The following is a 144179-nucleotide window of genomic DNA, read 5'->3' as shown; positions in this document are numbered from 1 at the left end:
GATCAGCTGACCTTGAGATAGAGTATCCTGAACCATCCAGGTGGGCCCAATGTAAGAGATAAGAGATTATCCTGGTGGGCTCGGTGTAAGAGACAGGAGAGTATTATGGACTATCCGGGGGGGCCCAATGTAATAAGGGTCTCTATAAGTGGAAGAGGGAAGGGAAAGAGAGAGCCTGAGAGATCTCACTGTGTGAAGTCTTCAAAGTTACCGTCTTTAACGATGGATAGAAGGTCACGAGAAGGAATGCAGCTAACTTCTAGAATTGGAAAGGAAAGGTATTGATTCTCCCATAGAGTCTTCAGAGGGAATGCAGCCCTTCCCATGCCTTTATTTTATCCTGGTGAGATTCATTTTCAATTTCTGACCTGTAGAACTGTAAGATAATAAGTGTGTGTTGTTTTTAGCTACCATAATTAGAAAAGTAATATGCCTTGTCAGCACTCAGGGAGCATCCGTGATTATTGCAGTGACCAATGCAGTTCCTTTTATAAGTAAAAATGATTTTTATACTAATAGTCTCATCAAGTTTCGAATTACATTTCTGTTGGCCAGATGAATTTTCAATTGGTTGTTTTGAAGTAGTTTTGAAGGAGAATGCATGGATGATACTGTTTCTGAGATGATATGGCTTCTGAGAATTTCTTCTTATGGCTTACCCAATAAAATAATCGAGTTTTAACCATTACCCTGTCAAAGCTATAGATATTTCTTCGTTGTTTTTTGGTATTTCGTATACTGCAGAGGAAAAGTCTGATACCTGCCTTAATTTTGGTTTCATCATAGTTGCTTTTTTCCCTTTGCTTGGATTTTTATATAACTCATTTTATAATTTTTGTTATTGAAACATTTGCTAAGATCAGTCTGATTGAAGATTTTTTTCATGGATATTACTTGGAGTTCAGACTGATCTTATTGGCATTATCAGTATCCATCTCCCCATCCCCACCAGCCAAGTAAACTCTCACTTAGATAATGTCTTTTACTCCAGTTGTACTTGTTGCTTTTTCAGGAAACCCTAATTCCTGGGTTGGATTCCTGGTTGTTGTCTTGAAATTGTCATCTAGTTCCAGTTCTGACTTTTTAGATGGAAGTGAAATAATTGACATGAACAGTCCCTGCTTTCAGGGACAGTCATCATTTCTAGTTTGTGGAGACTACACCTGTAGGAAACCATGAGTCACCTCTAGACCTCCTAGCACTTACGTCTTGTGATGTTGTTTTCTCGGTCTCGAAATATCCAGTCAGTAGTGGGAGGTGAGTCTGATCCGGGAGAGCCTCCTTGGATGTCTTAAACAGCAGTGTGGACACAACAGAAAGATGTTATTTTTGGTTGCTTTTTGGTATAGACTTTGCTTTTCTGAATGATGGGAGCCCATAGTGAGACAAGAATTTTCTATCCACGTTCAGAAGAGAAACTTTGCACTGTTTCCTACAGCATGGGATACCTATCAAATGTGCTTTCCCTTTTCTATTCCTTTAGCCTTGTAGATAGGGGAAATTTATCAGAGTTATTATCACTTGGCTGACTTCATTTTGCAGGATTTAAAATTTTCATGTTTTCTCCATAAATATTCTGGTGGGAGGCTGGGGGAAGCTGGATCAAGATTTCCCAGGAGAATATTTTCAGGAACATTTACCGTGTTTGTTACCTGAATCAGGCATTATTCCAAATGCAATATATTTGGAATTGGAGATGCTATTTCAATTTTAAAACTGAAGAAACCAAAATTCGGAGAAATAAAACAAGTTGCCTAGGCTGGCAGAGCAAATAACATGGCTCAGCTGGGTTTGAACCCAAGTATTTTTGACTCCTTGATCATTTCTTTGCCCCACAATGTAATTTTTTTTTTTTTTTTCATGGAATGAAGCCTTTGGCCTTTTCTCACCTTCATGAATAAACAGATGAGTATTGAGAATGAAGTACCAAATGGCATTTGCAGCTGCTTTGGGGGAACGTGAGCATTATTCATACTTGCTGACACCTCCCATTAACTCATCAATCAATATTTTGAAACAGCTATCCCCTGTCATATCCATAGTGTAAAATTCAATTGAAATTCTACTTATAGATAGATACCTAGCAGATAAACATCCATATATGTGTCAAAAGGTATATACAAAATATTCACAGCAGCACTAATGGTAATAACCCTGAAGTGGAAACACCCAAATGCCATCAGCAATAGAATGGATAAACAAATCATGTGATATTCATACAATGGAATACAATGCAGGAATGAAAATGAACTACCACGATATGAAACAACATGGAAAAATCTCACATAGTATTAAATGATCAAACCAGACCAGTAAGATTCCATTCATACCAGTTGTCTATTTACTTATTTATTTTTTTAGACGGAGTTTCACTCTTGTTGCCTAGGCTGGTATGCAATGGCGCCATCTCAGCTCACCGCAACCTCTGCCTCCTGAGTTCAAGTGATTCTCCTGCCTAAGCCTCCCGAGTAGCTAGGATTACACGCATGCGCCACCACGCCCGGCTAATTTTTTTTTTTTTTTTTAAGTAGAGATGGGGTTTCACCATGTTGGCTAGGCTGGTCTTGAACTCCTGACCTCAGGTGATCTGTCCATTTCAGCCTCCCAAAGTGCTGGGATTACAGGTGTGAGTCACTGTGCCTGGCCCATTTAGATCAATTTTTTTTTTTTTTTTTTTTTTTTTTTTGGTCGCAGTCTTGCTCTATCGCCTGGGCTGTAGGGCAGTGGCACCAAGTCTGCACACTGCAACCTCTGCCTCCCGGGTTCAAGCGATTCTCTTGCCTCAGACCCCAGGAGTAGCTGGGATTATAGGCGCATACCACCACTCCCAGCTAGCTTTTGTATTTTTTAGTAGAGACGGGGTTTCACCATGTTGGCCAGGCTGGTCTTGAACTCCTGACTTCGGGCGAGCCTCCCACCTCAGCCTCCCAAAGTGCTGGGATTATAGGCACGAGCCACTGCGCCCGGCCCTATATCCATTTTTTAAAAAGAGGCAAAACTAACCCATGGTGGTAGAAGTCACAACAGCCGTAGACTTTTGTAGAACTTTTGTGGAAAGGAAGGACAATAACAGATAGATAGTACAGAGACGGCTTCTTGGTGTTGTTAATGTTATGTATCTTGAATTGGGTGTTTTTATACATAGGTGTTCCCTTGTGATTTGTGTACTTTTCTGTTTTTATGTTAAACCTCAATAAAAAGTTTATAAAAAAGGAGATAAAATTCAAGAGACTCATTTAAATTTTTGACTTTCAGCGACATTTAACTTTATTGAATACCCATTTTTTTTTTTTTTCCTCTCAATGTGGCTCTTCACTTGGCTTCCCCAATGCCATCCCCATCTTCCTCTCTGATCACTATTTTTGTCTCTTGCTGGGTCCTTCTCCTCCACCTATATTTTAAAAACTTTTTATTTTGACTTACAAGAAAGTTGCAAAAGTTTTACAAGGGAATTCCTCTCTGCCCTTCATCTATCTTCCTGGAATGTTAGTATTCTACATAACCGTAGTGTGATTTTTAAAACCAGGAAATTAGTATTGACACTCGTCACTGATCGGCAGATCTTATTCAGATTTCTCCAGTTGGTTCACTCGTGTCTTTTGCCTGGTTCAGCATTCGTTTCAGGATTCCACATTGCATTTAGTCATCATGTCGTCTTAATATTCTCCCATCTGGGACAATTCTTCCATCTTTCTTTGTATTTCGTGACTTTGACAGACTTGAAGAGTACCCACTTGTTATTTTGTAGTGTGTCCTTTATTTTGGCTTTTGCTGATGTTTGCTTTTGTTTAGACTGAGGTTATGTACTTTTGGCAAGAAAATCACAGAAGTGATGCTGTGTCCTTCCCAGTGCATCAAATCAGGAGACACATGATGTTACTATGTCTCGTTGTGAGATTAATTTTGATTATTTGGCTAAGATAGCATCGACTTTAAAACTACGGTTTCCCCTTTGTAATTAATAATTACCTCAGGGGAAGATTCTTTGAGATTATGCAAATATCCTGTTTTGAATCATACTTTTGCCCACTAATTTCAGCATCTGCTGTTGATTCTCTACCTGCCTTTTAAATATGAGAGTCCCTTAGGGCTTAGTCCCAGACCTTCTTGTCATTCTCCTTCCTCCATAGGAAAGTTCATGCACTCCACAGCTTCAGGTATGATCTAAATGCTGCTGACAGGTGCAGCTGCATCTCCAGCACAGTCTCCATGTTTGAGAACTCCATGTGGATGCGCCCCAGGCACCCCATCTCCCCCTCACTGCCAGACTCATCTTGTGATCCCTGACGCATGGTTCCTCCCACCCCGCACCCCGTTCCCCTGCGGGGTTCCTCCTCCCATGCCCCTCCTTCTCGAGGCTTCTCCGTTTCATCAGCTGTAATGACCTGCACCCAGTTACTCGTGTTAGAAAGCTGGGAGTTACGTTTGACAAACTTCTCATCTTCGTTCCCTCCATTCAGTTCACCACCAGTATCTGTTGACTCTGTCTTTTTCATCTTCTCATTTCTTTCCATGTCCCACAGCCAATACCTAGTCCAAGTCACAGTCGCCTCCACCCTGGACTGTTGCTTTACCTTGTAACTGGTCCCTTGGTTCTTAGTATTTTCCTTCTAAGATGCTTTCTATGAGGCATCTAATGCAGTTCTATTTATACCTATTTTTTTTTTTTTTGAGACGGAGTTTTGCTCTTATTGCCCAGGCTGGTGTGCAATGGCATGATCTCGGCTCACTGCAACCTCCCCCTCCTGAGTTTAAGCGATTGTCCTCCCTCAGGCTCCCAAATAACTGGGATTATGGGTGCCTGCCACCACGCCCAGCTAATTTTTTTTTGTATTTTTAGTAGAGACAGAGTTTCACCATGTTGGCCAGGCTGGTCTCGAACTCATGACCTCAGGTGATCCGCCCACCTCCGCCTCCCAAAGTGCTGGGATTACAGGCATGAGCCACCACGCCCGGCCTATACCTCATTTTTATTATGTAGGAAATATCATGGAAATCAGAGTGACCCATACTTTGAGTTATTATACAGGTATTGCAAACAATGAGCTAGTTATATACCAGGGGGAATTCGGGGAAAATTGAGTGAATGAATAAATGAATGAATGAGAGGGAAGCAAAAGAACAACTTTCTCTTTCCTGGTATTCATGGCTCCAGGTGTACCTTGCCTAGGACTGGGACTAAGGGAGGTAAGGGAAACACTTGCTCCAAATGCAAAATTTAAGGGGTCACTAAAAACACTCAGTAATGAAGATAATATTTTAATGCAATATTTTAAAAATTTAATGGCAAAATATCCATGTTCAAGAAAACATCAACATTTAAGTAAAGACAGGGTCTTAAGATCACCACTCACCTCACCTTACCCTGGCCCTCTCATTGTTAATGGAAGAATTCAGCTCATCAAATTGGGGTCACTTAGAATAGGACTTCACTAGGGGAGGGAGAGTGACTCTGCCCTTAAGGGGACAGTTGGCCATGTGTGGAAACATTTTGGGGTATCATAACTGAGAGGGAGGGATATGCTATTGGCATCTACTGGGTCGAGGCCAAGCATGCTAACACCCCAAAATGAACCATACAGTCTCCCACAGCAAAGAATCATCTGGCCAAGGTTGAGAAACCCTGCCTTACACATATTTAAAAAAATATTGCATCCTTGTATTTAAAAATTTTGCATAACTGGAAAGAATATATCAAGAAAAGTTTGACAGAGTAGTAAACAATCTATGAGCAATTGGGATATTCTTTTTATTTTTATTTTTCTGTTGAAATAAGAGTCTGGGGAGTCTATAAAGAACTATTGTGTTATTTCTGCTTCTCAGATATTGAATTTCCCACTTCACACAGGTGTGCTGGGCTGAAGGAAGACCAGGGACTCAGTGGTCCAGGAGATCTGTCCTGCATCTTAGTGGAGAGTGACCACCCCGTACCCACTCCCAGCGTGACTGAGGTTGAGAAACAGGCTTCCTCGGGAAGACTCATTCAAAGGCCGTTGACTTGTTTCTTAGAAAATAGGGCTCCTCGGCCGGGCGCGGTGGCTCAAGCCTGTAATCCCAGCACTTTGGGAGGCCGAGACGGGCGGATCACGAAGTCAGGAGATCGAGACCATCCTGGCTAACACGGTGAAACCCCGTCTCTACTAAAAAATACAAAAAACTAGCCGGGCGAGATGGCGAGCACCTGTAGTCCCAGCTACTCGGGCGACAGAGCGAGACTCCGTCTCAAAAAAAAAAAAAAAGAAAATAGGGCTCCTCGCTCAAGTGAATATTTGGTGACTGGTCTTTGGGGAAATGGTTCTCTAAAAGCAGAGCCTGTCTTTTGGTGTGCTTGTTTTGGCTTATTTATTTTACTCCCTGCCCATCTTCTTAGTTCATAACATCATCTCTTCCTCTTCTTGCTATTTTAGTCTTAGGAGTGGGAACAGTTTTCCCCTGTTGCTGATCCCAAGGGGCACCCTATTGTGTATTTGTTCCCTGATCCCTGCCCATGCCTTGTATGTCATCTTGTTATTTAGGCCCCTTTTTTGTTATCTGAGCATCTGGGTTGAATTTTCTTGCTGCAAGTATCCTGATAGACAAACCCCTCTTCTAAGCTATGGTGACTCCTCTAATTTTATTTCCTGATCCCCCCGTGTTTTTCTATTATCTTACTTGTGCTTCCAACTAGGCTGAGTTCTCCATGTCATTAGTGGGTGACCACGGGCAGGGCTCTGCGACTCCATATGCCTTTGCTTTATAATCTGGTAAACCAAGGTCATAATTATATGGCCTCTCTACCTCACAGAGAAAAGTCCAGCTATCTAAAGAAATCACGTGTGTCAGAGAGCTTTGTAAACTGTAAGGCACCACACAGAGCAAAACTCCTATTACTCTTCCAATTTCCGCACATTTACACCAGGTACATCTGCTTTTGGAATCCCTCTCCTGTGAATCTTTAGTGATGTAGGAAGGACATCCCTTCTTCTTACATTTGAAAGACAGATTCCAAGGCACTGTTACCTTGAGGTAGGTTGGAAAAAAGGCAAAATCCTGGAAATAGTACATGTGTCCTTTGCACAGTTCTTCCAAGGGCCGGAGTGGTGAAATGTCTTCGTTATTCATTAATTTAACAGGCATATTTACTGACAAGCTCGCATGACCTGGCCCAGGGATATGTAGCCTGGTACGTTAATCCACTCGGGCTGCCATGACAAAATACCATAGACTGGGTGGCTTAAACAACAAAAATTTATTTCTCACAGTTCTAGAAGTCCAAGATCGAGGTCCAGCATGGCCGGTTTTCAGAGAAGGTCCTCTTCTTGGGTGGCAGACAGTTGTCTTCTTGATATGTCTTCACACGGTAGAAAGAGAAAGAGTTCTGGTCATTTCTTCTTCTCCTTTTTTTTTTTTTTTTTTTTGATGGAGTCTCGCTCTGTTGCCCAGACTGGAGTGCAGTGGTGTGATCTAGGCTCACTGCAAGCTCCGCCTCCCCGGTTCATGTCATTCTCCTGCCTCAGCATCCTGAGTAGCTGGGACTACAGATGCCCGCCATTACGCCTGGCTGATTTTTTTTTTTTTTTTTTGGTATTTTTAGTAGAGACGGGGTTTCACCATGTTAGCCAGGATGGTCTCAATCTCCTGACCTTGTGATCCACCTGCCTTGGCCTCCCAAAGTGCTGGGGTTACAGGAGTGAGCCACCGCCCCTGACCGGTCATTTCTTCTTATGAGAGTGCTAATCCCATCACGTGGGCACCACCCCCGTAACCTCATCCAAAAGAAGTAGTTCCCAAAGGCCCCAGCTCCAAATACCATCATATTGGGGATTAGGGCTTCAACATGCCAACTTTGGGAGACACAGTTTAGCCAGGGCACCTGTGGACTGGGTATCTCATCACCTGGGGAACTTGCTAAAGTGCCAGTTCTCACACCCACCCAGAGATTCTGACTTGGTATGTCTAGGGTAGGGTGAGAGATTTTTGTATTTCAATATACATGCTGTGTGTATCCAGTGTAGCTGGTTTCTGGAGCATCATGTAAGAAACTGCAGAAGTGACTTAAGGGCATGAGACTCGAGTTAGACAGGCTTGTGTTTTAATTTTGGCTGTCATCCTAGCTACTTGGGTGACCTAGCCTAGGGTACCCTGCATTGTCTCCGAGAGACTTAGTTTGTTCATCTGAAAAATGGAGATACTGCTAGCACCTTAACTCCTCTGGGGTTGCTATGAGGGTTAATTTTAAGCAACCGTTTAATTATTCATTATTAAGTATTAGTTCATTAATTATTAAATATTCATTAATGCATGCAAAGTTCCTGGCAAATCTTAAGTGCTTTTTATTTGCAGCCATTGTCACCAACATCCAGAACATAATCCATGACCTCTATCTTGGTCCTCTTTTTGCACCCGAAAGGACCTGTGCTTGGGTCAAGGACTGGTCCTTCCTAATGCCAAGTGAGGAATGTTTTGCTGTCCCCAGGCGCGCCTACATTTGGTGGTGATGACTCTTAACACACTGCCATTTCTCTCCTTTAGCCACAGATAAGACAAAATGGGACTGGGCCAGGTTTTGCCTTCCATGCTGTCCATAAAGGCACAGTTGACTTCTGTTTTCCAAATTCCAAATTTCTTCTTGGGTAAGTTAACTTCGTGCCCTCCTGAGACAGTGGACAGGAAGTGTAGCTCATCTCTCCTGGAGCCACAAGATGGCGCTGTTTCCTTTGTCATGGCCCGGCGTGCGCCCACCTCCCTGCGGTTTCAGGGCCCGGGCGCCCTGCTCTCAAGGCCAGGTCTCCCCGACAGACAGAGGGCTCTGTCAGATCGCGGAATCCCCATCTGTGGGATGAGGGTAGGACAGTACAGTTTCTCAGTGGTAACCTAATGCGCCTGTAGAGCATAATCAGCGGTGACCCAAGGAAAGGCTTTCTTTACTTCTAAACAGCTAAGCTGTCCTTTGCCCACAGTTTGGTCTGTTTTTGGACAACTGTGCCCTGTGGCGCACAGAAGTCATACAACCTAGACTTGGGCTTTGGTAGACTTTCATTTCTCTCTTTCTTATCTCAATGCACCCATTAGTGGCTTTTTGATAGATGAACTCACAATTACCGGCCATAACATGAATGCAAAACCCCTTCCCCACGATATTTGAAGTGCAAAGAGAGTGGCCCGAGAGCAGAAACAGGCTGCAGGCAACATCCCCTGATTCCTTACAGAGACAGGATACCAGGATTCAACCCTAGCCACCTCGGAGGTAATTCCCCACAACTCACCTGATGCTGACAGCTGCAGGGTGCACGCCTTTAGAGCCGCTCACTTCTCAGCGCTGTTTGTGTCCACCTTTCCTTGTGGTATGTGGACCGGGAGTATTTGTTCAGAACCCCCAAGCTGGGTCTTTACTTCTTCTCTGTTGCATTGACTGCCATGCGTTTTTGTGCAGGTGTCTTCTGTAATTCACTCCAGAGGGTAGCACAATAGTTAGAACGATGTTAGGCGTCGGGCTGGGCATGGTGGCTCATGCCAGGAGTGCCAGCACTTTGGGAGGTTGAGGTAGGAGGATCACTTGAGGCCAGGAGTTCAAGACCAGCCTGGGCAACATGGTGAAACCCCATCTCTAGAAAAAAATAGAAAAATTAGCCAGGCGTCGTGGTCTGCGGCTGTAGTCTCAGTTGCTCGGGAGGCTGAGCTAGGAGGATTGCTTCAGCCGGGGAGGTCAAGGCTCCAGTCAGCTGTGATTGTGCCACTGCACTCCAGCCTGCGTGATAGAGACTCCATCTCAAAAAACCAAAAACCAAAAACAAAAAACAAAAAAACAAACCCATTCATCCTCAGCTGGTGTGGGTATGAGTCCTGGCCTCCTCATTTCTTTCCTCTGTGTTCTGGTTAAGTGACTTAATCACTCTGACCCCAAGTTGCCCCATCTATAAAATGGTAATAATAACTGTGTTCATGTTAGATTGTTGTGAAACATAAATGAGATAATATAGGCGAGGCACTAGGAACGATGTCTGGCATACTTCATAGAAAATTTTATTATCTGACTTAGCTTTGTCAAATGGTCCCCAGAAGAGAGCAACTCAAGGAAGAGATGGAGGAAGAACAGACAGGAGGTCTAAGTGGTACCCTTGGAATGGATCTCAAGACCCATCAAGATAGTAGATACTATTTAGAGTAAAGCAATAATGTTGAGCTTCATGAGGGCATCTGGACTGGAACCATGAGGATGGGGCAGCCAGCCACTCAATCTCATTTTAGATACTGCTGGTGAGCTGACCCTATAATGGAAATACTAGCTTTAAGGCATGTGTATGTATGAGTGTGTGTGTGCAAGTATTCATATGTGTGTTTTTCTTTCTCTCTCTCACCCCACATTCTCTGTCCTTGGCATTCATAATTACTCATCATCCTCCATGGTACTTCACTGCTTTCCCCCATGCTGCTCTCTCTGCCAAATCATCTGTCTTCTCTTCCAGGATCATCTCTCTCTTTATCCCAATTTGCAAGGCCCAGATCCAACATGGCCCTGTCCTGAGGTCTTTCCCAAGCTCCCACGGTTCCTTGCTCTCTTCTCTGTGGTCCTTTAGCCAGCCCTACACCTCCGTGCCTCCAGCAGCAAATTCCTCCTTGAATTTTGTCCCCTAGGTGCTGTTAACCTTCTCCTGGCTCAACTGCAGTTAGAGGATTTTAGAATTACATGGTAGTAGAAATAATACCACTGTGTATAATGCATTTTTAATACAAAGCAAAAACCAAAACACCCAAACATGCATAGGCTCAGTTCTTTTCTTTTCCACCTCTTTCTTCATCTGATCCACATTCCTACCCCTTTTTTGGAATGGGAAGGGGGCATTTACCATTATCTATTTCCAATCCATCCTTGCAAACTTTTTGCTATTGCATTTTTGTGTGTGCATGTGTCTGTTTATCCTTGGATCTCTAGTACTCTTTACATACCCTGACAACAACGTGATTGCATGACGTTGAGTGTTCTATGTCCATATCTGTTTTACCCTGTAGGCTACAAGCTATTAAAGGTCACCGACTGCATTTTATTAATCTTTTTATCTCCACGAACCAACACCGAGACAGGCACAAAAAGAGTATGTTTCCATAGGTAGCTGCCTAGAAAACAAGTGTGGTTGAGTGTGTGCACATGGGTTTGAGGTGGGAAGAAACAGAAAATCACAGAGGAAGGTTTAATTGGAGTGTCACTTCCCCTTGTTGGCCGAAATTCCCAGAAGACATCTTGGATCTCTGCAGAAGCTGCAAGAAAGGGCAAGGTTGGAGCGAGCAGCTGAGCAGAACATTGAGTTAAGTGCAGGCACTGATCCTTGAAAGACCTGGCTCATCCAGGGAGAGAGGGCGAGTCAGAGGGTGCAGGATGTGCATCTGCAAAACCTCCCAGCTGGAGCTGCGTGTTAAGATTTGCTTGCTCATTAAGATTCAAGGGGAGAAGCAGGGTCTCCCTGCCTGGCAGGGGCCTGTTGAGAATAGGCTGTGTCAGTACAGATCTGGACGCTATGAAGGACTTATGAGCTATGTCTCAAAACCTAGGGGGCAAAATAGTGCAGAACGGCTTTTGTTATTAGAGGTGTATTTTATTGCCTGAGTTTGGAAGGCTGTTTGCTGATGGGAAATGTGTTCTCCAGGATCTTCCCCACAGGTGGAGCAGGTCTTCGGCATTTCCAGCCTGTCTCCTTCCCTATTAATCATTCTGATTCGCTCATCCTGTGCAGATGTCATGGGCCTCTCTATTTGAAGACTTTATCGGTGTTTATCTTGTAGCTTTTAATAAATCATTTGCTGATGGTGTGTGATCCAGGGTGTTTTACATGAGTAAACGCCACCCTGGCCTCACCTTGCTGCATTCCTGTGACATGTCAGCGTGACTTCTGTTCTGGCTCCCTCCCTGAAACTGGAGCTAGAAAAAGGGGGTGAAATTGGCTGTCTCAAAAAGCTTGTTTTGGGACAAAGGGGAACTTCACTTAATCTGATTATCTATAGTCGTTATTTTATCAGAGGATGCTCATTAAAGCAGAAACGTTTGCTGCAACAGACAAACACAGACCATGGAAAAGAAATCTGCTCTTCAGTGAGGGAGGCGCTCAGTCTGTCTCCCGTCCTCTTGACTCTTTGTGGTTTATGGTATGTTCTGAACCAGGGAGTGGCAAACTATTCTTGGGCCACCAGCCTGCCTCCTGCTCTGTAAATAAAGCTTTATCAGAACAGAACCACAGCTACTTGCTCACTTATTATCAGTGGTTGCTTTTCCAGCTATAATAGCAGAGTTGAGTAGTCATGACCCTCTGGTCTGCAAAGCCTAAAATAGTTACCTTCTGCCCTTTTATGGATAACTTATGTGGGCCCCTGTTCTAGGCATTTCCCAATTATCAGTGGCTGGTGGTGCCCTGTCTCTGTCCCAGGGGTCCTCTAATCTGTGCCACAATTCTGAAGAAGAAAGTGTCAGGGACAATAGTACCTATGCCCATGTGAATGTCTACATGCACATATATGTGTTTACATGTTTGTGATTTATAGGTGTGTGCCTGGGTGCAGGGGGGATATCTTGAGGGGTGTACACCAAGCATGTAAACAGCAGCCATCTGGATGGCAGGGTTCTGTGTTATCCTTCTCATGAGTGTATATTTTCGAGTTTTTCTGCAATTATGGTATATTTTGTATACAGGAGCAGCAACAGCAATGACACAATCCTTCCTTCTTGTGTTACCTGATTTTCCCTGTGTGGTTGGTGACAGTGAAGTTATTTCTCATAGCAAAATTGAGCAGGGAAAATGTCCGTCGTAGTTGAGAACTTAAGAAGCATTTGGTGATATCTGAGCACATGATCCCTGTTCCCCTGACACAAGGAGAATATGCAATTAGTTTTTTGACATTAAATTTGAAAACAAAATGAATTTATATATGTACATACACGCATCTACATGCATTTGTACGTATATATAAAATTTCCTTTTTATTTCCCCTTTCCGGTGCACCATTTCTCTAGTTTCTCTTCATTTATTATAATTACTTTTGGTAGCCTACAGATGCCACTTGTAAGTCAATGGCTTTGGAAAAAAATAAGAAAACCTTTACAAAATATTTTTTGAAGAGCATGCGTTCGTTCATAAGTTAGCAGCTACAGAAAGTAAAGACCAGGTTTACTTGCTTCTGGGAGATTTGCACCTGGGAATTCTTTGGAAACCAGACAAGGGGCCTTAAACCGTCTGTTCCTTGCTGCGTGAACACTACATCAGGCACAACTGAAAATGGAAACTTAAGTGCCTTTCCATGTTTTCTTTCTTTTTTTCTTAAATGCAAGCTTTGAAGGATCAAGGTCATGAGGACCAGCCAGGGTTTGGGCTTTTTCCTGCCTCCCAAGTCAGCCTCGCTGGGTGCAGAGATGGGTCAGGTGGTTCTTAAAACAGGTGCCTGAGTGCTGCCCTGGGACACTTGTACATTTAGGCGTGGGCAAGAATACTGCTTGTATTAGTCTGTTTTCACACTGCTCTAAAGAACTACTTGAGACGGGGTAATTTATACAGGAAAGAGGTTTGACTCACAGTTCTCCGTGGCTGGGGAGGCCTCAGGAAACTTACAATCATGGTGGAAGGGGAAGGGGAAGGGGAAGCAAACACCTTATTCACATGGTGGTGGGAGAGAGAATGAAGAAGGGTCTCACTTTTAAACCATCAGATCTCAAGAGAACACTCACTCTGTATCATAAGAACAGCCTGGGGGAAACTTCCCCCACCATGAGCCAATCACCTCCCACCAAGTCCCTCCCTGGATAAGTGGGGATTACAATTTGAGGTGAGATTTGGGTGGAGACACTTATAAACCCTATCACTGCTCATACTCCTTAATCTTTATTCAATGTATTCTCCCTTTATAGGACCCCAAAGGGAGTCCTGACTCCACGGCTACAGGTATGATCAAATGGTGGTGGCTGGTTGTACAGAGGAGCTTGGTTTGGTTCAGAATCTGCTTCCCTAAACCATTTCGGTCTGTGAGGGTCCTGAGATGAGGTGTGCCTCTCTCTTGGTGCAAACGAATAGGTACACGCTGGCGATTCTCCATCCCAGTACATCATTCCACAGCAGGGAGACTGCACCTGGCAGAGGCCCTGGTTTAACAGACATACTGGCAGGAATCAGAGCTAGGGTGTGCTCTCTTTCTCGCTCTCTCTCTTTCTCTCTCTGCATTCTGGCAAGAGTTGAAGAGGATCAGAGTAGTGGATGTAGAAGGTTTTAAGCAACCCAAATGATGCCCTTTTATATTGATTAGTTCGTTTTCTAATAGATTCCCTTTATTCTGAGCACCCTCTCTATGCCAGCTTTGGTGATAGATGGGACCTTTTTGTCCCTGACCACTTCCTAACCCCACATTTGGGTCCTCAGGTTTATTCTGTTCCTCTACACTTTTGTCAAATAATGCCCTTTCCTCTACTGGAGGATGCCATCCCTTCTCTGACCTTATTTCTAATTATTCAAAACCAAGTTCTAGGTTTGGGTGTTACGTCTTTGTCTTCCAGGAATCGTCCCTAAAGCCACCTGTTCTGGGGTCAAAGCCAGATACCAATTGTAAGTCAATAGTTTCGGGAAAAAAATGAAACCTTTAAAAAATACTTTTTGAAGAGCATGCATTCATTCATAAGTCAGCAGCTACAGAAAGTACAGACCAGGTTTGCTTTCTCCCAGGAATTTCCTGGAGACCAGACAAGGACCCTTAAACTCTGTTCTTTGCTGCATGAACACTGAGTCAGGCACAGCTGAAAATGGAAATCATGATTTCCCTCCATGATGTGCTCTCATGGGTTCCTCTCTATGCCCCACCACAGTTCTGGGCTGTAATGATAATCTTTCCATGGAAACTGTGTGCCTGGAAGAGGTGGGAGAACGAGAAAGAAGAAAGAGAAGGAACAACTTGTGATACTTTTTTTTTTCTATTGAACTAACCAAAGAAGCCTGTGATGAAGTATTTATTCCTCTGTCTTACTGATGGAGAAAGTCATAGTGATGTAAAACCATTTAGTCCAGAGTGATTCTCAGTACGGCTGAGGTTAGAACAATCTCTACCTGACTTCCAGGCTCATGGCCTTCTTATTAGGTCACACTTGTTTCTGGTGCTTAACAGAGGGAGGGAGGAATAAGGAAGGCTGAAGGAGAATAATTCAGGAGGAACCAGGCACGTGAAGACACACCAATTTATGTGATCATGTGTTGTGCTAGGAGGATGTGTTAGGGACGGTGTTGGTGACATTGAGAAGTGTTCAGCTCTGCCCAGCAGGGCCCTGAGTCGGGGGTATAGTGCTCAGAGATGGGAAAGAGCAGGAAAACCTTCAGAGAAGGAGTAATACAAACGTGGAGGAATTCCTTATACTTTTAATTTCCAATTGAAAATGAAAAAGCAGAGTGTGTTGCGTTATTTTTTTTTTTCACCTGCAAGTTTACTGAGAAATAAAAATAGTCTTGGTGTCTTCTGATTCCAAATTCTGAGTTTCAGAGGCGGGAGAATGTTCCCTTGTGTTGGCAGTGGGGATGGTGACAGACCAAGATATCGGTGTGAGCCCCAAGGCCCTAATAAAGATTTGCTCCCTGGTTTTCCTGCCAGGACTGATATGCTTCCATTTCCCAATTGAAAACATACTTAATTGCGACAGGCTTTTGGCAGGGATGAGGTATTCACCAGGTTCAAATCATCACACTGGAAACAGAAGAGTCAATATTCCAGTTTAAAAAGTTGAGCTCAACCTCTCTTGGAAGAGCTCTCCCTGGTCCTCCACCCACCTTTCCCTGAGGACTTGATTCTATCAACCGGAATAGTCATCTCTTTATCACACCAGGGCGCTTGTGAGGCCATTATGTGGGATTTCTGGAATGAAGTTCTTATTGGAAGCAGCAGCTTCCTCCCCTATCCTCCTCCTCCAGGAACCTGCGGAATGTAGTTTTTCATTTGAGAATCTAATCTGCATTTGGCTGGAGTGTTTCTCTTTACTGGGGACTGTATTCTGCAGATCTCCATTCAACTTCCTTAAGAAAGCCCATTGCTTCTGTTGTTTTGGCTGTGTGTATGGGCAGAGTTGTGAATTGAACTGATTATCTGAAAAATGTAGGCTCCAAAGCTTTCAGCCCTGTGTGTCTAGAAAACGGAGCCAATAATAAAGTGTTCAGGCTAGAGGCTTGCAACCACTTTAATCAACCACCTTGTCATGTTACAGATGGGGATACTGAGGCTCCAAGGCATGTAGGTATTTAATCAGCAGCTCACAGAAAATTGCTAGTCTATTCTATATTAGAAGCTTGGCCTCTATTTCCAAGTCTGTTCCTGGCCCCTTCCTTTCTCCATGGGTCCTTGTATCACTCTTGCAAACATTTTCCCTTCAGGTCTGTCTGACTTGGTGAGTTGGGACTCCAGGGTACAAGTATTCTGGGGAATTTTATCCTTTTCTGGCTAATTTTTGTGTCAGGGCATGGAATGAAACAACCCAAGCCAGACTCCAAGTTCCAGGTACATCACAAGAGGCTGTGCAAAAGAGTCTGGAGTTTGGACCAGGGAAGACTTTGGCGTGAGCAACAACAAGGACGATGAGACTAGGTCAGGTCACTTCCCTTTCTGACATCTTGGTTTTCTCATCAGTACCTTCCTGGTGGGAGAGTTGTAAGGCATAAATTAGAGAATTTGGGAAATGCTTGGCACCATTGTGCTTGCTCCATACATGTTGGCTGCCTCTCTTCCAATTCTGAGATTTCTGAAACCTTGGGAGTGTAATAATGAAACTGTCTTTGCAAAAATTATGGCAACAAGAGAAATCTGACATAGTAGACTCTGCCTTGCTTCTAACCTCACAAGCTAACTGCTTTTGCCCACTCCTAGGCATGGGCCGATTTAACTATGGGAGAAATTTAGTTTATAGTTTAACCTTAAGGATAATAATAGCTCTTCCCAGAACTACCCACTTCTTGCTTGTGGACCCACTTTTGTAAAACCAATGGAAAGCCACAAGATTAGAATTATGGGAGGGTCCTGAATTCAGCTAAGACATCTGCATGGTTAAATGATAACTAATGCTTCCAACTTGTTGACTGCTCAGGTGTCACATGGCTGGTGGTCACAAGATTTGTAACTTCCCTAATTGCCCCTGTAGATAACATTGCTATTGTAAAACCAAAGACTGGTGCTTGAGATACTTTTCAGACCTTGCCTTCTGGTAGAAAAAGCAATGTCACCCTGACTAGTGATCCCTACCCAGGAACTGAGTCAGCACACAAAGACAGCTCTGACACTCCTATGAGTCCATCCTCAACCAACCAGAAGCACCCATTCCCTACTCCCCTGCCCATGAAATTATCCTTAAAAAAACCATAGCCTCTGAGCTCTTGGAGAGGTGGATCTGAGAAATATTTCTCATCCTGTTGCTCAGCTGCCTTGCAACAATGAAACTCTTTCTTGACTGCAACACTATCATCTCAGTGAATTGGCTTTATCTGTGTGGCAGGCAAGAATCCATGGGGTGGTTACAGTAAGACAGAAAAAGGGGAAAGGGGATATATATTGAGCATCTACTGTGTGCTAGATCGTATGCTTTTGGAATCATCTTGTAATTAACCCTGGGGTGTTCTTCAGAGGAGAAGGAAGGAGTAGTAAAATCTTTCTCTAATAGCTCTTATGTTTGGCTAATCATGTACACAAAGGGAGGCCATGAGAATGTTAAAACAGATCTTGAATTTGGTTCAAATTATATATTCCAACCCTAACCAAGTCCAAGACAGTGAAGATGAAAGAGTGGCTGCTCAACTGGCTGTCTCATCCCTCCGCTGGAGATTGGAGAGACTTAGGTTTCCCTGTGTGCTTTAACCCCTTTGCTCACGTCCACCTGCTCCCAGTTCAGCTCAGCCTTTGGCATGGGTTGCCAGTGAGGCACTTGGCTGTTGGGTGGGCAAGGTGGGAGGAGCGTGTCACAGTTAACCTCCTCTTAGCACACTTGGCATAAGTGCTTGTGTTCAGAGAACTTTCTCTTTCAACCTTGAGCTTCAATGCCAAAAACTATGATAGGGGAGGGAAGGGAGAGAAAACAAAACCTGTAGTCCGTTCTCCATGTCACTACACGTGACCTCATTTAGAACCCATGAGAGATTTATAGATGAGGAAAGTGAGATTCAGCGAGCTTACACAATGTGCTCAATGCCACGTGGATAGCAGAGTTGAATTTTGAATGTTTTCTTTACTTCTGATTTTAAAGGCTGCATCTTTGTCTTAGCAACCCAGCCTTAGCTTTGGATTTCCATAGACCTGTGTTTGAACGTTATGTCATTTTGAACAAGCTGAGTTTGTATTTGGAAAATCAAATCCAATGAGAATGCCTGTATGCTTTACATCTTTGTGTTAGTTGGCTTGGACTGCTATAACAAAACACCACGGAGTAGGTGGTTTAAACAACAGAAATATATTTGCTTGCCGTCCTGGAGGCTGGAGAGTCCAAGAAGAAGGTTTTGGCAGAGTTCAGTTTCTGGTGAGGACTTTCTTCCTGGCTTATAGACAGCCACCTTCTTGCTGCATCCTCACATGGCAAAGAGAGAGCCCTAGTGTCTCTTTGCCCTTTATAGGGCACCACATCTATTGGAGCAGAGGTCTCCCTTATGACCTCACTTAACTTTTTTTTTTTTTTTTGAGGCAGAGCTTCACTCTTGTCAGCCGGGTTGGAGTGCAGTGGCACGATCTTGGCTCGCTACAATCACTGCAGCCACTGCCTCCCAGGTTCAAGCAATTCTTCTGCCTCAGCTTCCCGAGTAGCTGGGATTACAGGCTCCAACCAGCATGCCTGGCTAAATTTTGTATTTTTAATAGAGACGGGATTTCACCATGTTGGCCACGCTGGTCTTGAACTCCTGACCTCAGGTGATCCGCCAACCTCAGCCTCCCGAAGTGCTGGGATTACAGGCGTGAGCCTCCATGCCCTGCCGACCTCACTTAACTTCAATCACTTATTTAAAGGCTCTGTCTCCAGTATAGACACGTCGGGGGTCAGGGCTTCAAAGTAAGAATTTTAAAGAGACACAAATGTTTAGTCCATACAATCTTTATGTTGGGGGTTCAGAGAATTTGACATGATGTTAGATTATAGATTCTGATTACAGCCTTCTTAAGGATTATGAAGCCCAGCTACAAAAAGGGGACGGCCGGGAGAGAGAGTTGGTGAAAGCATTTTCAGGAAAAGCAAGTCTTATCTGAGGCATTTTCCCCCTGATTTTGTTTTACCATAGGGAAACCCAGATCCAGTGTCTTGCTCCATTGATTTCTGGCTGTTTTTCTTCTCCTGACTTGATTTTGCAATTTGTAAGTAAAGGAGTTAGCAGTACTTTGGAATATGCTAACTGCATGTGAATGATGCCTGTTACTCTCCTATCTTGTTATAATGCACTTATTAGGGTAGTTAAGGAAATCCTTCCAGATCTCCCCCAGCCCCATTCTAGGAGCAAGGTAGCTAGCATTTGTAGCCCACCATGAGTTATGTGTCATTATGTAACTTGCTTTGGCCAATGAAATAGGAATGGAATTGATGCACGTCATTGCAGGTAGAAGCTTATGAGCCAGTGCATGATCTAGCCACCTAACTTTTCCCTCAGTCATTACAACCAGCAAAGCTCCAGACGATCCTGCAGGAAGAATAGAGTCCCCAGCCGTAGACATGTAGCATGAGAAAGAAATAAATCTTCTTGTTTCAGCCCACTGAGACTCTGGGCTGGTTTGTCATTGCAGCATAACCTAGTTTACCCTGGCCATTCTCTGCTGCAGACCCAACATGTCCTCCTGTCTACACTATGAGCCCCAAATCATTCAGCACCTGGGGATTATGTGCCACCTGGTTTTTCAGAGTTATCTTCATAAGACTATTTATCAGTTATTGAGAACTCTTCATTTATAAGTTGTGGGCTTTGGTCTTCGACTTCCATGATCTCATTGAAGGCATAGGATAACTTTGTGAAGTAGGTGCTACTCTTCCAGTTTGCATAAGAAGATACTAAGAATCTTAGTGATGAAAGTAGGTTGCAACAACAGACACAACTAGGAAGTGTGAGTTAGGTCTCAAGCTCAGATTCTTCGAACTCAAAACCTCATAGGGTTCTCATGATGGTACACTGCTTTTTTCCTCTTCTCAGGTGTGTGCTGGTGCTTAGACCTCTGCATTAGGGCTTCAGCTATCAGCTAATCAAAGACTGGCAATCATCTAGTCCAAGGGTTGGAAATCTATGGCCTGTGGCCCAAATCTGGTCCGCTGCCTGCATTTATAAATAAAGTTTTATTGGCACATAGCCATTCATTTCCCTGTTGTCTATGGCTGCTTTTGTGCTCCAACAGAGGAATTGAACAGTTGCAGCAGAGACTATCTGGCCCACAAAACCTAAGGTATTTGCTATTTGACCCTTTGCAGAAAAGGTTTGCTGACCCCTGATTTAGACTATGCTTCATTTGAAAAATTAGGAAACTGAGACCCAGAGAAGTGCACATGTATTAAAATAGAGAATCACTTTCATGCAAAGCTATGAATAAAAATTATATAATTTTAACTTCTTTCTCCATGAAGAAAGTGTTTGTGTTTTTCTCAAAGTTAATATATTATTTTTCAATAACCCTAATAGAGATTAAAATTTTTAAAAAATCCACTTCTGAATTGGTTTGCAATGAATTCTACTAATATTAGTTGGGACCATATGCCATTTATGGCATCATCCCTATTTCAGTTCATTTGTCCTTATATCATGAGCATTTCCCATGTCATTAACATTTTTCATAAATGTAATTACTGATGGTTGCATAACATTGTGCTCTGTAAAAATGCCATGATTTATATAATTATTATAATATTTTTAGATTTTCGTTTTCCATTATACTGAATCTTTATATATAAATCTGTCTACATTTCTATATTTTTTTCTTGGCATAGATTCCTAGAAGTAGAATTCCTGGCCAAAGCATAGAATGCTTTAATGGTCTTGATTTATTTTATAAATTTCTTTTCAAAAGGATTGTCTAACTTATATTCTGCCTTGAGAAGGAAGATGTTTGTCTTACTATACTCTCTGAAGTATGTTGTTATATTTTAAGCCTTTCCTATGACAATATGAAATATTTTATTTTTGTTTTAATCTGTGTTTATCACCATTGAAGATGAATTTTTTTCATATGAGATGATTTGCATTTTATTTTCTGAAAAGACTCCATTCTAATTATGTGCCCTTTTGTTGAGAATTCAAAATACTGTTAGAACTTCCCTTGATCTACTTATTAAGTAGTTTTGTTGATCAGTTCTACTATTTTCATTTGTTATTTATTTATTTTTTTTAGATGGTGTCTTGCTCTGTTGCCCAGGCTGGAGTGCAGTGGCATGATCCCACCTCACTGCAACTTCTATCTCCTGGGTTCAGGTGATTCTCCCGCCTCAGCCTCCCAAGTAGCTGGGATTACAGGCCTGCACCACCACACTTCATTAATTTTTGTATTTTTTGTAGAGACAGGGTTTCACCATGTTGGCCAGGCTGGTTTCAAACTCCTGACCTCAGGTGATCCGCCTGCCTCGGCCTCCCAAAGTGCTGGGATTACAGGCATGAGCCACTGAGCTCTGCCTATTAATGTTTTACAATTGGGTTGAAATTGTCCTTTCTGACCATAACCCTCAACTCCATCCCATCCAGTTCATTCACCCTCATATAAGTGTGATTTTGCCATTGTAATGATCTGATTTCCTCATCTCAATGCTGCTCTCTTGGGCTAGTAAGTTCCTATGCAAACTGCAAAGCACTGTGTATATGGATGTTGTTATTGCTTAACCATGACTCTGTGTGTAGCCACTTCAACATCACCTTAACAGTCTTACTGCCTTGACCTTTCATTGCTTCTCTCTGGTCAATCTCAAATCTCCAACAAACCCATCTAATGTTTTAGGTGTCAGAACACTTCTAGAAAGAGTCTTGAAAATGCAATCATTCAATGCACTTATATGACACATACTCTTCGAGCATCTACTATGTGGCTGGCATCATTCCAAGAGTTTGATTTATACCCATAAAAAAGACCACTGCTCTCATAGAGCTTGCATTCTATGGAGAGACACAGTAATCAGTAAACATAATAAATCAGTACATTAATTGTAAGTGCTGTAAAAAAAGAAAAAGCAAAGAAAAAATTGAGCAAAAGGTAGTGGAACAGTGTTTGCAGTATTCAGTGGCCCAGTCAGGTTCACTTTCAGTGAAAAAGTGAAATTTGAGCAAAGACTTAAGGCTGATAAAGGGAATAGTTGTGTGATAACTAGAGGAAGAGCATTTCAGATGAAGAAAATGGCCCTATGCTGGTCTTAAGGGGGGCTGTATCTGGTGTGTCCAAGGGTCCGCAGGCCAGTGGCTAGAGTGCAGCAATAGTGAGGAAAGATGATAGAAGATAAAGGCCAAGAGGTTATGAAAGAGTCTAGACCATGTAACGTTATTCCAAAAAGTGTGAATTTTACTCTGTGTGAAGCAGGAGGGATGAGAGTGATCACAGCATCTTGGATAGGGGAATGGCTTGATTTAACTCAGGTTTTAAAAGGACCACTCAGGCTGCTACAGTGAGGAGATTCTGTAGAGGCACACAGATAGAAGTTGCACAACTATTGAAGCACTGGTGTGGAGTTGAGGGTAGCTTGGTTCAGGGTGGTGGCTCAGTAGTGAACGTGGGGAGATATGATCAGATCGTAGACACATTTTGAAGGTATAGCCAACTGGATCTGCTGCTAGACTGGATATAAGTTCTTAGAGAAAGGGAGAAATCAAGAATGACTCCAAGGTTTTTGACATGAACAACTGGTGGGATGAGGCTGTCACCAACTGAGATGGAGAGGATTATGGGAGTAGCAGGCTTTGGGGTTAAAGTTTGGGAGTTGCTTTTGGACACACTGTTTGTGAGATGTCTAGTTAGGGTTTTAGGCATGGATGTTGAGTAAGCAGTGTCGGGTGAGTTTGAAGAGGAAGGTCTGGGCTAGAAATACAAAGTTGGGAGGACACCAGGATAGATAGCATTTAAAGACATCAGAGTATATGAGATCCCAAGGGAGTGAGTGCAGCTAGAGAATGACCAGCTTCTCCTCAAATGACTGTGCTCTGATATCAGTTGGATTCTACGTGCAGACTACTAATTCTTTCGCCCGTTCCTTGACTTGCTGGCTCTGTGCTGTTTAATCTGGGTTCTGACTCCTGCCAAGAGTTATAGGGAAGATTATGTGATGCTGCATGCTCTGTATCTTTCTGAAGCTTGTATGTGATTTTAAAAACTCAGAAAAAAATGTTTATTTTAAAATTAATTCTTACAGAGTAGCATGCAAGTCCATTTTTTTTTTAAAGGGAAAAGAATATTTTAAAGAAAATTTATGCTTTTTTTTTTTTAGGATTCCTCTAACCTCTCTAAGTTGGTCAAAGCTTGTAGGTTAGGAGTATTAAGGTGGAACATTAGGGATGTGAACTCATTCATTCCCCATAGCGGAAGAAAGTCCTGGGTTAACACTTTTCATTTTTTTCATCTCACTTGACTGTAGAACTTTTGATTGTTTCTGAAATCAAATCTTTCTTCCTTATGACATTTCTAACACAACATAGACTCTGAAAGAATATTCCAAGGGATGAATTAACATGGTATGGGCCATGGCAGTACCCTTATAATAAATGTGTAGTTCCCTATGGTGACAGTGCTCCTTGGATGTGTGATTTTTGGGATACATTTGTTAAAAATACAGTTTCAGGACTTCATACTTACATTTAGTATAGCTTCACTTATCCTCACAATTTTCACAGTCGTATATGCATTAAAATTTTAGCCTCTCATATAGAAAACCCATCAATAAAAGAGGGCAGAAGCCAAGGGATCCAGGAAATAATGTATCCAACTTAGAAGAGTAATGAGGAGAAGTCCTGAGATGGAGCTGGGTTATGTTACTACCACACCATTTGCTTACATGGAAACAGAAGGATGAAAAGTTCCCATAGGGAGATAATCTGGGGAGAAAGGCTTTGATACATGTTTGAGACACTAGAAATACTTAAGGATTTTATAAAGACAGATAGTTGGAGGAGAATAGAAAGGCAATTAAAAACTCCATGAAAAACAAAAAGCTATACAGGCAGAGCAATGTTATTATTATGCTCTACTTAGCTTGATTAATCACTGTTACAGAGAAAGCCTTGTTTTTAATCATACAGCAAGATCCTTTTAGAGCAAAGTGTGTTCTCAGGGTAAACCAACATGTTTTGAGCATCCATTGTGTGTCAGTGCCTTCTTGAACATAATCACCTTTTATAAAATATTTACCTCTCCCCTCTATGATAACTATTTTCCATTTTACAGGGGAAAAATGGAACTATTTTCTGTTTTACAGCAATAACAACTAAAATATAGAGAAGATAAGAAACTGGACCCAAATTGTGCAGCCACTTAATAGCGCATCTGGGTACAAACCCAATCTGCATGCTTTGAAAACCCCTATTTTCTTCTACCTGTGCTGGGCTCTTTCCCAAGATTTGGACAGAACAGTTACAGAAATGACTGTCAGCCACTTAAGTACTATAGGAATAATCAGCATTTTAGTAATAAATATTGATTAATAATGATATAAATAGAAACCAAAGCTACCCAAAATTAAAGCACAATTCACAATCCTAGCTGATGTATATAAATTAATGATTAGTCAATTATTCCACTATAGTAATACTGAAGATAGCATTTATTACAGTCTTGAGATCAGTGGTTCTCAACTGGGGGAGATTTTGCCCCAACAGAACATTTGACAATGACTGGAGGACTCCTGTCACCTAGTGGACGGAGATCAGAGATGCTGCCAAACATGCAATGCACAAGACAGCCCCCATCCCCACACAGAAAAACTGTCTAGCCCAGAGTGTCGGTAAAACTGAGGTAAAGAAGTCTTCCCCTAAATAAAGAGTATATGGAGAGAAAGGCAACAAATGCAACTTGATTAATATGTGGACTCTTTATTCTTATTTCCTCCAAAAGATCATTGAGTTTTTTGAGTTAATATATGTTTTCTGATCTTATTTAGCAGTGCTTTGATATGAAAACTAGCTATTTATAATAATCTGGTTATATTAACTATCCACTGATCTCCTGTCAAGGCTTAGTTATTTATAAAGTGTGTTGGCAAGAGGTCTGTGTATCCTCAGCATGTGGTAGGTTGTGTATACATACAGGCTGTTGCTGTCTGTGTGTGCATGTGTGTGTGCGTGTGTGTGTGCGTATGTGTGTGCTCTTGCTGGTTTTGATGGGAAGTATAACCTGGGTTTTGGGAAAAAAATACCCTCCCACTACTTCCAACCTTAAGCCTTCCCTTCTTCCCATTAAGATTTCCCTTGCAACTTGGCCTCTTTTAAACTCCCATCTTGTGCATTCTCTCTTCTAATCTAATACTTCTGCGTACATATCTAAACATGATCAGTGACAGTTTTCGCTGCGGGGTGAGGCTTTTACTGACAAGGCCACTGAGCGCTGATTTGAGACCAGCCATTGTGAGTGACTTCAGCTGTCTCTTCAAGTGACATCTAGCTACTTGAGAAAGGAGTGATGACAAAAGTTCTTTGGACAGAAAACTTTCGCTGACAAGAAGGTGACAGGTCCTTGCACAGCTGGTCTCTGATATGCCTCGGAAGGGGCCCACAGTGTGACTAATTTGAGTTTTGCAGTAGCTGGGAGGAAGTGCAGGGCCCATGCATGCTGAGGGCTTGGAGAAGTCTGTAAGACAGGCTGGTAGTGGACACAGGCTGGAGGAACCCATTGTTGGTGGGCAAAGGCCAGGAAACATTGTTTGTTTAGCACATGAGAACATTGAACGTGTTCATGGTGAGTGGATATTTTGTCTCTCCAGAAATAATTCTTGTCCTGGTAATGGTACCTTGTTTTTTCTTTAGCAAGTCACCCCATCTCTCTTCTCATTTTGTCGGGACCATCCCTAGCTTCCTGGTTCCAGGGATCAGCCAATAAACCCCATCCCCTACATCACAGCAATTGGTTCAGGGAAGGGTAGGTGACCCAAGCGACTCAAGGAGACTAAACTGTGACTTGTGTCATAATTATTGGGTAAGAGGTGCCCTTTTTTCCTGCAATCAACAAGCTGTGGCTGGCTGTGGCTGTAAATGTGGAATTTCTAGTAACCACTGTGTGAAACAAGTTAGAGAATGAACCAACTGGGAGAGACATGTAGAGGTAAGAAATGGAGAGAAGAGGCATTCCAGTCCTAATGAAATTATTGGAGCCTCCAATCAGCTATGTTTGAACACCCATCTTTCTGGACTTTTCCATTAAACAAACGAATACATTCTTCTTCTCCCTATAGATGATTTAAATAGATTTTGCAACACAGTGATTCCTGATCAATACAAATAGCTCCACTTTTGAGTGCCTGCTATGTGCTAGAAACTGTATATCCATTAGGCCATTTACCCTCACAACAACCTTGTAAAGTAGGCACTTCTCATGTCCTCATTTAGGCATGAGAAAATCTGACACTTGGGGAGGTTAGGTAGTAATACCCAAGGGCAGGCCGTTAGTAAGGGTGGCACTATAAGGCAAGTTCTATCTTATAAACATTGCAGGTCCATTTTCTGTGGAAAGAAAGTGAAGCATTGAAGTCAGACTGTCTGGCTTTGAATCTTTTTCTTAACACTTCTTAGCTATGTGTCATTTATAGGAAACTAACTTTCCTGTATCTGGACTTTTTCATCTGCACAATGGAGATTATAAATAATTTGTCTATCTCAGGATAGTTGTGAGGATGTGAGATGATGCATATAAAGTATTTGAAACAATGACTGAAACTCAAACACTCAACATACATTACCTATCATTATTTTCTGTGTCCAGGAAAGAGCTAGGGTGGCTATTTTGGGGTCAAGACCTATCAGGCTGTGCTCACTTAGAAAGGGCACCCCAAGATCCCTGAACACTTATGCTGATTGAGTAGACCTAAAATTAACTATCCTGTTGATATTGGAGAAGTCCTAAAAATAAAGAGTGTTTTAACTATGTAACACATCATGTTTCATTTATTCATTTGTTCCATAAGTGTTTATGGAGTGACTACTCAGTGCCAGATGTTGAGTCGGATCCAGACACGAATAGATCAGAGCCTTCCATGCAAGAAGGGAAGAAATTAAAGCACAAATAATATTGATAGAATAGGGAAAGTGTTGTGCACTGTAAGAGAGATGAAGTAAAATACTGTAGAGGCTCAGAGGAGGGAGAGGGGTTTAAAAAGAAGGACAAAATGAATGGTTTTAGGAAACAGAGGTTGAACAGGCGAGATTTCCATATGTGCAGTTAGAATGTTATAAGAAAGTGAAAAGCATGAGCCAAGCCACTAGGAAGTATGAGTCATACTTCTATGTTCTCTTCCAAGGGCAAGGGGGTTGGATACAACTCATTGCCCCGATACCATGAGCCGGCTCTGTATTGGTAGCAATAAGTCCAGTAACGAGGTCATAGTGATGTGCTGAAGGATTAGGTAATCATTAGAGTTCACTTAGAGTTTACTGCATTTAATGGTCTGTTCATCAGCTCATCAAGACATGGGAACAAAGCCTATCTAAGCTAGCTTGGCCCAATATAAAGGAACAGAAAACTGGCTATATGTACTGATTTCTTTCATTGATATCCCTTTAATTTGTATGGGGCCCTTACATTCTAACAATCTCTGGTGTGCCCATATAATGGGCCTTGCCTTTTATTTTCTTTCTTAGTAGGTTAGAAAGTTGTCTTGGCTCATTCACATGTACTTTTTTTCCTAGCATTATTCACTCTTCCTAGGGATCTAAGACTGTCTCTGCTCGTTCATCCTCTATTCTGACTACTTTCCCTCCCTACCACTGAGGACCCGTCATTTCCTCTTCCTGGACCAGAGCATCTTTTCTGTTTCCATGGTGAAGCCAGTATGCTCTCTATGCTACAACCAAAGTCTCACCAACCATATTTAAAAGGGCTGGCTGGGGCGGGGAGAGTAAATGAGGGTTGGGGCCCTTGGAGAGCCAGGGACTCCATAGTAGTCAGCAGTTGAATGTTGTTTAAACGTTGGAGCATGTTGAGTAATGGTTAAGAGATAAGATTGAAAGATAGTGGCCAGATGGCAGATGGACAAGGGAATTTCAATATGTTCCCAGTGACTGAATCCTTTGAATATTTTGAGCATCAGAGTACCATGTTCATCTATCCATTTGGAAAAGATCATTGTGGCAGCAGTGTGGCAGGCAGAGTGATGAAGGTGTGAAACTAGAGGTAGGACAATCAGCTGGAAGGCAGTCACAATTGTCTTGGTGTTGAGAAGACATTGATGATGTCTTCTCAAGGGATGGAAAGGAAGGGAAGACATGGGAGATACTGTGATGAAGAGGAGCCCCACCAGAGCACCCTCTTCTACTGGGTCTCTTCCTGATCAATGTAGGAATATCCATAATGGTTAAAAGGTGGTAGATTTTGAATATTCAGAGAAAGAAGTCATGTTGGACTTAGCCCTGTCTCAACAGAGCTACTCATTTTTCCTTGATACAAGAACCAGAAACATCATCCCCTTCTGGTGAGAGGGGTGAAGGGTGCAGCCATTTGATTATGTTTGTTGGGATTCCTCATCCCTGATTCTACTCCATGTGCAGGTTGGTTGGACTCAGGCCATTTGACCTAGAAATGTATCTTCCTTGCGAGTTCCTCTGTGTGTGCAGCTCCGGATGATCTTAGGTGATTTATTTACTATCTCTGTTGCTTTGTTTATTCTTTTAAAAAATGAGCAGTTGAACTTGATTTGTAGGATTTTTGAGGAGTAAATGAAAAACATCCATATGAAAGCATTTAATAGAGTGCCTGGCTTATAGTAGATACTTACTAATAAGAATTTGTTTTTTCTCTTGCTATCATGGTAGGGGAGCAAAAGGGAAATAAGCCATTATTCTTGACCTCTAAGGGCTCATGATCTAATAAGAAAAATAAGGGAAAGCAATATGAAACAAGACAAGATGGTGTCTCATTTAAGGGCAGGGTTTTCTAGATGGGCCATATATCCTTGTGGGCCAAGAGACTGGTAGAAAATGAAAACTTCAAAGAGAAAGAAGGATCAAGTTAGGCCTTGAAGCATGGTGAGGGTCTGGAAAGACAGAAGAGATGGAAGATAGTTCCCGTCCAGAGGGTGCAAATGAATGTTAGGTCTGATACTGACTCTCCTGACTTGGGTGGAGGGGGCCAGGAGGTGAGCATGGTTCCAGGATGTGGAAGAGCACTGGGCTGGTCATCCAGAGTCCCAGGCTCAAGTCCCGGCTCGACCTTCAAATAGCTCTGTGACGTTATTCAAGTGCCATCACTTCTCTGGACTTTACTTGCCTCATCCAACAAAGGGGGCTACAAAGATTTGTTCTACGAGGATAAAAGCAGATAACAAATGTGAAAGCAGCAAGTAAAACACAGAGTCCTGTGCACTTTTGAGTTGTGTGGTTATATTTGACTGCCAGCTTTGCAGGAACACAAATAATTGGAAAGGATTTCTGTGCTCACCATGGGAAGGGACAGAATTTAGTTCAGAGAACATTTATTTGCATCACTCTGACTTTCATTGTGCATGGTACTCCAGTGGTGTGAGGATACACAGATGAATAAAGTCAATCTTGGCCTCTGAGGAGCTCTTTGTCTAATAGAAGAGACACACGCAACAATTAAATACAACACAATGTAAACAGTGGCTATACTGGATCCATGTCAAGGGTCCATATCTAGGATGGAGGAGGGAGTAATTGATCGTGTTGGTGGGAGATAGTTAGAGAAAGTTTCACAGAAGATAGTATTTCAGCTGGATTTTGAAGAATGAATAGTATTTCATGAAGCTGAAGAAAGGATTGAGAATATTCTGCACTGTCCAATACAGTAGCACTAGCCACCTGTGATTACTGAAGTAGCCACCTCAAATGTGGCTAGCAGTCTGAATGGAGATGTGCTGTAAGTAGACGATACACACTAGATTTCGAAGACTTAGTGCCAGAAAAAGGAATATAAAGTGTTTCCTTAATAATGCTTTTATGTTGATCGATTACATGTTAAAATGCCAATATTTTGGGTATGTTGGGTTAACAAAAATATACTATTGAAGTTGATTTTGTTTTGATGTGACTATTAGAACATTTAAAATTACATGTGTCTCTTCTATTTGTGGCTTATTTCAGTTATGTTTCTCTTGGACAGCCCTGTTCCAGGCAAATAAAACAGTATGAAAAGGGACAGGGGTAGGAAAAGCATGAGTGAGTGCAGGTAACTGCTGACTCCGTTGGAACATGAAGGCTTCAAATGTGCGGGGTTGTGGGGAGGTGTCAGGAATTATGGCTGAAAGGTTGATGCAGATTAAGTCATCCAAAGACACTTGGGTGATGCCCTGACAGCACTGGGGAGTCACTGAAGAGTTCAAGTGTCGGGGCGGCACAGATGGGTTTGTGTTATTCATCTTCGGGGTGACTGGTGAAGGAGGTAGGAGAAGCCATGTTGGTAGAAGACATTGGGATGGTCATTGTCCAGGATGGTCTATTTGTTTCTCGTGGCTGCTGTAAGAAATTGCCACAAACTTGGTAGCTTAGTAAACAACAGGAATTTATTCTCTTAGGGTTCTGGAGCCCAGAAGTTCAAAATCAGGGTGTCAGTAGGACTGTGGTCTCTCTGGAGGCACTAGAGCAGAATTCTTCTTTGCCTCTTCCAGCTTCTGGTGGCTCCAGGCATTCGTTGGCTTGGGGTTACATCTGTCCAGTTTCTGCCTCTGTCTTCACATGGCCTTCTCCCTGTGTGGCTGTAAGTCTCGAGTCCCACTCTGCCTTTCTCTTATAAGGATATTTGGCATTGGATTTAAGGACAACCCCAAATCCAAGATGATCTCATCTTGAGTTCCTTAACTTAATTAGTTACATCTGTAAAGAGTTTTTTCCAAATATAAGGATACCACATTCACAATTTCCAGGCATTAGGACTTGGATGTATCTTTCTGGGCATGACGATTTAACTCACTATAACAGGTGATAAGAGTCTAAAGAGGCCAGGTGTGGTGGCTCACACCTGTAACCATAGCACTTTGGGAGGCCGGGGTGGGAGGATCACTTGAGGCCTGGAGTTTGAGACCAGCCTGGGCAACATAGTGAGACCCCATTTCTACAAAACAAAAAGAGTCTAAAGAAAGGATAGTGAGGATGGAGACGAGAGAATATATTCCAACAATATTTAGATGATAATTGAGATTTATGCATAAAATGATACAAATGTCTGATATTTGCGTCACAAAAAAAAAGTGTGGAGGGCATGGGCGGGGAGATATAAATGAAACAAGATTTCCCCGAGTCAACAAATTATTGAAACTGATGGGTAATATGAATGTCATAATGCTACCCTCTTTACTTCTGTATGTGTTTGAAATTTTCTAAAATAAAAACATGTCAAAAAGAAGATAATTGAGAATATGTCATTTCCTTAGGTGAATGACTTACTAATTCAGCTTCTATTTTGGTTAAGTGCTCATGATGTGCCTGGCATTTGCAGAAATGCCAAATGCTGCATGTTAATAAATTGTGGAGTAGCCACAGATTTCCACCCCTGCCACCTCAGGGTTATGACACCCTTGTATCACCTGACAAATAGGCCAAAAGATTTACTTTGTGTGTAGGCACACACATCTGTGACAAGATTTTGTCGTAGGATAAATGCCCTTTCATCACAGGCAGGTGGGAAATTCATGTCACCTTGTCCAAACCCAGAGCAGTCAAAACCTATGACTAGCCAGGATCTTGTTAGAAGGAAACAGTTTGTTTTTCTTAATCATCCTGATGTCACTTACAAGAAGGCATGAGCGGCAGGGATCCCCTCTCGACTCCATAAACTAACTGTCACAGGGAAAGATGAGCCTATTTAACTGCAGGAAAATGCTGAAATAGTTTAATTGTCTTCCCTCGATGGCAGACAGTTGTTATCAGAGTGGAGGAGGGAATGCAGAACCCAATGAAATATTAAATGCAGACAAAAATGTGTGGGTGAATTGTGTGTAGTTTAATCCATGTACTTTTTTTTCAAATCGTTTCTAGTTTCATTGCAAAGTGTGGTATAAAAATGATGTCAGAGGAATGGTTTGCTGGGTTATTTAAAAGCTTGCATACACCATTTACAAGGTATGTTGTTGACGGTTAAAAATGACATATCTATTATTCATGTGGTCCCCCTGACACAGAAGAGGCTACTTGAAAAATGAAATGTAGATGAAAAAAAAGGAAAAGTAATGGAGTTCGCAATGTAAACCCGTGCTTAAATGTGTCTGGGGCCATTTTGGGAGCTCAATATTGCAATTTTCCTATGAGACACAACCAGCTCAGGGACATCTGAATCTGATCTAAGCACCACTTAATGAAGTTTTCTTGTACCCTTCAATCATTTGTCTTAGTTTTTTTGCTATAATCTTCACTTTTGGTCTGCATTCTTCTGACTGAAGTGGTTAGGAACATGTACCCTGGGCTCAAATCTCGGTGATGCCACTTGCTAAGCTTGAAGCCTGAGTCTAGCTGCATAGCCCTTTTAAAGACCGGTTAGACTTTCAAGTGAACACAATAACTTTTCACTGTTTCACAAAGTTGTTGAGAATTAAATGATATAATGCATATGACACCCTTAGCACAAGGTTTGCCCTGTGTGAGTCACTTCATAAATGTTAATTATTAGTTTCAGAATAAAAATTTACTGGGACTTAAAAGCAGTGGGAGAAAAAAATGAAAGGTACTTGCTAACGTGTGGTTTGCAGACCTGCAGCAGCTGCACCACCACCGAGAAGCTTGTGAGAATCTCAGGCTCCACCCTGGACCTGCTGAAAGTGCATTCACATTTAAACACGACGCCCAGGTAATCCGTATGTACGCTGATGAGAAGCAGCACTGCACACACTCCTGTCATAGGACATTGCAGGGAGTCTATAAGGGAGAGTTTCCCTGTTGCCTTGGAGTTAAAAACACCAGTGCTAAGGATCCCACCCATTTCAGAGAGCTGTCAATAGTTGGATTTGATGCTTTCCTGGATCCCAACCCCACGCCAGCTTGCTGAGGGTTTGCACCACTAGCCCCACTCTCACCCCAATTGGAAGCATGGTAGTGGGGGGAACTTATCAGTGTTGGAAATTATTGACTTCAAGTGCAGTGGAGTTTAAAATTTTTCTCTTCCTCTAAGCCATGTAAGGGAATAACTTCAGGGACATCACCTTTGAAGACTAGGAATGCTTTAAAGAATAAAAAATATAGGTATAGGCATGTCATACCTAATGGGATGCTAGCTGAGTTGGTAGCCTTCAGCCCAGCCTGGTGGTGCCATTTGAACTGAATGAGGGATGGTGTACTGGTACATTCTTGGGAGACATTGGCATATGTCCCCTGGAACATGGGAGTGTATCTGAACTTAGGGACTAGGGGCTGATGCTTCTCCCTTAGAGATTTCTGAAGTCAGGATGTGCCTGGGAACAGAACTGAGAAGACTACCCCACCCCAGGTTTTTGTGACCCCCAGGAAGCACAGGAAAGGGACTTCAGCTCCTCAGCTCCAGGTGGAACAGCATGGAGTTGGAGGAGAAGCAGTCTTTTGACTATCCGGCTTGGGTGTGCCGGATAGGGGCATGGGTCATTAGTGTGGCTGAAGGGACAAAGCTTTCCCCATCTACAGAGTCCTCAATGATCGGCAGGATCTGGGGAAAGTCGTCTGCTGCCTCAGAAAGGATCCTTGGCGAAGAGACCACCTGCCATAATGGAAAAGGCAGTTGGCAGCCAACAGAATCCTCAGATAGTGACAAAGTGAGACTTGTGTGGCTTCCCCACTGCCAGGCAAGTCACTATTTTCCCTCCTAATCTTCAGTGCCAGGGAAGAGGTTTCTTAGAGCCAGCCATTGGGATTCTGTCCTTTGAAAGTTCTAGAAAGGGAGGAGAAGTGAAAATGAAAGCAACTCCCCTCCAGTTCTCTGAGCCGTGAGCCCAGCTGGTGATGAGGAAGGGGAAGGTTTCAAAGGGAATGTGGGTTTGGAGTTTTCAGGTGGCCTGGGCTTTTAAACATCCTTTCATAACTAGAAGTGACCATGATGCTTTGGAATCTATCCAAAAGTTTAGTAAGAGAATAAAGGTAGAAAATCAACAGACTATAGTCCAGGGTGGTGACTGGCGAAGAACATAGATGCTTCTAATTTATACCTCGCTGAGTTGTACACCTCGCTTAATACACAGGTTTCTTTGTCTTTCAGGTAGTTAACATCTGCAGTTTTGGCTATTGGTTAGCAGTCTTCAGCTTTCATTTGCAGGTCAGTTTTCCCAAAGATGGATTTGAAGTTTTTGCTTAGAGCTGAGACCTGAGAGAGAGACTTGTCTGGTCTGCAGTCTGCCCGCCTCTATTTGGTCCTGCCTTGTCTTCTATTTGTTATGATACATATGGTGACACTGTGCTGTGTTGTCTACTTGCAAGTACTGACACAGGACAGAAAACCAAGGCCTGATTTAGATGATAGCAGGAGAATGAAACTGAAGACATCTCATATCACATGATTCAGATCAAGAAAGCAGAAATTTGGGAGAACACAAAGAAAGGGATGTCTGTGCTGATGGTAGCTTAACTCTACAATGTGAACACATTGACCAGAAGTTCTGTGTTGAGCCTAGAGGGAGTGTTTAACAGGTTACTGCCTCTTCATCTCCCCGATGTAGATTTTCCATGCACTAGACTCGCTTTCAGTGCTGTGGTCATTGTTCAAATATCCAAAAGATTGTCACTGAGAAGTGGGATTGACATGATCTCAAGATGTGAACTCAAAACCAATGGAAGGAAAAAATTGAGCTCCGAAAATCTTTGTGGAAGAATAAAGGCTGCCTCACAGAGGAGTGGGCTTTCTGTCATGTGAGTCACAAAATATCAGTGTTTTTAGAGCCACACTGTTGTGCTATCATATACTAGGTCTTATTTATTATTTCTGTTTCTTTTTGCACCCACTAACCATACCCACCTTCCCTCCACTGTTGTCTTAATCACAGTAAAAACAATAGCTAAAGTTTTTGAGCATTTGCTGAGCCACTCATCTATCCATCCATCCATCTATCTGACCATCTATCCATCTGTCCATCCATCTATTCATCCATCCATCTGTTCATTCATCCGTCTGTCCATTCATTTGTCTGTCCATCCATTTGTCTCTCCATCCATCCATCTGTCCATTCATTCATCCATCCATCCATCCATCCATCCATCCATCCATCCATCCATCCATCCATCTATCCATCCATCTATCATCTATTATCTACTTACTGTTTTGGAAAATCCTTAAGAAGACCCTGTGAGGTTGATGTAACTATATCAATTTTACAGGTTGGGAATGGCTCCCAAGTCCACAGGTTAGATCTGTAGCTGAGTGAGAATATTTTTAATACCCGAAGGTAAAATGAGTCTCTAGAATGGGGCTAGTCAGCTTTGAGAGGATAGAAAAGAGGAAACACAGAAGCAGAGTCTCAGAGGGCAAGGAATGCCAAGGCATCATTCAGAGGAGAAGGAATCTTGTCTATATATCCGGAGGCTTCATGATATCCTTCCTAGGCATGCCCACCCTTGAATGGGAAAGGTTGGCTAATTTGGGAACTCCCCTTTCCTAACCGAATGCTGAAGTGGGCATCAATTTTAGACTGTAAATCCATCTTATGTACCTCAACTGAAGCTCCAGGAAGGGAATATAATCTGTAATCTGAATATAAGTGACACTATGGCTGTGTGTGTATATTTATATAAAATATGTCAAATTATAATCTGTATATCTAAGCATATATTTCTTTTCTTTTCTTTTCTTTTTTTTTTTGAGATGGAGTTTTGCTCTTGCCCAGGCTGGAGTGCAATGGCGTGATCTCAGCTCACTGCAACCTCTATCTGCCAGGTTCAAGTGATTCTCCTGCCTCAGCCTTCCTGAGTAGCTGGGATTACAGGCATGTGCCATCACACCTGGCTAATTTTATACATTTTTAGTATAGACAGGGTTTCTACATGTTGTTCAGGCTGGTCTAGAACTCTCGACCTCAGGTGATCCACCTGCCTCGGCCTCCCAAAGTGCTGGGATTACAGGCATAAGCCACCAAGCCTGGCTTAAACATGTATTTCATATAAAATATATCTAATTATATAATTTTTCATAATTTGAATATATATGTGTACATGTATATACAGTCCTATATTATCTGAGACACTGCAGGGAATGGGAAGGCAGTTTTCTTTCCGTGCTGGGTGATATGGTTTGGTTCTGTGTCCCAATTCTCATCTCCAGTTGTAATCCCCATGTGTCAAAGGAGGGACCTCTTATCCCCACATGTGGAGGGAGGGAAGTGATTAGATTATGGGGGCAATTCCTCTCATGCTGTTCTAATAGTGAATTCTCATGAGATCTGCTGGTTTTACAAATGGCCGTTTTCCCTGTGCACTCACACACACTCTCTCTTGTTTCCACCATGTAAGATGTGCCTACTTCCCCTTCTGCCATGATTGTAAGTTTCTTGAGGCTTCCCCAGCCATGCAGAACTGTGAGTCAATTAAACCCCTTTTCTTTATAAATTACCCAGTCTTGGACATTTCTTTATAGCAGTGTGAAAACAGACCAATGCACTGAGATCTAATATTTGCTGAGTCCCTATTATGTGTCAGTCTAATCCAGCATGTATGAGAGCCAAAATTTGAACTCCACTCAGGCCACTTCCAGAATTGAAGCTCCTCCAGTTCGGAGTTGCTGTATTTCCCCGCCTCCCTCCTTTGTTTGAAGTATTCAGTAATTGAGCAATCTGATCTCTGAGTCTCAGGTAGACAGATGTGCTCTTTAGCCACAGCTAAGAAATGCAGCTGGAGATAGAGTAGTGCAGGGGCTGGGAGCCATGTCCTGTATCGGGGGCATTTCTTCTGATGGGTAATTGAAGGGCACAGCTCATTCAGCCCAGCCCCCTCTTGTGGCTTTCAGAGGGATATGGAGTGACATGAGTTGAGGTGTCTGCAGTTCAGAGGTGTAAATAAATCCACAGAGATAAATCTCAACAGCGGAGGTGCAATTTCCCTTCAACCAGTGCTTCTTGGAGGCTTTGAACGGCAGCAGTTTGAGAGGGATGTTTGAGTCCATTGCGCTGAGCTGGATTTCCAGGCTCTTGGCATATTGTAGGTGGCTGCATAAGATTGGACCAGCTGGGGATGGGGCTGAGCCAGGGATGGAGCTTGGGTTGAGAGCACTGGATTCAGGTGTTGACTTTGAGCAAGAGCGGAATTCCAGAGGTAAGAAGAGATTTTCTTTTGGGAAATACTATCAGGCTTACCAGCTTTTTTGTTGTTGTTGTTGTTTCTTTTTCTTTTTGTGAAGGGAAATCCTGTTTCCATTTTTAAGAACCTAGAACCATGTCTTCAAAGCAGGTGACTGGGACATTACAACACTTCATTTGGTTTCTTTGGTAGCAGATTCACATGAAAGAATGGTTTTTACTTTACTTGAATACTCTTCCTACCTTAGAATGCACCATGGAGTGGTCAACAGTGATTCCAAAGGGAACAGGAAAGCCACAGTTTGGCCCACCCCAAAGGGATGTGGTAGTGGAATTAATGTTGCCTCTGAATTCATCCTGCATATATGTAAAGGTGAACTGTCTAGAAAAATAAAATTTTTCAATTGAAATATATATTTTGCCAGCCCCATAATGCTTCTTGCTTTGGGTGGAGATTCCCTTTTTCTTCATGCACCAGGGCTTAATCTGTCACTGCCTTTCCTTGTCTGATTTCATTAACTTGAGCTTGAGTTCATCTTGTGGCAGCTTAATAACCTTTATTTGTGGAGTCCCTCAAAGAAAGCTTTGGTTATAAATCCCATGTCACAGAAATGGAGTTATAAATGCCAATCTGTGTCACTGCATAATATTTATTATTTTAATTAAAGAAAATGGATAGTGACATTTATTTGGTCACAAGTTGCTTGTTAATGGCAATGAATGACAAAAAATTACTAATGTTATGAGCAAATCTCAAAATGTTTTTCAGTGATGATTCTGTTGTGCTTTCAATATGAGTTGGACATGTTTTTGGAAGCCAATGCTTGTATTTGGTGAGACATTCTTATTATACAGAAAAGCATCAGCTTACTGAGAGGGACAGTCAGAACTACCTGGTGAATTCAGTTGCCTTTGTCCTCAGCTCTCTTTGGCTTTCTGAGATAATTGTGTGTGTGTGTGTGTGTGTGTGTGTGTGTGTGTGTGTTACTATCAAAGCAGAACAACTACAGTTTCAAGATTCAGGGATGTGTGCTAGGATTTTGACCCATATTTAAGGCATTGTCACTGTAATACCCATTCAGATTGGGGAGTAAGTCAACTATGTGTAATAGTCCAAAGGCTAGGGACTTACAGAATGTTTAAATATATGTTATTTAATGCTCAGATTACCACCATGAGGAACACACTTTTATAGCTCTATCCATTTATTTATTCATTCATTCAACATATATCATTGGGAATTAGTTGTTTTAGGAAAGAGTTAATGGAAGAGGAAAACAGACTGTTGTTTAGGAACTTGTGCAAAGTGCCACAGCCTGTAAATGGCATTGCTGGCAGATGAACCAATCATTCGCGTGACTCCAAAGCCTGTGATCTTATCAATATTTTACTTTCTTTCTGAAATGGCATTTTCTAATGATGGGAATTTGACCACAGCAGTGGGAAAGTCAAGGAGTTCTGTGGCACTGAGGAATTTGTTGCTGCTAAGGTTAATTGTTATTTGTCAGAATATCTATAAAGCTCTGTTTGCTAGGGATTTCGCTCTTTTGGTTTTTGTTTGTGTGAAAGGCTAAAGGATAGTGCTGAAAAACTGAAGGCAGACTTTTTTTAGTTGCAAAAATTGTACACAGTCATAATGAATGTGGATGTATATTTTACTTAAAATGGGAAATATTAAAATTAAAATATTTAATTTTTATTTCAAAATTAAAATATTAAAATACAAGGAGTATATCGTTTTTACTATAGTATGCTTGTACTTATTTTATCCCTTGAGTCCAATGACATTAGGAACAATTTTATTCTATAGAGAGATACAGTCCACACATAGAAGGTGGGCTTAAAGATGAGGGCACATGAGGGAAGAGAGAGAAACAAGTATTTATTGAATGTGTACTTTTCACTAGCCATTATACCAGGCAGTTGGCATGCATTCTAGCATTTAATCTTCTAAGATATGTACTATTATTTTCCCATCTTACAAGTGGGAAAACTTAAGCTCAAACCCTTTTGGCTATACAACCACAAGATGCTAAGCCAATTGCACACAATTGGGGCATATTCCTAGGAAGCCCCTGATCATGGGTTTCTCGCTGCCTGAATTGAGAGATAACATATACATATCAAAATGTATCATAAAGATCTGATTCAATGAGTTTTGACAAATGCATACATCCATGTAACATGCCAATCAATATATAAAAATTAACATCACTCCAGACAGTTCCCTGGTACCCTTCCCATCAATCTCCATCATCCAAAGGCACCCACTTTCTTGACTAGTTTTCTCTTGTTCCAGGACATCCTATAAATGAAATAATATGGCATATACTTTTAAAAATGGCTTCTTATGTTTAGCATATTCCTCCTTAGATTCATCTATTTTGCTGTGTATCGAGAGTTTCTTCCTTTTTATTGTTGATAATATTACATTGCATGGATATGCTACCCTTTGTTTATTAGTTCACTTGTTACTGGATATTTAATTTGATTCCAGTTTTTGGTGATTATATATATAGCTATTATGAGCATTCTTTTACAACTCTCTATGCAGACATATTTTCTTCTCTCTTGGGTGAATAGGTAGGATTGGAATGGCTGGGTCAAAGTCTAGGGGTACACTGATAAGAAACTACCAAACTGTTTACCAAAGTGATTAATAGCATTTTATGCTCTTGCCAGTAGTGTGTGAGAATTCTGGTTGAATCGGTGATGTGGTCTGTGACTCCAGTGTCAATTCATCTCATTGACATTGTTTGGCTTCTGCCACTAAGCTGTGATGGCTGGCGTAAAAGGACTCTAGTGGGGAGAGTTGGAGTTAGCAAAGACATGAGGAATTTAACTAATAGCTCTTGTCAAGCAGTCTCCATTTACATAGTAGGACTTCTGACAGGAAGAAGCCTGACTAGGAGCATCAGGTTTGGGGGCCAGAGGCAGCTAAAGGCTGGTACACAGGATCTGGGACCTAGAAGCAGGAAAGGGAACGCTCTCAAAAGAGAGAAATGGAAAGAAAGTGAATATGTCATTGATGAATAATGTTTTCCTTGAAAATTTGCCCCAGATTATCCACATATTCAAAAGGGTATACAAACTCAAAAGAATGAATGTCAACCTTTTAGAACTATTGGGTGTTTTTTGAATTGAACTAAGATGGTGGACACATTTCCAAGTTGCATGAATTCTTTGGTGAATTACTGGTAGATTACAGAATTTGGGTAAGAGAACATTTTAGGGGTTGGGTGACTCAGATGAATGGTTAGGAAATCCATGTCCTACCCCAGCCCTGGTCAGCAGCATAACTCAATTCTAAACCACCTTGGAAGGTAGGGATAGAGTTGCAGATCATTTTCTATCTCTTCTCTCAAGATGACCTAAAAGGCTAAGAGTTTGCCTTGCACATCAGCAGCCAACTAGCTGTGATGCCTAAGCAAGCTCCTGAAGCAGCCTGTCATTGGAGGGAGAGTTATGTGGTGGAGCTTTCTTTCTCTCTCGCAGGGTCTCGCCAGATAGATATCCCGCCCCTCACTCCCCAAGCTTGTCTTTCAGTTGCTATCATCAGAATTAGTTGAATGAGCATTCCAACTCTTCCCCCATACTATCTAATTCTCCTTTCTTACACATGCCCCATTTTCTTCTTGTGTTATTATCAGATAAGGAATTTTTACAGTAGACAGAAAGAGTGAGAAAAGAAGAGTTTGGTGTGTATTTTCTTTCTGCTTTCAGGATTGGTGGTTTATATACTTCGTTGACTCCTGTCTCCTACCATGATTGATATTGGAGACATCATCATCATCATCTATATCATCAACATAATCTTAATAACCATTATGATCATGATGGTTAATATCTATTGAGGGCTTACTCTGTGCCCAGAGATATTATAAGCACTTAACATGTATTATCGAATCTAATTCTCAAAAGAGTTCTCAGGGTTTGCAAATATTGCTATGGGTTAAGTTACTTGCTCAGAGTCCCATCTTAGATGCACATCCTCGGTTGAATTTGGTGGCAAAGACTGAGTAGGTCTTGTTTTGCTCCTGACATATGTGACATCTAAAGTTGCTAAACTTCTCAGAAAGTAAATCATCTCAGTAAACATGGGGAAGAGAAGGTTTGAAAATTTTATTTTTCTGTTGCCTTTGATAACTCTATAGGTACTAGTCTTTCGACCCATATTTCATTTTAAATAAAAGTTTAATTTCTGTGGGTATATAGTAAGTGTATATATTCACAGGGTACATGGGATGTTTTGATACAGGCATGCAATGCGTAATAATCACATCATGGAGAATGAGGTATCCATCCCCTCAAGCCTTTATCCTTTGTGTTACAGACAATCCAATTATACCCATATTTATTTAAAAATATACAATTAAATTATTACCGATGATAGTCACCTTGTGCTATCATCTACTAGGTCTTATTCTTTCACTATTTTTCTTGTACACATTAACCATACCCGCCTCCCTCTCACCACTGCTCCCACACTCTCCCCTTCCCAATGCCCATCACCCTTCCCAACCTCTGGTAACTATCTTTCTTCTCTGTGTCCATGAGTTCAATTGGATTTTTAGATCCCACAAATAAGTGAGAATGTGCAATGTTTGTCTTTCTGTGTCTGGCTTATTTCACTTAATATAATGACTTCTAGTTCCATCCATGTTGTTGAAAATGACAGGATATCATTCTTTTTATGGCTAAATAGTACTCCATTGTGTGTATGTACCACATTTTCTCTATCCATCATCTGCTAATGGACACTTGCTTCCAAATCGTGGCTACCGTGAACAGTGCTGCAACAAACCTGGGAGTCAGATATCTCTTCAATATACTGGTTTCTTTTCTTTAGGGTATACACCCAGTAGTATGATTGCTGAACATGCTTCATTTTTTTATCCTTAAATGAAAAATATGCAAAATGACTATTAATCTTCACAATGTTCCTTTGATTCTACTACAACTTTATTTTCAACAGTATAGATGCTTCCATGCATGCAAGTATGCTTCTAAGAGTGTTACCATAAATCATTCTTATTAAATTTTAGTTCGTCTTCAGACCAGCTCTAAGATCTTCAGCAGAAATTTTCTTGCCAAAGGCTTTCACAGTAGCCTGGACTATATTACAGACATGTTTTACAGATTTGTAACTCTCTTTCATGATGAAATTTTAGACTAAAAAGAGCAGGTCAGAGACGAAAAGAGAAAAGAGAGATAAGGTGGCAGAGCTGCAGAAGAAAGCTTTGTAAGGTAGCCTTGGGACAGAAGATGTAGATGCCAATGAGAAGTACACTTTGGGTTTTCAATGTCTGAAAATGGGGAGAGGCTTATACTTGAGCTGAGGGGAGTGATAGAACCTGGAATAGAAAGGGAGGGGCTATGTTTATATGGCTAACTTGGATCTTGAGATATTTGGATCAGAAGAGACACTGGGCAGGCTAATCATTTTCCTATCTCAAGCATCTATACCACCCCAGTGGGACCAGAGTTGGGAGACTGATACTGATGGTAAAATGTTTATTTGTCTGCTCTCTCAGTTCAAGTCTCTCTCCATAGCAGAAAACTTTCAGTCCTTGGGCACATCCTGCTCTGTGTTTTGGCTCTACTTCTTTATGCCTTGGTCTCTTTGAAGTTAAAGAAAAAAACAAAACAAAACAAAAAAGCACGGGGTCAGGGTAGCCTAGCTGGTTCAGAGAAAGCAAGTCTTATTTGGACACAATGTCCAAGATTCTACCATTAATCTTTTCATGTTGTATTGTGGGCTATTTATCCTAGTAATTTTCCTCTTTTTAGTGTCTTAATTTTTTAATCATCTTATTTATGAAAATTAGTTTGTGAGTGGGTCAATTACGTCATGCTGTGGACTGAATGTTTATGTACTCCCCAAATTCATATACCGTCACCAAAGTGATGGTATTTGGAGATGGGGCCTTTGGGAAATATTAATAATTAGGGCATGAGAGTGAAGCCCTCGTGATGAGGTTAGTGTCCTTAAAAGAAGAGACAGGAGAGATCTTGCTTCCTCTCTCCCATGTGAGAATACAACTAGAAGATAGCTATCTGCAGGAAGATAGCCCTCACCAGAAACCAATGGGTCAACACCTTGACTTTGGGCCTTCCAGCTTATAGGACTGTGAGAAATCAATGTTTGTTGCTAAGCTACTCAATCTGTGGTAATTTGTTAGAGATGCCTGAATTGACTAAGACACATTGTTGTGACTAAAAGTTTTGAAGTCTTTGCAGGAACAAAAAAAAGCCGTTTAAATTAATTAAGAATCAATTGAGACTAGCATAATATCATGAAAATAGCACAATCTTTGAAGTCATACAGAGCTGGGATCGTATTCTACTTCTGACACTTAAAAATGAGAAATTAGGTGACTTTGGGAAAATAGCTTAATTTCTTTGAGTATCAGTTTTCTGATAAAAATGGAAATATTGCTACTGAAGGATTTAAGCATATAAAATATGTAAACTGCTTCTAACACAGAGCTCATAAGGTATATGATAAAATAAGTCGCTATCACTCATATCCATCAGAATACCAGCATTTTGTCTGACAATACCAAGTGTTGGGGAAGATGTGGAACATGTGGAACTGTCATACATTGCTGTTCAGATGAAAAAGTTGGTGCAACCGCTTTGGAAAACTGTTTGGCAGTATCTACTAAAACTAAACATTCATCTGCATACCCTATAACCAGCAATTCCAGCCCAGGTATATACCCAACATAAGTACATATATATGTGACCCCAAAAGGCATGCACAAGAGTATTCATAGAAGCACTATTCGTATTATTCAGAATGGCAACACAACTGAAATGTCTGTCAACATTAGAATGGAGATATAAACTGTGGTGTTTTCTTTTCTTTTCTTTTCTTTTTTTGTTTGTTTGTTTTGAGACAGATTCTCCCACTGTCACCCAGGCTGGAGTGCAGTGGCATGATCTCAGCTCACTGCAACCTCCGCCTCCCGGCTTCAAGTGATTCTCCTGCATCAGCCTCCCAAGTAGCTGGGACTACAGGTGCATGCCACCACGGCCAGCTAATTTTTTGTATTTTTAGTAGAGACGAGGTTTCACAATGTTGGCTAGGATGGTCTCGATCTCTTGACCTCGTGATCTGCCCGCTTCGGCCTCTCAAAGTGCTGGGATTACAGGCATGAGCTGCTGGCTCCCGGCCAACTGTGGTGTATTTTATAGTGGAATGCTATCTGAGAATGAGAAAAATGAACTGTGGCTGCACATAGCAATATGGGTAAATCTAGCAAGCATAACATTCAGTGAATGAAGCCAGGCATAAAGGAGTACATACAGTATGTTTCTGTGTATGTAAAGTTCGAAGAGAAGCAAAACGAATCTATGTGTTAGAACTCAGGAGAGTGATTGCCTTTGAGGAGGAAGGGACTGATAACTGGGGGGTAACAAGTAGGTTCTGGTGGAGAGCAGGCAGCGGGCTGGTCATGTTCTATGTGTTCCTGACTTTGTTTTTAATCTGGTTGCAAAAGTGTGGGAACTTAGTGAAAATTTCTGAAGATAGATTTGCGATTTGTGCACTTCTCTGAGTTTTTTTTTTTTTTTGGTGTGTATGTGTGCTTTAATAAAAAGTGTTTACTTAAAAATACAGCTGTTATCGCTTCTTCCTGTTAGTTGTCTCCAGAGGGGTCACTTTGACTCTCTTGCCTTTGCAACCCCTGCTCCAGTTGGAGCCACTTGCTGCAAAGGCAAATCCCAGTGCTCTAGAACTCCTCCGTTGTCAGCTTTCTGCCCGCCCCCCGGGGTAATCTCAGAGACAGCACTGTAAAATCAGACTTGACTCTCTTTCACGACAAATTCTTCCCTGAGCAGGAAGGAAACAGGAGCCCTGCCCCTCAGGCATGGTGCACTGCCAGCCCCTCAGAGCTCTTGGTTGATTAAACTCTACATCTTGCAGAGCTTGCAAAGTCCAGGATACTGTTTAGATCTAAGCTGCTGGAGGGAGGCCCTGATGGAAATGCTCACATTCTGAACCAAACAATTAAAAGGTTTTTTGACTGGAGCACAAGTTTATCCATAGCTCCTCGTATAAACTATACTAATGACTAGGGAAACACATTGCTCTTAAAAAGGAGATTAGTTAGCTTTGAAGGAAAGAAATTCATTTGCAGCACTGAAGTCACTAAGTACAGTTGGTGGAAGCTTCTAGGACCTTGATATCCTCTGTTCCATCAGGCATCTTGGTTTTCCAAACAAAAAATGTTAGGTGCCTAGTATGTACCAGACTTGGTAGGATGCTTACACATATATTATCCCAAATTTGATTCCCAGGATAACTGAATGATAAGGATAGCGTTATTTTATCCTCCAAATGAGGAAGTTGAATCTCAGAGAACTTAAGTAAGTTTCTCATGGACATGTGACTATTAAGCAACTCAGGAATAGCTAAATTTTAGATATACCTATTTGATGACCAAGTTGAGTATCACCAAGCCAACCAGTACAATGGATTTCATACTTGAAGAACTGAGGAAATTGATGCCAGGATTATATTAGCAGAAGGTTAGGGAAAAATCTCTAGATAAGGAGAGCCAAGCAGGCTAGAAATGAACACACCGAGAGCAGACAGCATCAACACCTACATCATCATGCCTCGTGATTTTTGGAAGTGTTCTTAATATTTTTTAATTGTGATTTCATGGATCAGTGATTGTCTTCAGTGCCTGGCCAGGTTGCAGGCTTCCCAGAGTGAGCATTCAGGCTAGAATTGTGCACATAATGACCTTCAGTGTGCATTTGACAGTCAGATTTAGTCATTACCACATTTCAACGGCCATAGAAAAATGCCATGGATTTGCTCCTATGTCATTCTCTGTGACCTGTGATATGCCTAGTAATGGAAACCTTCAGGATATGGTGGATTTTCTTTTGTCAAACCGATAGGTAACTGACATTGCCACTCTATCCATTCGTTGCTTCCATTACTGCCTGTGAGTTCACTCATTCCTTGAAAACCTATTGATTAAAGATCAATCACAACAGTGGCCCAAGTGACTAGACTTGCAATGCCACATTTTAGGGCTCCCTGCCAACTCCTTGGGCAGTTCTGCTTGCCCAGTTAAACACCTTGCATTACCCTGACTGTATTTGCAGTGACGCCTCTCTTCCATTCACCTGTTATTGAGCATTAAAGGCAAACTCAATTTTATGCAGATAAATAGAGTTTAGTGGTAATGTGCCTTATGACCTTTCAAGTGACAAGATGACATTAATTTTTAGGGATTCTACCTTCTCAGGCTGTCACTGCGAGCAAATAACTTGATGAGAATGGAGGTTTCTGCATTTTGAGGACGTACTTACAGTTTAACATGCTGTTTCAAATGTAAGGAGGCTCTCTCTTTAATTTTTTTTTCACCAGCTTGACAGTTTTTCAAACATATTCACTGTCAGCCCTAACAACCTGTCAACAAATGCCATTGTGTGAACATTGCCAAGGCTCACTTGAGGACTGTGGAGAGTGACAGACGTGCCACCCAGATACGTTTCTCAAAAACCCAGGGCTGAAACTTTTGAAAGACACTCTAGCCCTTCCAAGGAAAAAATGAACAGTCAGATCTCCAGGAAAAAAAAAAAAAACAAACCATACACTTGTCATATCAGATATCTGTTTCTTTCCTGGGCAAATTAAGGTGTGTGTGAAAGAATAAAACATATAGAGGACAATAGCAGCCAAGATCCGAGGCCATGCCGCATCTCCACAGTTGTCTGCAAATCCAAGAAAGGAACAGAAAACCATTTTTTTTCCCTTCCACTAGAGAATTTAAGGGGAGGCTGCTATCATTTTTAGGTTGAATATTTCTCGGGGACAGAAGTGAAGAAAGAGTAGTTTAGATAAACAAAGTGAAGCCAACCATGAGCCTCAGACCTATAAAAAAGAGAACTTGCTCTCATATTGGCACAGGGCATATCTTGGTGGGAAACTATGGGGAAATGTGGTGGGATAGTACCAGAAACCTTGAATGCGGAGCTAGCATAGCTGGATTTGAATCCCGCTCTGCTATTGAAGGGTTGTTTGGCCTGGAGCGCTTTAATTTGACTTCTCCTGCCTCTGGTTCCTTATTTGTGCACTGGGAATGACAGTGCCCACCTCAAGTGCTGTCGTGAGGATTAAATAAATGGGTCTTGGCTCAGAAAAGATGCAGCTGAAATCTGAAACTTAAACTGACTTGGCAAGAGACTGTCCTTGACACCGCCTCCCCCTCCCCAACCCCACAAGGGCATTATGTCTTAGTTTTGAATGGAATTTAGCTCTTTATTTGTAAATTCAACTTGAGTGAAATGTTTTGTTTTAGGTGGTATTTCAAACCAAAGGCAACCCTCCGCACAACAGTGGTGGGAAAGGGAGGGAGGGAACAGAGATGTCAGAAGGAGCTGACCTGGACTGCAGTTATGCACAGACTCCTGTCCAAATGACATCTATTGTCACTTTGATGTATCCAGGGGGCTGAGGCTGCCAGGTGGTTGATGTTTGACCAGTTTTCTCCTTTTTATTTTACACTTCAGAGCTTATGAAGAATCCTCTCCCACGGAGGAGACCTGACAAAGATCGTCTCCTTGATCAAACTCTGTTCACGCTCCTCTGAACTTTTCAACTAGGCCTGACTTTTGGGTTTCCATGGTTTTGTCTGCATTGTCCAATTTTAGCAAGAATCCAGCTAAGTCAGTTTACCCAGAACTCTCCACCCTTGATATCTGGTCACTTTCAGCACCTAATTGTGTTTCTCATCCCTCCACCTCCCCGAGGTGACTTCCAATCACCCTAGCCTATCTTCAGCAAGAATCCTGTTAGGTCAGTTTAACCAAAATCCCCCTTTACTCCTGATGTTTCCTTTCAGGAGTTTTTCATCCACTGACCTCCACTGTGCTCCTTGTAAATCCTCATTTGCTCATGCTGTACTCAGAGTTGAGCCCAATTTCTCTCCCTGTCTGTGAGTCCCCATTGCAGTGGTCCTGATACCTATTGTGATGGTCCTACATGAAGTCTGCTTCATGGTTCTTTAACAAGTGTCATGAGTAATTTTTCTTTAACAAATCCACAAAAGGAACAAAGAAACACTTTCCCACAGCACTATCCAGGAACAGTGAGAGTTTGCCTTCAAGTCTTGGGTGTCTTGTCCTAAGAAAGCTTAGAAAGTGGGTATTTAGATAGAATTAGGGTGAGGCCTCCGGGGGACCTATGTCTTTTCTCCTGTATATTACATTTATAGCCATATCTTTGTTTTGAGATATGTCTGAAATCCCTTTGTATTCTTCAAATATCTCATGTTTTTCTCTTAGGACAGGGGTATTTTTAAAAAGAGTTGGAATTTATTTCCTCCCCTGTGTTTGCTATTTGGACTTTATGTGTTGATGATGGTTGACTTGTGATTTAGAGGGAAGTCCTTGATGTTCCCAGGAGGTATTGATCCAACTGGACATCACAAATGCTGATTGCTGGTACTTATCAAAGGTCCTCAATATCCCCTAAGAAAACCCCCAAGGACAAATACCTTCTGGACAGGCTAGGGGTAAAATCCATGTTTATAGGTTCATAAGCTCCTTCTTTCCTGAAAGCACTATGCTACTTATGATCAAATATGGGGAGTTGTGTTGATGGTGTGAGGAAAAACAGAAAAGGCCTGGGAAGATGTGGTTATTATGGTCATGGGTTTATCCTACATAGAGGTCTGTAAAAACCTTGACCTTACTGCTTGTTTATCAGATATGACAGATGCTGTCCTATTTACTACACAGCTCAATCTCTCTGAGCGTCCATATCTACCAACTGTGAAATAGGGATAATGTCAGCTTTAGAGCCTTTGGGGAGATGAACTGAGACTGTGCATGAAGGAAACACTCTATGACTACTTGCGGGGTCAGATTTAGGTGGTAGCAACTGTGGCCCTGACAGTTTGTAGTGATAATGGGCTTGGAAGCCAATTGACATGAGAACAAAATAACTGTTCTGCAAATGTGATCAAGTTGCTGATAATTGAGATGATGATAATAATGAAAACAATAATTCTAACCTTAGTTAATTTTTAGAGTATTTACTTTGTACAGTGTATTCTGTATGTAGAATATTATTTAGCTTTCCAATAAAATCCATCATAATTGAGTTAATTATAACTACTCTTCTGCCTTTTCTAAAGATGAAAAGCTGGAGTCTAATTGAAATTAACTTTCTCAAGGTGAAACAGCTACTAAGTGCAAGAGCTAGTTCTACTTTTGTCCAAATCCAGGGCTAGAGACCAGTTTCCAACATATGTAATTTTCACAAAGTCTAGAACTCAGGTTCCTAGACTTCTTTATGCATCTATGGGTTTTTTTTTTTGAATTTAAACTTCCCCTGTTCTTCTCTTTGCTATTGTGCCCTTGGGAGCAGAGGCTTCACCTTGATTTTGACTGTAACTCCCATTAACTCTAATGGGCATGCAGCACAGCTCCCCCAGCATGTCAAGATGAGATTATTTTCCATCCAATTGTTTTAATGTTGTGGGTGTTGAGTGAGTCTACAAACATTTAACCTTTGGTTTCATTATAAGGTTCGGAGCAGACAAAGTGTGGGGAGAAAATAAACTAGGTCACAGATGCCAAGAAAAGATAGATTAGAGATGCCTTTATGAAAGCACAATGTACAGAATAATAGGAAAATAATTACAAGTGCATCTGAGAAGTGGAGAGATCTTTCTGCCTTAACTTTGAATGTTAGATGAATATTACTGAAATGCAGAATGTAAAATGCTGGGAGAATAAAGAGAAACACAAAATTGCAATAGAATTACCCTGTTTATTTTTTCATTATTTAAAAAATGTAATAATATTCGTGATTTTGTAGAGTGCATCAGAGTCTCATATACATAATTTTGAAATTTCGTTTATTTTCTGATTTTCATAATAATGTTGTGTAGTTTGAAAGTTCAAGGGCATGGGCTGGGCGCGGTGGCTCACGCCTGTAATCCCAGCACTTTGGAAGGCTGAGGCAGGCAGATCAGCTGATGTCAGGAGTTCAAGACCAACCTGGCCACCATGGTGAGACCCCGTCTTCGCTAAAAATACAAACATTAGCCTAGCGTGGTAATGCATGCCTTAGTCCCAGCTACTCGGGAGACTGAGGCAGGAGAATCGCTGGGATCCAGGAGTGGAGGTTGCAGTGAGCCAAGATTGTGTCACTGCATCCCAGCCTGGGTGACACAGCAAGACTCTGTCTCAAAAAAAAAAAAAAAAAAAAAAAAAAAAAAAGTGAAAGTTCAAGGGCGTGGTCTTTGGATGCTCTTCCTTTGAATCCCACTCATGTCACTTATAAGTTTGTGACCTAGAGAAACATACTTAATCTCTCTGATAATAATGACATATACATTTCTCATGGGATTATTGTAGGATATACATATATATCCTGCAATATTCCTACATATACAACATGGGAAATGCACAGGAGGAGAATGTAGAGGCTGTGGGTATGTGATCGAGCTTGGTGATCCTTGTTAATGATACCAATCTTTATCTCATGGGCAGCAGGACAACACTGAAAGCTTTAAACCAGGAAGTAGCATGGTCAGACTGACATTATAGCAAGTGTTTTCCAAGCTCATCAGAACCAGGGAAGGTTTATCTCAGCTTCCTATGTCAAAAACAGCAATTTCAAGTACTAGGAGTCATAATGGTTTCTACCAGAAAGTTTCCTATATTGAGAGAGGAGGGACAATGATCTGCCTATGGGGCAGAGTTTAATTTCTGCCTGACAAGTTAAACTGCTGCTCAGAAACTAGCCCTCCCAGAACAAAATCGTTAACAAGAACATTCACGCATCCATCTGAAACCTTGATAGATAAACCTTTTGCTAACAGGCTCAGACACCAGCTTTGAAGGTTTTACAGGCATTACCATGACCCTTCCATGGGCTGCCAGTTCCACATTAAGCCTGACGAACAGCCACCAGATGGTGATTAACACCAATCCCAAACCTATCATTAGGTTGACCCCATTGCACTTATCCAAAATTAGGGAGAGGAAAGCTGACTGAATGCCCTGTGAAAGCAGGCAAACACAGGGTAAATAAAAGAGCAAATGTATTCTAATTTGTATCTTATACTCCGAATGTGGGGAAGGTCATATAATTTCCTAATAGTTGCCTTAGATTCTTTCCCATTTACTCCCAGTTTTGAAATTTTTAAACTCAAGAAAAGTGGCATTTCCTAAGCACAGTGTATGTGTCAAAATCTAAGTAGAGTTTCACAGTGGCAGTGCCCATCGAATATGCTTGGAAATAAATGCACATATTTATATAATAAATATAATAAATATGCTATACAGATATGTATACATATATGATGGCTTCTGCTCTCAAAACAGTTGCATTCCAGTGCAGAAGCCAGACTGAGGAACACAAGTAGAGAAGGGTTCTTAGAACAAGGAATAAACTGCTTTGGGGAGACATCAGATATATCTATCAGGACAGGTGATGGGGGCACTTAGAAGGTGTTCATTTCTTTGAAAACCTAAACGGCCTGTTTGGACTGAAGTTGAAGAATCCTATCCAGGCAGATTATAGGTCCGAGGACATGCCTAAGCCCTAGAGAACCTATCACGTTGTGGTGGAACTCATCTTTAACTCCTAGATGTAGTCCAGGAACAAAGCTGGGGAAAGGATTAGTGAGAGTAGCTGCTTATTGTCATTTGCAGGTATTTGCAGACCAGTTCTAGGATCCAGGGAAAACAAAAGGGGGCTACAAGAAAAAAAAAATCTAGTTAAATAAAAGTGCTAAGGTTGCAGTAAGAACTCAGAAAGCCAACTAGCCTGTCTTTGGGACTTAGTGACTGAGAGCACCTCAAGAGTATGATTTCCTGTGGGAGTAGAACAGAGCATGCCACCAGAAACATGAAAAGTGGCTGGAATAGCAGCAGCCACCATGAGCTGGGAGATAGGATGGATGTCACATGACCCTGTGCACAGAAATGTTCTGAGAAACAGCCTGATCCAGGAAAGAGTGGTTTGAGACTGGCTTTCCAGAGACATTGGCAGTGGACTCAGAAAATCGCATTTCTCAAATGATTTATTCCCTGTATAACCAATGAAAATGAATCAAAGAAAAAATGTGAAAATTTGCTCAACCGCCTCAATGATGAAGCTTTCAAATTAAAGCAACAATGAGGCCGGGCGCGGTGGCTCACGCCTGTAATCCCAGCACTTTGGGAGGCCGAGATGGGCGGATCACGAGGTCAGGAGATCGAGACCATCCTGACTAACACGGTGAAACCCCGTCTCTACTAAAAAAAAAATACAAAAATTAGCCGGGCGCAGTGGCGGGCGCCTGTAGTCCCAGCCACACGGGAGGCTGAGGCAGGAGAATGGCGTGAACCCGGGGAGGCGGAGCTTGCAGTGAGTGGAGATCGCGCCACTGCACTCCAGCCTGGGAGACAGAGCGAGACTCCGTCTCAAAAAAAAAAAAAAAAAAAAAAAAAAAAAAGCAACAATGAGACATATTCCACCTTTGGAAGATGGGTACTTGGTATCTGTGAAAGTTGCTAGATAGCAAGTTTTCCTGCTAACACCAGAGTTTCAGCCAAGCAGGGTGCATCTGGGCGGCCAGGTTTCCACGGAAGCAGTTTCGATGAGCCATCGACCCTATTTCCGCATGCAACTAACCCTCATTGATTCACAATCCTAGATCAAAGAGAGCATTTGGACGTGTCTCTTCACAGTTAGAGCAAAGCAATCCTTATCATCTGATGTAACTACGACTGGAGCTTGAAAGATAGAGGTGAGCCGAGGCCAGAATCCCAGCCCCAGCTCTGCTGTTTATTACTAGGGTGACCATGAGCAAGCCCCTTTCCCACTTTGAAATTCCTTAAAGGAGGAGGTTGAACTAGATGATTCGCAACAGCACTTCCAGCTCAAATATTTACTTCATTCCGTTTCATTCTAAGTTGAGCATGGGTAGAGACAGATAAAATTTTTAGTCTCCTCTGTGGACCTGTTTCCTGGTGTCTGCTTTATTGCTGACTTACATTCCACTGTGGCCAGGAATTGTGTCCAAGTCCCTTTCTGTCTTAAATCACACCATTTTGAGCTTATAATTATTTTTAGGATTTTTATTTTTATAGATTTGAGGGGTCCATGTGGAGATTTGTTACATAGATACATTGCATAAGTGGTGAGGCTTGGGTTTCTAGTGTGCTCTTCACCCAAATAGGGAACATTGTTACCAAGCCTCAGCCCCTCTCTCACCTTCCCCACTTTTGGAGTCCCCAGTGTCAAGTATTTCCCTCTGTATGTTCACTTATACCTGTTGTTTACTTATACCCGTTGTTTATGAGATTATAATTTATAAGGTTTATCCTGTTCCTGTGGGATAATTTTCCCCAAGGATCTAAGCCTTCCCAAAATTTGACCCTTCCTTCCCATGTGTTGATGGTATCCCTTTACTTCAGATCATTTCTAAATCCAAAGAGAATATTATCAAATTTATTTAATTTGTCAAGTTTGTGTGATAAAATCTCAAACATCAATGAGAATATTATCAACAATAATATCACATACTATCAAATTCCCCTCTTCAAGTCATCATTGCAGATATGAATTGCAATGAATTTTAGCTTTCGTTCTTTAATTCATGCCAAGCCATGAGTAACAAGTTAGATTAGTTATCCAAGAGTAATATGGCAATATATATCTCTGTCCTGTGAGGAAAGTTAATCTAGAACTAGGAACAAACGTATCTAAAGAGATTAATGAAAAGTTAACTGTCTTTTATATCATTATATCTACTTCAGATGTGTTCATTCTAGAGGCTTCTCAGACACACACATTCAGTGAAATTTCATGGCACACCCTTGAAGTTTACTTGATCAAGTTCAAGTACACATGCAGATTACTCAGTCAAGTTCAAGTCATCTGTTCAGCCATCCTTCCTGGGAAGAAAGGCAGCTTCTCCCTGTCATGATGGACTAAAACTTCTGTGTTTGTCTACATAGAAGAAGATCGAGCTGCTTTTAAAAACAAGACAGATCATGTTGAGGACTTGTGGAAGCATTTACTCAACATTTATTGAGCACAGAAAGCATGGGCAATGGTGGCTTGGGCTCTGGGGTTGCACCTTGGGACCATCACCCTGAGTTGGCCTCTTGGTGCTTATGGATTGGGGAAAAGCCAGACTGTCTCATGCATGCACGTTTTCCTGCTAACAACAGAGTTTTAGCCAAGCAGGGTGCACCTGGGTTGGCAGGTTTCCATGGAAGGAGTTTTGGGGAGCCACTGGGTGATCAGAGTGGAGAGAACGCGATAATATGAGATCATGGCATGGGGATCAGCTCTCCAATCTTCTCCCTTCTTCCTGTGCCTTTCAGTTACTGGATAGCAGACTTGAGATCTTGAGTTCTTAGGAGTATTTTTCTAGAACTTTCTTTTCTCACCTATATACATAGAGAGGAACATAGCCCTTCACAAAACAGGTGGGCAATCTATGCCTTGCAAAGAGTAAGATATTTCAGATATTCCCTGAATGAAAGCTGCCTTCCTCATTTGAGTTTTCTGCTTCATGCTAACTTTGAGGTTTCCCCTCATTCTGAAGCTGACAGGAAAGTACCCAGTCCTTGGGGTTCAGCTTGCTAGACTCATCTGTTATCCTAAAGGGGCCTTATTCTCCCGGCATTTCCATACCAATGTCCCTAAATATCCAAGTCATTCCAGGAATGAATAATGTTGGAATGAGTGAGGGAGATATGAAGATAAATGAAGGAAGTCTTATTTTTGTCTTTTATTTAAAGTAGATATCCAAGATACAGGAATGTACCTTATGCAATGCTATAATAAAGCTATGGCGAAGCAACTTCAGCAAGACTTACCATGTTAAGAATTGATCCTAGGATTCCCTACATTTTATATAATCATGTGGGTCTATGCCACAAATTTAATAATCTAGTTGGGTGTTTATTTTCTTGTACATACAGATATCTCCAAGGACAGCACTCTTTTTTCTCCTGAGACTGGTTTTCCTCCAGTTTAGATTAAAAAACCATTTATTGAACAGTTATACTTACCAATTTTGCTTTCATACCTCCTTGGTGATGGTTGTGTTCCTTTTTTATGGATGAAGAAATAAAAATTCAGACAGGGTAAATGATTGACTTGAGGTCACATAGCCAGAATTCAAATTCTAGTTTGCTCATTCTAAATTCTGACCCACTTCATCATGTAGCTGAGGATGACTACATATTCTGTCTTATTGTTGATCTCTCTTGTTCTATTATTGTCTGCTGGGTGACTCTCCCAATCAAGTGCCAGAATAATCTTGTGCTTCTTTAGAACCTGTAATATTTCTGATGCAGACAGGACTTGGGTAGAAAAAGCACACAGTCATCCCTTTGAGATTTCTTTATCCATTTATGACATAGTTATTGACTAAGCATCTATTCTATACCCTACAATGTGCTGGAGGCTGGAGATGCAGCACTAAATAAGGCTACACCACCCCCTCTCAGGGTGCTCATATTCTAGGGGAAAGCACATGGTAAGTAAACAGATAGTTAAGCAAAGCGGGTAATTATGATCATGTGCTAAAGGCTTTGAATAAAAAGGAGAACTCAGAAATTCAATATGACTGAGAACTTTGTTAAATGAGGTGGACAGAAGTGACATTCAAGCCAAGACCTGGAGAAGGAGAGATTGCTAGCTATGGGCCAATGTGATGAAAAGTATTCCAGTCATCAGGAAGAGCACTAGAAAGGCCCAAAGGTCAACAGTTTTATCCAGTGTTCTGTTAGCAAGACCCGACAAGGGGGTCCAGGCAGGTGGTGTGTGCAGTACATCCTATCTAACAAAGTCTCCCATGTGTGCAGTCGCCTAGTGACCAGCAAAACTTCTAGAAGGGATGCTTATTGCAAACCACAAGATTTATGCTCCCAGAGAGGTGGTGAGGCTGGCCAATGCCAAGAATTCTGCCTGTGTCTGGAACCACTGAAAGCTTAGGTCAGCCCCAGAGCACAGAGGCCTCTCCCCATCTGCCCAGGGTGGTGGCAGGCAGCACGAGTCCATCGTTCTGCTGCACTGCTGACAGTAAATTACAGCTGGTTATTGCTAAATTCTGGGATTTGCTTCTCGAAGAAAAATAATTAACACTGGCAGGAGTTTGATTGCATTAATTCACAGAAAGAAACACCCAAATGATAAATCCATAGTGGGAGAACTGCCCATATGTTACAGATTGGCTTAACATGGTTGAGGCATTAAATAAAAGAAGTCTGGGAAACAAAAACCTTTATCAGCTTTATTAGCATTGAACTCTGCAGCTTCCACTGGGGCTGACACACTTAATTAAAGATGCTCTGGTCTAATTAGGTTGCACATCAAATATACAAATACGAGCTTTTAAAAAAACTCACTGATTGGAGTTTGGACTCCCTCTGGTGTGCATGTTTTCTTCATCCCAATACCGGAACCTTCTCCAGTGAGACATGGACACCGTTAGACTGTCCCACCCAGTCTGGAAGGAGTAGGCGTGATGTGTCTTTTTGCCAAATTTCTGTGCATCTAGTGGAAGCTGGATATTAGCTTGCTGCCTCCCTTCTCTGAAGTTGACAAACTCTGCTCAGCTCTGTACAACTCTGTACAACTGAGAGGTGGAGGGAGTTAACCCTCAACCAACAGCAGATGGACGTCAGTAGATAAATGCCCCAGGCTCCCCACCCATGGGTGTTCAATTCTGAAGTCTATTCTAACTGGTTCCCAAGAGGATCTCTAGGGAGACAAGTCCCAGTGGGCCACAACTTACTAGCTTTTTTCTATTCTCTGTCTCATTTTCTCACTTCCTTATTTATGTCTCCTGGGATCACATCCCATGTATGGTGAATCTGTGTCTTTGTCTCAGGGTCTGCTCTCAGAAGAACTCAACCCAAGGCAGTTGTGCATTTGAATGACATCTGCCAGATTACTGGAGGTGGAAAAGGAGGTCAGTACATCTGTCTTGGGCATTGATGACCACACATGATGTTTTACAACTCACTGATGCTCCACCTTCAGGCATGTTCCTTCCTTGCACATTTTTCCATAGATTGTGTGTATCATTCTATAATATCGGAGTGTAAGCAACGTAAACACTGCTCTTGGGTGTTGGCTCTGGGGTTCTATCTGTGTGACTTTGGGAAGAGCTTCTCTCTCTGTGCCTTAGTGTGCTCATTTGTAGAATTAAGGCAATCATGGACTGTATCTTAGAAGGTTGTGGAAGATGAATTGAGAGATGCATGAAAAGCACTCTGCCAAGTTCCTGAGCTCCCCCAAATTCCTGACCTACTGTTTGTGCTTAATGAAAATATTGGCTCCTATACCTGATTGATTTAGATTTAAGATTTGGACTGGAGAATTGAAAGGCGGAAATCATGACACTAGCACTATTAGAATGCAGGCACATGTGTTTTCCAGGAATTCTTGAAGGCTGGAGCAGGGGTTCTCCAAGTGTGGTTCCTGGACCAGCAGCATCAGCAACATCTGGGAACTTGTTAGAAATGCAAATTATTGGGCCCCCCTCCGACCAGTGGAATCAGAACCACTGGAGGGTTCTGTGTTTTAACAAACACTCCAGTGGATTCTGATACAAGCTCAAGTTTGAGAATCATTAACCTAAAATATTTCTCTTGTCCTCATCCTTTTCATCACAGATGATCAACTCCAGTGGTTGAAGAAGTTGTAATTAAGGATTCTGAGGCTTTATAGTAAAAAGAAGTTTGGAGATCAAGGTGCAAAGTAAACATATGAAAACCCTTGGTAATATCTCTACATTCATCTAGAAAAAAGCCAGAAAAGTAAATTAAATGACTATTAATGGCATTTTGCACTTCATCCTCTCAAGCAAACCATACAGTGAAGCAAACACACTGTTTACCACGGGATATTCTCACTGGTGGAAATCTCAAGGTATGAAGACACAGCTCCTTCTTTCACAGAGTTTACAACCCAGCTTGAAGATGAAGCTAAAGCACAAATGGGATGATGGTTTAGACAAGGAAGAACAAACCAACCCTAGGAGGCATTTGTTTTCTTTATGAAGAAATATCACATGGTTAATCTAAGCGGAGTTGGCTTTCTCCTTCTGCAACTGAGAAAGTGTGTGAGGGAAGGGCTCACAAAAGACGGAAGAGGCTGGGTGCTGTGGCTCATGCCTGTAATTCCAGCACTTTGGTAGGCCAAGGCCGGTGGATCACTTGAGGCCAGGAGTTTGAGAGCAGCCTGGTCAACATGGTGAAACCCCATCTCTACTAAAAAAAAAAAAAAAAAAAAAAAAAAAAAGCCGGGTGTGGTGGCACACACTTGTAATCCCAGCTACTCAGGAGGCTGAGGAAGAATTGGTTGAACTTGGGAGGCGGAGGTTGCACTAAGCCGAGATGGAGCCATCGTACTCCAGCCTGGGTGACAGAGTGAGATGCCATCTCAAAACAAAAAACCAAAACACAAAACAAGAAGGAAGAGCCCAGCAAGGGTGTGTGATTCTGAAGGACATGGAGGGTGTATTTTGGTGTCCTTCTTAGAATCATAAGCTCCGGGGCCTATTTTATACGTCTTCAGTGAGGATGTTAGGAGGTCGATCAAATGATGGAGAAGAAGAGCTAAAGGGCTGAGTGGCACTGAGTGAGGAGATGGTCTGAGAATGCAAATCAGGAAGGGGAGGGTGCAGAGAGGAGGCATGGGTGGGAGATGTCAGGGAGTTTGCTGTGAAAGTTTATTCCCTACACAAGGGGATGGCCCTAGGGGAGGTGAGTTATGTGGACCCACTGTGGTGGTTACTGGTGTGGTTCATTCAATATTCAATGGATAATTACGTGTCAGGTTCCATGCCAGAAAACAGAAATACAGGTATGAATGAAAAGTTATTCCTTCCATCAATGATGTTAAAAATGAACTGTTATGTCCCAGTAAAACTTGAAAAATACACGCCAGTTGCCAGAAAACCAATGATGTCAGAGATCTTCATGGCTAAGGTGAACATATACCCTGCTTTGTCTCAGACACCTTAGATTACTCTCAGTGTCCAGTGGGTACCCCTTTTACTCTCAAAATGATTCCATGCTACTCACCTCCAAATTTAGTTTGCAGTAGGCTGGTGACTAGCCATTTTTATATGCTTGATTTTTCTTAGTAGCAATAAAATTTTGGAGAGCTTTATTAAGACACCCTGGAAAGGCAGAGAGAAAATGCCAGGTCTGATGGATTACAAGTGATTTGGTGTTAAATGAGCTGCAGCAGTTTCTCTGGCATCTCAGGCCTTGCCATTTTCTCCAGCATTGTACTGACCCACTGCCTGTGAGTGTGCATGTGTGTGTGTGTGTGCTTGTGTGTGCATGTGTATGCATGTGTGTGTGAGGGTGTGGGATTCTGAACCACCTGGAGATCTCATTTCGGTCCTGAGTGAGCTTGAAGGGAAAACACATGGTGACACTTCTGATCTCTGAGTCACCTGTCGGAGGGCATTGGTTCCAGCAGAGGCTGTGGCAAGGTGAGTACTGACATGGCTTTTAAACTGACAGTCCTGGTTTCCAGCCTGACCCAAAAGGATTTTCAGATTCATGGACTGTCTGAAGGTGGCTCTGGCATCATCAGAAGGAGTAAATAGACCTGGGATAAAGTATTACTCTTTTCTTTCTTTTACTTTTTTGGTATCACATACTTACTTTTTTTCTCAGAAGTCACTGGCTATGGGATCCTGAGAAAGTCATCGCAGCTGTATGCCTGCCATTCATCTATCCATCAATGATCCATCCATCCATTTGTATCATCTATCCTTCCTTCCATTCATTCATCCATCCACCTTTATCATTCACCCATCCATCCACTTTACTCAGTGATTCAGTCATTCAACACATATTTGTTGAGCATTTATGATGGCCCAAAGTATGGTCCCTACCTTTAATGACAAATAGTTTAGTAGATGTATCAAGTAAACAGAAAATTACAGTTCAGAATGACTATTCTGGGACAGAGGGTGCTATTAGAGTCCACAGAGGCAGCATCCAATCCATTCCTGCAGTAGAGTCTTCCTAGAGGAAGTCTCTGAACCTTGAAGGAAAAATAATAATAATTCAGGTGAAGGAGAGAAGCACAGGCATTGCAGAGAGAGGCTACTGCATGTGCAAAGCTTGGAGACCAGTGAGAACATGGCATGCTTGGGATAATGAAGGCATGGATACAGGTAGTGGGAGGGTGAAGCTAGGGCTGAAGGTAGAGAGGCAGGCAGTAAACAGATCATGCAGGGGTTTGCATACCTTGCTAAGGAATTTGCACTTTGTCCTCAAGACTTGGGGCCAGTGAACCAGTGAAGAACTTATAGTGGGGTTGTGATCTGAATTGAATTTTAGAACTAGAAATAGAACGTCTGGTGGCATTTCATATTGGAGTCTATATTAGCAAACGTTTTTGTTTTCATTAATGATCTATAAAGATTTCAGAAGTGAGTTATACTCACCACAGTCAAGAAAATGAGGTAAAGATTTTTAAAGTGAATACCCTCCTCCATCCTCACTTGCTTCTCACCACCAATACCCAAGACAAATTGATACCAACTTCCAGGTGTGTGTCTTTCAGCATCTTTTGCCATCTCAAGCCTAGATACACACATAAACCTGTGTAATAGGATTTTTCTATTTGTTTGAAAAAGTAGAATCATACTATGCTATTTGGTAACTTTTTTTTCTTATTAACAATATGTCAGAACTAAATCTCCTTATCCATAGACTTAGCTCTAAGTCATTCTCTTCAATGGTTACATAATATTTCATAAAGGTATAAAAATAATTTACAGTCAACCATTTCTTTCTTAAATGTTTAGTTTTTTTAAGTTTTTTTTTTTTGTTATCACAAACAAGGCTCCACCAAATATTCCTTACAAACAGCCCCATGTGCTCTTATTATCCTCTAATGATCAAAAACAAAGTTGCTAGTCAAAATATATGTGCATATTTTAAGGTTGATAGGTTCTGCCAAATTACTGTTCTAAGTACTTGGGTCAATGCCCACTCTCCTGCAATGTATGAGAACTCCTGACAGCACAGTCTTCGAGTACCACAGTGTCAGCTACCTGCTCCCAAGGAGTTTCCTATCTGATATCTCACTACCCAAAGTATGGTCTGAGTCCAGTCGCAGGGGCAGCTGGGAGCTTGCTAGAAATGCAGTCTTGGGCCCCTTCCCAGACCACCTGACACTGAACTTCATTTTGACAAGACCGTAGGTGATTCATGTGCACATTAAAGTTTTGAAGCACTGGCCTCCTGTTGTGGGTCTCAGCCTTACCTGCACGTTAGAATCACCTGGGGAAATGATCAACCTCCTATGCCCAGGCCATACCTGCAGACCCACTATATAGACATCTCTGGGAATTAAGCCCAGGTAAAAAGAAATGAACTCATTAGGTTAACTCTAATGTGTATCCAAAAGTGAGAAGCACCCGTGTAGTAGGAGGGGCACATGATAGTGGTAATACAGTGGATTATCATAGCCAGAGGCAAGGGTTCAGGACTGCGAGGAAAGAGATAACTACTTTCCTGCGGAAGCTGGGGATGACCTTGCAGAAGAGGTAACATTTGAGCTGGGTCTTAAAGAAGATGCAGCCAGGCTGGGCACCGTGGCTAACACCTGTAGTCCCAGCACTTTGGGAGGCCAAGGCAGGTGGATCACGAGGTCAGGAAATTGAGACTATCCTGGGCAACATGGTGAAACCCCATCTTTACTTAAGAAAAAAAAATACAAAGATTAGCTAGATGTGGTAGCATGTGCCTGTAGTCCCAGCTACTTGGGAGGCTGAGGCAGGAGGCAGGAGAATTGTTTGAACCCGGGAGGCAGAGGTTGCAGTGAGCTGAGATGGTGCCACCGCACTCCAGCCTGGCCACAGAGTGAGACTGTGTCTCAAAAAAAAAAAAAAAAAAAAAAAAAAAAAAAAAAAATGCAGCCAGGTGAAAGGAAAGGCTGTATATAGGGAGGGCATGAAGAGTGTGGTGATGCTGGAGAAAGGAGGCATGAGGAGGTACGGTGACAAGAGAAAGACTAGAGTGGATGGTGATGGGCCTATGTCTCCTGCACCAAGATGCTCTGGCCTATGATTTTTGGCTGTGTCATTAGGATGACATAGCATAGGCATGGGGGGTGGATGTCATCTCCCATTAAGCAGGCCAAGATTGACTTTCCCTAAAGAGCAATTGGTTGCCTTTTGGACAATAATTAGGCCATCCTTTGCTTTGATTTCTTTGATATTTCTCACCCTGGCTCCAATGTCGCTCTGCACCAATTGTTAACAAATTGAAAGATTTTCTTTCTTTTAGAGGTGGTTGGCCTTTACTCCAGCCTGGCCGACCACCTGTGATGATGAACCAACCTACTAATAAAAGTAATGGGGGTGTGAATAAATAACTGTGAAACCTTGGGATATCCCTTGTGACATGATATAGACTTTTCAAATAGATCTGGTTTATCTAGGTGAAGAGTCATTTTAATTGGAGGCACAAGTAAAAAAGATTGGAATCAATATTTTTTGGTTGATTTGTTGGTTGGCTTATTTTAAATTGATACATTACAATCAAAATATTATTTTATTCCAAGCAGAGCTAAGGAAGAAAAAGATTTGGCCCTATGTAAACCTTCTTAGAAATAAGTATGTTCTGGGGGTTTGTTTACTACCTAGGGTCACAATTGCGGTTAAGGTAACTTCTGTACCTATCTCTGCCTTGTGAAATGCTCAGTCCTAGCGTAGCTTCCAGGTAGCTTCCTGTGGTGCTCAATATAGGATCATTGAATAGACAATAAGTTACCAAGGAATTGCATCTGGAGAGACCATGTAGATGACTAATTTATAGCAACATCATAATCTCTGGACATTGAAACCAGAATGCCTTTGAAAATTTGTCCCAGTATTTTGTTCAGTAAATACAATCAAATGAAAGCCGGTTTATTTTAAAAATGTTTATTCATTAAAAAAATTAAAAGCTATACATGTATGTGTGTAATATATGTATCCATAATATTCTAATTCTGACTATGCAGATAACCCCTATTGATGTATCTGAAAGGAATTTATGTTCTTGTTTGAAAAATCTGAGCAATTCAGAAAGACACAAGATAAAACTAAAAGACTTCTCCAAATCCCAGTTCCTCTGCAGCAAATTAACCATTCTACTGTGTACCCTTTTGAAAAAAAAGTTCTATGTAATATATATACACACTATATGCATGTGTATATGTACATACACATATGCATAAAGTTAGTGTATACAGTGTATATATATGTTAGTGTATATATAGTTAATATACGTATATATACGTATATGCATATACATATATAATGTATGTATATACACAACTAATTCTTTAACTTGCTCTGTTCATTAATATATCTTCAATATCTTCCCATATGAACATATATGGTTCTACTTCATTTTTTTAAAAATATCATTATTTTTCAATGGAAGTACAATTTTTATATACAATGAAACACAATCACTTTAAGTGTACTTTTTGATGATGTTTGACAAATACATGTACTTATGTATTTACTAACATCACAATATAGTATATTTCTGTCAGCCTAAAATATTCCCTAATGCCCAAGCTATATTCCTTAATCTGTCTAGAAGTCTCCATTTTCTGATATTAATATGGCCACTCCAGTTTTCTTAAGATTAGTGTTTGCATGGCATTTCTTTTCCTATCCTTTAATTTTTGACTCACTTGTGTCTTTACATTTAAAGTGTTTAATATAGATAGTTTATACTTGGAGCTTGCTTTTTATAAAATATATATTTTTTCATTTAATGGAGTCTATAGACCATTTACATTTAATGGAATTATTCAAATGTGTTTGATTTTACCCATTTGAACCTTATTTGTTTTCTGTTTAAACAATGTATTCTTTTTTCTCTTTATACTTAAAACTTTAATAATTTTTAGTTTTCTATTTTATTTCCACTATGAGTGATTAGCTATAGCTCTGTTTCATTTTCTTAGTGATTTCTCTAGGATTCATAATGATCTTTCTATTCAAATAATATTTTAATACTTCACGAATAATGTTTATCATTCACTTCCATTTCCCTTACTATGTCTTTTGTGCTTTTATCACACATTTTGTTTCTCTACCTGTTATAAATTTCACAAAACATTGTTATTGTTTTTGTTTAAACAGGCAATAGTTTTAAAAGAAATCAGTAAAGAAAGTTTTTTTTCTTATTTACCAACATATCAATCATTTGTGATTCTCTTCATTCCTTTATGTAGGTCCACATCTCCAGCCACTACCATTCTCTTCAGCATGAGGAGCTTCATTTAATATTTCTTGTATTGTACGTCTGCTGCTGATTTCCATTTTTTTCCTGAAAATGTGTATTTCACTTTTAATACTATTTCTGTGGTATATATAATTCTAGGCTGGATTAAAAAAACACTTAAAAATGTTCTGTTGTATTCTGACTTGCATTGCAGTCGCTCTTATGTTTGTTTCATATATAATGTGTCTTTTACTTTCTGCTTTTAAGATTTTTCTCTGTATCGCCTGTTTTCAGCAAGTAGATTACACACACACACACACACACACACACACACACACACACACACACACATATATATATATTTAGTGTTTTTTGTTTTTATTCTGCCTTGGATTCATTGAGGTTCTTAGATCCATGGATTTACAGTTTTAATTAAATGTGAAGAATGTTCAGCTGTTATTTAAAAAAATATACATTTTACCTTTCTCTTTCTGGGATTCCAGTTATATGTGTGATAGAAACTTCATATTCTTTATAGGGTCAGTGAAATTCGGATTTTTTTTTCAATTTTTTTTTCTCTGTGCATCATTTGGATGGTTTCCATTTTTATTTCTTCTGGCTCATTGATATTTTCTTTCCTCTATTCTATTTAGCCCATCCCATGACTTTTTCATTTTGGATAATTCACTATTTAGTTTTAATATATAATATGTGTATGTTTATATATTATATATAGTTATATTTATATATTTTATATATATATATATAATTGTCTCTTTACTTACAGGTTTTTCTTTTAATTTTAGAGATTATTTACAAAATCTCCCTTAAAGTCTTTGCTGATAGCATCATCTCTGTCTCTCCTGAGTGTGGTTCTATTTTCTGATTTTTCTCCTGATTATGAGTCACAATATACTGCTTCTCCACGAGTCTAGTAATTTTTATTAGATTATTGGCATTGTGATGATATGTGGTTCGGTGTTTCGATTTTGTTGCTTCTCTTTGAGACCTTTCCTTTCAGGCCATCTGAAGACTTTTCTGACCTCACTCTACCCACATTCAAAATTGAACTGTCCATTGTTTTAATTTTTCAGGGCTCTTAGCGCTGACGACGATAAATAGGTGATCCTCTATCTACTAGTTTATTTAATGTCTGTATCCTCTATTAGTTTGGAAACTCAAACTGTGTGGGATAAGTGGGATATTGTTCATCACTGTAGCACCACTGCTCAATACAGGACTTAGTACATAGTGAGCAGCCGGGAACCATTTGTTGTTTGAGTAAGGGAATAGAAAGATACACTCAGTTGTTCTTCAGTCTTATATTAAGACCTCACTTGATCTTACCAGACTTGGGGTCAAATGCCAGCCTATTAGCTTGGGGATTTGTTTTAATAGTGATTTTACTTCCCAGGATATGTCAAATAAAAATATGTTTCAATACTCATTGTGGATCCTGTTGCTGTTGCTCTGAATTTAGAAATGAAAACATGTCTAATAGAAGGCAACTTATTGATAGGGGTTTGCTCTGTATTTAGTAGAAACTGGTGAAATTTCTATTCTTTAAGTGCCCCATATTAGTATCTCAAAAAATTAATCATGATATGGTGTGCTCTCAAGTGCCCCAGGTTTGGAATCAGCATCTATCTCGATTTATGTTCTGGTTCAGTCACAGAGATGCACATCTTTGCAAGTTACTTGACCTCTTTGAGCCTGTTATTCCCTTATTTGTAAAATGGGGCTAACATTATCTCTTACTTCATGGGGTTGCAATGAAAATGGGTTAGTAGAATCTGTAGAGTACTTAAAAGCTCTCTGAGTGCATAGTAGGTGCTCATTTAGTGGCAATTACTACTATGATGGCTAATCTCAAATGCATCTATCCATATAGAGAACCACGTGGTGATTCAATATTAGTGATGGTGATATTAAAATGGTTTAGAATGCAGAAATGACACATAGATTTCTTATTCTGTTCTGATTCGTACTGAGTGATACTAGCTGCCTATAGATTTGTGTTCAGAGGAACGCTGAGGCTGCTTGCAGGCTCACAGAAAAGGGTGTCACGATGTCTTAGCAATGACTGCCCTGTTTATAGTGATAGGACGATCACACTGCATACCCTGGTGATCTCTGAATCTTCTTACTGAAACTGCTGTGGCTGTCCAATGTGGAATAAAAGATGAGGCAGCCAGAAACGTAATGGAAAAATAATAGGAAGTTGGGTTTGGGCAGGTCTCCTTTGGGAGATGGTATGACCCAGTCCATGCTGACTGTGTCTCCCCGATGAAGGCTTACCAGGGTGGCTAAGCTGCACAACTGGGGGGAGGGTCACATCCAATCAGTGTGTTTAATGATCCCCTGTCTTTGCCCTCTGTTTGCCTCTAATGTGGACTCTGAATTTGTTTGCTCTAAGTTTCAAGGCTCATTAGGCAGGCCAAGTGTGGCTTTCCCTAAAGAGCAATTGGTTGCTTTTTGGACAATGGTCAGGGAACCTTTCCCTTTGATTTCTTTGATACTCTTCACCCTGGCTCCAAGCATCACTCTTCACTGATTCTTAACTAATTGGAGGATTTTCTGTCTCTCAGAGTTGGTTGACCTTTAAGCCAGCCTTATTGATGACCTGCAATTATTAACCAACATACTAACAAAATAGCAATGGGGAATGTGAACAAATAACTTGAGTCCTTCTGTGGAAAGGACCCAAAAATGGAATGATTTCCATAGGCTTTTCCCAATGAGAAAAAGTGAAAGAATGCATCCAGAAATGCTTGGAAAATTAAGGTTATCATGGAAACGCTTACTGTTTTGTTGTTTTTCTTACAAGGATGTGAAAAAAACCCTTTCCTCTGGATAGTTTTAACCATGACAAGCTTCTTAACTTCCAGGTCCTGGCTTAAACATTACCTCTTCAGAGATGCCTTTCCCGACCACCCTATCAAAAGTAGCCCTCTCTACCTGCCCATTCTCTCTCATTCTACCTGTGTTTTACTCCTATAGCAGCTAACAATTGCTGAAGTAATTATTTATAGATGTGTGTAGTATTTCATTGCCTATTTCATTTCTTCCATTTTAAGATCCATGAAGTGGACCATGCCTGTCTGATTCACCATTCTATCCCCAGTATCTAACGTATGAATGACACATAAGAGGTGCTCAATAAACATTTGTTGGATAAGCGAATAAAAAGATATACTCATCTGTTCTCCAGTCTTATATTAAGACCTCACTTGATCTTAGCAGACTTGGGGTCAAATGCCAGCTTGTTAGCTTGGGGATTTTTTTATAGTGATTTTAATTCCCAGGATGTGTCAAATAAGAATGTTTCAATACTCATCATGGATGTTGTTTCTGTTGCTCTAAGTTTAGAAATGAAAACATGTCTATATCAAATGACTATTTGATGTAAAACGTGATACAGCAACAGCATTAGTGTGAGACTGAAATCAGTGCAATTATGAGTTTGTGTCCTGATTTCATCTCTCGCTAGTTGTGGGATATTAGGAAAGTTTCCTAACCACTAATGAATTAAAAAGAAGAAAACAGAAGAGGAAGAGATGAATGTAAATCATTGTGTACTGTGACTGTAACAAGATACGTCGTTTACAAATATTAGCTATTATTATAATGATTGGATATGAATTCATTTCCTTACTCACTCATTTAACATAATTTACTGAGTGTCTCCCAGATACTGCCAGGGAGATTTTCTTTAGGAGGAAACTGAACAGCCCACAAATGGCATAGATTCTCTTCTGTTTTCTTGCAGACTATTTTCACTCCAGTCTTCTCACTCCTATTCTGGATGCAATACCAGCAACTTTAGATTTTCCTCCCAATGCATACTGGTCTCTTAATTCCTTCTTCTCCAAGAGCGAGCTACTGGATTCAAACGAAAAATGAATGGCCATAGAAGATACATCGCAGTCAGTACTGAGAAAATATGACCTTGTTAGCCATGAGACTGTAGGCTGAAAGTTCAGGTGTGGATGTGAGTGAAGGAGAGCCCCATGACTGGGAAGATGCTAAGCTAAGATTGAGAGCCAGGTCAGAGACTCATTGAATGAGTGCTTACTGTTTGCCAGGTACTGTGCGCTTCAACTCTCTTACTTTTTTTTTATTAATACTTGAAAGTTTCCATCCTCGGATAACGTCTACAACCTTCTTCTGTAATTTAGTAGATGCCACTCTGCATGTTCAACTCTGCTTTCCTGCTTGTCTGGGATCATATCCCCCATATACCAGATGTAGACAACTTGCACCTTCTTTGAATTCCCTCAGCATCTTATTTCTACCTCTTGTGATAATTGGTAATTTATGGAACTTAAACTCTCAACTCCCTGTTGAAATTAGAGAGATGGAGAGAGAGGTATTGGCAGCTGTGTCAAATCCAGAGAGAGGGAAGCACCAGAATGATGTTTCTGTAATTTCAGCAATTTCATTCTCCAACCTAATTTTATGAATTTACCTGAAGTTTGTATGAATGTCTCATGCTAACCAAATTTACAAGAGATTATCGACAGATGAGGGTCAGTTTATAGTTTATTGTGGAAGTGTCCTGGCCATGAGGGTAGGAATGCTTGCTTTCAGTGTTCAGAGCCATCCCTCGGGCTTTACATTCCCTGAAACTTGCTACTATGTCCAGGTGCCCTTTTCAACAAATGGAACTGTAGCTAACTCAGCCCTCCATCCTGTAACTGGGACTCATTCTTGACATGTTCCTCTTCTTCATCTCATAGGTCCAAACAAACCCCAAGCCCCACAGATTCAGCCTCCTAGGTATCCCCTGGGCTGATTCCCTTCCCTTTATCCTCACCAGCACTCCTTGAATCCCATCACCTCCATGCCTGCATCACCTTCTACATCTCATCTTTCTTCACTCTTACCGGCCCACCACACCATACTGGAGTGATTGCCCCAGAACTCAGCTTGAGGATTAAGTCTAGTCATGAACTTCTGTTCAGTCTTTGAATGAACTGTTGCTCCCTATGACTGAAAGGTGAATGTACCCTGCAGATGAGTCAAGCATTCCACTTGTGTTCTCATCTTGCCTTTCTGGATGATCCAGGTTCTTCTAGTTTGGGGTCTATTTCCCTCCTACAGAGGCCCTTCTCTCTTTTCTCCTTGTCCACTACAGGTATGAACAGTTCATACAGGACTCCAGCAATAATATGCTTTTCCTGAATACTCTCTTAAGAGGCAGCTTTCTATCTGGTCTGTCTCTCTGATAGAGCGGAAAGAAAGCGTGCAAGACAGCTTATTATTAATGCCCTTTGGACTGACTCTTAGTTGAGAAAGACAGAAGGAGGCTCTTTCTTGAGACCTGGTTTTAGACAAGCTGGAGAATATCCTACAGCAGAAACATGGGATGAAACATATGTGTCCTCTGGCAAGAATGCTAGGTGAAGACACAATGAGAGGGTTCTTCTTCAGGGGCCTAGCACAGGACTGTCAGAGAAGGTACCCGAGGGGGTTGATCTTCTCCCCTTGAATAAAGGAAAAACAGCCTCAAAATGCATCTCTAATTACAAATTTCTGGAAGATCACTGACGCCCTTCTAGGAAACTAACAAATTCTCCGACAAATCTATGATCGCCTCACCACCTGGACAAACTCATCAAACTCATTCCAGACTCGACCTTCCTCTCCCCAATCCTATGAGGCTGTTATTGTTTTCCCTATTTTAAAAAATGATGAATCTGAGATAAGGAAGATTAAGAAAAAATGTTCAAAATGATTTCCATTAGCACTAGAGCCAAGATTTGAACCGAAGTCTGCGTGGCTATAACACATGGTTTCTTTCTATTCTCTGACCCTGATTCCAAAATATAAAATGAAAACATTTAATTAATCACTTAAAACAACATGTGAGCATGACCTTTAAGTAACTTTCCTAGTTTCTTCACGCTGGGATGTTTACAAAGAACATTTTCAACTTTTCAGGAGGAATTCAGGCATGGTGTGGGAGACATTGAGTCCATTCATACACCAACACAGTGTGCCAGGATCTGTTTCCAGTGGGGAGGGAGTGAGCAAGGGAGAAGAATTCAGAGGAGAGGCAGCCACTGAAAGAACGCTGAAAAGCGGTCTGATTTTTTTTTAAGTTATAGAACAAGACATGCTCATTGTTCGCATTTTACATAAAACAAAGGGATAAAAATCAGACACCATTTAATGTCATGTTAAAATGTATAGGGCATCTATTATTTGTCTACCCAGCCCCTCATCCTCACTTCCCCCCAACCCCTTAGGAAACTGAGTCTTTATTTTTCATGGTAACTTCTTTCCTTGCTCTAACTTTATGATTTCCATAGAAACTTCCATTTTGTTCCATGCCCTAATATGGCTACCTCGGCCCCATCCTACCACTCTCAGGCCACAGATGATAGATCCAGGAGGAGCACTTCACCCAAAATAGGTTAATCACAGCCTTCCCCTTGGATTTTTAAATTTGAGATCCAAAAGAGCAGCTGTCTTTCTTCAGTAGTAGGAAGTATGAGCTAAACAAAAGTATTTGAAATACTCCATACTTAGAGTTCTTTTAGGTGGTGAAAGTCAATTTCTAGTGATCAGGAATAAATACACCTGTCTAGGTTTCATCCCCAGCTGTAGGAGTTGTGCAAGTCATTTTACTTCTCTGTGCCTCAGTTTCTTCATCCATAAGATGGTATTGTTTAGAGGCACTTTTTTTAGTGACAGTACCAAATGTTGGAAGGACCACTCGTACACTCCTAATAAATGTGTATTTTGGCAATTTGACAGCATCTAATAATATTAAAGACATACAACCCTTGCCGATCAGTAACTACTTCTCTAAGGTATGTGCTACAGTGAAATCAGAGGATTCAATTAGTTCATAAATGCAAAGTGCTTAGATTCTTGATGTGCACATCATGAGGACTATGACAATGCTCATCGCTGCTGGTAGTAGCAGCAGCAGCAATAGCAGTTGAAGTTGTGGGATTAGGGTCGTCTTATTTTACACAGAAAGGCACGGACACCGGCGTTGGTGAGAGAGTTCAAGTGGCAGTCCAGTTTCTTGGTTCAAATTCACTTCTAAGATCTACTCCAAATCTGTCCTATTCAGGGTTTGGTCTTTCAATATTTCTTTGGGTTCTGTGAGTCAGTGCATTCCCTTTTTCTCTAATCTGGCTGAGTTGAGTTTCTTAAACTTGCCACTAATAGTCCAATAGCGGAATTTATTAAGCACTTAGCATATTTAATATAAATGAGTTCACCATAAAAATAATATAACAAATACTTCTGATGGTTAATTAGAAATAACAAAGTTTAACATTTTGACATTTTGCTTTGGATTTTCATTTTTATAATTATTAAGACATAAAATATGATAGATATCATTGAAGCCTCCTTCATACCCCTCACTGGCCCCACTTATTTTCCTTCCCACCTCCTCAGAGACAATGAATGTCTTGGTGAGTATCCTTCACTTCCATAATTGTACACATTGACTTCATAGGCATATATGAATAGATAACATATTGTATAAAATATATTAGTGGTATATTATGTAGTGCTATCCTGCAACTTGCTCTTACAAATCAACATACATGTAAATTAAGTTCTTTCATTTTATGTGTTGAATTTTTCGTTATTTGAATATGGCATATTTTATCTTTTCCTCTCCTGATGAACATGTATGTGTTTTATTTATGTATCTATTTATTTTGATCTCACAAAGCTGTAATACATTTGTGAATTTCTTCTTGTGTATGTGTGTGAGCATTTCACTATAGCACATACCTTAAGGAAGTAGAGTTACTGATTGACAAGTCTTGTGCATCTTTAATATTATTAGATGCTATCAAATTGCCAAAATGCACATCCATCAGTAGTGTATGTAGGTCCCTCCAACATTTGTCATTGTCACTTTTAAAAAAGTGCCTAGGCCAGGCACGGTGGCTCATGCCTGTAATCCCAGCACTTTGAGAGGCTGAGGTGGGCAGGGGTCAGGAGTTTGAGATCAGCCTGGCCAACATGGCGAAAACCCATCTCCACTAAAAATACAAAAATTATCCAGACCTGGTGGTGCGTGCCTGTACTCCCAGCTACTTGGGAGGCTGAGGCAGGAGAATCACTTGAACCCAGAAGGCAGAGGTTGCAGTTAGCTGAGATTGCGCCACTGCACTCCAGCCTGGGCAAAAGAGTGAGACTCCATCTCGCACGTTATGCACATGTACCCTAGAACTCAAAGTATAATAATTAAAAAAAAAAAAAAAAAAAGAGAGGAAACCCCATCCCAAAAAAAAAAAGAAAAAATAAAAAGAAAAGAAAACCAAAAAAAGGAGCCAGGCTGAGTTTGGTGGCTTAAGACTGTAATCCTAACGCTTTGGGAGGCTGAGATGGGAGGATCACTTGAAGCCAGAGTTCAAGACTGGCCTGGACAACATAGTGAGACCCCATCTCTGAAAAAACCCATAAATTATCTGGGCATGTTGGCAGAGACCTGTAGTCTCAGCCATTTTGGAAGGCTGAAGTGGGAGGATTGCTTGAGCCCAGGAGTTCAAGGCTGCAGTGAGCTAGCATTGCACCAATGCACTCCAGCCTGGGCCACAGAGTAAGATCCTGTCTCAAAACAAAACAAAACAAAACAAAACAAAACAAAACACCTTTGGGATGTGAAATGGTATTTTACAGTTGTTTCAGTGACATCTCCTTGATAAAAAAGTTAATGAACATTTTATGTTTCTTAATCATTCATATGTCCTTTTCTATGAATTAAATGCATGTAGCTTTTGCTAATTTTTCTATTGCATTATTTGTCTCTTCTTTATTGAATATTAAACATCCTTTATATATTCTAATACTAACCAGTTAAACTGATAACTAATCAGTTAAAAGGTTTCTGTAACTCTGTAGCTTGTCTTTCAAATTTTATCATGTCTAGTTATATAGAAACTAGAAACTTGATTGTAGTCAAAATTCACAATTTCTTTATGATTTGGTGCATTTAAAAAAATCTTAATGTTTAATGTTTGTGGATACTAATAAGTGCACATATTTATGGGGTACAGGAGATATTTTGATATAGGCATGCAATGCATAACACATATCACATCAGGGTAAATGGGGTATCTGTTCCCTCAAGCATTTATCTTTTGTGTCACAAACAATTCAGTGGTACTCTTTCAGTTATTTTAAAATGTACAGTTAACTGGGCATGGTGGCTTACGCCTGTAATTCCAGCACTCTGGGAGACTGCGGCAGGGGGCGGATCACTTGAGGCTAGGAGTTTGAGACCAGCCTGGCCAACATGGCGAAACCCTGTTTCTACTAAAAGTACAAAAAATAACTGAGTGTGGTGGCACACTCCTGTAATCCTAGCTACTTGGTAAACTGAGACAAGAGAATAGTTTGAACCTGGGAGGTGGAGTTTGCAGTGAGCTGAGATCACACCACTGCACTCCAGCTTGGACAACAGAGTGAGACTCTGTCTCAAAAAATATAATAAAATAAATTGTACAATTAAATTATTATTGACATTCATCACCCTGCTGTGCTTCTCCATAGTAGTTGTACTAATTTACATCCCCACCAACAGTATACAAGGTTTCTCTTTTCTTTATAATCTCACCAGCATTTATCATTGCCTGTCTTTTGGATAAAAGCCTCTTTTACATGGGGTGAAATGATATCTCGTTGTAGTTTTGATTTGCATTTCTCTGATGATCAGTGATGCTGAGCACCTTTTCATATACCTGTTTTCCATTTGTTTATCTTCTTTTGAGGAATGTCTATTCAGATCTTTTGCCCATTTTAAAATCAGATTATTGGATTTATTTTCCTATAGAGTTGTTTGAGCTCCTTACATATTCTGGTTATTAATCTTTTGTCAGATAGGAAGTTTGCAAATACTTTCTCCCATTATATGGGTTGTCTCTTCACTTTGTTGGTTGTATCCTTTGTTGTGCAAAAGCTTTTTAACTTGACGTGATCTCATTTGTTCATTTTTGCTTTGTTGCTTGTGCTTGTGGGATATTACTCGAGAAAATCTTTGCCCAGTACAATGTCCTAGAGAGTTTCCCCAACGTTTTCTTGTAGTCGTTTCTTAGTATGAGGTCTTACATTTAAGTCTTTAGTCCATTTTGATTTGATTTTTCTATATGGTGAGAAATAGGGGTCTAGTTTTATTCTTTTGTATATAAATATTCAGCTTCCCCAGCACCATTTAAGAGACTGTCCTTTCCCCAATATACTTTTTTGGCACTTTTGTTGAAAATGAGTTCACTTTACATATATGGATTTGTTTCTGCATGCTCTATTCTGTTCCATTGGTCTGTGTTTTTATGCCAGTACCCTGCTGTTTTGATTACTACAGCTGTGGTATAATTTGAAGTCAGATAATGTGATTCCTCCAGTTATGTTCTTTTTGCTTAGGATAGCTTTGGCTATTCTGGGTCTTTTGTAGTTCCATATATATTTTAGGATTATTTTTCCTATTTCTGTGAAGAATATTATTGGTATTTTGATAGAGATTGTGTTGAATATGTAGATTGCTTTGGCTAGTATGGATATCTTAATAATGTTGACTTTTCCAAACCATGAATGTGGAATATCTTTCCATTTTTTTTTTGGTGTCTTCTTCAACTTCTTGCATCAATGTTTTATAATTTTCATTGTCGAGATCTTTCTCTTCTCTGGTTAATTCCTAGGTATTTAATTTTATTTGTAGCTATTGTAAATAGGATTACTTTCTTGATTGCTTTTTCAGATTGTTCACTATTGGCTTATAGAAATGTTACTGCTTTTTGTATGCTGATTTTATATACTGCAACTTTGCTGAATTTGTTGATCAGTTCTAATAGATTTTTGTTGGAGTCTTTAGGTTTTCTCAAATATTAGATCCTATCATCTGCAAACAAGGATAATTTGACTTCTTCCTTTACAGTTTGGATGACTTATTTCTTTCTTTTGCTTAATTGCTTTAGCTAGGATTTCCAGTGCTATGTTGACTGATGGCGATGAAAGTCGGCATCCTTTTTGCGTTTCAGATCTCAGAGGAAAGGCTTTCAGTTTTTCTCCATTCCATATGATACTACTGTGGGTCTGTCATATGTGGCTTTTGTTAGGGTATATTCCTTCTATACTGCTTTTTGATGGTTTTTATTATGAAGGGAGGTTGAATTTTATCAGATGTTTTCCAGCATCAATCAAAATGATCATATGGTTTTTGTCCTTCATTCTGTTGACATGATGTATCACATAGATTGATTTGTGTATGTTGACCCATCCTTGGGTCCCAGGGATAAATTCCACTTGAACATGATGACCTATCTTTTTTAATGTGTTGAATTCGGTTTGCTAGTATTCTGTTGCAGATTTTTGCATCAATATTCATCAGTGATATTGACCTGCAGTTTTTTTCTTTTTTGTTTGTCTTTCCTTCCTTCCTTCCTTCCTTCCTTCCTTCCTTCCTTCCTTCCTTCNTCTTTCTTTCTTTCTTTCTTTCTTTCTTTCTTTCTTTCTTTCTTTCTTTCTTTCTTTGATGTGTCTTTGGTTTTGCTATCAGGGTAATACTGGCCTCATATAATAAGTTTGGAAGTATTCCCTCCTCCTCTATTTTTCAAAATAGTTTGAGTATGATTGATACTGTTTCTTCTTTAAATGTTTGGAAGAATTCAGCAGTGAAGTCATAGCGTCCTGGGCTTTTCTATGCTGGGAGGCTTTTTCTTCTGAATTTGATCTCATTACTTGTTGTTACTCTGCTCAGGTTTGGCATTTCTTCATGTTTTAATCTTGGTAAGTTTTATATGTCTAGGAATTTATTCATTTCTTCTAGATTTTCTAACTTATTGCCATATAGGTGTGCATAGTAGCTATGAATGATCCTCTGAATTTTTGAGGTATGGGTTGTAATGTCCCCTTTTTCATCTCTGATTTTGTTTATTTGGGCCTTATTTTTTCCTTTGTTAGTCTGGTTAAAGGTTTGTCCATTTGTTTAACTTTTCAAAAAACCAACTTTTTGTTTTGTTGATCTTATATTTTGTTTGTGTCAATTTCATTTATTTCTGCTCTGATGTTTATTAATTATTTTCTTCTAATAATTTTGTGTTTGGTTGACTCTTGCTTTTCTAGTTCTTTGGCATGCATTGTTAGGTCCTTTATTTACAGTTTTTCTTATTTTTTGATATAGGTGCTTATAGATATAAACTTCTCTCTTAGTGCAGCTTTTGATGTATCCTGTAAGTTTGGTATATTGTGTTTCCATTATCATTTGTTTCAAGAAATTTTTTCTATTTCCTTCTTAATGTCTTCATTGACCTACTGCTCATTCAGGCGCATATTGTTCAATTTCCATATGTTTGTATAGTTTCCAAAATTCCTCTTGTTGTTGATTTCTAGTTTTATTCCATTGTGGTTAGAAAAGATGCTTGATGTTATTTCAATCTTTTTGGATGTTTTAAGACTTGTTTTGTGACATAACATATGGTCTATCCATGAGAATGATCCATGTGCTGAATAGAAGAATGTGTATTCTGAAGCTGTTGGATTTAATGTACTGTAAATATCTAGTCGGTCCATTTGGTCTATAGTGATGACTAAGCCCTATTTTTTTTGTGTCTGGAAGATCTGTCCAATAGGTGTTGAAAGCTTCAGCTATTATATCATTTCTCTCTTTACCTGTAATCATATTTGCTTAATATATCTGAGTGCTCTGGTGTTGAGTGCATATATGTTAACTACTGGCAGGCTACTGCTGACGTTTACTTAAGGCCCCAAAGCTCTTCTGTTAGGTTATGGTGAATGCTACCAGGCCTAGGAGTCACCCTTCAGGGCAGTGGGCTCCTTTCTGGCCAACGGCAGGTTCAGAAATGCTATCTGAAAACGAGGTCCTGGAACTGGGGACTCCAAGGGCCTGCTTGGTGCTCTACCCGACCATGGCTGAGTTGATACCTGATTTTTGGTTCTTATGAAGGTGCTGTGTGTGTGTGTGTGTGTGTGTGTAAATATGAATAACTGTTAAATTTGGTGTTCCAGTGTGTGCATGTGGCAAGGTGTGATTGGTGGAGGCTTCTATTCGGCTATCTTGCTCTACCTGACTTCCCAATCTGATTGGTACTTTTTTGAGAAATAATTCCATATTACTGAGTCATAGATATATTCTCTTATATTTCTTTCTTGTAAAAGTTTTGATTTTGATTTTTATGTTTTATATATTTATTTAATCTAGAATTAATTTTTCTGTGGGTTAAAGTTAGAATCTAATTTTACTTCCTATATGAAAATCATTTGTGGTGGCACATTTAATAAATAGTTCATAGTTTCCTCATACATTGGTAATGTCAGTCCTTTTTAAATCAAGTGTTCATGTGACTCTGTTTCTTGGTTCTTCATTCCATGTCATTCTATCTCACCCTACCCAACCCTAGCTGATTTCATGCCATTCCACTCCACTTCCGTTCTATTCCACTCCACTTCTTCCATTCATTCTACTTCCATTCCACTCTATTCCATTTCATTCCATTCCACTTCCATTCCATTCCATTCCATTCCATTCCATTCCACTCATTCCATTCCACTCCCATTCATTCTACTCCCTTTCCATTCCACTTACATGCCATGCCATACCATGTCATGCCATTCCATTCCATGCCATGCCATTCCATTCCATTCCTATTCATTCTACTTCCGTTCCATTCCACTTCCATGCCATGCCATACCATGCCATGCCATTCCATTCCATGCCATGCCATTCCATTCCGCTTCCATTCATTCTACCTCCATTCCATTCCTCTTTGGCTACCTATTCCTGGGTCATTCTTAGTTGCTATTGTTTAAGTATTATATCTTATGGGAGTGTACTTTTGGTGATTTTTAAATGTATCTGTAAATTTTTTAACAGTTTTTTCATCGAAATGTCTAATTCCCTATCCCTTGATTCTGGGAAGGCTTTAGAGATGATTTCTTTCTTTTTCTTTTTCCTTTTTCTTTTTTTGAGATGGAGTCTTGCTCTTGTCACCCAGGCTGGAGTGCAATGGCACGATCTCGGTTCACCGCAACCTCCACTTCCAGGGTTCAGGCGATTCTCTTGCCTCAACCTCCGGAGTAGCTGGGATTACAGGCACCTGTCACCATGCCTGGCTAATTTTTGTATTTTTAGTAGAGATGGGGGTTTCACCATGTTGTCCAAGCTGGTCTTGAACTCCCAACCTCAGGTGATGCACCCACCTCGGCCTCCCAAAGTGCTAGGATTACAGGCATGAGCCACTGTACCCGGCCTAGAGACTATTTCTAACTAATAGAATGCAGTGAAGGTGACGTTGTGTGACTTTCAAGGCTACTTCATAAAATGTGATACAGCTTCTGCCTGGCTGTCTGTGGCTGCTTTTGGAAACCAGCCACCATACTGTGAGGAAGCCAGCAGCCAGGTGGAGGGTCGGGTTGCGGGGGAGGGGTGGGCATGTGTAGATGTTGCAGCCAACATCTCCTCTGCAGTCCCAGCCAATAGTTAATATCGACCACTGTGCAGATTAGTAAATGATCCGTTAGAAGATTCCAGCCCTGAGCAGCATTTCTAGTTTCTCCTGCTTCTTGGAGTAGAGATAAGAGATTCCCACGGAGAACCATCCAAATTGTTGATTTATGAACAAAATAAATCATTGTTGTTTTAAGCAACTTAGATTTGAGGTGGTTTGTTACATAGCAATATGTATTGAAACAGTTTTCTCTTCTTATTCTTTTTCATAATTGTCTTCCCTATTTTTTTTTTTTTTTGAGACAGAGTCTAGCTCTGTTGCCCACACTTGAGTGCAGTGGCACAGTCTCTGCTCGCTGGAATTCCACCTCCGAGGTTCAAGTAATTCTTCTGTGTCAGCCACCCAAGTAGCTGGGGCTATAGGAGTGTGCCACCACACCCAGCTGTTTTTTTTTTTTTTTTTTTTTCTGTGTGTGTATATTTTTGGTAGAGACGAGGTTTTGCCATGTTGGCCAGGCTGGTCTCAAATTCCTGGTCTCAAGCTATCTTCCCTCCTCAGCCTCCCAAAGTGTTGGGACTACAGGTGTGAGCCACTGCACCTGGACTTTGTTTGCCATTCTGGAATCTTTCTCCCTTGGTATAAATTTTAGGACTTGTTTGCCAGCTTCCATGAAAAATTCTGTTGGGATTTTAATAGTAACTGTATCACAATTGCCTGTTTATTTGGAGGGGCTTAAATTCTTAATGGTATTAATTTTCTCCTTTCTAAATATAATATATCTTTCCCTTTAAAAATATTAGTGCCTTTCAATGATTTTTACTATATTTTTTCACATTTTAATAATTCACAAGTCTTTCACATTTTAATAATTCATCCCTTGATAACAGCAAAGTACCTTGAACTTTTTCTATAATATTTTCTAATTGGTTAATGCTGGTTTGTAGCAATGTAATTTATATATTTTTATTTTGAACCTGTATTCAGGAATTTTTCTAAATTATCCTTTTAGATCTAAGAGTTTTGCTTTCTCATATGAATTTTAGAAAATTATATAATTTGTGTAATTACAAATAATTATATTATTAATTATTATATGTATATAGTTATTACAAGTAAATATAATTACAATTTGTAGAAGCAATTTATGTATAGTATTTTATTTTTATTTCTGGGACAAAGGAATAAAAGTGATTATAGGACATCTGTGTTTTTTTACTTTGAAAACAATGTTTCTAATATTTCATAGTTGATGAATTTTATCATAGGTTTTTAGAAACCGTTTTGAATTAGGTTTAAAAACTTCTTTCTATTCCTGGTTCTCTAACACTTTCTGTCACAAATGGGTATGAAATTTGTAAAATATTTTATCTATATCATTTGAAGTTGTTGTTTACTATTATTGAACCATCTTTGCATTTCTAGAATAAATATCTGCTTGATAATATTATTGTTTTCTGCTACATAGGGCCATGAAATTCATCAGAGAACTAGAAGTCTATTTATAATATCTGAGTTAGACAGAATTTTGATGGCATTTGATGAATCAATCACCAGTGGCTTGATGATTCTTTTTGATTCCCCCTATAAATCTAAATCTTATAGATGGCATTGAGTACTTCTATCAGCAGGTACATAAGGTCTCCTTATATCTCTTTTAGTGATGTTAAAATTGGTCAGATTTAATTGGCTACTGATAATCATTGACCAGAGCCATTATTTCACTGTTTCAAAGTGGTTTCTATTTTTTTGACTTGGAATTTTTCAAAAAAATTTTCTTCTTCTTCTCTTTCTCGCCCTTCTCTTCCTTTCTCTTCTTCTACATTTAAATTTGCTCTGAAGTAGAATTTATTTAGGAAATGGAGGGCAAATTCTTGATTGTTTTTTCCTCTTTATTTTACAGTTTCCAAATAATGAGTTACTTCCCTAGTGCTCTCCAGAGGTCATCAATATTTTATTTATTTATTTATTTATTTTATTATACTTTAAGTTCTAGGGTACATGAGCACAATGTGCAGGTTTGTTACATATATATACATGTGCCATGTTGCTGTGCTGCACCCATCAACTCGTCAGCACCCATCAACTCATCATTTACATCAGGTATAGGTCATCGATATTTTAAAAAATACTATAAATTGTTATGGATTTTTAAAATGATCTATATGTTTCAATCAATGGCAATGGAGGATTCTTTTTATGCTCAAATTGTCCTGTCTTTGGCCAGTGGAAGTTCCTTCACATGGGCTCCCAAGACCTCTTGATGTAACTCTAGGATACTTGGTATCTCTCTTTTCTGCTTGTTCCAGGATCATCTTATTCTGATTTAAATTTTGATACAATTTGGTTAAACATTTGCTTGTTATCAAAGGCATAGCTGAAAAGCAAAGCATATTCAAGAAGCCTAGCCTTTCGCACTACCGCTATATGTACCTGTGTTTTTGCAGTTATAAACAAATACACACAGTCTTTTTCTCTCGCATCCGTTTCCTAAATAAAAGGTAATATGCTACACATGCTTTCTGCTCCTTGCATTTTTAAAATTAATATTTTCTGATAATCACTTTGGAGCAGTATCAGATATAATTTTATTCCGTTTTATAGCTGCATAATACTCCACTTGGAGTAGGGTACCATAGTTTATATAATTAACTACATACAGATGGACATTTGCATTTTTTTCTAGTCTTTTACTATTACAAATAGAGCTTCAATAGCTACTTTGTTCATATCATCTTATTTTTTTTCCAGTGTGTCTTTGGAATTTCTAAGTAAAAGGCATATATAATTTTGCTAGACATTTAAATATTTCTCACCATAGGAGTTGTACAATTGAAATATATACCAACAAGTATTAAAGTCCCTGGTTTTACCTCACCAGTACAGAATATATTTATTTGTTTGTATAGTATATTAAATATATTTATGTATATTTAATAATTATATATGTAATATCTCTGGGTGTGTTTGTATATACATATTTTTCAAACTTTGGGGGGTTTTCCAATATAATCGGTGAGAAATTCTGTTCAGCTGTAGTTTGACTTTTCATTTTTTTTATTAGCAAAGTTGAATGACGTTTTACACATTTAAGAACCATTGTGGTTTTTCTGTGAACTCCTGTATCTCCTGTTCCTTTTGCTATAAAATTGTTGGACTTTTCTTTATAGGAGTTTTTTACATATTTGGGTTGTTAACTTTGTTGTGATATAGGTTGCAAATATTTGCCCCTGTTTGTCAATTTGCTTTTTAGTTTGCTTATGCTGATTTGCTAAATTTTTTTTAAAAAACATTACCTCTGGTCTTTAAGTTGTCCCCTCATCATTCTGCTGTTCTAGCCTTATGAATGGAAACCATTTCATTTCCTTCTGACCTCAGCAATCATGATCACCAGCAAAGGAATGTTTTTAAAGCGCCAAGTATAGAAAAGGCAGGGAAGAGCTCATTTTTATCAAGCAGTTGTGCATTGGGCTAGGATCTTCAGGTCCAGTAAGAAACCTACTTTCTCATGAACATCGGGGGCTCTGGAGAATCCATGTTGGACATTCAGCCTCAGAGGAGGCCCATTGACACTGGGCATCTTATTGGGTGGAAATCCCAAACATCCGCAGGGTGGCCCACTGTTTTCACCTTGTCTTTGCACTGTCTGCTGTATGTAATCATCACATGTGAACTATTCAGAGCAGCTAATGGGTGTTCCACCTTACAGATGAGGACACTGTGCTAAACCACTTGCTAAATGTCCCTCTGTGGCTGAGGCAGGCTACCAGGTCATGGCTTCTGGCCTCTCGGGCACCATTTGTCTCTGTTACCTCCCTCCTGCTCTGAACTGCAGTCAAGGAAAGTGAAAATGAAACAAAGTGAGTGGTTTCTGAAGAGTGTCCTACCCAAGGAGTAAGTTTTCCAGAGGCTTAAAATAAAACTAATGCAAAGACCAAGTTCAAATTGAGATTAGCACAGAAAAGAAAGCAAAAAAAGCTCATTTGAAAGATTTTTTTTTTTTTTTTAATGTCATGGTTAGAAGAGGGAGGGAGAAAGGCTGTCCAGCTGTGGCCCAACAGTATTTCCAATGCTTCCTCCTGGAGCTATTCCTTTAACTGCAGCTGATCACACTGGTCTGGCAAGTGAGATGGGGTTGCAGTGTGGCCTAGGCTCTTGATGTTCAAAAAATAAGTCACTTAAAGTGACGTTTGGGGAGAATTGGGGCTTCTTCCGGTCTGTTTCTTCATTCTTCTCTTTCAGCTCAGGGCAGAATAAAGACGAGTAGGCAGCTCCTGGGTAACAGAATTCTCTGCCTTGGGAGGAAGGTGAGCAGGACACTGGCTGGCCAGCTCCTCCTTGTAGAATAAATTCCATTCCCAAGGCCTTCATTAAGCCCCCTTTGTTCTAAGCTCCCTGGCTGTTTCTGGCTTTATCCCTGCAGAACCAGTGACAAAACAAAATGAAGCAAAACTTAACTCGGTGTCCAACATACTTGTATACGATAGATACTGGGACAAAAGTGGTAAAATTCAGTCAAACTGACCTGTAAGCATTTATCCTTAAATTGCTAGTTTAACTAACTTCTTCCCTAAAATCTCTGATTTTGCCTCCACAGATAGTCGAGTTGAGGAAACCATTTTATGTACTCAGTATCATTTTATGATGTTCTTAAAATGTTTATCTCAATAGCTTTTGGAACTGAAAACAAAATCTCTGATTCTTTCTCTCTTTCACCACCCCACCCCTGGGAGATATTTTCAGCTTTCTGATTTATTTTCCTTTTAATAAAATATTGAATGCCATTTTCCCTAATTATTTCTTATTGAATGTACTCCTTAAGTCCCCTTTTTTCAAATAAAAAGAATAAAACCGACCATGTAATACGACAATGGTTCTATCACTACTGATAATTATACATTTTGTTCTCATTGTAATTGCCCTGGTTTGAACTGTGCTTATTTTAGCAGAAAGCGTTCATTATTTTATCAACAACTGGCAGACCCCGCTGGTATTTACTGACTTTTCTTTAACCAAAACAAGGATTATAGCTCCTATCCATGGCTCAGCTGCTAAATCTTTGCTAAGAAATTTGGGAACCCCTTTTGAATGAAACACTGTACAAAGCTTTAAGCACTCTTTGCAACTGAGTTGTATTAAATGATAGACAAAAAAAGCCCTCTGAAGAATTGGTGCTTAATTACAACTTAATTAGCATAATTATGCATGCTAATAGCATCTCAAATGAATAGCAGTTGTCAGGAGGTTGGGACCATCTGTAAGAATGTCGGATTAATACATCATTTTTTATTTCTAACAACGCTGTAACTCTTTCCCTGAAAGTGATTTTCATTAATCAAGTTCATTTTTATTATATAGAAAATTTGGCATTTTTCATTATGGGCCATTATCTGTTTCCCCATGCAGTCCTAATACAATACTAATGAGCCCCCGTGTGGCTGGCCCACATTGACAATGGTGGTACAGGTGTATTATTATAATTGTTACAAACAGCACATTGTACCTCTGGAGTAGTGGAGTTCTAATCTCTGGGCACCCGCGTTTCCACTTGGTACCTCCCCAGGGCCTAGTACAATTTTCAGAGCTTTATGAAAAACATACATGTTTGTGGTTACAAAGAAGCTATTTAAAGAGAAAGTGGCCCATGATTACCTGCCGCGCAGAATGCTGTTTTGCTGAGAATCCCTTTTGTGGAAACAGAGAGCTTTGGGGGCCAGGAGGAGGTCTGTACCTCCACCAAGCCCTGCTCTGGGAAGGAGGGAGGCTGTGGCTGTGAGGCCTGGGTCTCCTCTGCTGAACGTCCCAGCAGGTGAGCAGATCCAGGCAGCATCACTCATTGCTAAGCATGGTCGTAAAACCGCAGGGGGGATGCGCGTCTTCATGGTTCTTAGCCCCAAGAAACCCCCCAAATGGCAATCTTGAAATTCACATCTGGATCCACCCCCACGTGTTACAGCAGGCCCCATAGATGTCTGGAAAGTCTGTCTTGTCTCTGAGCTGCCTTTTACTCTTAACTTTGGCTTTAGATTTGTTTTGAAGGTTTAATCCATGTTTCCCTCACCAAACAAAACAGAACAAAAACCTCTGCTCACTCTCTCCCCTGATAACACATCTCTGCGGGCTCTTTTTGTTATTTGCAGAGGGGTCTCATCTGTTCCTATATTTTCATCCCAGACTGAAGCCCAGAATTGATGCCTTGGACTCTGTGACGGGTAGGAGGGTTCTTCCATTCTTTTCACCCATTTCCAAGCTCATCCACATCGTGTCAACACAAAACAAAATGGCTCCAGCTTTCTTCCAAACCTCCGTTCTGGGAGAGCAGAAACAAGCCACTGGGCTTGTAACCAAGCTGCATGGTCCAGGGGTGAATAAAGAGCGCTGCTCTTCAGCATCTGAAGCCCCTGGCAGGTTGGGGATGGGGGCTCTATTGGAGGCCAGCAATGTGTGTTTATACCTTGCATCTGCAGGTGGGAAGAGGGGTGTTGGGGAGGGAGAGTCTCCTGGCCTTGGTGGGGTCAGAGAGGATAGGGAAGGCTGTCAGTATCTCCCCCACTCAGTCTACACTGAGGGTGAGTCTATGAGACACCGCGCCAACGCCCCCATGACGGTGTGAATCTTGCAGCCTACAGACTGGAGACATGCATGGGCCATTCTTAAGGAAAACAATTACTCATCATTCATCTGAAATTCACATTTAAGTGGGCATCTCCTATATATTTATTTAAACTTGCTTAGTGTGGCAACGGTACTCTGGAGCTAGACTGCCCGGCCTAGAATCCTGGCCCTGCCCTTACAAGCTGTGTGCTATGGGTAACTTACTAAACTTCTCTGTACCTTGTCTATTCTCTAAAATGAAGACAGTACTATCTCCTTTGGAAGGTGGTTGTGAGCATTAAATGACTTTAGAAAGGTCAAGCACCTAGCATAATATATGGCAATAAGCACTCGCAAAATAACATCTATTAGTATTGTCTGTTGATGACCTCTGTTTCATTGCCAAGTGTATTTTGTTTGGGATCCCCTGCCTGCCTACCTCTCTATAGTGTCAGACATTGAAAATTTCTAAAACCAAAAGCCCTTGAGTTTGGCTGATGTTTTCCAAGGTCCTCAGAATGTATGCAAAGTGTCACTTGCAGTTTAAATATAAAACAGGAAGGCAAATGTGGCCGGTGTGCCCAGCAGGAGCAAAGGCCTTGCAGAGTGGTGATGCTGAGCACCTACCCACCGACTTTGGGGCCCAAGGGGTGCCCAAGCCCTCTAATTATTAGCAGAGAGATCTTAAACACACTGAGGTGACTCATTGACAGATGGAGCTGTTCACGGTCCCTGCCTCACTGGGCTGCTGGGAAGACCACCTGAAATAGGTATGAATGGCTCAGTGCCATGCCTGCAGTGTGGACAGACTCCCCAGCCCTGGGGGGAAATAGCCATGCACTCTGGAGCTGTGGCCTAGATGGCTTCTGTGTCCCCACTGCATGCTGACATACAAATTGTGTGACTTTAAACACATTTTACCTCTCTACCTTGGTTTCCTCCTCTGTAAATGCAGATCATGGTAGCCTTGTACCACTGGGTGGTGATCAGAGGTACTACTGTGTGCAAAGCACTCAGGACAATGCCCACCACTGTTCTCATTTTCATTGCCATGGTTCCTTATCTTCTGCAAGCTCTCCCCTTCCTTGGAGGAGGAGGCCCCAGGCCGCTTGCGATCATGAATTTCTGGCCAGGGCATCCGCAGGAAAGCTTCCTGCTCTTCCGCCTGGCTTACAGCGAGCTGCCGCTGGGAGATGCACTCCGTCCATCCGTGACAGCTCCAATCAGCCTGGAACAAAAGAGCACCAGCAGTCCCCTGGCAGCCTTTGCTGGGGGTAATGTGGGGTTCTCCGGAAGGTCACGGGCATTCTATTCTAGTTGTTTATGGAATGGCCTGCTTTGTGGTCAGGTATGCGCACACATGCACACACACAGCATGGACACTGCTCTGTGAGGGTTCGGTCTGCTCTTCACCCCTTCAGCAAAAGCAGTGTCACCTTGAAGAATATGGGCATGACCTAAAAGGAAGACGTCTCCCACCCCACTCAAGGAAGAAGAGACCTTGAATATTCCTGTTAAGAGGGTTGAGAGTACAACCCATTGAAAAAAACCTGAGCCCCTTGTTAATTGCCTCCTGTTCACACCATCCTCCGTTCAGGCATCACAAATTCTTCCAGCAAACATTTAATGAGAGTCCCTTTTCTCTGAAAACTGGCTTATGGGGTGGGGCTCAGAGGGGATTGGGGTTTTGGTCCTCAGCGGAGCTGTCACATAGTGGAGGAGACACACAGTGCCTGAATGACATGGAGGAGGAGGGAAGGTTCGAGGGGCTGGAGGAAGCTGGGAAAAGCGGCAGGCCGAGGGGGTTACTGAGAGGGACAGTTGGTTTTGTATAGAGGGACTTGATTACTGTGATCCTGTCCTTGATTTTAAAATGCACACATCCTTCAAGCCAGCATGTCCACTCCTGGAAATTTATGCTTCAGACCTGTATATGACTGTATTTGTTCAGCACAGATTTTTAGAAACAAAAGACTGGGAACAACGGGAATGTTCATTAATAAGAGAAAAGTAAATAAAAGATTGTATATTTGAAACATGAGACTTTTTGAAGTTTTGAAGAAAAGAATAAAATGGATTCCCTGTGGAAAAAAAAAAAAAGGAATAAAGTGGATCTCTATAAAGTGACATGAAAAGATCTCAAAGATCTTTTGTTGAGTGAAAAATACCACAGGCAATATGGAATGTTTCCTTTGGTGGGAAAAAAATGAAGATATAGGGAATCCAGTTAACAGTGCCTATGTTTGAGGACAGGGCCTGGGGTTTGGGAGTGTGATGGAGTAATTTGGCATACTCTATTGATGTGTTTTTATATTTTCCCCATCTGTGTGTATGAATTTTTCAACCGAAAGGAAAGAAGAACAGAAAAAGAAATCCCTCCTCTGCATTGTGGCATAGAGAAGGTGTCCCTGGCTCATGGCCAGGTTGGGGGTATCGGGGCACACATTCACAGCCCTACAGCCTGAAAGAATCCTTCCATGCCTCTTCTGGAAGATGCTATAATCTGTCAAATCCCATAGCTAGTAGAACCACCTTATGGCTAATTTTCCAGTATCATTTTGTCTCATAGGAAAAGTTGACTAAAAGCCTCATTTGAATGAAATTCGCACCTCTCTGTCTTGTTACTAGAACCGAAGTTGATTAAGGTAGAAGAAAACAATCAACTTCGGTTCTAGTAACAAGACAGAGAGGTGCGAATTTCATTCAAATGAGGCTTTTAGTCAACTTTTCCTATGAGACAAAATGATACTGGAAAATTAGCCATAAGGTGGTTCTACTAGCTATGGGATTTGACAGATTATAGCATCTTCCAGAAGAGGCATGGAAGGATTCTTTCAGGCTGTAGGGCTGTGAATGTGTGCCCCGATACCCCCAACCTGGCCATGAGCCAGGGATTAAGGTAGAAGAAAACAGGCCGGGCGCGGTGGCTCAAGCCTGTAATCCCAGCACTTTGGGAGGCCGAGACGGGCGGATCACGAGGTCAGGAGATCGAGACCATCCTGGCTAACACGGTGAAACCCCGTCTCTACTAAAAAATACAAAAAACTAGCCGGGCGAGGTGGCGGCGCCTGTAGTCCCAGCTACTCGGGAGGCTGAGGCCGGAGAATGGCGTGAACCCGGGAGGCGGAGCTTGCAGTGAGCTGAGATCCGGCCACTGCACTCCAGCCTGGGTGACAGAGCGAGACTCCGTCTCAAAAAAAAAAAAAAAAAAAAAAAAAAAAAAAAGGTAGAAGAAAACAAACTGGATTTCTTAAAAGAGCCGTAGCAATTCGAACCAAGAAGCATCTCTTCTTAAGATTCCCTGAACAGAAGAAATGAGCACATTACAATCAGTTCTCATTAATAAGAATCCTTCATTTTGCTGTGACCCCTGTGAGCCTGGATGCAGTGAGTATTGAATTTGTTCTTTTGAATTGGTGGAAGAAAACTGAACAAAATCTCAGGAGCCCTGGGTTCCTGTCCCAGCTTGGGCAACGTATGTGCAATTTGGTGTGGGTCACCTTCCCTCTTGGGCCCCAGTTTCCTCATTTGTGAAGGGGAGGGCTACTCAGCCCTCCCAGGACATTTCAGGTCTGATATCTCATAGTTTTACAACACTAAATGAAGGCAGAGAGAAGAGGTGGAGGAGAAAATTCCCCAGCCATGGAAAACAAGATGGTGCTGCTGGCTGTGTCTGCCTGAGTATACCTCCTAGACTATGTTTTGAGGGGAGATAATAAATACCAGGATAATTTAAACAACACTGAATTCAAACAGCTCTTGAAGGTTTTCCAGCTCCTCAGTGTTTTTGTTCTTCCCTATGCCCCACCCCTACACTGGCATTTCCACCCAGCTAGGTATAGTTGCTCCAGAGCCCCATCCTCTGTGTTGTCCTGGTTATACCCATTCAATACTGGTTCTAAGTCCTGCAGAAAATCACTGACCTCCTCTGGGGTAAGTAGCCTCTTTCTACTTTTGTGATAATGCTCTTTGGCTCCTGCTACCAGGGCTGGCTTCTAAAGACCAGGATTTTCTAGCTCCAGAGTCCAAAAGTTTCCTAGCTGGTGTTTTCCTACTTTATATCGTATTACTTAAAAAAAAAAGGCAGAAAAAAATTATTTAAAGTACTTACAGAAGGCAGTGGTGGGGATGGGGGAGTGGCAGTGCTATTCATTAGAGCTCCTATAGAGTAATCAAGTCTCTTCATTCCAAAGAGTGTTATTGCCTAGGAATTAATATTAGATCTGATTTTGAAATAAGCCTAATGATGATGACTTTTGGGGGGCCTATATTTTTTGCTCTATTGCATAAAACCCTTTACTCCACTTGGCACGTGGAAGTTAAAAATATGAATTCTACCCTTAAAATCATAGTTATACCCTTCTTGTTAGCTTATTATCAGGCAGAAAAGGTAATTGTACACAAGGACCACAATTAGAGAGGCGAACTTAATGTCATTTCAAATGTTGCTTTTGAAATGAAATAGCCATCCAGGCACAGATGTATATATTTTCAGAAGGCCTTGGGTTCATCAGAAATAGGAGAGCTTGGAAGCACGGACTCTCTGGAGCCTTTAGAGGTTTTTCTGAGAGGCTGGCACTGGGTGCGATGACATGGGCATCTTGGCACATGAACATTTTGTGTAGACCTTTCTTTCTTTCTTGTCTTCTAAGCTACAGCATCCCCTCTGATAGTTTCTGCATTCCTGTCACTATTTATACATGATGAAGTTAGCAACACACACACACACACACAATGTGGTATACCCTGTATTTGTTGTCTATTGCTGTGTAACAAATCACTCGAAAATAGGAAACATTTTTGATCTCAGTTTCTGTGGGTCAGGAATTTGGGAGTGGCTTAACTAAGTGGTTCTCTTTTAGGATCTCTCTTGACTCTCATTTTTCTCCCTTTTTCTGTGCCCACAGTTTTCTCTCTGCTTGAAATGCCTTCCCTTGTCTTCCTTTATCAAGTGGCAAGTTTCTATTCATCTCACAAAACCCTGATTAAAAACCCATCCTCTTTTTTTTTTCTTTAATCTCCCTTGCTCTCCCGGGCAGTTAGATTTTACCTCTAGAGTCCCATGACATTTGGACATCCCTCTATTAAGACGTTACCTGCTGATTTTTTTAAATGTCTGTGCATGATGGCCAAACCTGTGGGGACCAATATGGTAGCCAGCAGCCCCAGGTAGCTATTTAAATATAAGTTGAAATTAATTAAAGTAAAATATTAAATTCAGCTCCTCAGTCACACTAGCCACAATTTAAGTACCCAGTATTCACACATGACTGATGGCTACTGTAATGGACAGTACAGGTTGAGAACCTTTCTATCATCATAGAAAGTTCCACTGGACTGTGCTGGTCTAGAGTGTTAGTTCTTTCAAGTTAGGGGGTGATATGGTTTGGTTGTGTCCCCCCCACAAATCTCATCATGAATTATAATCCCCATAATCGCGACTTGTCCAGGTAGGGACCCAGTGGGAGGTGATTGGATGATGGGGGTGGTTCTGCCATGCTGTTCTCGTGAGAGTGAGTGAGTTCTCAGGAGAGCTGAGGGAGGGACCCAGTGGGAGGTGATTGGATGATGGGGGTGGTTTCTCCCATGCTGTTCTCATGATAGTGAGTGAGTTCTCACGAGAGCTGAGGGAAGGACCCAGTGGGAGGTGATTGGATGATGAGGGTGGTTCTCCCATGCTGTTCTCATGATAGTGAGTGAGTTCTCATGAGAGTAAATGGTTTTATAAGGCAGTTCTCCCTGCTCTTGCTCGCTCTCACTCGCCTGCCTCCATGTAAGAGGTAGTCCTTCCCCTTCTGCCATAATTATAAATTTCCTGAGACCTCCCCAGCCATGCAGAACTGTGAGTCAATTAAACTGCTTTTCTTTATAAATTACCCAGTCTCAGGTATGTCTTTATCACAGTGTGAACAAGGACTAAGAGAGAGGGCATGTTTTGTTCATTCAAAAATCATTTTTTTTTTTTTGGTGACTTAAAATAGCAAATATTTGACTTGTTCACCTCTGTATTGCCTGGATCTGGGATAGGGTCTGGCTGAATAAATAAACTAGAAAAGTGGTTTCTGGAGGGTCTGAGAGTCTTTATTATTCAACAAATACTGAGTTTTCATGCTATGCCATACATCGCATATCTGGTCACTGAGCCTGAATGAGAAAGGGGTAACATGGCAGACAGCATTGGTTAATTGGTTTCACCTCCATTATAATACCCTTCTTAGTGCCACCTTCCAGCTAGAGGTGAAAAGGTAACACAACGCAGTGGCCACCAAGAAGTGTAAGTATATATTGGCTATGAAATTCCTGGGAGTTCTTTCATTTTTCCAATATTAGTCTTGTCACAATGACCTTTCTTTTTGCCAGATGATAAAATGTTCCCCTTTCTTCTTATCCCTACTGAAGTGTAGGTATGATGGCCAGAACGGCAGCCTCTATTTTATTTCATGAGGTGATAAGGTAACACAATAAAATAACCATGCAAGTGATGAAGAAAGGTGTGGTATAATGTCGTGGAGACTTTGTGTGGGCTGTAGACCACGTTTCTCCAGGTTTTTGTAGTGTGAGGAACAAGTACACTCCTGCTTTTAAAGATTGTAGTAGCTGGGTTTTATATCACTTGCAGTCCAATGCAATTCTAACACACAGCAGAATGAGTAGAAACCCTAGTCCTTCCTAATCTGAAGGTATGGAGGATTCTTCTCGAAAGCATAGGCTTAGAACCTCCAGCTGTGTGGAATACAGCAATGAAAGGCAGAAACATTTCTGAACAAGTGGTGAAATGAAGAATTGGAGATGGAGCTGCCCCCAGAAGGCACTGGAACACAGCTCTCGGGCTTGGCTGGCATGGTGCTCCATGTGGTTGCTCCAGTCTCAGAATCTTCCGGGTGCTTGTGAAGTGACATCACTGGAGTTGTTTCCGAAGGGTACTCCAGAGCACCGGTACCCATGCTGACCAATGGGATGTGTGAAATTTGTGAAACACACCATCACGTTAGGGAGGGTCACGCCAGCTCTGGACACCAGGCAGTCCTTTCTAGCTCTAACCTGCTGCAGTGGCTAGAAATGAGTTGGACAGTTTCTGGGATAACTTTTGACCCCTTCACTTGGCATAGTTTTCATGTATACTTTTGACTTAAAGTGAGCCAGAAAAAAAAAAAAATACTGTATTCTGATACAGTGAAGGTTGTCAGTTGATGAGGGTTCCAAAGATAACATTGCTTTTATCTCATCCAGGTCTCTTGTGGACCACATTTTAATATGCCAGTTAAGTGTTTAAGTAATGAGTATGGTGTGCTTATCGTCCTGGGTATACAAACACTTGTTGAGATGAAATGGAAAGGACAAACAGTGGAAGCTGTCAAACTCCATGCTTGGCAACTCTGTTGTTTGGCCACTGGTTTGGAAGGCTTTGAACCCTTAGTCGGCCTCTAACAGCAGATTGACAACAAGCTAGATTTCCATCAACATACTCCTGATTTGCCAGTATTTTGAGCAATAAATTGCTAGCTAATAAATTTCACGTAGCTTCCTTTGTAAATGCCAGCGAAAGCCCTAAACATTCCGTGTAGATTTAATTATACATTTAGTGTTTCTGTAATTTTGAATTAATTACATGCCAAGCAGATTTATGTTCTATGTACTTAATAAACCTCCGTAAGTGCCCTTTTAGCAATCAATTGGTATTTAGGACCTGGTTTGGTTTTTAAAAATAATGGTTCACGTTGCTGGGTCTTGTTGTTCCTTCCATATGTTTGGGTGTTGATAGAATTAGAGGCACCAGATGTTGGTACTGAAATGAAAACAGAGTCGCTGTTGGATAGTGGGGTTCAGGGTATTGGGTGAGGAAAGGGGGATGAGATCATATTTGGATGTCAGAAAGCCGGATCATCAGCTTAATCAGCAGGTTGGAGTTTGGTCATTTGTCTGGGACCACGGTGTAGTAGGAGCAGATGGGGCACTTTGGGAGCAGAGACAGGTCTCGAGAGAGGCACAATGTCTTTCCCATTTCCAGGTGGTTGGTACCTTGATGGTCACTAGGGAGAGTTTTGTTTCTGAAGGTAACTGTCAGGTAACTGAAGTCAGCTTGTTGTATTCTTTCTCAGGGCAATCTTCTTTCCAAGCTCATTGGGAATCTTACTGTATTTATTGGGGTACCCAGCACTGTGCTAAATGTATATGAGTCTTGTCTTAATGTCTTGGTGGATTTTCATGGAAGCCCTCTGGGGTGGGCACATGAGCTGGGGGGATGTTTTACAGATGAGGAAACTGAGATCTAGAGAAGCCAAGTCACTTGCCCCGTGAGGAAAGGGTGGAGTTGGGCTCCAGAAGGGGCCAGATGGGCCTCACTCACTTTGTCGTGAAGCATTTGTTCCTATGAACAGAATACCAGATGTTTGTCATTCTTAATTACATTTTTATCTGAAGCTGTTTTTTTTTTAACCCCTTGTCTTAGTCTGCTCAGGCTGCTATAACAAGCAACCATAGACTAAGTGGCTCAATAACAACACACATGTATTTCTTCCATTTTGGGAGGTAGAAGTTGGAGGTTAGGAGGCCAGTATGGGCAGACTCTTGGTGAGGACCCTTTTTTTCTGGTTTGCAGACAGCCATTACCTTCTTGCTCTGTCTGTTTATGGCAGAGCAGAGCAACCGAGCTCTCTGGTCTCTTATTATAAAGGCACTCCTCCCATCCTGGGGATTCCACCCGCATGACTGCATCTAAACCTAATTAACTCCCAAGGGCTCCATTTCCAAATGCCATCACTGTGGGGATTAGGGCTTCAGCATATGGATTGGGGCAGGAGGTAGGGGCAGATTCAGCTCACAACACTCCTGAATGGGCTGATGCAACTCAAGCTGAGGGGAGAAACCAGAATCTTTCTGGTTTGCGTGACCATCACACTAGCAAGCATTGCAGTATGTACTGTGGAGGCACATCTCAGTAGGGAAACAGCCACCTTATTTCATAGAAGCCTGCAGGAGAACTGCTCCTTTGGAACACAACTAGAAGAGGCAGCCCTGTCCTCTGTATGTGAATATACAAGTTGAGTGACCGGGGAATGGAGGCAGGTCCGGGTGATGAGGAAAGGGCCCCTGTGAAATGAAAAAACAGTTCCTCAGAGTAGGATTGAAATTCCACATGTAACAGAGTCACGTCAGTTCTCCCTCTGCAGGGCCAACATCTGATTTCCCCTGTCGTCAAGAGGTCATGAGGCTGGTTTACCGGTGCGGGATAAGGGACACTGCACTGTCACGAGGATGTTCTTTCTCTTTCTCGGTTTGGGTGAATGTTGTGCAGGCAGTTTGTATCCACCTGAGCTCTGCTCTCTACGTCCTGCAGAAAAATGCACGCTGTCAGCTCCTCTCCCATACCACCTTTACCATTACCGATGGCAACTTTGAAATGGAGCTATGTTAAATAAAAGGAGAAACTTCCCATTTTTGTCTATATTCTCTCTTTATCTGAAAACATAGCCAGGCCTGTGAAATTAAACAGTAACATAGCACACAGCCGTCATTATTGCTAGATAATTGACTACATATCCCGAGTGAAACGAGGGTGGTTACAGAATGGTGAAGTCAATCATGATTTATTAATGGTGGTTACAGAGCATAACAGAGCAATTTATAAACTGAATTTTTAAATTGAACAACTTTCTATTTATATTTTTAAGGCAAGAGGCAGGGTATATGGGGTAAAACATGTGACATTTAGCTGGTGATGCTGTGTGCATGATTTTCAGATTTTGTTTTTAATTGAGTTCTTTATTAGGTCAACTTTATAATGTGCCTTTATCGTGAACCTTGTTCCTTTGAGTGAAAGCTGCTAAATATGCTAATTATCTCCATTCTGATTTGGGTGAGTGGATATAGCAACTATTAGTGTCTTTATGTGTTCCATAAGGTGCATTTTATTCACACATATATGTGTGTCTTTAAACATCAGAAGAGTACATGTTCAAATACATGAAAAGAGATGTTAGAAATAACTGGAGGAAGAACAGAGCCATATAAGCTAAGCTCATGAGACATTTAAATCATGATGTGTTTCATTTTTACTGGTCCTGAACTGAAAAGAGAGAGATTACTGAAAAATAAAGAAAAAGATGACTGATATCAGTAATCTATCAGTAATCTCATCACAGGATGGTTTTAGGCTTTGCTAGTTTTTGAATGCATTTAAACTTTTCTTTCTATTTTTAATTCTTGTGGGTACATAGTAGGTGTATTAGGTCCATTTTCACACTGTTACAAAATATACTACCTTTATAAATTACTACAGGGTAATTTATAAATAAAAGAGGTTTAATTGACTCACAGTGCTACATGGCTGGGGAGGCCTCAGGAAACTTACAATCAAGGCAGAAGGCAAAGGAGAAGCAAGCACCTTCTTCACAAGGTGGCAGGGGGTGGGGAGTGAGAGAGACAGAGAGAGAGAGAGATCAAGATGGAATTGCCAAACACTTTTAAAACCATAAATTCTCATGAGAACTCACTCATTATCATAAAAACAGCATGGGGGAAACTGTCCCCATGATCCAATCACCTCCCACCAGGTCCCTCCTCTGACACATGGAGATTATAACTCGAGATGAGATTTGGGTAGGGACACAGAGCTAAACCCTATCAGTAGGTGTACGTATTTATGAGATACATGAGATGATTTGATACAGGCATGCAATGCAATGTGAAATAAACACATCATGGAGAATAGGGTATCATTACCCTCAGCCTTTTAATCTTTGAGTTACAAACAATCAAATTAGACTCTTTATTTAAAAATGTACAATTAAGTTATTATTGACTATATATTATATAGTCACTCTGTTGTGCTATTAAATAGCAGGTCTTGTTCATTCTTTCTAACTATTTTTTTGAATGCATTTTTACCTTTAAGTTGGACGTTTAACTTCATGCCATCAGTTAGCAACAATCATTTAACTTATTGGAGGCCAAGTGAATTTGATACATTATTTATTTTCAGATTAAAAAGTTCCTAACAGGATTACCGAGTGGACTAAGACAGAACCATTTGCGAGCTTAAGAACACTCTGTTTTTTTCCATGTGTCCTGTTGGCATACACTTTCGCAGTTGTGGGAAATCCTTTTTCTTCCATGACTTCATAGCACTTGAGACCCTTGATCATTTGCATTCCAAGTCACATTTTTACCTATAAGGTTCCTCACTAACCGATCCAGAAGTAAAAATGACCTCTGTGGTAGGGCACTTTTCCCTGGTTTGCCTGTGTCATTTTGTTTTTACCACCATGTGGCTTACCTAGTTCTCACTACCTGTGCTCTGCTCTATGGAACTGCCTGAAAGACACAAAGCTGGAATCAGTGTCTCCTCTCACCCCTTTTGAATAGTTCTTCACAGCTACTTGCAGGCAGTACAAACCATTTTGCTCTTTCACCTCCTTCCCCAAATACCCTTTATTTGCCTGATGTTTGGGTCCCACAAATGCTTGGTGTTTTATGCAGATGTTGCCTCGTGCATGATAAATACAATGGGTGACTGCACATCTGGATTCCTGCAGATCCTCTGCTCAGAGACCATGCCCTCCCATCAGCTACTCCTCTCTGCTATGAAATCAGCAGTGGGCCCTTCCCTTTCTGTGTTTCCATTAATTTTTCCTTCAGCACATCTGATTTCGATTGCAGAGTCTCTGGGTAGAGCTCTGATTAGCTTTTCTCTTGGAGTCGGTCCTCTTGTTGCTTACAAAACGAGTGCAAATCATGAAAACGATCCTAAACCAAATCCACTAGCGGGAAATGGTGTGGGGGAGGCGAATATTGTGGTGGGGTAATACATATTTGAAAACTCGCTGAGTTGGATGCTGTTTGCCAGAGATTCTGCATAAACAGTGGTGATTGTCAGGACGTATCTTTCTTGCAGTATTTCTGCTGGGAACTATTGGGTAGGCCATATCTGGAAGATTTCTTCTCTCTCCTAAAAAAAAAAAAAAAAAAAAAAAAGAAAGAAAACGCATCATCTCTCTGCAGCATCCTACTTCTAGCTTCTCCTGCCCACTCAGCATGGACTTGGAATTTTGGCCCCAATCAAACCTTTTGTGTCTTTTAACACAATGGCTGGGCCCCTCTGAGGAGGGATGGGATGAGAGACAATTTTATGCATTGTGTCAGTGTTCCATGATTGGGTCAAGAGTACATCCCTTAGAATAAGAAAAATAGCTTATGGATGAGAACAAAACCATCATTTCAAATCCCCACACAGTCACCCCCACCCACCGTGGTTGGGGCTGACATTTGGGAGCGCCTGGTCTTGGGAAGGAGCACAGTGCTGAACGTGCACTCTGCTAACATCCCGGGTTGGAGGGAAACAGATCTCCCCACCAGCTCTTCTCTGCTCCAGCCAAACTTCCTGCATTGGTCATAAATATTTAAAGCTGCAGTCAAAAAAGTTTACAGATGGGGAAGTAAGGAAACCGAATCATGTCTGCAATGCCTTCTGTGTCCTGGGGTCTGCCTGGTCTATCCTTCAGAATAAGGTCAGCGGCTCATGGCTGAGGAGGAACAGATGGAGGCCTTCAGAGCAGGTCCTTATTCCTAAGGAAAGCTGTTAGCCCCCGTGAGGTGCACGAACCTTTCATTTTACTGTTCTGATTCTGCTGAGAGAGGGGCGGGGAATAGATCCTCGGAAGGAAAGATTTGGAAGCAGCTATTTTACATCCATGCTTTGGAAACCTTGGGTCCACAAGCTTATTCTGAGCACTTGGGCTCTGCCCAGCTCTGTGCAGGAGATGGGGGATGTCGAACTCAAAAGGCACAAGTCCTCCCCTCCAGTAACTCACTTCCAAAGTACAAGGTGGTATATGCTCCAACACAGCGCACTGGAGGTTTATCAAGATATGTGCCAAGTGCTATAGGGGCTTAAAAGGCTGATTCATTCATCCAACCAACCAGGATAAGTAGCTACTATGCGTAAGGCATTGGGCTGGTCTCTGTGGGTGGGGGTCAAAGTTGAGGAAAAAAGACAGGTTCCTGCCTTCATAGGTCTTATAATAAAGTAAGGGTGGTGGTGAAAAAGTTATGGGAGAGATAAGGCTTCATCTAGGGAACTACCTTTGTTGGATCTTGAAGGATGCACAGGAGCTTTTCAGGTAGAGTGGATGGTAATTGAAGAGAGGACATTCCTGGCAGAGGGAAGTCAAGAGCAAATGTGTGCAAGTGGCCTGCATGACTGAAGTCGGTAGAAATTTCATGAGTTTCCCCAGACACATGAGTACCCAACAGGCAAGAACCTTGCAGACCAAAAAATACACTTTGGATCTCATCCAAGCTGGGGACGGGTCCAGGACTGTGTTTACTCAGAGATCAGGGCATGTTTTCCTAATATTTCCACCCAGTGGAAACCCCTTTTTCTAATTCTCACAAATACCCTGTATGTTACTCACTATGTTATGAAAACACTGGGCTCTGCTCCACCCTGACACAGAAGGCAGAACTCCTCACTGGGGAGGGGAAGGGAATTGTCTCCGGTCTTGCCTTGTCTGTGGAGCTGACGCTACCTTACCCAACGCTCTAGATGGGTAGTGGCAAGGGGTCTTCTGGCACGAGGGCTGTTGTCTGAATTCTGCAAGAACAAGGCCCAGCAATGAAAGTTGCATAAGTCCTGGCTCTGGGGTAAAAAAAAAAAAAAAAAAAAAAATGGATGAAATTGCAAGTTAATAGATTGTAGATGTCATTGTTGGATATGGGTGAGAGGCAGGCTTTATGGTGTGAGCATATATGCTGACTCAGAAGGTCCAACTCTAGCTGAGATGGGTGGCTCACTTTCACAGATAAAATTGTCCTCTGAATATAGGGATGAGTCTGAGACTTAATTTCAAAAATCCCCTTTATTCAACTCCAGTGAAACTATACTAGAATAGGAAAATAATATGTTTTTATGACATGTGAAATGGGTTTTGAAGATAATCTTTTTTCTGCTCTTTATCCTTTTCTTATTTGAAAAATCTATAGTCTAAGTGCATTGTAGTTTACACAGCATTCTCATATATGTATTTTTCCCAAGAACTTCTTTTTTTAAAATTTTATTTTAGAGATGGAGTCTCACTCTGTTGCCCAGGCTGATCTCAAACCCCTGGCTTCAAGCATTCCTCCTACTTTGGCCTCCCAAGGTGCTGGGATTATAGGTAAAAGCCACCATGCCTGGCCCCAGGAACTTCTTAAAGATCGAGGTGGAGATTGATATGCTCATTGCATGCGTGAGAAAACTTGAAGATCGGAATGATTCCATGACATACTGTGGCATGTGATTGATTTCGTTTGTTCCTCAGAATGCGTGGGGTCTGTAAGAGGCTGTTAGGGATGTGAACCCTGATCTCGAATCCTAATCCATTATTTTACTGGGTGCCTTGCCCACAGTTTTTGGTGCTGACAGGGCTTAATTCCACTGTTGAGATGCTGTGGCTTCCAGGAACACATTTGTACATTGGGGAAAGCATGTGACTCTTGTCCCAAAAACAATGACTGACTCTGCAGTGGCTCCAGCTCCTGAAGGTAATCACTTGGCAGAGTAGAGGAGTGTGTTGCTGTCATTTAGTTTTATTCTTTGAAGTCACCTGCAGTAACTCAATATAGCCTGAAAGAGATTCCTTGAGACTTTGTAAATTGGCTCTTTTGATTCTTGGGTGTGTAACATTCATCCCAAACATGAATACATGGTACTCCAGCCATGGAGAGAAAACTCTTAAATAATTATTTCTCTTCTTACTCACATTTGCTCCAGACTTGTTTTTGAGCCCCTACCAATCCATTGCCTTATTTCTTGCTCTCACCCAATGTTCCAGTTCCCCATTTACCTTTCTGAGATGCTGTTCCTATAGACCATTGTGCACACACTGGGCTGCTGATGGCTCAGCTCTATTTGGAAACTCAAGAAGATGAGTTATTGCCAGTTGAAGTCAATCCTGCAGGACCTGAGACCCAAAGTTCAGTCAATACACATGCTCATTCCATTTTTAACTATTACTTTCATGTCTGTTGTACCTAGGCCCATAGTGAAGAAGTGGAAAGGAAATCACCTCCTTTCTGAGACAGTATCAAAGGGTGCAGTCTCCAAGGTTCCCATCAATCCTGAGTGTGTCATTCTGTCTCTTCTCACCTCTGTCCACATGTACATAGTTCTTAGTTGGGTACAAACTTCTAAAAGCTGTTGCAGAGTTGGGTCACCCTTGGATTCCCATGACCAGTTTGGACCTAAAGTGGAAATGATTCTATTAGAGTTGTGGAACTTTGCTATATATAGATCCCTCATGAATTGCTTAGTGCCATCCCCTTGGTGATGAGTGAGAGTTCACATGAGATCTGGTTGTTTAAAAGTGTGTGGACCTCCCTCTCTCTCTCTCTCTCTGGTTTTACTCTCGCCATGTGATATGCAAGCTCCCTCTTGGCCTTCCACCATGACTGTAAGCTTATAGCAATGAAGCTGCAAAGCAAAAGTATTTCTCTTCATGTGGGAATCATAAACGCTCAGCCTCTCTGTGTCCTGTTCTACCAGAACGGAGATTGCTTCCTGAACCTCTGCTGGATCAAAGCACCTGGGTGTTGGGGGTTGAGGCAAGGGGACCAGCCCATGCCTTAGAGTGGTCCCTTGGAAAACAAAATGTGGTTCCCAAGATGAGAGCCTCTCAGACATGGCTTAAAGTCAGATGAGTGATTCTGCCTAAAATCTCTGTGGGTAGGAGACCACATTCTAGGACTAAGGCCCACTTCCTAGACACCATACTTCCCTGGGCTATAACCGCAGCTAATTGCAAATCTAATGCTAAGGGGAAAATATTCAGACTTTCTTTGGTGTTGTCTTTTATTCTGTTTCTTCAAAACGATTGCCCCAGTTATGGGCAAGTTAGGAAGACAGTACAGCTTAGCAGACCCTGGTGTCAGAGTGACTGGGTTGTAGTCCTAGTTTTACCTGTACTAGTTGTGTGACTTTAGGCTTGTGATTTCATCTCTCCATACCTCAGTTTCCTCTTTCTGAAAAGTGGAGAATATCAGCATTACCCACTTGTAAAATGGGCTGAAAATGGTCCCCCAAAGATATCCATGTTAATTCCCTGGAACTTGCAAATGTTAGCTTATTTGGAAAAAGTCTTTGCAGATGTGATTAAGTTAAGAATCTTGAGATGGAAAGATTCTCCTGGATTATGAGAGTGGGCTGTTAATGGCATCACGGGAGTCCTTATGTGAGGGAGGCAGAGGGAAGGAATGTAAAGATGAAGGTAAAACAGAGAGAAATTTGAAGATACTAGCCTTGGAGATTGGAGTGATGCAGCCGCAAGCCAAGGAATGCCAGCAGCCACCAGAAATTGAAAGAGGCAAAGAAAATATTTTTCCTGGAGTTTCCAGAAGGAACTAGCCCTGCTGACATTCTGATTTCAGCCCAGTGAAACTGATTTTGGACTTATGAGCTGTAAAAGAATACATTTCTGTTGCTTAAAGCTGCCATGTTTGTGACCATTTGTTAAAGCAGCCACATGAACCTAATACATACCTTCAGAATCCTATTGACAGGGTTTAATAAAATAATGCATATAAAACATTTTTATATAGTCCTTGTCATTATGTCATTACATAATAAGCCCTCAGTAAATATCAGCTAGTATTATGATTTTATTTTGAAACTAGGAGGAAGATTTGCATGGGACAATGGAAACTGATGGGGGGCAGGGGTGGTCACAAGAGTAGGTGTCAAGCCCTGACTGGGTCATTGCCACTGGAAAGCTGAGCTTTTATTTTCTTCTTTAACGAAAGAGGCCGAGTAAGCCCTGCCCTGCTCACCTCCCCCAGTTATGAGGATCAAATGAGTTAATGAATATGAAAGCGCCTTGCACGTCACCCGCGTAAAACGTTAAGCTTTGGTTACAAAGGCTGGGACCAAGCTGAAGCAACATCATGGGGGCTGGGTGGGAGCTTTGTTCCTTTGGTGCTATGAGGTGAGATCATCTCTTTCAGCTTTTGTTCCTGCCTTTCTGAGCTCATTTGCTGGTTTTTCCCCTAATCCCAGCCCCTTCATCCCCGAGCGGAGCCTCCGATGACAAAGCTCCAATGATCCCGGTCAGCCGTGTGAGTCTTCCCTGGGGCATAGTTCTTCTTGTTTCTATTTTTAAGAGGCACAAACAAAAACAAAAACAAAAATATACTAATCTTAAAAATGATTTATAATGCCCATGATAGAGATTAGGTCGATGGATTCCAATTTAACTTTCAGAAGGGTTTGAGATGTTTCCAATGTATTTTTTAGGCCAGAGACCCATGAGATCCAGCATCAGGGTGTCAACTTAGATGAGAACAAGTCAACCCTTGTCAAATGCTTGAAAGTGGTGAATTCATCTGTAAAGATACTCAGCCTCCCAGGAAATGTGCTGTTTTAGCCTGAGTAGGCAAAGGAAAACACACAGGAGGAAAATGGGCCAGTTCTGCCCATGATTTGCTTTGATCATTGCTGTTGTTTCCTCTGCTTTGCATTCCCCAAGATGGTCAAAGGTGTGCACTGTGAAGACATCTCATTGCTGGAGGACTTGACACATTCCTCCAGTTCATTTATTCTGATCTACTTGCCCACTGGAAAATAAAGGACCTCATTCATCAGCATTTATTCATTTAAAAAATACGTATTGAAAACCCACTGCATTCCAGGCACTGTGTTAGGCGCTGGGGAGACAATGATGAATGTGATGCCTGTGGGTATCTGAAGTTTACAGCCTTGGGGGATGAGTCTTGACCAAGCAGCAACAGGGCACTGACAGACTGCAACGGAGCAGAAGGGATGCCTGGTGCTGGGAGCACATCCAGTGGTCGGGAGGTTTCTCTGTGGCAGCATGATGGAGCCAGGCCTGAGGGATGGGTAGGGATGGATTGAACCAAAAGGAGAGGGAAACACACGAGATCCAGAGAGAGCAGTGTGTGCAGAGGCCCAAGGGTGGGAAAAATCGCAATGTGTGTGGTGGAAAGCAGAGGAAAGAGAAGAGTTTATGATGAGGACAAAGGAGTCATTCCAGGGACCAAGATGGTGGCCTTGTTCGCCATCGCAGAGCACACACCACTTGGGGAATAAACAGTTACCTTCCCAGTCCTATTTTCCTGGAGATGCATTGTGTGAGCCGTCTCTGAGCTTGTCTGATTTCCACGTTGATCTTGACTGAGCATAGAGCCCTTAGAAAGTTTAACCTCAAAGGCAGATGATCCATAACTCGGGCCTATTCTAGATCTCCTTTTGGCCTCCTTCACATAGGGGTTTGTCTCTATTTTTTTCCCTTCAGGTCTTGGTTTCTGTTCTGAACCAAGATTTCTTGCTCTGGTCTTGAACTTCTCTCTGTCTCTAGTTTCTTCATTCAACAATGAATATATATATATACACACACACACACACACACACATATACACATACATACTATATATTATATGTAATATTATATAATATGTATATATTATATAAATATATAAGTATATCTAAGTACATATAATTATATATTATAATTATAATATATATTATATAAATTATATATAATATTGTGTATATATATGTATGTATGTATATTTTGAGATGGGTCTTGCTCTGTCACCCAGGCTGAAATGTAGGGGCACGATCTCAGCTCACTGCATCATTGCAACCTCTGCCTCCTGGATTCCAGTGATTCTCGTGCCTCAGCTTTCCAACTAGCTGGGATTATAGGCACACACCACCACGACTGTCTAAGTTTTGTATTTTTAGTAGAGACGGGGTTTTGCCATGTTGGCCAGGCTGGTCTCGAACTCCTGACCTGAAGTGATCCACCTGCCTTGGGCTCCCAAAGTGCTGGGATTATAGGTGTGATCCACCGTGCCTAGGCCTCATTCAACAAATATTTATTGAGCCCTTATCACATGACAGCACTGGTCTAGGCCTTGGAGATGCTTTGCTGAGGATAAGAAGGCCTGCTACCAGCTCTCATGAAGCTGAAGTCCTGTGCTAGGGAGAGGGCTATTGGTCTTTACAATCAGATATCACTTTCCCCTTTGCTCATTCATTGTCCAAACCTCCTGCTGTCATCCTCCAGGATCCCCACCTTACCTTATCACAGGAGCTTGGAGATAGGGCAGACTCTAGACCATTTGCAGTGGACAGCACCATCCTCTCTGGATTAGCTCCCAGCTCTGTTCTCTTGCTTCTTGGCTTTCTTGCCACAGTTTAAGGCTGGAGCTGAGATATTACAAGTATCTTGCTGACATCCACCACCCTGTGCTGTGACTCCAGGTGCTCAGAAAAGCTGCCTTCATTGTTATTTTCCTCTGGGCACATGTCCCTGCTCACCATTGGCAAATCTTCTGAAGGCAGCATTAGTATCATCCAACAATGGCTTATTCCCACTGGCCAGCAGTTAATGAACTATTGCTGGGGATGGTTAATGCCCTGTGAAATCAGTCATTAATTGTAGAAACAACTGATTTCGGAGAGGTTGAGGCAATTATTAAAGCTGTTTATGATGGTGTTGGTATAACAAAACACACTGCCATGCTGCCCATTCATCATAAGGAGAAAAGCCAGCGCCATAGCTTTGAAGTTTTTCCCTAACAGGGAGTGGTCATGGCTGCTGAGCTCCATCAGCCCCTGCAGCCACACTCCTAAAACCGTGGCTACATACACTGGAAGTCAGCAACAGTTCTCCTTCGGGGGAAGAAAAGGTTCACCTGCTAATGGCCGGCAGAAGGAGGCAGCATCGGATAATGGATGAAGCTGTTCTCGGGCGGTGGCTGTTCCTGGTTGTGGTGGCTTCTGAACGGCAATCCAGGGAACTGCTGAGGGACAGTGAGGGTTCTCCAGGTGGTCTCTGAGATGGCATCGAAAGTGATGATTCTGAGACTTTATTTGTTTTGTTTCTGGGGAGAATTTAAAATAAGCTGGTCCCTTTGTTAGTAGTGCATCTAAAACACATTTATTCATTTGCTCCAAAATGCAAGTTTGCCTCCTGACAGCTTAGAAGTCAGTCACATTAATAGAAACCAATAATAGTCGTTCTCTGAGCTACCTTTATCACGGCAGGGTAGATTTTCAGCTTCCCACCCTTTAGTCTCCCAGGTATTTCTGCAGCCCTGGGGAGTGTTTTGTATAAACACTTGAAGAAGTCCTAAAAGGCTCTAATCCTATTGTTCTTGACATCCTCAGCCAAGGTGGTGTGCAGGAATGTCTCTCCTTTAGTCACCCTGTATTCACACCTACTGGGTCTGCATCAGGCACTGTCACCCATAATATCCAGAGAGAATGGTGACCATGAAAGGATATTAACAGGCAGAATTGCAGAACTCTTGTTGTGATTTTGCAAAAATCGTCTAGGCCACAATTGGGTAAGGATGCCAGGTGTATGCTCATAGCAGGCTGGTTTATAATATTGAAATATTGGAATTGCTCTATACGATCAATCACATAAGGCTAGAAAAGTACATTTTGGTACATCAATATGGTAGAATATTGTGCAGCATTTAATACAATTATTAAAATCTATGCTTACTGACATAGAAAAAAAAGTGCCCATGGTATATTATTGAGTGGAAAAAAGCAAGGAACTATATATGCTTCATCCCATTTTACTGAAAATGCACACACATGTGGGTGCATGCACGTGAAAGGGTCTCTGTTGATACACCCTAATATGTTAACAGTGGTTATTCTGGGAGAGTGAAGATGACTTTGAAATTCCTCCTTATACTTTTGAATGCTGTCTGAGTTTATTGCAATGACCATGTCTTGATTTTATAATAAGAAAAAAGTCTTTTTATTAACATTTAATGGAAACCTGTTCTATTTTATTCATTGTGATAAAATGATGTCCTATCAGGATTTCCTAAAGCTCTTTATGTTACTTGCCTTTATTGGCCAAATTCATATGGAGTACTATTAGGAAAAAAACAATTTTAAATTTAGAAAATTATGAAATCTCCAAAGAATTTTAAAGCTTAAGTTGTGAAAGTAGAAAAATCAATGACTTGCAATTTCTTATTATGTTATAAATCAAAACTAAAGACTGGGCAACAGCAGAGCAAGTAGATGGGGTGGGTGGGGCATATGCCGACCGAAGCAAGGATACAGGGGAGGGCTGGGGAGCAACAGCCCTATAAAGGTAATGTTTGTGCAGCGATGGTGGGTGCCAAGGATGTATAAGGGTCTGTAGTTCACAGGAGTGATTCTTGGCCACACGAGTCTGAGAATTTATAATGACTGAATTTTTCACTCTGCCATTAATTTTTTTTATTTTTTGAGACGGAGTCTCGCTCTGTTGCCCAGGCTGGAGTGCAGTGGCGGGATCTCAGCTCACTGCAAGCTCCGCCTCCTGGGTTTACGCCATTCTCCTGCCTCAGCCTCCCGAGTAGCTGGGACTACAGGTGCCCGCCACCTCGCCCGGCTAGTTTTTTTTTTGTATTTTTTTTTTTCAGTAGAGACGGGGTTTCACCACTTTAGCCAGGATGGTCTCGATCTCCTGACCTCGTGATCCGCCCGTCTCGGCCTCCCAAAGTGCTGGGATTACAGGCTTGAGCCCCCGCGCCCGGCCTAATTTTGAGTTTTCTTAATTTGCCCATAATTCCAGATCCAGCCTTGCCTTTCCCTGGGAATCTTCTCTCCTGTCTCTAAATGTCGGAGGACCTCTGCTTCGCCCCTTTGCTGAGAATTAACTGTATCAGATACCCAAGAAAATGATCATTTCCAAGTCTCCTTAAATGAGCTCTTTCTCTTGTTAAACATCATCGCATACACATCTTATTTTAAAATACTGCGGCACAGTTGAGATTTCACTGAGTGGTGTGTTCAAATTCCAATGCGAGGAGTTGTTTCTTTAACAAAATTTGATGCAAAGTGCAAAACCTGAAACCTGAAATAAAGACCGTGAATCAAGTTTTTATCTAACTTATAAGCACCTGGAGGAAGAGAGCAGAAATTATTTAAAACACATTGTACAAAATTAAATATGTTAGAAGAATTACCTTTGGGGATGAATATAAACAACAAATATACAGTACACTTAAAATTATCTTTGTCATCATGGCCAGAGGGGAATTCTGGGAAAAAAAAAAAAAGCTACAACACAGTAAACATCAATATCGTCCTATTAATGGCTGAGCAAAAAGAATATTCCACAAATTACATTTTTTTCTATTAAAGAAAAACCTGTATATTGTCAGAAGTTTTCTAGCTTTGAGCAGATAGGTTATGAATAGAATAGTAAAGTGAAATCAATGCAAGACATATCCTAGTGGGAAGTAGAGGTATTCCTAATAAGAATGTTGCAAGACCCAGGTCAAAAACCAAAACCAAACCAAACCAAACCAAACTGGGTAACCCCCAAATTATCCCTTTAGAGTGTATCTCTTTACCAATGATGTAAACAATTTGTTCTTTATTATCTGCCCTAGTGCAGTTTTAAAATAAGTTCCTTCATTGTTTCATGTATCTATATTTTGTTTCTCTAGCAAGATTTCAGTCTATTCAGGGGAGGGGCAATTTGCTCTGCTTGTCTTGTGTTTCCAATCACTTTTGTTGTCAGGAGAGCTGAAGGCATGGCAGGTGCTTCCCAGTTATTGATTCACTGGGCAAGAAGGAGTCTGAATCAGAAAAGAATAGCTTTAGCATGGCTTGCTAGTTCCAGTTGGTTGTTAATAGCTTCTTAAAGCCTCTAGTTAAGAAAGATTCTGAAATGAGTTTGGGTTGAACAGAAAGAAGATTGTGGTTGATGGATAATGTCTGCCAAGGGCACAAGAGTGGTGGTACTGATGCTGTGTGCAGTCCCTGATCGTGAGTCAACCAGCCCTGGAGCTACCACACTTCTGGACTCTGTTATATTAGATAGACACATCTCATTATTTAATGCACTATTAATATGTTTTTCATACTTGTAGTTAAAAGCTTCCTATATCGTAGAATCTCCTATTCACCAATCCTAAAACTTCAACAGAAGTTTGACTCAGAAATTATTTTATTTCTACAAGTGAATTAGAATATTTTAATGAAAAGCCACATACAACACATGATTAGAAAAAATTCTCAAATATTCTTTTAATATTCTCTCTTTTTTTTTTTTTTTTTTTGAGACGGAGTTTTGCTCTTGTTGCCCAGGCTAGAGTGCAATGGTGTGATCTCGGCTCACCACAACCTCCGCCTCGCACGTTCAAGTGATTCTCCTGTCTCAGCCTCCCAAGTAGCTGGGATCACAGGCATGCACCACCACACCCAACTAATTTTATATTTTTAGTAGAGACAAGGTTTCTCCATGTTGGTCAGGCTGGTCTTGAACTCCCGACCTCGGGTGATCTGCCTGCCTCGGCCTTCCAAAGTGCTGGGATTACAGGCATGAGCCACCACGCCCGGCCTCAAATGTTAGTTTTTGTCTTTACTAGTTGAGTAACTCCTGCCTAAGTTTCCTTAAAACTCTTCAAATCTCTGTTTTCTCATTTGTAAAAATGGAACAAGATATATCTCACATAATGATGGTAAAATTTAGATACCTCAAGCACACAGGCACTGAACACATCTAGCATGCAGGTGACTCATAGTAGCTGTGTCACCCACACCAGGCTTCTTTCCTTCTCCTGACCTTGGTGAGGAGGTCCAACCTCTATCACTTGGTAAAAACATTCACTGTGAGGCCGGGCATGGTGGCTCATGCCTGTAATCCCAGAACTTTGGGAGGCGAGGCGGGTGTATCACTTGAGGTCAGGAGTTCAAGACCAGCCTGGCCAAAGAGATGAAACCCCATCTCTACTAAAAATAAAAAAATTAGCTGGGCATGGTGGTGTGTGCCTGTAATCCCGGCTACTCAGGAGGCTGAAGCAGGAGAATCGCTTGAATCCCGGAGGCGGAGGTTGCAGTGAGCTGAGGTCACGTCACTGCACTCCAGCCTGGGCAACAGAGTGAGACTCCATCTCAACAAACAAACAAACAAACAAACAAACAAACAAACAAACAGACTTCACTGTGAAGTCCTGGATTGAGAGAGCACACAGTCTTTCATTTTGGACTGTTGGATTTCTTTGCAAAATTGCCTGGTGATTCTGGCATCATATCCCTTTAGGTCTGGTGTAGCTAAAAGGCAATCTAATCAGGAAAATAAATTCAATGCAAACTAATATACAATTTGGAAACCTTCTGAGAGTAGATGCATTTTACACTTTGGAAGATTTTTGTCTCATTTTATTACAGGACTATATCTTCTGATAAATTAAAGGGAGATGAGTTGTTTCTGAGCCAAAGAGACCCTTACAGTGAAATGAAAATTTAAATCCTTTCTGCGTTTGCTCTGTCAGACTGATGGGGCCTTGTCAGAAGGGACTTGAGCTGTGTGACTCTGTTTTATATTTTTATTTTTTTTCTTGGTCTAAGAGGCCCTTATTGACTTTTTCTGTAATTTTGTTAGTCTGTTACTAGGATATTGTTCTCTAATATAAAGGAAAAGGCGGAAGCTGTAGGGAGAATGATTTAAACCTCAAAAATTGATTCAACAGCAAGTAGAATTTCATAATAACTAAGATAATGGGTATGAAATGTAGCTAGATTTGGGTGTTAATCCTGTCCTTGCCACTTAACAGCTGGGTTACCTTGAGCAAATTGTCTACCTCTTCAAGCCTCTGTTTCCACATCTGTAAAATGGAGATGATGCTTATAATGTATAATCATTGCTTTGTGAAAACCTCCCTAAATTTAGTGGCTTCAAACAAAACTCACTTAAAAAAAATTCTCAAGCATCTGTGTGTCAGATGCCTGCAGGTCTTGGCTGACTCCCCCATGTGACTGCAGGGTGCTGGGAGGCAGCTGCTCCACATGCCCCTCATCCTCTTGGAGGAGCAGGCTAGCTGAAGCGTGCCCCTCTCGTGGCAATGGCAGAGGGGGCAAAAGCATGAGCTCAACAAACGAAGCATTCATCCAGCCCTTTGTCAATCCTGCTAACATTTCATTGGCCAAAGTAAGCTACATGGACAACCAACCCCACAGCCGAGGAGCAAGGATTATGCTTCTCCCATAGGGCTGGTTACTGGGGGGGTAAACAATCACCAATCTGTTACCAGGTAAATACCAGGCTTATAAGGTTGTTGTTAGGATTGAATGAAATAATAAAGTAAAGTATTTTGCAGAGTTACTGGAGCTTCCTGAGTGCTAAAACAGGATAGCTGTTAATTCTACCTACCAGTGCCACCATAACAAGGTATATTACATGCTCCTAGTTAGTACAAGTAATGAAAAAAGGACATTATCAAAGCAAAAAACAATCTGTAAATATGGTGGTTTAAAATACGTCTGCAAAATTTTTGATACTTCTCCATTCAGAAAGTGGGGTCTACGTTCTTGCTTTTGAGTGAGGATTAGATTTAGTGACTCTTTACAGGAACCAATAGGAAAAAAAAAGTGGAAATGCAATGCCAGAGACTAGGTCCATGTAACCAAGGTCCAGTTTTGGTCAATGGAACATGAGGCACATTTTCTGGGAGGGTATCTGGGAAACCTTTAGCTTTCCTAATAAAACATAAAAAGATGAGGTTGGTGTCACCCATGCACCACTTCTTGCCTTTGAGGTTGACACTGTTTACAGCAACAGGTGTCATTTTGTGACCAGAAAGGTAGAGTCAAGAGAATTACAGAGGTGCCCTTGTTGATATGATTACGTAAAACCAACGTTACCTACTTCCAGATTTATTTTTATGTGAAACAGTTAGTTGGGATTGGCCAGGTTTTCTGTTGCTTATACCTAAAAACATTCCAAACTCATAGAACATGAGTGGAATAGGCTGAATAGTGGCCCTCAGAGATGTTTATTATCTTCACATACAGAACCTGTGAATGTTACCTTCTTTGGCAAGAGGGACTTTGCAGGCATGATTAAATTAAGAATCTTGATATGGGGAGATGATGTCAAGTTATATGGATGGCCTCTAAATGTAGCCAAAAATGCCTTTATAGATGAAGGGAGAGGGACATTTGTCTATAGATGAGGACAAGGCAAAGTGCTGGTGGAAGCAGAGATTGGAGTGATACAGCCACAGCCAGGGAAGGCAGGTGGCCACCCAACATCAGAAAAAGTGAGCAAAGGATTCTTCACTGGAGCCTCCAGAAGGAACCAGCCCTGTCCACACCTGGGTGCTTCACCAGAGTGAAGTGGGGAACACTGAGGTGATCTGGGTGAGGTCAGGGAAGGCTTTCCTGAGGAAGACATAAAAAAGTGAGCTGGCGTTAGCTTGATAAAGAGCAAGGAGGGAAAGAATGAAACATATTTATTTGAAGCTTCTTATGGGCCAATCACTATGTATGCCAACCAATGAATTCTCACAATTATCGTGTGAAGAAGATGCCATTGTTATTTCCATTTTGCACATGAGGAGAATGAGGTGGCTTCTCCCCTCTTCTTGGTCTCCTCCTTCTTCCCTCATCTTTTCTCCCTCCTCCTCTTCTTTCTCTCCATCTTCCTCCTCTTTCCCTCCCTCCTCTCTCTCTCCCTCCTTCTCTTCCTTCTCTTTCTCCTCCCTCTGTCCCTCCTTCTCCTCCTCCTTCTCCTTCTTCTTCTCCTTCTCCCTCCTCCATCTTTCCTTCTCTTCTTCCTCATCACTTTCCCCCGGGCCCCTATGCTTCACCTCCTCTTTCTCCTCTTCTTCTTCCTCCTCATTTTCTCCTTTTCCTCTTCCTCCATCTTTCTTCCTCCTCTTCCTCCTCCTCCCCCTCACCCCTTCCCTCCTCCTCCCCCCTTCGTCCTCCCCCCTTCCTCCTCCCCGCTTCCCCCTCTTCCTCCTCCTCTTGCTTTTGCTCTCCTTGTGGTAATTAGAGAGAAAAAACACGTGCCATTAACCTCTATCCACTCGACACTGTGTAGGCACCTGATGCATGCTGACTTATACGTCATATGGGAGTTTGCACTGAGTTCATGTAAAAGTTTGTGCTCATGCACACACACACACCCTCACCCCCACATGCACATGCATGATTTCAGGACTTGGACATTTTTTACTTCTGAAAAAAATGACCACAGTCTTGTCAAATGCCTCAGGAGAGAAAAACATTTCTTTTGTGCCATGATTTGCTCAAAGGCAGATGCAGAGTGTTCGTTCAAATGCTTCCTCTCCCCTGATTATCTTGTACAAAAATCTCCATTTGGGAATAGTTGCAGGTTTCCTTGTCATTCTCTGGCTCTGGTTTATAGAAAAATGGATCATTTGTTGAGGCACACTTCAAAATCAGAGTGCCCTCAGTTAGAAATGGTTCCGTCTTTTAATTCAGGCATAATCCTAATAGAGACATCGCTGTCAGGGCTGAGGAATCCTTGTAGGATTCTTTGATCAAGGGACACTTTTGAGTTCAGTGGCTTCAGCTGTCCAAGCCCTAAAAATAACAGTGGAGCCATTTACTATCTGGAAATGTCGATTTCGGTCATTTCCAGTGAAAGAAGCATATACCTGTACCTGTATTTGAGATCAGGGGAAAAAGAGGGAACAGGAATAGCGTTGTGGTGTATTTCCAACATGTGGCAATGCGACCCTTGCTTGTATGCCAATAACTTTAGGTGGTGTTAAATTACATCTGAAGGCATTTAACACCCTGCTCATTTATTAGCCATCTTAGAACTATCTTTCTGATTCTATGAGATGAAAGTTTCATTTTGGTATGTTATGCTTCTCAAACTCTTATAAACTTTTCTGTTTAACAGAGAGATTTAGTCTTTACCTAAGACTGAAAAGCCCTCTGCTCTGCCAGCCTCCCCTTCCTCATTCCCGCATCCCTACTCATTGCCACTTCTCTCTCCTTATTTCCCTCAGTCTTTTGGTGCCACCGGTCTTTGCTGTTTGTTACACACACAGCCCATTCCCACCTCGGAAACTCAGCATACTTCATCCCCTAGGCCCCGGAGTGTTCTTCCCCCAGAAATCCATGTGGCTCAATCTCTCACCTCCCTCTAATCTTTAACCAAACACTGCATTTTCTGTGAGGGTGGCTCTGTCCACCCTATTTAAGACAGCACCACCCCCTTCCCCCCATCTCCAACATTCTCTCTCTTCTTGTTCTGCTTTATTTTGGAGCACTATTCAACATCCAAAATATTACAAAGTTACTCGTTTACTGGGTGTCTCCTCCAGGAGTATATAAGCTTCATAAATTCAAGAGTTTTTGTCAGTTTGGCTCACTGCCATATTCCTAGAACTTGAAGAACAGTGCCTGGCAAATAGAAGATGCACATGAAAAATTTTGTTGAATGGATGAATGAGAGAGTTGGTTTTTGACTTTGGCAAGTGGGAGCATTAAGTTAGAGTTCAGTAACAATGCTGTGTTCCATTGTGGCTATTGGTACCTGTGCCTTTTATTTTGGGCAAGTGACATTAACATCTGAGCCCACAATTCCTGGTCTGAAATCCCTTTAAAAGTCCACATTCTTATTCCCCAACAATATGTTGAAGCTGTGTCATTCATGGCGTTATTTAACATGTTCTTGGGATTCTTCACAGTCCAGATGAAATATGGATTTCATTGTGTTTTGAAATGCATATTTTGAGGCCTTATATCAATAGAGGCTTTTCATTTTTTTAAATGAGTTTTTCATGTACAGTCCGTGTTTTTCATGATCTTGGGGATAAAATTTGTTGACAAGAGAGCTGTGTGCTTTTGATTTCTGCCTTGCCTCAAACTTAACCAACAGATTCGCCAATAAAATTTAGATTTGAACTGTGCCCCAAGCACCACCTTGGAAGTTGGAGTTCGGCGATGGGCTTGACTAAGATCTGGCCTGTGAGGCCTGGGCAGACACTCAGATAACTGATTTTGCAGAAACACTAGTGTCAAAAAGATGGAGAATGGTGGAAAAATCCTCAGGAAGGCAAGCAATCTGAGGCCTGAATTTGAGAATGGTTTGGAGGAAGAAGGCTGTAATTCTAATTAAACAAATTCTCAGATGCATCTGAGCTCTCCACACCCAATGATGGACAGCTACCCAATTAATTCATTATGCAACACATTTATTGAGCTGCTACTATGTGCCAGGCATGTGCTGAGTGCCAAGCTCCCAGTGATGGAGAAGCAGAAAAGGTTCTTACCTTCCTAGAGCCTAACATTTGGAGGGTCAGATGACAAACACATCAACACACACAAGTAATCATTTGTAACCCCTCATTACAAACTGGGATGAGATCGTTGAAGGAAAAGTTCAGAAGAATCAGTAGAAATTAACAACAGGGGTGAAGAACTGCAACTTAGCTTGGTGGTGAGGACATCCAGGAGGCAACTCAAAGTCCCACCAGGCCACATTGTCCCTTTCCCTTCCCCTAACAGCCCTTCATGTCTCTCTTCCACCGGCAGTTCCTTCCTATCCTTCTGTTACTCATTTCCTGCTCCTAAGCCAGTGGTTTCCCAGCCTCTTTTTTCTTTCTTTCTTTTTTTTTTTTTTGAGACGGAGTCTGGCTCTCTCACCCAGGTTGGAGTGCAATGGTGCGATCTTGGCTCACTGCAACCTCTGCCTCACCAGTTCCAGTGATTCTCTTGCCTCAGCCTCCTGAGTAGTTGGGATTACAGGCACACACCACCACGCCTTGGCTAATTTTTATAATTTTAGTAGAAACGGGGTTTCACCATGTTCATGTCAGGCTGTTCTTGATCTCCTGACCTCGTGATCCACCCACTTCGGTCTCCAAAAGTGCTGGGATTACAGGCGTGAACCGCTGTGCTCAGCCTCCCAGCCTCTTTAACATCCAGGGGAGTTGCTGAGATACCCCCATTTTCCCCACCAAATAACTCCCTAGAGCCATCTGGCTCCAGTACCAGCTTCTGCATCCCCTCTGTCTTTATTTCCTGTCATTGTTCTGGGCCCAGCCACACGGAACCACAGTCATTGGCTCACCTGTCCATCTCCTGTACCTGCCTGGAAGCCCCTTGAGGGCATCATTTCTACCTTCTCAGCATGTAGCACAGGGCCATTGCTTATGAAAAACTAAGTGATAATAGCTAGGATGTATAGGTATATACTACGTGCCTGACAGTGTTCGGATACTTTCGCAACTCGTTAAATCCACCCAAATTCTCCAGGAGTTGGTGTTATCACCCCTGCTTTATGGAGCAGAAAACTGAGAACAAAGAGAATAAGCGATGCAAATGCATAACTGGAAGTGGCAGAATCAGGCAGGCTAATCCCAGACTCCAGACTGTCAACCACTATGCTCTCAATGAATGAATGAAAGAGCAAGTGAATGAATAATTTTTTATGTTATCTTATCCCATTTTATTTTTAAATATTAACAGGTATTATGATGGGGAAGCCCTGAAAATGATAGAAAAGTTTGCACTCTACTCATTCAAACCCTGTTTTTCGCTCATCCTTGGTTTTTGAAGATTTCATTACAAATTCCTCGAGATGGTCGCAGGGCAAGATTTTGCAGGTGGGAATTCCTAGTAAATAATCCCTCCCTTTCTACTTCTTCCAGCCCCCGTGCAACTCTTCTCATCAGGGATATTGTTAAATTGCTGGTATCCACAGTTGGTTCTACCATGAGATTGGGAAGATACGGGAACTAGTCATAGTTTACCAAAGCCAATGCAGAGAGGCGTCTCTGTGAGCCTTTCCTGCAGTCCTAAAGTGCCCACAATAGCCTTCTCTTTCCCCTCGTGCCATGTAAATAAGATAAAATTATCACTTACTCAATACCTGCTGCATGCCAGGTACTGCACAGCTGACATCCCTTACCTCAAGGCGCACCTTCCCCAGAAGAGTGAATGCTCCACCCCTGGACAGCTCCTCACCTGTGGGTTTTCGCTCTTGGCTCCTATTACGATCATGTGGAGAACCTGGCGCTCAGAAGGAGTCCCAGGTACTATTCTGTTTTGAAGACCCTGGGCCTCTGTGCTTTAGTAGCTCCCCAGGTGGTTCTGCCACACATTTAAGTTTGAGACCTTCTGCACTTCATCATTTAGGGCACATCAGCATCACCTGGTGGAGCCTTGAACTGCTGCGCATCTGGTGTCCAGGTGATCCGTGTTCAGAATCCCCATATCTGCTGATTGCCCTGGTCTTAGGAAGACGGTAAGCTGGCCACTTGCCCTTCCTTCCCAGATCTTTAGGAGGCTGGGGGAAGCCTTGGAGGCATCCAAAATCCAGGGAACACAAACCTGGGATAGAGGCTTTTGTGCAGGTAAGAGGCCTTTGCCTTTCATTTTGATTATAGTGTGTTTTTGTTAGCTGGGTGGCTTGGGGTTGGGTTTGTTGTTTGAAACCCAGATTAATATAGTTCACCAAGACCTTTAAAACCCAACTCAAGGTATCTTATCTGTGCCTGTTGTTGTGGGGTTGGAGATAGGGTGAGTGAAGACTGTTTCAGTGTTATGTTTTCCTAAGGTTATTCACATCCAGTCTCTCCTCTGATTCTAAGTTCAGCAAGATTGGAGCGGCCCTTTTTACAAAAGAGGAGATTGAGGCATAAGAGAGATGAGGTGAAGTGGCCTGCTCAGGGACGCAAGGTTATGTGAGTTATGTGGCTGGGGCGATAGCCAATGATGTCTGATTCCCAGATGGTCTGAAATAGAGTAGCAGCTGTGGCTTGGGCAAAATCTCCTAAAACTGTACCTCACAAGGCACTCACAGACTGCCTGCCACTTCTACAACAAACCACAGCGACACTAGTTAGACTTAGGGTTCTGGTGATAAATTGGCATTAATGAAATCTCAATATCTACCCATAAAGAGAAAAACAAAAAATCTATAATGGGCCCTGATGGGCCATTAGATCTTAATAGGAATAATACAAATTCCTGGCAGAGCACATTACTGAACTAAGTGAGCCTGGCCCAGCCCATCCTGATCTGTAGCATCTCAATATTCTTACTATACCTATATATGTTGGATTAAGGTAACAATAACAAAGATCAGGGAGGCAAGATTATAAGTCAGTAATAGAGCACTTTCACTTAAGGACTGAAGGAATGAACTTGGACAAATTATTGAAACACTCTGAGCCTCTGTTTCTAATCTGAAAAATGGAAACAACCATTCTCTTGTCAAGAGGTCATGATATCTCACTGTTTTCACTTGCATTCCCCTGGTTTCTGGGTGGATTGGATACCTGTTAAATGTAGACGGATATCTGTAGTTCTTTTGTACACTGCCTGTTTATCTGCTTATTCCAGTCTTTTGAGTTGTTGACCTATGTTTTATTTATTTTATTTATTTTTTGAGATGGAGTCTTGCTCTGTCATCCAGGCTGGAGTGCAATGGCGCAATATCGGCTCAGTGCAACCTCCGCCTCTCAGGTTCAAGTGATTCACCTGCCTCAGGCCCCAAGGAGTAGCTGGGATTACAGATGTGCACCACCATGCCTGGCTAATTTTTGTGTTTTTAGTAGAAATGGGGTTTCACCATGTTGTCCAGGCTAGTCTCAAAATCCTGACCTCAAGTGATATGACTGCCTCAGCCTTCCAAAGTGCTGGCATGAGCCACTGCGCCCGGTCTGACCTATGTTTTAACAATATCACTCTTTTTGTGACAGATACACATATATTGTCTTCCTATCTCTTTTATTTAGACAATTATATTGAGGTATAATTACCATAAAATTCAACCATTTTAAATACACAATTCAGGGATTTTTTGGGGTAAATTTATAGAGTTGTGCATCCGTCGTCACAATACAGTTCTGGACCTTTTCCACCAACCCAGAAATTTCCCTTGTGCCCATTTTCAGTTTATCCGTGCTCCCACCCCTAGCCCTAGGTAGCCACTGATCTGTTTCTGTCTCTATCAGTTTGCCTTCTTTGGGCATTTCATATGAAATAGAATCAGACAATATGTAATCTTTTCTGTCTGGCTTCTTCCACTTAGCATCATGGTTGTTAGGTTCATCTATGTTGTAGCATTATTTAATATCAGGACTGCAGTTCTTTTTACTGTTGAATAGTATTCCAGTGTTGGGATATACCACATTGTGTTCTCGCCAGTCCTCACTGTGTATGTGGGCAGATTTCAGCCAGGAATACGCTGCTCCCAAAACATGATCGTAACGTCAGACAGGTGGAACAAGTGGCTCTCCTCACCTCCATGATCATTATTGATGACGCCACCCGGCTTGGGCATTGCTCCTTGAACTGTGGCAGAGAAGTTGCTGGTCTATCCCCCACTAGATAGAGTCTCTGCCAATATGACTGTTAGAGGGGCAATAGTCTAGTGATGGTGATGGTGGTGGTGGTGGTGGTGGTGGTGTTGCTGCTGGTGACAGTGGTAGTGGTCGTGACAGTAGTAGTGCTGCTGCTGGTAGTAATGGTGGTGGGGTGATCATGGTGGATTCTGCAGTCCTCCTCTAAAGCCCAGCAGTTTCGCAGGTACACATACTTCTCAGATAGCTGTATACCTTTGGTGATTTCCAGAGCACTGAAATGGTTGGCTTTGTCAATTTTGTCCAGATGTAGAGTTGCTCTTGGGGAAATGATTTGTTGATCTCCTTGTTCAGCCATAGCTGGAAGGCTCATCCTGCCTCACAATCTTTTGATTGCCTTTTAACTTAGCTAGGGGTTCTATTGCCATATAATTTTGATTTTGACTTGCGTGTCAGTATCTCCGTTTTAGCATTTATTTTTGTCTTGCTCAGAAAGACTATCTTAAGATCATTAACATATTCTCTCATACTTTCCTCTAATACTTTACAGCTTTATGGCTTATGTTTAGAGACTCCTGAATCATGTGCAGTTCCTTCTTGGAAGGGTTGTACACATTTATAATTCCACCAAAAAAGTATACACAGTCTTTTAACCATACTTAGCAAATTTGCTTATATTTCCTCACTGTTAAAACAGATTGTTTCGTTATTAGTTTCTATAGTTTTATGTGTTCATGTTATTTGCCAAATACTTATTTTCATAAGAGTCTTTCTATGTGGCAGATGCTGAGCCCTCCTTTCTCATATTTGCTGCCAATATTTCACCAACATGCTGTCTATTAATTAACTATATTTTATTATAGCATTACAAAATAATTTGAGAAAAACAGGAAAATAAAAGCAAAATAAAAAATTTAAAAGTGTAGTTTTTCATTTACCTCTTAGTATTTGTGTTTTTCACAGTTGGTGTACACATTTACCCAAAAAGATCACCTGACAAATAGTGGATTTTTTTTCCAACTATTATATAATAAACCTATCTATCACTTAATCCCCAACATAATTTTAATGATCAAAAAGCTTTCTATTACGTGGATATGTTGTACTTTGCTTAATTCACTCCCTTCAGTTGAACCTTAGGTTCTTTGCAGTGTTTTACTGTTATATATGACATTCTAAAAAACCCGTAGCTAAATTGTTATGGATAGCTGATTTTTTTCCTAGCATGCTTTGCCAGACAACATACTGATTTCTGAAGCTTTTGATACAGGTTGACAAATTGGCATCCAGAAAACTTAATACAAACTATATTCTCACTAGTTGTATGTAAGAGTAACTTTACTCCTAGGACAGCAAGTATTATCATTTTAAGAAAAGGTCTGCAAATTTGGAAGGCAAAACTGCATCTTTTCAGACAAGATGGGGTGCATTCAACATGATATGGCTGTAGACTAAAACTGCATCCTTTCAATGTGTTTAGCATACATCCATATATGTATGATTTTTATAAAAATTGTGTAAATATATATGTGCATGCATATATATATACACTTCTACATGTGTGTATGCATATATATGCATTTTAAGTGGCCATTTGGTTGCTAATATTTTTTTTTTAGACAGAGCCTCGCTATGTCAGCAGGCTGGGTTACAGTGGCGCGATCTTGGCTCACTGGAGTCTCTGCCTCCCAGGTTCAAGTGATTCCCCTGCCTCAGCCTCCTGAGTAGCTGGGATTACAGGAGCTCCGCCACCATGCTAGGTTAATTTTTTATATTTTAGTAGAGACGGGGTTTCACCATGTTGGTCAGGATGGTCTCGATCTCCTGACCTCATGATCCCCTTGCCTTTGCCTCCAAAACTACTGGGATTACAGGCATGAGCCACCATGCCTGGCTTTTTAAATTAAGTGTATTGATCCTTTTATTATTTACTTATGAGTTCTTTATATATTTTTAATTTGCAGATAGGAGACCGCAATGTTTTATAGTGTACTTTTTTGAATTTAGACTATGTCATCAATATAATTCCATACCAATAATATAATTTTTATATCAAGATCAAAAAGATGGCAACGTTTTACTTCCTCCCATTTTCCTCTCCCTAACCATGGTAGATTGATTGCAAAAATCAGTGGAAAAAGTTCTCAGTTCTTTCCCCTTGCTTGTGTCTGTATCCTTTGCAATACGGCTTTGCAGCTCCTCCTGTAGGAGATGGAATCTGGTGTCTGTGGCAGTTTTGACACTTACTTTGCCAATGGCATAAGGTGGAGTGACAATGGCAGCGTGAGGATTCGTGTGCTTCTGCTGTCTCTCGGAAACCTGCAGACATCATGTAAACAAGCATGGGTGACGCTGCAGGCTGCTGAGGGACATGTAGCCCTATCACCCAATGGGCTTAGAGGATGACGAGTCAGCCACCAGACTGGTAAGTGAGGTTGTCCATGACTGCCAGGCCCAGATGAACTGCCTGCCAACCACAGATGCATGAGCCAGTCTGGCCAAGGAGATCAGTTCCGGCAGCCCAGATTGACAGAGCCATTCAGGCATCCCACGGGGTCATCAGTCAGAATACACCATGGTCGATTTAAACCATGGATTGTTATGTAGTAATGGATATATATATATTATAGTTTCTATATTATATATATATTTATATTTTAAGAAAGTAATGTGCAGAATCTGGATTTTATTTTTACTCTGTGTAGGACTGTGATTTTGTCCGTGCTATATCTTTCCATGGTTATTTTCATATTATTGTATTTGTACTTTATCATCATGGAGAAGTTTTTAATATTCACCACCAATCATTTTATACACTGTGCTAATGTTTGAGTTCTTTGTTTTATCTCTTGTCCATGTATTCTGCATATTGAGGGGAAAAAGTCATGACACAGTGCTATTTAAAAATGTGTCCGTTGTAGTCACCACTGAGTTTCGCTTGAATCATAATTTGTACAAAGTGGAGGAGAGGTGTTTTCTGTTGGTTTTATTTCATAACTTCATGAGATAGGAACTGTTTTTATATTGGTTGAGATAATTATAACAACTTCAGTATATTCATGGTTATGTTTGAGTAAATTAAAATTCAGTTTCCTAGAACAAAAGTACAATGAGCAAATAAAAATTCTCCATTATAAAAAAGTTGTCTCAATTTTAAAATTATATAACAAACAAAGTTTAAACTTAATGTAGAATCTGACATTAGAGCTTCAAATGAACAAACTTGTCAGAATTCAATTTTTGAAACATTAAAAACATACTGACAAGAAAGAGCTTTTACTACACTGGCTAATATTTTTATCTTAGTAGGTTTAAAAGCATCTGAGTATTCCCTATCTTTTACCCTTATTTATATGATGTATGCAGTATAAATAATTTATATGTAATAATGTTTTGCCCAGGGCATTATATTCTCACAGCTTTGTATCAATAATCAAAATCTGAGAATCTTTCAAAAGTTACCTATGAGATTATGTTTTAAATCTGATTTTAATCAAAGCAGAATTAAGAATGTAGAGATTTTGGTTTTCCATTTTACTAATATTTTAGTAATTTTCTCCCCTAAAATCTAAAATGCATGTTACAATTTATGTGTCACTATGCATCTATCACTGAATCATTTTCAGGTGTGCCTGTCTATTTGGCTGGGTATAATATTCACAGGGTAGCCATTTTTTTTCCTCCTTTAAAATCCCATTAATGTGGATGTTATTCAGTTTTCTTCTGGGATATATTGTTGGAAGGCCAGCATGCATTCTCTCTTTTTATAGGTAATCTGAGTTTTCTGCCTAAATACTCATAGTCGTCTTCTGTTTTTGAATTAAAAAAAAACAGCGATAAAAGAGGTTATATCTAGGTATTACTTCTTGTGTTAATGTTGCCTGCCTTTTCACTTTCAGAATAAATTATTCAGCTTCATTGTAGCTCCCATTTTACTTTCGTTTATTTGTTTTGGTTTCCTGCAACACCGGTTATCCATATGTTGGAGCTGGAACTTTGCCATGTGTTTTTCCTATCTATGAACTTCCCTCTCAACATTCGTTTTTTTTACTTGGTGTTCTAGGAAAAGCATATCAAGATTGTTGTCCACATTTTTTGGTTTTATGTCAATTTTAGTCCACCATTTTAAATGCTATTTTATTTTTAATTCACTTATGGGGTTGTGTTTTGTTTCATTTTTCCTTTCCTGTGTTGGGAACCACTATAACTTTCTTGGTTGTCTTATCTACATGTCTTGAGTTCCCCATCCTAGAAGCAGACCCAACCAAAGGCCCAGCACCTGTACAGGGGAGGGCAGGCAGCCAGTAAGAGGTGAGGTATTAAGCCAACTGCTACAGTGGGCAACTCAAGCTAAATCCTGAATGGAAACTCTGGGAAGTGGTGTAAACAAAAGCTCCAAATTTTCCCATTCAAGGGGTGGGGAGTCGGGGACATTTATATCCTATACCCTGCCAATCGCTGGTTAAAGGTTGTCTGCAGGGAGAACTTTACTATGACCATGGCCAAATGAAGTTCTGGCAACCTAGAGGCAGATCTACAAAAACCATGGAGATGTGTGCCCTTATAAATCAGGCTGGTGTGCCCATAAATTGTAAGAAGGGACTATGGGAATAATGTAAGTTTTGGCTACATTAGATAAAAAGAAAATCAACAAAACTGGATGCCTCCCTGAAAAAGCTATGATAGCCAGGATAAATAGTGATTGAGGAACACAGGTTTTGCACTATGAAGCCTTGATTTAAATTCGATTTATTTCTACTACTTCTGGTGTCTGTTTAACATTTCTAAGACCTCTATTTTCCTAAGTATAAATGAGTTATAACAGTAGGGTAGTTTTGAGAATCAAATATGATAACGCTTGGTATCCATTAAAGGCTCTCATACATAAGCTTAAAAAATACTCAGCTATGAATTTACCTTTGAGTGCCTAACTGGTCATATCCCTTAATTTTATGACATAGTGGCTTTTGTAATGTTCTAAATAATGTGGTGTGTTTTTCTATGCTCTCTCACTTCGAGTCAATTTAAAGAGCTGTCTAGCTGGAAGATCCCTAAAAAAGAAAAAGTATCTGAAACAACAAGATCCTGCACTTGTTTTGTATCCTAGTATTTAAAAGTGCTTTTCTGTTGACTATAAATCTTTTTATATCCCTAAGTAACCCCATAAGCTTCCATAGACAAAATTATGCTCAGAGAGGTTAAGCAGTTTACCCAGGATCACACAGGAGGAAGTAACAGCGTGGGAACTAGGGCCCAGGTCCCTCCGACTACTGCATCAGTGCTTTACCACAGTCTCATGCTCTCTTCATGTTTTAGACAGAATTATGGCCCCACAGGTGTTCATGTCCTAATTCCCTGAACCAGTGAATATATTATCTTATATGGCAAAAGGGACTTGGCAGATGGGATCAAGGAACTTGAGATGGGGACATTATCCTGGGTTATCTGAGATATAATCACGAGGGTCTTTTTAAGAGGGAGGCAGGAGAGTCAGAGTCAGCAAAGGAGTTGTGTGGCTGGGCGTAGTGGTCATGCCTGTAATCCCAGCACTTTGGGAGACTGAGGCGGGCAGATCACTTGAGGTCAGGAGTTCGAGACCACCCTGACCAACATGGTGAAACCCTGTCTCTACTAAAAGCACAAAAATTAGCCAGGTGTGGTGGCGCATGTCAGTAATCCCAGCTGCTTGGGAGGCTGAGGCAGGAAAATCACTTGAATCTGGGAGGCAAGCAGAGGTTGCATTGAACCAAGATCATGCCATTGCACTCCACCCTGGGCTGCAGAGCAAGACTCTGTGTAAAAAAAAAAAAAAAAAAAAAAAAAAAAAAAAAAAAAAAAAATTGGGCAGTGGAAGCAGGTGTGCACGAGAGAGATGGGAGAGAGAAAGATTTAAAGATGCTATGCTGTGCTACTGGCTTTGAAGTGGAGGCAGGTGGGGCATGAGTCAGTGAATGTGCATGACCTTCTAGGAGTTGGAAAAGATAACAAATTCTCCCCTAGAACTTTTAGAAGGAATACAGTCCTTCTTTTATCCCCATAAGACCCATTTCAGACTTTGACCTCCAGAACTGTAAGATAACAAATGTATGTTGTTTTTAAATCATGGAGTTTGTGGCACTTTGCTTGCTACAACAGCCATAGGAAACTGATACACTTTGTAATGGTTAAGATTTACACACCTATGTTGCTTTAGGCATGTACAAATTGTTTGTTCATTTTTTTATACAAGGAACAGTGCTTAGAAGGACATGCAGAGATGAAGAAAGGTTGTTCTGAGGATCTGAGTCTACGTGCAAAACTTCAAATAAGTAGGAGGCTTTGTCTGTGGGTTAAAATAGAGGCCAGCTTAGGGTTCTCCCAGTATGCAGAGTGAGAATTCAGACAAGTTTTCCTGATCAAGGTGCAATTGGAGCAGAGTCTTTCAGTATGATTATTCCCTAGGAAGAGATGTGCAAAGATTACCCTGGGCCAAGGGAACCACACATGCAGCGGCATCAGAGAAGTATCTGGAGAGTCAGGGAGTGGAGGGAGCAGCCTTACATGTGGGGAATGATGGAAGCAATGACAGTTGTGGCTTGGCATGTGGTTTTCCTTAATGCCTCCAATGTCTCCCAACAATGGCTGGCTCTCTGACTGCTCAGCATGGCACCATGGACTTGCCTCGGGCGTTCCAGGGTCTGGGTGCTCTCAGCAGGGAAAGGGACTCAGGTTAGCATCTGCCCAGAGTTTGTCTGGCTCCAGGGGTGCCATCAACCTGCTGATTCTTAAGCAGCAAGCATCAATAAAAATAATCAAAGGAAACTAGCAGCCCATAAACAATATTAACTCCAGGACTGGTAGGCGAGGGGGTGGAGAATATTGGAGCAACACACATTTGAATACTTGGACAAAGCCCCAAAGCAAAATGTGCTTTCTGTAAAAGGAACAGGTGCTGATCAAACCATCAAGACAGTAAATGGTTTAATTTTATATTTTGAGAAGAAGACCATGTTCTTTCCCCCTTTCGATGCATCTCATCATTGGAGATGTGTCTTCTCTCCAGAGTTTTAGATCCTGGGACTGTTAAAGTCTCGACCTCACATTTGGTCTGAGTCTGGTCATCCTCATACCCTCCATTCTGTGACTCTTTGACACAAAAACTGTTTCCCTTCTACCCAGTCCATGGCAATACAATTCAAATAGTACACCCTTTGAGCTCCAGCTCATGTATAAGATCTGAACTGATTTGTTTTCAACTGTATTATGGAACAAGGTACCATCAATGTTACGAAAACTATGATAACAATGATTCAGGCACTGATGTAGCATGCTTGGTGCATAGCGTTCCTGACCTGGTTTAATTAACCAGGTTAACTAGTGGTGGCTTCCAACTCTCCCCTTCATCTTGTGCTGTGTGGACAGGGCCTAACATCCGAAGTCCAGGTAAACTGGAAGATCTAGGCTTATCTGTTCCCTGGTGTTTTAGTGAATTACCTCACTTCATTGTTTATATTTTACATAGATAACCTGCCCTATGTGCCAGGCATTCTTGTAAGCACTTAAGGATATTAACTCGTTTAATCTTTATAACAACCTAACATGGCAGGTATTATTATCCCAGTTTTAGTGATGAAAAAACCGAGGTGCAGCGAGGTTAATAAATCCCCCAAGGCTCTGTAGCTCCTACACGGCAGAGGTAGGATTCAAACACACAGGGTTTGGCTCTGCCCCAAGGCTGTCCCTTTGGGACTGAGAAGATGTGGTCATTCTGTGGCATCTTCTCACCTGCTCCCCTCTGCAATGGGTTGGATTGGAAGCCATACCTCTCATACCCCAGGGTTTTGTGGCTGCCCTGAAGCCGACTGCAGCCCCGGGCCAGCCTGGCCCCCTGCTCTCTCAGAGAGTTGGATTCTGTTTGCTTGCCTGGTCTTGGCCTTTGCAGCATTGTGAGGCCAGGAGGGAGGAGGGGAAAATGGCTTTTCCCACCCTGTTCCTCTTGACTTGCCAATAGCCACTAGGCCCTGAGCCAGCTACCCTGTGGGAAGGTCTCCAACTCCCTGGGCCTGCTGCCACTGCAGATGTGTCCTTCCCCCAGCAGCAGAACCAGGCCGTTTCTTGGAAACTGACCAGAGGGTGCCAATGGAGAAAAAGATTAAACCTTCTCTGTCTACCCTGATGGTCACCTACACCCCACCACAACCCCAGAGTGTAGGGTAGCTGTGCCCGTGTTCTTTTAATAGCCTCTCTGAAGTCCCGTCATAATCTTTAGAGCCTAAAGAATGTGTTGATCTCTTGGAGTCTGGCAGGTAGGAGACATTCTCTAATATTCTAGATGAGGTCCCTGCAATGCCCATCTGCAGGACGGGCCTCCCCACCTGTGCCTTGGTAAAGGCAGGTCCCGGTTTCTCTCGTTGAGTCCACGCCCCATGCATAGGGATTTGGTTTTTTTGAACTTAGGATGGCACTTGGACAATTCTCTTTTGTTGTTCATTCGGTCAACAGACACAGAAGGACAGACCCTGGGTAAAGCACAGGACATCCAGAGACCAACAAACCACAGTTCCTGCCTCATCCAGCTCACAATGTCCCAAGGAAAGCAGGTAAACACACACTTACATGGAGAAATGAGGAAAGCTTTGATGGTAGGGAACAAAATGAGACAGACAGGGTAGACTACTCCAGGGTGGACAAGAAGGTCTTTAAAGAGCTGACATTTGTGTTAGGTCCTCAGAAATGGGCAGGGGTTAACTGAGCACAGAAAAGGAGGAGCCTTTGTTAAGGTGCTGGGAACTATGTATGCAAATGTATGAACAGGGAAGAAAACATTTCTGGTGCCCAATGTGACAATTGAGACTTGTCATGTCATATGAATACTCTCGTTCGAGGAAGTGATGTCTGGTGCCACAGCAGCCACCTCGTGATGGTAAGGCTATTCAGCTAGTATTTGAGTCAACACCTTTGGGCTGTTTGGTGGAATATTACGTATCCTTAGGATTTAAGCCATGCTTTTGTTTTAGTTACTTTCAGATCAAAAGATATTAACTGATACAGCTATGATAAGAAATACAGTGTTTACAAGCAAAGAAAGGCATAAAATGTTGTTTTATGCAGTTTGTTGTCTGTAGACATGGCTCTGTCTGTAATGGGTAGATGTGTGTGTGCACGTGCATGAATTTGCCTGTGTGAAGTTTTACAACATTACACACTCCAGTTGTGTCCCATCTTACTAGTCTAAATTAATACCAGTCAAAATGGAGGGATAGATGCAGGTACCTCTTCATGCCATACCACCTCCCCGAACACAAACCTTGTGAACAATTACCTCCAGAACAAACCACACTCACCCACTTGTTCACAAGGAGGATGCCAACTCTCTTCATACCTGCCGCACGGCTTTGGAAAAAATTTTAAAGTTCATCATTACTTATAAAGTTAATACCTGTAATGAAAAGGTTTCTCTTTGATGTGGGAGTGCTTTCGAAGCCTCAGTGACCTATACTGCCAATGTACTCTGTGTACGAGGTGAGGCAGGGACTGGCTGGGGAATTACCCATGTTTAATGAAGACTAAAATTAGAATTTGACTGAAATCCACAGAAATGGCTCGACAGCAAGTTCGAGATGCCCCTGGGGAGCTGTGGGCAGCTCCAATTTACCCACAGGCGTTTTTGAAAATGTTTTTTTTTTTTGAATCAGCAAAGTTGGCTCTTTTGAGCCTAGAATGCTGCTTGCACTCAAAGGCCTCTCTCCCCTCCCCCTACCCCGACCCCCTGACATTGATGCTCTGGGGACAGCTAGGCACCTCTGCAGGCCTTTGTCATGTTGGTCATGCCTGGGTGAGCATAGCACATGAAGCCTGGTGATGTTCTGTTTTGTCTGTGCCAGGGGCCACACTCCTCACAGGAAGTTCTAAGAAAAATCATAGCATCAGGAGTGTTTATGCTGTTGACTGAAAAAGGCCCTAGATAGATATCCTCTTTTTCAGTGATCCCTGCAAAAAGGGACTCGGTTGAATTTTGGTAGTCTAAAAAGCCCAACAGAAATTTGACATTTTACTGACCAATATGGAAAGAGAGGCCTGAGTGTATAATAAGCTTAGTTTAGGGATCATTTCTCTAAACCCAGGAACCATAAAGACAAATAACTTAAAATATGGTAATGAGGGACAAGTATGGAGGTCCAGCTTTAGCACAGTTGTCTCATCTCACAGTGACCCAAGGAAGGGAAGCAGCCGGGAGTCAGGGCAGAGCCCAATTTAGAAGGTAAATCTCTCGATTCCTAGGCCAGTGTGCTTTCTGCTAGGGCCTCTCACCCACTGTATGCATGACTGCTGTATTAGTTGCACTTTGAATTATCGAGGAGTATATTTATATACTTGTATAATTGCAAAACTTTTAAGTTATAAAAGTATTTATAAAAATGCTTGTTTTTCACAAAAAAAGAAAAACTATATTTAAAAATGTAAATAATCACTTTCAGTCCTTCTTCACTTCCTGCCCACTAGGGAACTGATGTTAACATTTTGATATATGGTATTCTATAGCTTTTTATATTCTTACATAAACATAGAAATATATACACATGTGGACTAGAGGCACGTCTAACTATTTTTAATAAACCGTTATACTTTTTCTTCAGCATTTTCCTTTTTCATGTAATAGTACATCAAAAGTATCTTTCTGTATGTGTATACATCATCTAATTCTTAATAGTGTCATAATATTCTACAATATAGATTTATCGAAATGTGCTCATCATTTCTTATCAGTCCACTTACTCACTTTTTCAAAATACAACTTCATGCAACATTTCTCAGGGCCACTATTGCCCTGGTCTAGTGTTTCTCAAACTTGAGAGTTACAAAAACCACCTGAAGATCAGATTCCTGGGCCCCTCCTAGCAATTCTGATGCAGTAGGTTTGAGCCTGGGAATTTGCATTTCTAAAGCTCCCAGGTACGGTGATACTGCTGGGCTGAAAGCTAGGGTTTGAGTAGCTCTTCCCTAGTCCAAACTCAATTAGCTCCTGGTGTGATGGGTGAATTTGTCTCTTAATTCGCTGGCTTTTACCACAAGCCTCAGTTTACCCTCCGATCTCTTCATGGTACAGCTAGAATGATATTTTGGAAACAAAGCTGGTTGAACTTATCGCTGCTGGACACTGAAAACTCTTCAGTGTGATCTCACTGTGCATGAGATGGCCTACCTGTCCCTGCTCATTCTCTTTGCTCTGAAGGATTTCCCTTCTTGGCTGTCTCCCACAATGGCCTTCTTAAGGTCTGTCCTACTTGCCACACTCCTTGCAGACTCAGGGCCTTTGCACATGCAGTTCCTGCTTCGTCTTGTGTCTTCCCTCCTACCCTCTCTTAGCACAGTGCCTTGCCCATGGAAGCCACTCAGAAAGTAACTGTGGAATGAATGTTGGAATGAACAATGCAGACCTAACCATCTTTATGGACTTCACAGTCTGTAAAATGCTTTGATGGATTTTTTGGGGAGCCAAAGTGTGCAAACCCCACCTACTCGGTTTGTTCATGTTCTCCAAGGTCCAGTTGAAACCACCCATGCTCTTTAGGAACTGAGCAGAATGGCAGTACTCTAAGCTGCTCTCCAAGACGGAGTATTAATCATTTCCAGATACAAAGTCATCAGCGGTACCTTGTGCTCTACGCTGCCTGTCCTCCAATGCAGACTACATGGAGGCCTTTGCTGGCCACAGCCAGAGAGCACTGGTCCAAATGGGCTAAGCCACAGACACTGTAGAAACTGCCCCTCCGTATGTCTGGTTTTTCAACAGCCTCTCTTCCTGTGCCTCTCACTTACGTCTCTGCTCTGTTTGTCTCAAACACATCTCTTACGGCTCCTTGGCAACCCATATTTGCCTTCTGGATGTTAAAACGCAAAAATGGGTAAATGGGAAATAGTTCTCATATACAACCAAACCAGAACTCATTTAAAACATTCAAAGGATGCAGTATCCTATCCTAATAAGTAGGGACCCAACTTTCAGAGTCCAACTTAAAAAAAAAAAATCATCAGGGAAATCATCTATGATCATCAAAACTACTTTAGGTATCTCCCCACATTATATACCCTTAAAGACCATCTGTGTTTATTTGTTTAATGTCTTTCTTCCCCACCGGGTGTGAAGCTATTTTAGGGAAGAGATCATGATGATGATTTTTTTGGTTTGTCTGTTTTCTTTCTATATCTTCAGTGCCTTGAACAGTGCCTGGCACATAGTAGATGCTCATTAAACACATGCTGAATGCATGCACGAATGAATGAATGACCTACCCATCCCTCTTTTTCTACTCTCCATTTTTTGTTTTTGTTTTTGTTTTTTTTGTTTTGTTTTGCTTTGTTTTGTTTTGAGATGGAGTCTTACTCTGTCGCCTGGGCTGGAATGCAATGGCGCGATTTCGGCTCACTGCAACCCCTGCCTCCTGGGTTCAAGCAATTCTCCTACCTCAGCTTCCTGAGTAGCTGGGACTATAGGTGTGTACCACCATGCCCAGCTATTTTTTTGTATTTTTAGTAGAGATAGGGTTTCACCATGTTGGCTAGGCTGGTCTCGAACCCCTGACCTCAGATGATCCACCTGCTTTGGCCTCCCAAAGTGCTGGGATTACAGGTGTGAGCCACCGCACCCGGCCTCCACTCTCCTTTCTTCTCAGCTCTTCACACGCACTTTAAGTTCCAGATACACAAAGTTAAATTCCCTAGCTAGGACCAAGCTCTTTCAAACATCTCTGCCTTCTCATGGAATTCTTGCTCCTCTTAAAATTTCATCTCCTTTCTCCTTTCCATTTTCCAGCCTGGAAAACACCTCACCATCTGCTAAGGTCCTAGTGCCATTTTCACCGGCCTCACTGTGGCTTTGCAGGTGCACGCAGGTATTTTTGATCTCCCCCTGTGCTGAATATGGCTCCTAGCAGCTGCAAGAACCACACTAGACTTGAATTATAGCCATCTCACACTTACCATCAATAATTTATTTCCCAGCCTCACACATTCTGCCCGAAAATGTTAACTTGGGACCTGTAACTACCTATTTTAGATAGGAAAAATTATATGGCATTAACCCGTAGCCTCCAACCCTTAACAAATTTATTAAATCGTAACTAGGACAAGGTAAAATACCTACATATGGAACAAGTGATCATGTTAGAATATAAAATGTTTAAAACTTTGCTTGTGATATGTCAAATGATTAATATGGATGCTGAGAATCGGCCACCTCTCCTGCAGTGATGCTACAGAACACTTCTTAGCACCGGCCACGTTTGGAGACACAAGTTCTGTTTTTGACCCTCAGCTTTCAAATCGCTACATGTCATTCTGACGTTGTACTGATTTTATGTGGAAGGGCACTCAATTCTTTATTTGCACATTGTCTTAAAAACTATATTGCCCTGAGTATTGGGGAGACAAATATATGTTTTCCTTTACCAACATTGGTGCAGTGATGCTATATTGGGAAATATTTGCATCCTATGAAGCTTGCGTATTAAAAACCAAAGGTGTTCAGCCAGAAAAATGTTAACAAGGGAGATGTTCTCTGTGAAAAACATGCTGCATATTTTCCTAAATCCAGGTAATCCCTAGCACAACCTGGAGAACTTTCTCTTTCAAGTGGTTCTTAGGCTCCTCTACCAGAGATTCGGATTCAGTAGGTCTGGGGATCTGTGGATGGGGCCCCGGAATTGATTTCCAACTGTTTCATATGAACAACCAGGTTGAAAGTCGCTGGTTTAGGTTATGTATGGTCTCTGCCAACTAGCTCACGAGCTTTTCAGTGACAGGCTTTCTTTCGTTTCTTTATGCCCACGTGTCTGGGATGAAGTTGAGGTGAACAGTACTGATACCGTGCATCCAGCAGGCCTGCCATAAATGCTTATCCAGAAGTGTTTGTGTGAGGCCAGGCTTTTTGGAAGACTTTCTTTGCTGTGTCTGCTACAGGGCCTTGCCTGTAAGGAATCACTTGAAGGTGTTTCTTGATGAGGGATCTGGAATTGTGTTTTGTGTAAAGTGTTCTCTTTCCATCTGTCTTTCCTGAGTCAGACAGGTTTTGTGGTTTTGCAAGAGTAAGAGTTTCTCACAGCAGCCGAGAGCACTGAGTGAAGCCTGATCCTTGTTAAAATCATTATTGTCATCTAGTTCTCATAGCCTTTTGTCCACTCCAGGGCCAGGTCAAGCAGCCCCGTCCTAAGTTCTCGCCTCCAATAATGCTTCCTGCCCATGACCTTGGGATCCACCAGATTGCACTGCACTTTGCCTCTCCAGCAAATCCAGAGTTGCCTCTGGGGCTCTCAGGTTTCATTTTATTTTCACTAAATCCTTCTGGGGCTGCTATTTTTGTCCTTGTGTTTGAGGTGTCAAGGCCGTTTAAGATGACACCTTTGCTATGGTAGTAGCTCTCCTCCCAGGGATAGAGACTGCTGTCCCCCTGTGGCCACCTTGTAGCATTTACCTGCACACACGGGGTGAATCCTCTTCTATTCCTCCTCCTCTTCCTGAGACACACAGAACGATGCAGGCACAAAGTTTGTCAAGCAGTTAAGAGGGAAAAGTGTTGATTGGTATAGTTTGTAGAGTTGATTTGCATAGTTTGTATAGTTGATTTCCATGGTTGTCTATATTTTCTGCATTAGTCACTTTTTGCTTTTATCCATAGCCCTTTTTAGCAATTGTCATTTTCTGCTTAATGTCAATAATTCAGTCTTTTCCCTGCAATATTCTGTGACTGCAGCAGGACTTTTACATTCTTTGAGATCAGGAGTTTGTCTCATCTATCTCTGCAACACTCAGGGTACGTGGCACCCAGGAGAGCTTGATGACTGCTTGCTAAATGAAATGTTATCCTCCAGAACTCTGAAGACACAGCCATTGATGCATAGCAAATTAAAAAAAAATACCAAACAAAATTGCAACAGTTTATTTTAAAAAATGTCTCAGTGTTATACTATATATAAATAACCTGAGCAGCACAGTTCACTCTCAGGTTTGGAAGAGAGGTTGTTGAATGTGTCATGGCCCTGCCACGCCTGTCTCCATGGCGATGTCTCCTCACTTTGCCTTCCTCCTGAGAAATGTCAGTGCCCATCTGAATGCAAACCTGATTACAGAGAAGGAGAGAGCTCTGGGCAGTGGTCCCATTCTCGAATGCTGGTTGGGCTAAATCAACACTGAACAGTCACCTACATCTGATGTCTGCATCTTGTTCTTCTTTTTTGTAACAACCTTTAGACCTTCAGCTTCAGCACTTCCTTCTGCCTGAAACATTTCCCTATTCTGTTTGCGTGATCATGGTCTGCTGATTTCTCAGATCTCAGCTTTGAAGTTACCTCCTCCAAGCAGCCTATCCTGACTTCCTGGCCCCTTAGGCCAGCACGAGGGGCACCTTCTCTGTTGCAATGGCATCATTCTTCCCCTTCCTCAGAGTGTTGTTATTCTGTCTAGCAATTTTCCATTGTGGTGGACATAGAACTGCACAGCCCAAATCCTCTTTCAGGGAAGAACTGGATGCCCAGCTGCAGGAAGTGTAGACAGCCCACCATGGGCTTCTTCCTGGTCTCCCTTAGCTGCAGGGAGCTATCTCCACCAGGGCAACCCACTTCCAGTGCCTGAGAAAGGTGGGATGTAAAAGCCACCGTTTCCACCTGGTTCAGGCTAACTCTGACAGGTATGCTTGCCCTGGAGCCCCACGCCAGGCAGGCTGAGGCTTTGTGAAGCCTGCATCACAGCCTACCTTCTCCCTCTGCCTAATCATGCTCCTTCCTTTCCTTTCACAGATGCTGAATCTTAATAAGCATCTTCCACATCAAACTTCATCTGAGTATCTGTTTCTAGGAAACCCCCTTGATGACAACTAGTTAGTTGTCTACCTGACTCAGTGAGAATCCAGAAGATGCTCATTGCAGCATCAAGTACCTATTACACAGCAGAAAGCAAATATCTGTTGATGGATCTATTGAATGAATGTATGAATTTGGATGACTCCAAAAGAGGTTCCCATGCTAGTTTTCCCCTGACCTCGAGCGGGCCGGATGCCCCTCTCTGTCCATCACCCTCATAGCCTGAGCCCTGTCAGTCCCTCTCTTAGTGGAGAACTGCATGTTAATTGTATCTTTTCCCCTTTGTTCTCCATCCTTCCCTGCCCCTGGGAGGACTGGATAGGGGTACTGAGCAGCCGAGGACAGACAACCCCTTTTATTCCTTTTGACGGCCTCAGGGAAGTTTGATGGGGATATTTCCATAATCGATGAGGGAGCCCTGTCACCCCAAACATGGAGTCTTTAAAGAGAATAGGTTTATGCAAATTAGATATTGATGGAGTAATGATTAATTGGCCCTGAGCCTTTGTTAATATGCAATTGTAGTAACAGAGATACATTTATAATTATTTCGGTTAATTGTTCAAACAAGCACTCAGGACTTAATTGCACAGAGTAATTGAAGAGTCTTGGTATTAGGATTATTTCTTTCCAGAGAGAAACCAGAGTTATTTAACTAGTTGGATTCCTGTGCTGGTGTGGGTAGGTGAAGTCTGGTTCCTTAAAGTCTACTTGAGATCTACAAATGAGAAGGAGAGTCACGTATTCTGTTATCTTGTGTTATTAAGTGTGTTAGGGATATAGGTGTTGAATTTGGACAGATAAGAGTTCCAATTTTGGCCGGGCGCGGTGGCTCAAGCCTGTAATCCCAGCACTTTGGGAGGCCGAGACGGGCGGATCACGAGGTCAGGAGATCGAGACCATCCTGGCGAACACGGTGAAACCCCGTCTCAACTAAAAAATACAAAAAAAAAAAAACTAGCCGGGCGAGGTGGCGGGCGCCTGTAGTCCCAGCTACTCGGGAGGCTGAGGCCGGAGAATGGCGTGAACCCGGGAGGCGGAGCTTGCAGTGAGCTGAGATCGGGCCACTGCACTCCAGCCTGGGCGACAGAGCGAGACTCCGTCTCAAAAAAAAAAAAAAAAAAAAAAAAGAAAAGAGTTCCAATTTTGTCACTTCAATACCTGTGTGGTTTGGGGAAAGTTATTTAGCTTCTCTGAGCTACGGTTTCCTAATCTGTAAAATAAGAAAAATACTTATACAGTGCTGGGGAAAATAAATGCAGCAGTCCATGGCACATGGTAAACAGTCCTAATGAGAACTGGTGCTATGATATTTGTCATCACTGCCTCACAGAGGCTAGATTAGTGGACAGGACTACATGGTGTCAAATACCTCTGATCTCATGCAGGAGAAGCATGTGGCAGGGGAAGGGGCATGAAAGACCTGACTTAGCTTATTTAAATACACAGAAATTGGAGCAGGTTGGAGGCACATGTACAGGTTTTGCTCCTAAACTGCAAAAGGTGATGATGAGGCTTTGCAGAATAGCTGGTTTGACTTCCCACTTTAAGGTGACCCAATTCTGAAGGATACTGTGAATTCCAATTTACCTTTGTTCAAGTTCTAAAATCCCTCACTCACTCACTCTGTTACACACACACACACAACCCATTACAAATATTGTGATGGGGAGAGGAAGAGTTGCTGTGTCTGGTAAGGGGACAGTTCTTTTCAATGGTCCTTGGGTTTCTTTCTGGACCTTCCTGAAAGTGGACACTTTCCAGCCATGCATGGCAAGAGGTTGCAGGATGAGCTGGTCAAAGTGGAGAAAGGTGCTAGCAGCATCTGAATTTCAGCCTCAGAGAGAAGGAAGAGAACATATTGTGGTTTTGGAGCATGGGCTCTGGTGCCAGGCAAATGTAGTTGCAATCCAGGCTTTGCTGCTTCTAAGTTTATGATCTGGAACAGAATATCTAAGCTATCTCCGACTCAGTTTCCTCACTGAACTATGAGTTCAGAACCCATAGACAATAATAGTTTGGACGTCGTCGAGTTGCAGTAAGGCGTATATGGGGCCAATAAGTAAAGTATTTAGCACAGTGCCTAGGCACCTGAGTACTCAACAGGTACATGGTGATGATGATGACGGAGACTGAGAGCTCTGGGGGACTCTGGCAGCCTTCGGGCAGTTGTAGAGTGCTACCGAGGGGATCACCCATTCATTCCCACATCACTCCATAAACCTCAACAATCAACAAAGATACCCAGTGAGAAAAATGGCCTGGCTGGGTGTGGGGTGTGTTTCACTGACCCCTTGTCAGGTTGGTCACATTTCCTGGAGGACGGCTGGTGATTTCTTTGGCTAGGACCCTCCCCTCAGCGAGGCCTGATCATGCTGCTGTTTTTGTTTTTGTTTTTTTTTTTTAATCACCTCCAGCTAAAATCTCAGAATGGAAGGAGGCTGGGCACAGGGACATTCTCTTCATGGTAGGCGGGCCACCAGGAGCACTAGCTTATTGTTTAGGTAACAAATGCTATATGATGAATAATTCTTAGGGAGTGAGTAGTGAGAACTCCCAACCCTGTTGGCGTGGGTCTCAATGAAGAAAAATGGCAAGAGTGTCTGGGAAAAGCGATAGCCCTTCACAGGGTCATCTGGTTCAGTCTCCCCATCAACCTACAAAGTGAGTCCCCATTTTACAGATAAGGAGGCGAGGCACGGAGTGGCAAAATGTGTGCCATTTGTTTTTATGGAGCAAAATTTTTCCATTTGCTGGTGCACTGGGGGAGCTCCGCCCTTTTCTTGAAATACTCTACAGCCTACTCAGTGAGGCTTAAAATTTTGCCATCAAAGTTCCGTTGAAGACTTTTGTCCCTTTTAAGCTAATAATCTTGGAGATAAGGAGGGATATGTGCAAAACCTTCTGGAAGCCACTCCAAACTGGAAACTCCCAGTCAATTGATTTTGTTACCATAGAGTGGACAATCAGTGCCTGCCTGTGCAGGGGACGCTGAATTCACGCCCAGGCTTCCCCTTACCTAGGTGTTTGTTGTCTCTGATTATTGGTTACTTCATCTTAAAGGTGATCATCATGGAACCTTTAGATATGTCTCATCAGCATCTTTCTTTCCCTGGCAGCTCTACCATCCTCTGGTCTCTGTTAGAGGCGGTTATGCCAGGTTACACTGAGGAAGCCAGATGCATTAATACACTTCTTAAAAACACCGCTCTGACCACTTTGCTGCTACCTGCACCCTCAGATTCTGCTTGGGGTGCCACCCCCTCTGCTTTGACCCCATCCTATAACAGGGAGTCTGACCCAAGCCCATTTCCCCTCAGCGTTTTCTTTCCATACCTATAGTCTGCACCTCCCTGACTGCTCCACAGGATTTCTGGAGTGGGGAATTTAAGATCCTTTATATCTCTGAAATTCTCCACATGTTCTTACTTATTTTATTCTTTTCCCACCTAAGTAACACGGGACCAGGAAGAAAAGGAATGCTTCTCATGACAGATTCAATCCAGGCATTTCACAGGCAGCAGTGATTCTCAGCATCACGCCCTACCCCACCTCAAGGGATTGACTGTCATCTCATCCATCACATAGATTCACTATCAAAGCAAATTTTCAATTGTGGAGCTCATCCTTGGGGACAAGGTGTGTAGAGTGTTGGTATGTGTGTCTATGGGTGGGGGTTAATGCGATATATTAATTGCAACTCTCTGGTTTGAAGAAGACAAGTGCTCTCAACTTAAACCAGCTGATAGAGTTGGATATTTGTACCTACTTAAATCTCATGTTGAATTGTAATTCCCAGTGTTGGAGGTGGGGCCTGGTGGGAGGTGTTTAGGTCACAGGGATGAATCTCACATAGCTTGTTGCTATCCTCTTGATAGTGAGTTTTTGCAAGATCTGGCTGTTTAAAGGTTTGTGGCACCTACCCTCACTCTCTCTCGTTCCTGCCCTGGCCATGTCATGTGCCTAGCTCCTGCTTTGCCTTCTGCCATGAGTAAAAGCTCCCTGAGGTCTCCCCAGAAGTCAAGCAGATGCTGACACCGTGCTTCCTCTACAGCCTACAGAACCATCAGTCAATTCAACCTCTTTTCTGTATAAGTTACCCAGCCTTAGGTATTTTTTATAGCCATGTAAGAATGGCCTAATAAACCAGCTTAAACCAAAAAGGGAGTTTATTAGCTAACAGGACAGAAAAGTCCAGGGCTTATGACTTCAGGCATGGCTGGATTCAGAGTCTTGAACTATGGTGTCACGGCCTTCTTCCCTCTGCTCTGCTTCCCTTGATCTCAGCCCCTTTCTCATAAAGGAAGGATGGCTGGTAGTAGCATCGTTCCAGTTGTCAGCTCCCCCAGAGCAGCACTACATTGATTTTCTCTATGGTTCAAAAAACATTTTAAGCCCTTGATTGAATCTCACTGACTCTGCTTGGGTTACATGCTGGTTGGAAAGGCCTGGGGTACAGGTCTGCCCAGGAGCGACATGTGAAGTCAGCACTGGCCAAAACCACCTGGAGATAGATAATATAGTTAGGCCACAGGGGTGATAGTAACCATCAGACTCATTTTTTATTTTTTGGAAACAAGGACTTTCTAATAAGTTTTCACTCCATGTACTTTGAGGCTCTGTTATTAGGCACATATATATTTATGATTCATGTGTCTTCTTGATGAATTGATCCTTTTATTAAGAAATGTTCCCTTTCTGTCTCTGGAAATATTATTGTCTACTTAGTCTGACATCACTGTAGTTGCAACAGCTTTCTTGTGCTTACCAATTGTCTGGGGTACCTTTATGCCTCTATTCTGTTTCGCCCTATCTGTATCTTTATATTTAAAGCTCATCTCTTACAGACAGCACAGATTGGGTCCTGATTTTTTGGATCCATATCATATCATTTGTGGTGTGTTTCTTCCTAGATAGATGTTAAGCTTGAAGAGTGTATGAATCAGATCTTTCCTGTCTGGGGCAACCTTCCTAAGCCCAGATCTTTGTACTGCCCATAGCATGTGTCTGATCTTACAAGTGTTGGGAAGCAGTACTGATGGAAACTGTCTGGCGTAAGGTAGATAATCAAAGTGGAAAATGAGTGAAGGGTTAGAGAAATAGAAGGCTGTAGGGAGGTGAATGCTAAATTTTAGGCTGAGTGAGACAGGGAGCCAGGGAGGTCTGGGCTCGGTTCTGGGCAGGGCTAGATACTAGAAACGTAAATGAGAAAGGGCAAAGTTCTCTATAAGAGGCAGAACTGATAAGGGACAGAAATATGTGCCCCAGAGAATAAAAGGGGGGATGAATTTTAGGAGCAGGATGAAGACACAGAAATCCAGAAAAGGGTCTGGATGATGCTAACATACTTCTTGAGGTCCAGAATGAGCTTCCCCTTCTTCAGCCAAATGCATGAAAATGCACTCCCCAACAGTTTCAGCTCCTGGAATGTAGTCCCAACAGCAGGTGCATAGTCAATCTTTGTTGAATTAAATGGAAATGTTTAAGGAGCCATTTCCTTAGCCAGGGCTTTCTTTGCTGTCAAGGAAGAATTTATTTAACAAGACCTAGACTTTGGCAAACGAGGTTCTACTTCTCTTGGCTGGTCTTTGGCCATGATTTAAGATGCCGATATTTGCTGTCCAATGTTGGGAAATAGGTTCTTGGTTGGGGGAGGAGTGTAGCTTAAAGGTTTGGGAAGCAGATAATTTAAAGAAGCTCTGAAAATATGTTTGGTTTTCATTCTGCTTCCCCCAAGTGCTTCCAGATCTTTGAAGTATACGCTTAGTTCTTGAAAGTCATAAATCTCTAAGAATATATATATATATTTTTTGCAAATACAATGACTTTTTGCATCAGCACAATCAACTCCAGATCATCACTATGTAAGAGGCAGGGAATATTCATGGAATTGGTGCAGCTTTTGGTGTAAGTATTTTGTTTTTCTTTTTTGAGATGCAGCTTCGCTCTTGTTACCCAGGCTGGAGTGCAATGGCGCGATCTTGGCTCACTGCAACCTCCACCTCCCGGGTTCAAGCAATTCTGCCTCAGCCTCCTGAGTAGCTGGGACTACAGGTGTGTGCCACTATGCCCGGCTAATTTTTGTCTTTTTAGTAGAGATGGGGTTTTGCCATGTCGGCCAGGCTGGTCTCGAACTCCTGACCTCACGTGATCTGCCCGCCTCGGCTTCCCAAAGTGCTGGGATTACAGGCGTGAACCACTGCACATGGTCATTTTCTTTCTTTTCCCTGCTGTGGATGTTGTCAGTTGCAAGCATTATTTTCAATCTAACATGTATATTCTATAAGAATCTGAGTGCCTGGGATCAGGAATTAGTGATCAGAAGAAGTTGGTTTCTGGTCCTCGGTTTATGGTATGTCTTTTCTCCTCCTATTTCATTACCAAGAACAAAACATTTCTTTCTGTGAACAGAAGAGGCACCTTTCTTTTGCAGACACCCAGAGCTAAGATGGAGCATCCATGCCAGGCCTTAATGATCACTTGTTTCTCAAGAAGACAGCTACAGTAGCTAGAATGAGCCCTGTGATTCAGGGAGGTAAGAAAGAGAGGAGACATTTTAATGTTAGTGGAGGAGTGCTGTGTGGCTGCTCGGAATCCATCACCCCTCCAGCCAACATCCCCAGATCGGACCACTGTGAGAGCCAGACCTTCCTGCCAGGAGGTGGCCAAAAACCAGCTCCTACTTCTACAGCAGGGACTAGGGAGTGGCAGAGAGGAAAGAAGCCCCCTTAGGTACTGGTTTGGTCCCATACATCTCTCAACATGGGGGCAGTGTGGCAAAGTACTCAGGAAGCTGTTAAATTCTTCCAGATCTCAGGCCCTTGGTCACAGCAGGGGAGAAGATCGACCAGCCAACCCCCAAGCTGTAACCTTCCTTAATGGTTTCATGAGCTGGACATTCAAATCCCTCCAGGTTTAATTACGGGAGAAGTAGGTTCTGTCTGCTTAATTACATAGGATTCTCTGCTAATAAAAAATGACTCCTTTTGCAGAGGTGATGTCAAAAAGTTTCAAAGATGCCAAACACTTAGGCAAATTGGAGACGTCATTGTCCCTCCTATCAGTAAATGCTAAAGGTAACAATAGAGAAAGCCATTTCCATTTAATTAATCTTGAATATCGTAATGTGGATTCAAGACATAATCTCATTCTGAGCACAGTGGTATGTTTCTGTTTGGTTTCCTATCAAAGCCTCTTTTAGAAGGCATTTTTCATCTTACAGTGCTACTTTCCCAGATATTACTTCTGCATATTTTAAATGAGTAGGCAAAACAAAAGTAATAGTGACTTTAAAAATTGAAAATCTGTGACCTCACTATGTAACTCAGTGACTTCATTTTTATCTCAATACATAACTTACACAGATAAAGCAATAAAAAACCTACTCTTTTATACTTTATTTTCACTTCAACATTTTCCCTCATGGTACTAAGAAGTCATTTTAATAATTCCCCAGTATTTGCATCCTGTTGCTTTACAAATATTTATTAAAATTGTCCTCAAATAATGAACATTTATGGGTTTTTTTTTCAAAGATTAGCTTTTGGGTAAAATCTTTATTGAATAAACGCCTGCATATAATTTTATTTTTATGTATGTTTTTGTTAAATTAGATCCTTGGATAAAATTCATAAAAGAAGAATCACTACCATTAGGAATAGGACTATTTTCTTGAATCTTTTTATAATAATTTCCAATGTGGTTGTGTCAATTTAGAATGAATGAATGACTTATCAGTGTAGGGCTCACTGAAAACTCATGAGGATTTGGTGTTATAATTTGTAAAACTTAGATTTCGGAGAGTATCTCACTCTTGCTCAATATTCCATATATTTGGTTTCTCTCCAAGCTTTTGATCTTCTTTCTAGCAAAAGAGACCTGGCTGTTTCCAAGCTAATCAAAGACAGTGTTTCTTTGGCTTTAAAGCATACACAATCATTTCTCTGAATCCTAAGATTTCCTGTAGCTTTTCCTCCCATGAGCCAAATGCAGAAGAAGAAGGAACAAGTTTAGCAACAGGATGATGCCAATGTTTCCTCAAATGGAAAAAAAATATTCTACCTATTTCTTTTCTCACAATTGAGACCGACCCCCAACTCTGTTGTCTGCTAATAATCCAGTGGAAAGTTTTCAGTCTTTATGCAAGCAGACCTCCTCAGCAGCACTTGAATTTGGCCCACTCTTTTCCTCCTGTTTCCATCCACTTGTCCTGCTCTTCTTTAGGGTCCTTTATTGACTCTGTGTCTTATTCACCTGGCCACTGAACGTGGAATGTCCGTGGCTCCTAGTCTTAAGGCCCACTTCTCTTCTGCTCTGCTCCCTGGACTGTCTCATCCCCACCTGAGACTTCAATTGACATCTCTGTGCTGTGACTCATACATTTAAATCTTCATTCCATATCTCCAAGTGCCAAACACGTGAATTGGAATGTCAGCCAAGTATATCCATTTGACTGTTTTGAATACTAATTGGCTGATTCTAATGTGAGTTTGCTCCTCTTGCCATCTTCCCAAACCTAGTCCTCTTTTGGAAGTCTCCATCCCAGTACAGGGCACCTTTGTTTGTTTATTTGGGAAGACCAGGAACCAAGCAGTGTCTGTGATGCCTCTTCTCCTCACTGCCCACATCTGTGTCATATCAAGTCCTGTCGACTTACCGTCTAAACACCTCTCACCTTCATTCACTTCTCCCCACCTGCTTAGCTGCTCTTTAAATACACACAAGCCAGTCTTCCCATAGCCATACAGCCTCTCTTCTGCCCACTCTGCTCAATTCTGTTCTCTTCAATGAAGCAGGTCACTTTCTTTGTTTAAAACCTCCATGATTTCACATTACTCTTAGGATGAGGATAAAAGCTCTAATCATGGCCTGTGAGGGCCCATGATCTTGTCCTGGCCTGTTTTCAGCTTCCTCTCATTCCACATTTGTTTTAATACTTGTTCTCCAGGCCCTTGTATGTATGGGTCTTCTTCACACTGCTCACATGTTCCATGCCCCCCTCTAACCACAGGGCCTTTGCACATGCTCTTCTCCCTGTTTGTCAGTGCTGCCCTCCCTTTTTAGCTGCCTTTTTAGGGACACTGGAGGGGAGGAGGGCACTGCCCACTTTATAAAGCATTCATTTGTAAAACTTCTGTGACTGTCGTTGACTGACAGCTGAGTCTTTTCCCCACACATTGTCGTCAACTGAAGGGAGCTACTGCATATCAGTTTATCACTGGTTGATGTGAAGGTACAAAGTCCTAGGCTTCTTGCCTTGTCAGGGACATTTCTGCTAAGTTTGCTCAGCTCCAGAGTTCTTGTGGGCTTGGCTGAGGCCTCTGCTGCCACTTTTCCCTTTGCTTGATGCAGCTTCCCTCACTCAGGAGAGGTTTGTGAGGTTGCTCTCCAGTGCACCCCTGTGCTGAGATCTACAGCTCGGAGCTTCTTTACCAAGGGTTTGAGATGTAGAGCTCCCATTCATTCTTTAGGTCTAGGTTCACACTTCACATCCTTAGGGCATCTTCTCTGACTTGCCTGAAACTGCTGATTCATTAGTGTCATTAATTAATGCATGCCTCCCTCACTAAACTTTAAGCTCCCTTGAAAGCAGGAGTTCACCAAATACCCAGTTGTAGGCATGGTGCTTGGCAGAAGAAGGAGGTCATTGAACACAGCTGATTCTCGATATGCATGGTAGTTAAGGCT

Source organism: Theropithecus gelada, chromosome 20, assembly GCF_003255815.1.
Source record: "Theropithecus gelada isolate Dixy chromosome 20, Tgel_1.0, whole genome shotgun sequence".
NCBI lineage: Eukaryota > Metazoa > Chordata > Mammalia > Primates > Cercopithecidae > Theropithecus > Theropithecus gelada.
Note: the sequence above shows the minus strand (reverse complement) of the source record.